We start from the raw sequence: 141,489 nt of genomic DNA, 5'->3' as shown, positions 1-141,489 counted from the left end.
TCACTTGATTACAGTTGTATTTGCTTAATCGTATCTGTATTCTCTTTCCATCCCTCTCTCCATTGGAGATTCAGTTTTTGAATCAGATGAACAACAACCTGCCCTGACGACTCTTTGTAGAAAAAGTGTGAAGCAGACTCTGAGCACTCACTTTCCAAGTTCCGCAGCCCAGGATAGAAGCCCCTCGTGCCTGACCCCCTGTGATCTTGTGATCTGTGATGCATAGCATACGTTTGGTCTTCACCCTCATTTCTGGCACTGAGCTCCTAAAACCCTTGGAATTGCCTAAGTGGTAGGAACTATAAAGGCATCTTCATATCCATTACCAACCCCTTGAAACCACACCTGAGTTTATGTTAATAAGGTGACTTTGGGAAGCACCTCAAGATGGGGCCCGCTGCGCAGCCCACACATGCTCAAACATACGCGCTGGGAGTTGGGCCCCCCCACCCCCACCCCGTGAGCTCTGCTGCCTCTGTGCTGGCTCTCACCATCACGGCCGATGGCCACCAGCAGTTCCCAATTACATCCCACCCTCTCAGGTGACAACCCCCTCAAGAAACAGTTTCCCTGAGCTGAGCTGAGCCAGGGCCCTCCACTGAGACCAGGGTTGGGATGAACCCACTCATTCAAAGCCCTAGAATTGAGAAAGGTACAAAATGTTGCCTAAATAGTATAGGCTCCTATTTCCAGGCAAAGAGTGAATGTCAGTTCAGGAAGATGCACCTCATTTCCAAGTCTTTCTCGGTGTGTGTGTGTCCCTCCCTCCTCCGCACTGCATCACCCCATTCTGCAGCCCACCCCGGGTCACTTCCCCCACTGAGCTCCTACTCTGACACAGACATGGAACCCAAAGATGAGTCTCTCTCTCTTTTTTTAAGATTTTATTTATTTATTTTTAGAAATGGGAAGGGCAGGAGAAAGAAGAAGAGAAATATCACTGTGTGGTTGCCTTTCACACACCCCCATCTGGGGACCTGGCCCGCAACCCAGGCATGTGCCCTCACTGGGAATTGAACCAGACCCTTTGGTTCACAGGCCGGTGCTCAGCCCACTGAGCCACACCAGCCAGGACCCAAAGATGAGTCTCTTGCTCACAACTCAGTTGAACTCTCACCTTGAGCTCTTTAGTGAATCCATGACTCTAAAAAGTTGGAGGACATTTATTAAACACCCGCTGAAAGCCAGGAACTGTGCCAGGCCCTCTAACAAAGGTGCTCCATACTGGCTGCTCATCAGAATCACCTGGAAAACTTTTCCCACCTCTCTGGGGCGCACCCACAGGAATTCTGATTGTATCGCTCTGGCATTTTGCCCAGGGCATCAGTATTTTTCCCTACCTTCCCTCCTCCAAGGGTACACAGCCAGGGTTAAGAATCCCAGCACTGGAAAATGAGACGCTTAGCCCTACCAGCACTTGGAAGAGTCGCCTTGAGGGCTAAACACGGAGGTGACAGTTGTGTGTTTTAGAAACAGCCTGAGGGAGGCAAGAGTGCACGGGGTTAGGGGTGAAGCAGCTCTGGTTTCAAGCCCCAACTCTAAAAGCAGGCCTGGCCACACAATCTTGCGGGACCCATGCAAAAGGACACGCCGGTCCTTTGTTCAGAAACTGCTAGAGCTGGCGGGGGCGGGGCCGGGCAGGGGCGTTCTGAGCGTAAAGCCCTGGACACGGGTCTTATGCCCTGAAGCCAGCCCCGGATTATTGCTCTTGACCTTGGGAAAGCCTTTTTGACTACCCTAAGCTCCTGACTCATTTCTGCGAAGGGGAGACTATTTACCTGCCGGGTTACGGCGCAGATCACAGGAAGACCGTGAACCTGCGGTGCTTAGGGCGGGGCTTGCAAACCCATTTAGAAGGTGAAAGGGAGACGAGAGGAGAGGCAAAAGGAGGTAGAGTGAGCGGAGGTCCCATCTCCACCTGCAAATTAAAAGTTGAAAGCTATCTACGTTGCGTGGTGTCCTGCCCCCGCCTGGGAACCGCCCTCACACCTTGAGCTGTGGCCAGCAGAGGGCGGTTTTGAGCAACTAAAGCTCCAAGAGTCTGTGAAGCCCCCAAACTCAAGGGAATCTTTGGCAAGAAGGTATGGCAGGGAGCCAGTAATTTACTCCCAACTCTGAAAACTAAAGCAAAGTCCCCCAGAACAATCCCAACCTGTGCCCTTCATCTTGAGACTAAGATAATAAATAGATTAAAGCAAAGGGCAGGGACAACAGTGTGGTGAGCGGGGAGGAGGTGGAAGAAGCTATAAGGGGGATAAATGGTAATAGGGAAAAAGTACAATAAAAATAAACTATTTTTTTAAAGGCACATGAAGTATCACTTTCCTGGGGCCCACAGCCCAATTCCTTTCACCTCAGTCCCCAGGACAAAGAACTTCAGAGCCTTGCCTGTCTTTCCCAAGACTGGAAACAGGAAGCACTTGAGGAACACATCCCCATACAGTGTTTCATTTCATGTTCACAATGACCTGAAGAGGTAAGCATTTTTATATCCTCATTCATTTCTAAACAGAGGAGTGCTAGAGCTATTTCTAGGGTGTGCTGGCTCCCTCCCACCCCAGGAACTTTGCACGTGCTGTTTCTTTGGCTACAGATACTATTCTTCTACTCCACTCCTTTCTTGGTTGACCTATACATACTTCCATCTCTGTTCAATCACCACATTATCAGGGAGATCTTTCGAATCATGCAGGCCTTGCCAGGTATCCTTGTTTATTGCTTCCATAGCAACCCATCCTTACCTTTCAGGGCTGCTATCACAGTGTATGTGTAGAGTGTGTGTCTACCTGACTAATGTCTTTCCCTAATTAGTCTGGAAGCACCAAAAAGTCAAGAACCCACCATTTTGCTCACCACTGGTTCCCCAGTATCTTGGACATTGCCTGAAACATACCCATAAATGTATTTGTTGAGTGAATAAGTAAACTTGCCCAACATCACACAGCTATTAAGAGGCAGAGCTAGGCATTCAACACAAATCACCTAAGTCAGTCCACTTCCCACTTTATCTCGTTGCCAAATATGGGCAAATGTCCACTACAAATAGGGTAAAGAAAATCATTTTTTTTCCTCTTTCAGTGATAAAGCTTTCCTCTGTTACCATGTCATGTTTTCCTGAACCCATACAAAAAACATAAGTTTGCCCCTCCAAGACAAACCCCAGTTTCTACACCTTCTCTGCCTTGAAAACATTAATAAATAAAACATGTTATAATAAATAGATGAACCAGGCAAAGGAATTGTTGAAGGTCGGGTTTGGGAAGGAGCAAACTACAGGATTCCAGGGTCCCAGAGGCTCAAAGAATTCTACAGGCCATCTGACCCCCATCACCCCTTTAAAGGAGGGGGAACAGAGAGGTACAGAGAGGTTAAGTGACCCGCCCTAAAACATACAACTTGTTAGTCCAGTGTGAATCTCTTATTCCCAAACATATGCTTTTTTCAGCTTCTGTGTTTCTGCAACCAAAGGTTGCAGCAGATGTCTTTTTGGGAGCTCAAGAAGACATGGGCTCCAGTAAGCCCTCCACGGCTGAGACGCATCTCCCCCTCCTCTTCCAGGGAAGGACTACTGAGTGTCTGTTGTTGTCTTATTTGGGCTTCTCTCAGAAGCGAACCCTGACTTAGGGTTCTGATGTCAGTATGTGAGAGGTGAAAGAAACACTTATCGGGGAACTAGAAAGTGAGGCAAAGAAGGGAAAGCAGCTAACAAAGGGTGGGTGATTGAGCCAGCTGCACCTCGGGCACCCCTGGAGCTTGGTGCCCCCAGGCGCTTTAGAAGCCAGCCTAGGGCAGAGTTACCCCCCAAGGGTAAGGGAGCTGAAATATTCATCTACCAGCTTCCATCAGCCATTGCTTGAGCACTGCTGGGGACAGAGCAGGTGGGTATGAAGTGATGGTAATTCACCGGCACCGGTGGCAACATAGATTTCGGTGAAAAAAAAATAGCTTTCAGATGAAGAGATGCAGGTGCTGGCAGTCTGATGTCAGGCTCGTGTTACTGAAGCTGTAAGGATGGGGATATGAAAAGAACACTATGGTGAGTAGAACTGTGTTCCCCAAAAAGTTATGTTGCAGTCCTAACCCATAGTACCTGTGAATGTGGCCGTATTTGGATATAGGGTCTTTGGAGATCTAATTAAGATGTTTTACTGGTTTAGGGTGGCCCTAAATCCAATGACTGACATCCTTAAAGGAGTGAAACAGGACAGATGTAAAACACCCAGGACAAGCCATGTGACAGCAGAGGCTGAGACCAGATTGATGCTGCCACAAACCAAGGGGTGCCAAGGACTGCCCGGAGCTGCCAGAAGCTGGAGGAAACAAGGAAGAGCTCTCCCTTAGAAGCTCCAGAGGGAACATGGCCCTGCTGACACCCTGACTTCAGATTTCTGGCCTCCAGAATATGAGAGAAAACATCTCTGTTTTTGTAATCCCCCATTTGTGGCACTGTGTCGCAGTAGTTCCAGGAAATGGTTACAGGCCTACAGCACAGCATTGCCAACTATTGGTGATTAAAATTCCCACACAGTGCTCAGCACTTGAAAGATGCTCAGTGCATAGTTACACGATTAGCAGTTGGCAGAGCCAAGACTTTTTTTTTTCTTTTCTGTTTCTTTTTTTCTTTTTCTTTCTTTCTTTTTTTTTTTAGAGAGAGAGGGGGGAAGGGCGGGAGAAAGAGAGGGACAACAGCATCAGTTGGTTGCCCCTAGTACATGCCCTGACCAGGGACAGAACCCACAACCCAGGCATGTGCCCTGACCAGGAATTGAAGTGACCTTTCACTTTGCAGGACAATGCCCAACCAGCTGAACCACATGGGTCAGGGCAGAGACCAGATTTTTATCCAGGTATGTCTGCCCCTCAGAGCCACAGGGTAAGTTTCTCTCCTTTTCTCCAGTTGGCCATCCCCACCTCACCCCCAACTTTGTCACTGAAGAAGCTGAGCTGACACTGCCAGCATCCTCCTTAGCAGGGCAGAGGGTTAACAAGTCTGGAATACCTTGCATGGTAACCATTTAACAATTAAACTCCGCTGAGGCAGATACCTTTATGACACTCAGTGGTTAAGGGGACTACAGAAGGGGACTGGAACCTTTGTAATGAAGATAAGGGGGAGGTCAGGGAAGAACAAAATGACAGAGCAGGACACTGAGTGGGCCCTGGGCTAAATAAAGCAAAGGCCTCCGGGGCCTGGGCCATACCTGTCAGACCACCCTTCCTCCCCCGACTGCCTCTCCTTGGCCAGTGTTACTGATGGGGGCACAAGCATAGGAAAGAAGATGCTCTACACCTGCCTTTTATGGGATGGGAAAGGTGCACCAGCCCCTTGCCTGGCACTGAGCCCATCAACATCAGCAAGAAGGAACTGGGGGCTTGGCCTTTTACAAAAGGAAGAGCTAGTGTAGCCAGGCGGAGCTGCTCCTTCTGACATGCCATGTCAAATTGCATTTTAATATAAGGGGCCCTGGCATATTTGTAGACGCCTCCATCGCTGCAACCTGCCTGAATCTCCAGAGAAACAACAGCAGCCGGGTAAGGAGAAGTGAGGGGTGGGGCGAGAGGGCGCTTCTCCTAACACCCACAGGGCAGAAGTTTCAGGACTGCCCTGATGGCTTGTCCTGGTCACTGGATTCTGGAGGGAGTTATGCTCAGGGACAGCAAAGAGGCAGAGGCAGGGGAGATCACAATGTCTGCCTACAGAGGGACAGGGAGAAGGGTGCAGGGTGAATTACTATCTTTTTTAATGATTTCATTTATTTACTTTTAGAGAGAAGGGAATGGAAGGAGAAAGAAAGGGAGAGAAACCTAAATGGGCAAGAGATACATCAATCAGAGTTGCCTCTGACATACGCCCAACTGGGGACCTGGCCCTCAACCCAGGCATGTGCCCTGACTGGGAATCGAACCAGTGACCTCTTGGTTCACAGGCCAGCACTCAATCGACTGAGCCACATCAGACAAGGCATAGTATCTTTATTTTGTACGTTTCTTTATTGTTTGGCTATTATAATAGGCATATACATGCATGACTTCCAGAATCATTTTGTTTGTTTTTTTATGCCCCAATATGCAGGATGGCTCATGTGCCCAACTTTCCTGCTGTTTTCGCATGGTGATGGAGCTACAGTGATCAGCAGGGATAGGTATGCAACGCGGGGATCCTAAGAGTGCTTCTGGTCAGTTCTACTCTGCTCTGTAGCAGCCTGGCCAAGGGATGGCAGCGCCGCGCCCAAAGGACAGTCCAAGTTCACACACACCACGAAAAACGGTACACGGCAAATAGCACAGGGGACTGCCTGGCTTAGTGTTCAGTTCTTCATTCCCCTTCTGTGTGATCAGGATCACATCCACACCCAGGACAAGCGCGACCGGTGCTGTACCTGCTGCTGGACCACATGACTTCCTTCAGCCAATGCTTGCCACGTGCTTTCTATTGGCCAATGGAAAGAGAGCAGATGCGCCCCTGGAACAGACGGGGCGCGTGCTCATTTGTGCCGGGAGAGTACTGGGCCTGGGCGGTGCTGCCAGTCCTGAGCCCCGTGGGTCTAGTAGCTGAACGTCCCGCCGTCGCGCCCCCACGAGAGAAGCGGCGACCGCTCAGTGCAGCGGCCACTGCCATCCGTGCAGGTGAGGGCGTCTGTTTCATTTACGGTGAGTAGTCAGTGTGACAGCATTTACTTCCAGGAGGGCCTGGCTAATACAATAACACTGAAAAGTCACCTTGACTGATGCAAAAATTATCCCAGGGCTCCCCTTTCCCTCGTGACTCTGGCAAAACCATCAGGTCACCTACTCAGCCCTCCCCCCGCCACACACGCTCGGAGTGCACCCCGTTCCAGGCCAAGCAGAAACTTTGTCAGGTGTTGATAACAGGTGCAAAGGACGGGCTTGATTGCTCTTTCTCCGAAATAACAAGCTACGTTCAGGCAGAAGGAAGGCTGGAGGGATGCCCTGCAGCCAACCTGCTCCTTTGTGACTGAGCCATTGTGTTCAGTAATTGTCGGTGGTTCAAGGTGTAGGGCCTGTGAACTTTTCAGGACATAACAAGCCTATTGGAAACCTGGAAGAAAATGGTCATCGATGCCAAAATGCAAACAGGATATTGCAAAGACCAACACACGTTTAAATACCTATCTGCAAAATATATCATTATGCCAACTTTATTAATGGTTATAGTAAACATTATAGCGTGTCATTATATTGGAGAGTAAGTTGCAGATTTCGTCTTCTCATGTCACAAAAATGTCCAAGTACGCACTGCTAAGAGCTTGTGGCCAACCGTTAATTAGAGGCTTATGCTGAAATAACTCAGGAAGGCTTTAGTGTTAAGTATCAGGCCCCCTTGGTGCCCCGCCAAACAAATGGGGGTGTTTTCCTCACATAACAAGAAACCTGGGGCGAGCAGTTTCCCATGTATATTTGGCTGGAGACAGTCACATATCGATTCCCGAACCATATACTGGTACAGAGAATAAGGCTGCCTTTACTTACTGAATAAAACATTTCCTCTGTGCCAGGCATCATCCTAAGCACTTTCCAGCACTAACTCAGTCCTCTTGCAGCCCTACAATATGAGTGTAATTATTATCCACACTTTACAGATGAGGGAATTCAGGTGCAGAGAGGTTAGGTTACTTGGTCACGGTTGCACCACTTGTAAGCAGAAAAGCTGAGATTTTAGTTTAAACGGTCTTATTCCAGAGTTTACATTCACACTATACTGGCTCTTGATGCCCTTACATCAGGAGTCCTCAACCACTGGGCAGAGGACTAGTACCAGCCCGGGCCTGTTAGGAACCAGGCCACACAGCAGGGGGTGAGCTTGAGCGTCATGTGTTTGAACCATCCCAAAACCATGGCCCCCACTCCTGGTCCGTGGAAAAAAATTGTCTTCCATGAAACCAGTCCCTGGTGCCAAAAAAGGTTGGGGACCACTGCCTTATACGATGCAGAGGCATCCTGGGGCCAGGGGTAGCAGCCGCTTCTCCTGCTGGGTGACCGCTTTGAGGACGGAGCAGTGCCTGCAGGAAATCCAAAGGCCCTTAGGAAGGAGAGCAGGGATAGATACTGACAGTGGTCCCTCCTCCTTCCCTCTCTCCCTCCTCCCCTTCCTCTCTCACTCCCCTGGCCACCCCCTACGCACACACACTTGTACAGAGTGGACCACTGAAAATCCAGTCATTGTTTAGCTCTCACTTCTGACTTTCATCATCCCTTCTGCCCTGTCGCCTCACTCTCCACCTCTTGCCCTTTAGTTCGTATTATAAAATGACTTTTTGCAATGTCAGGCATAAATAGATTATGAGAAAAAAAGCTTTTGTTTAAACAGAAATTTTCATTTTCTGAAAGGTGGTGAATAAACACCCCAGAATGCATTAAAGATCAGCAAATCTTGTTTGCGTAAAATCATGCTTCAACTTCTTTATATAAGCAGAAAATAGTAGCTCTAACATCCTTGCCAGAAACCACTTGGTGTCAAAGGATTGGTCTCACCAGTTTAATTTGTTGCTCAAAAGATGCTACGAGTTCCCGTCCAGGTGGGAAGACTCATCGAATGGACCCAGCTGGGCGGTAGGCTTGGCCCACAGGCACTGAATGGCACTTCCCTCCCTTTTGACTGCCATGGCCCATCCCCTGCAAATAGAAGCATTTTCAAGGTGGAGGATAAATTACAAGTTGCCTTCACCAAGGAGGAGAAATACCCATGGCATGGGTCCAGGAGGACCAAGCCCCAGGCTTGGAAGAGCTCCCCATGGGTGTCTAGTTTTTGCTACGGTCGAGAGCAGAATGTTCTTGTCAGCACCTCTCACCAGTGGCTTCGGCATCTGCTTAAGTCACAGATCAGAGGAGGTCTTCAGTGAGGTGCCTCAGGGTGGATGTCCCAGAAGTCGCTGCAGGCACATAAATGAAATAGGGCAACTTGTCATAAGAGAACAGGCTCATCTCAGGGAAGCAAGGCTGGGAGGTGCTCCCATTACCAGAGCTGCGTGACACATCATCCCAAATCCCAGCGGCCCGACACACGTGTTTTTTAAGGCTCCCAGGCTCCGTGCATCAGGGCTTTGGAGGGGGCACAGCAGGAAGGGGGTGTTGCTGCTCCATGACATCTGGGGCCTCTGCTGGGAAGGGGCAGAGGCGTGAGGCATAATCTGGCATCCGGCTGGGCCTGTGAAGGGCACCACGCAGCTCCTCCCTGCGGCCTGGGCTTCCGTGAAGAGCTGCCTCGCAGATCTGACTGCAGAGCGTGTGGCTGCCCCACAGCCCCCGCTGCCGCATCCCAGAATCCTCTGCCATGTCTGTGCTGAGCTTGTGCCCAGCCAAGGACAAAGTGTGGCAGAAGTACTGAGCCTGTCCCATTCCTGGACGACACAGGACTCTGATGGGTGACCCTAACACAGGTACTCCCCGGCAGCCCTGCTACACTGTCCTTAAACTGCACCACAGGGGAACGAAACTCCTCCCTCCTTAGCCCTGGGCTGCATAGAGTGATTTCCTGCCAGAGAAGACGGGGTGGGTGGAGGGGGAAAGAGTAAGTGTGCAGCAGAGAACGGACAGGCACACCCGGTGGCCAGCACCAACGCCGGCAGTGCTGGTGGTGGTGGCAGCACGCACCCCTGATGGGATGGATAGGAAGGGCGCTGTACCTCTGAAAGCCTGTCCCAAAACCTCATAACCGAACTCTCGTCGTGAGAATAACATCAAACAAATGCCAGTACCAGAACATTCTACAGAATTCTTGAGCAGTACTTCTCAAAACTCTCAAGGTCATCAAAACATGGGAAGTCTGAGAAGGTAGGGGTTACAAAAAAGTATAGGGTGGTATGAGAACCTCTTGAAGGGGACTTTACATGCGTAGGGCACCCAGGAAGATTTTACAGACACTGAAAGAGCTGGCCGGGCGCAGGGTGGAAAGGTGATCACAGCAAGTGAGAGCGCCGAGCACGAGGGAGCTTGGAGCTTCAAGCAGCTCAGAAAAGACCTCTGTGGCTGGAGCTAAGAGACGGAGAGAAGATGCCCTTAGTAGGTGCCAGAGAACTTTTCAGGGGACAAAGGACCTTATCAAGACTTTGTTCTAAGAGACACATTGAGGAAGCCATTGAGAGTTGCTAGGCTGAGAAGGGATGCATTAGAACTTGCATTTTTTATAACCCGCCCCTACAGCGTCAGGGTGGAGAAACCATGGGCACCGCAAGCATTAGGTGCTCCTCTGCAAGTAACAGAAAATCCAGCTCCCTCTGACTTCAGGAAGAAGGAAGATTCTGGTCTCCCTGGTCGCAGAGCACAGAGTCAGAGCTGACTCATGTCTGGGCTCCACACCAATTTCATTTTATGGGCTCTGACCCCACTTCACCCCAGTATTTAGGCCTCATCCTTGGGCTGATGGCAATATGGGGCCCTCCTTCGAGGCATCATATCCAGATACAACAATATAATAAGCCACAGCTCCAGTAACTCTTTTTTTTTAGGAATGAGGACACTGTTCCCAGAAGTTCCCAGCAAAGTTCCTTCTCATGGCCCACTGGCTGGGATGGGATGATGTACTTAACTCCAAACCATTCACTGCAAGGAAAGTGAGGCCACCCCAACTGGCTTAGGCTAACCAAAATCTACCCTTGGGTTGGAGACGGGGCCATTCTTCCTTGAGTTCTTGGGGGTTCTTAGCAAGGAGGAATCAGCAAGGAGAAAAGTGGTTGCAGAATTGGCACCAAACTATGTCCACCATACGAGCTGCACTGGGTGCTGAAAGACCCCTGCCCAGGAGGCTCCCACCGTGGTCCAGACAAGAGGTGATGGTGCCAGAGACTAACAGCAAACGTTCAGAGAACTGGATGGATCAGATGTATTTTGGAGAGGTGGAATCAATAGGATTTTTTTTTGATGCGTTGGATAGCTTGGTACAAGAGATAAATTCTTTATAAGGAATAAGCATTACATGGTTGTTTTCCTAAATTCAGTTACCTAGTACTCACATCCCAAAACCACCACAGAAAACACTATTCTGTTATAAATGTGAGCCCTCGAAGGGAAAATTCCTTAAGAATAGGGGCCCAGTTTACTGGGGATATTTTCCGTCCCCATTAATGACTTCACCAAATGTTCCTGTCCTGAGCACTTAGAATCAATTCAGCCCAATCTGGAGTAATTTTTAAAGATATAAAACCAACATTGTAGTCAATCAATTCCATGTTTAATAAGATTATGCCACTTAAGACTTCAACTTGATTAAATTTAAAATATAAATGTCTAGGTATAAAGTAAAACATAATGGCTTTTATTAAACCAGCCCTAGTCAAAAGCCCCGTTCAGATACCATGTGGTTTTATGTCTGCATTTCCTGCTGAGTCATTCTTTTTATAAACAGCTCCTGAAATGATAAAGCTCACATTGATCAACATGGACATTACCATCCTATCTTGACAAATGCAGGGAGTACAGCATTATCACATTTACTCTGCTCAGAAGGAAAGGTGGCCTGTCAGTTTGTATTATTATCCCAAAAGGACTTCTGTAATGAATATGCCCTCGACACATCGTGGGCTGCTGTTCATATATGCTCTTACTGGGATAGAAGCCGTGTAAGTACTTCAGAATTGCTCTGAGCTGTTACGCTGATATCTTTCAGAGCAATACATTTTGTTATGAACCTGAAACTTCATTTGGAGGCAATTTAACCCTCAATTTATCCACAAACTTCTAAAGAAAACTGGGCCATTTCCTAAAGCAAATCACTCCTGAAATGGGAGACCATGTCTCATAAATATGGCCATTTCAAAATTGATAAGGACTACACTGGAAATCAGAACAATGTAAGTTCAAACCAACTCAACAATGATAGATCGGGATGGTGTTGATTTTTTTGTTCGGTGGTTTTGGGTTTGTCTGTTTGGGGTTTGGTTTGGTTTGGTTTGGTTTTGCCTTTCAGATTGTTAAATATTTTAATGATCAATGATATCTATAGGGTCCAGCAGAAGTAAGGCCTGCTTGAGTGTGGTTGTTAGGGTAATAATATGGATACAATAACTTACAGTTTTAATTTGAACATTTCACTTAAAATGTCATATGATGTGCTTGAGTGTGATATTGTTACATTACAGAATTACATGCTTATGATTTTGTAATAAAAAAGGGGTGTTATTTGTGCTGGACCCTGTAATATTGGCAAAGGAGTGGATACTCTCATAACACATTGATAAGATACAAGTTGGTGCAGCCTTATTGGAAGCGATTCTGGCAGCAGCTATTAAAATGTAAAGAAAACAACAACTTCACTCCTAGATATTATACGAGAGAAAAACCTACCCGCATGCAAAGAGACAAGAACAAAGAGGTACCTGGTAGCACTAGTTGTGACAGTAGAAAAATATAAACAACCTAAAACCCATCAAGATTTAAATAAACAATAGTGTACATACCTTCAAGAAGAATGAATGAGACCAATCAATACTAATGATGATTATAAAAATACATGTGAAGGGAAAAATGTAAAAAAATTAATCAAGTTTGAACTGATGTTAGCGCCCCCAACCAATGTGTCTGTGTAGGTGTTTGTGTAGGCAGATGCTTGGAAAACAGTCTGGAGCTGGAGCACCTAGGTACTCGGTAGTCAAATGAAGCGGTGATTGGACGAATACACATTGCTAATATTTTTTTCCCTTTTGGCATCTGCCTTTCGAATTTTGTTCATGGAGTTTTAAAAAATACTACTTATTTTCAAAATCTGTGAGTGATTTCCCTAAAACAGAGTGAATGTCCCTGTCCCAGAGGAGGTTCCCGTCTCTGCTGCCCAGCCAGGCCACTTCCCTGGTCAAGATTTCACCCCAGTGTCAACGGTGGTGATTGCCAGACAAAATTCTGCCTCTCAGCGACTGTGCTCATGGACCTGCCCTTCTCCCCGCCCTTCTCCCTTTCCCTGGTATTTCTTGTTTCCTTTAGGTGAGAGTTTGAACACATCTTCTAGGGAGAAGCCCCCATACACCCCCAGGTAGGACAAGTCAGTCTGCGATATGTGCCCTGAGGGCACCATGCACCACCCTTCTTCAACTCAACATAGTTGTGATTATACAACCATTGTGTAATTAATTGCATTGAACTGAGAAGATTCTCAGCCTGCAGAAAATAATGTGAGTAGGCTTGGGGAAAGACCACCTAGATTTTCATAGATTTCATTTATTCAATATCTCTCCTAGACCTCAAGAAGCATAGAACCTTGTTGAGTTTGTTTACTGATGTTAAAGACGGGGCTTATAATACTATGTCATAAAGTTGTTGGGAGGATTAAATATCTTGATACTTGTAAATCATTTAGGAAAGTGCCTGGCACATTGTATTGTTAAGAGTTCAAATGTGACCTGTTGTTACTGTTATAAGTAGACTGTGAGCTATGTGAGGGCAGGAACCCCATCCATCTTGTTAACTGTGGTAAATTGCAAATGATGGCCCCTAATTTCCCTTACCCTCATTTACACATCCCTCTGTGATGTGGTTTTGCCACTCCTCCCATCCAGAGATGGAGCCCCAGTTCCCCTCCCCTTGAATCTGGGCTGGCCTCATGACTCACTTTGACCAATAAATGCCACACAAGTGACATTCTACAATTTCTGGGATGAGGCCTTAAGAGTCCTTGCAGCTTCTACTCTCATTCTTGTGGGATGCCGCTCATTAGGAAAGCTAGTCAAACCCAGCTAGTCTAACCTCACCTCATCCTGGAGGAAAACAGGCCCCCACCAACGCCCAGCCCCAGCCGCCCTGCTTGTGAGTGAGGCCACATTAACACTTGCTGCTGATCCACTGGCTGAATGTCAGCACGAGAGCAAGCCCGGAATTACCAGCCAACCCTCAGAATCATGAGTAATAAAACACCACTGTTACTTCAAATCCCATTTCAGTACTAAGAATTGGGGTGACTTGTTACCCAGCAAACATTAACTGATACATTCACCATTGTTTCCTCCATGCCTAGCACAGGGCTGGCACTAGTAATGCTCAGTAAATAGTTGTTGAATGAATGAATGAGTCTATGAGCAAAAGAAAGAATTGATGAATGAATGAATGAGTAAAAGGGAAAGATGGGGGATGCAACCCTCTTATTCTGTTGGAGAGAATAATTCCACAGAGAAGGAAGATCAAGTTATAGCAACCATGATCTCTTTTTAATTGCTGATTTCATAGACTGTGCTTAGAAAGAAAAATGTGATTGGACATGATCTTCTAATTGCAGTAGAACAACTTGTCATGTCTTTTCTATGGATTGTAAAAGAACATCCAAGTTTCAGGCCCAGGTCCCCTGACAGCTGTAAAAACTAAACCACTCATTAATACATTTCAGGAAATTACAGTCAAGCCCGTTATTGTAGTTATTAGTAAGGTTGATATTTCTCCTTCCTGCAACCACAGATAAAAAGTGCCATTTGGGAATACTGACAATAATTTGAACTCTGTGGAATTCTTTCGTATGTCTTTATCATGTATAACAGAAATCTTAATTTTCCACTTGTATCAAGCTCTTACTCCTGAGGCAAAACCAGAAGGCAAAGAATCTTCAAAGCCATTGAATTGTGCTCATGTCTTCTCAGATTTCAGCTTTAATACAGAGTTGAAAAGACAAAACAGATTAATTAATTCAAGTGTCACAATTGTAATTATCTAATTTGCTTTACTCTCCAGATTTTCAATATTTTAAATTTGTCCAATAGTTAAGTTTTGAGGATTTATATGGCATAAACATTTGTTAATCAACTACCATAAAATTGTTTTGGTTTTTTTTTAATGATTTCCTGGGGCTGATAGGGAAGGGAGTAGGAAGAAAAAAAAATAAATGGCCCATTTTTCTCATTGTTCACGCCAGAGAGTCAATAGTCAATAGAAAAAGTTAATGCCTTCAGCTTCTACAATTTTTATAATCATTTTTCTTAATTTTAAAGAGATAGTGAACTTGTTTCTCTTGATCAAACGTGTGTGTTTATGTCTTCAGTATATCCTTAGTTCAACTTCAAATTCTTTTATCATCAAATCTAAGTAAAACTGAATGTTTTCTCATTTAAAATAGTATGTATAGTAAAATTCCCTATTTTCAGCAAAGCATATTATTTCATTTTTTATTCATATAGCAGAGACCACATACTAATAATGATTATTTTGGGAGAGTGGCATGTTGAGGGTATTTTTATTTTGGCATTATTCTTTGCATTTTTGTACATTGTTCAACTTTTAAAAAGCTTAACCATGTATAATTTTATGAAAACTATAGAGTCATCATTTTTTAAAAAACAAATAAAATATTCTTCCTAGTTTTCTCCAAGATAGACCTCTCACTCAAAATGCCCGGCTTTAAAAGCGTACAGCAGCGCTGGCCAGTGTGGGTCAGTCGGTTGGGCGTTGTCCCATAAACTGAAAGGTCACAGTTCAGTCTCCAGTCAGGGCACACATAGGAACAGCCGATGAATGCGTAAATAAGTGGAACAACAAATGGATCGCTCTCTTTCTCCCTCCCCCTTCCTCTCTCTCTCTCTAAAATCAATCAATAAAAAAAATTAAGCATACAACAAATGTGTTTGGAAATGATCGTCTTGTGGAGGATTCTTGTGTCCATCGGGGAGGGAATTACCCAGAAGGAGAGGGAGAGGAGATAAGAGCAAGCACAGAATTATGGGGGCATTGCCTTTATCAGAAGACGGATTGGCACAGAGGACTGAGAGAAGTGAGCTGAGAGGAGGCCGGCACAGAACAGGCCACCCTGCAGTCCAGGGTGCAATGGTTTCCAAGAAAGGGGACTTAGAGCCTCTCCCAACCTCAAGTGTACTCCCTCGTTAGCTTAGATTTGGATTCCTTTGAATCACTGCATGATAGAAATTCGTGTTAGAGACCTATCATGGGGTTTGTATTCCCATATTCTTCTGTATCAAATGCAATGTCCAGAAACATCCAGAGACACCCCAGACCACCTCCAGCCCTGTGCCTGAGGGTGGACATTGGAGTCCCAGGGTGGCGCTGGTCCCCACCAACAAGACAGCCACAGAAGGCCTTCCCACCCACACTTGCAGCCCAGCCCCCACAGAAACCACTGGAAACACCTTGTAACCACAAACATGGTGCTTTGATTGTCTTGTTGGTGTTTTCCCTGGGACAGACATTGTGGACTCATGGTAAAATCTAAATCTAATTCCCTGTCCTATTGCATGGAGTACAGAGGGGCAAGTCTGCCCCTAATCTGTACAGCAATGTACGGTATCAAAAAGCAAGTCAAGGGACCATGAGGAAATGCAGAAGAATGGTGGAGTGATCTTTGATAAAGCTTTTCTCAGTCTGACACAAAACTTAGGTGCCATCAAGGAGATCAGTATTTTTGACAAAGAAATTAAGCTGTTCTGCATGGAAATGTATGTCAAATGACCTGACAAACTGAAAAACGATTTGTGTATCCAAAGGCCTGATTTCTATAATATGAGAAGAGCACCCATGAATCAATAAGAAAAAGACTTGACAACTGAACAGAAAAATGAGTGGGGCAATCATCAGACAATCCCCAGAGGAAACACACAGTAACTGCTCTTGAGTCTAAGAAGAAGCTCAGTCTCACTTAGAAAAAGAGAGATGCAAATTAAAACGGAGCTGCCCTTTCCATCCATCAGACTGGTGAGGGGCAGGGTCTCCGTGGATGGGACGGGGTCACTCAGTGTCTATGGTGTAACTTAAGTCTATATCCCTTCCGAATTTTATACCAGGTATGTATTTTGCTTTTTCAAAAATAAAAGTTTTAAATGCAAGCAGGCAGGATTCCTAGACAAAAAGTTTTGAAATGGAGCAGTTGCAGATGTTACATTCTCTGCCCCCGCCCCCCACGAGCAACCCTTGGGCCTGCTCGTTCATTCATGCAAGTGTCCTCTGAGCAGTGACTATGCCTGGCCTTGTTCTGGACCCCGGGGAAATCACTAACAAAGCCCCGGCCTTCATGGCCCTTGCATGGGGCAGCGGGAGACAGACAACAAATAAATGGGTCAGTATATGGTAGTGATTGGGGGAGGGGAAGGCAGGAGGAGACATGGGAGGAGAGAGGGGCAGCCCTCGTGGGGAACGGGGTGGACCTTGCTCGTATTTTTAGAAAGGGCTCTCAAGTCCCTAAAGAGACGGTGACATCTGAGCTGAGACGTCAGTCAGCGATGGGCCGTCTGGGGCGGGGGGGCGGGGGGGGGTGTTCCAGACAGAGGGAACCGTCGGGGCGAAGATCCTGCGGCAGGAGGGAAGCTGGCGTCTCCAGGACAGCGGAGAGGCCGGAGGCTGGCGCTGCTGATCAGGAGGGAAGGCCGCCGGGCAGGTGAGGGCGCAGAGGGGGCACAGGGCCAGCGGGGTAGGGCTCGGCAGGTGGTCCTAAGCGCAGGGTGAGGCCACCAGGGCCCTGGCACAGTGCCAAGCACACAGTGCGGGCCTTTCCCTGCATATGGGCATCTGCTGGGCTTGGATTTCAAATGCAAAGTGTCGCTGTGTTAACAGCAATCTCCCTTTTACCACTGGTTTTCCAGTCCTTATGAAAAGGGAGCATCGAATCGTTTTTAAAATTTTCTGCTTCAATTCTTAATGCTTTTAAACATTTTCTCTTATTTAGTGATGAATTACATTAAGAATAAAGCCAATTTGGTCTGGGTGACTTTTCTCTAATGAGTTGTTCCATGCTGGTTGGTAAAATTTTATCAAGGACTTACGCATCTATCATTACATGTGCTATTGATCTGTAATATTGTTCCGAAATAGAATTTTTTTCATGACTCTAGAACATTCCATTAGAAGAGGGCACGATAATCATTTAACTAAGTTTCTAGGATTGAATATTAGAGAAGGGCTTGATTTAATTATCTCCCTTCCTCCCTCCTCCTCCCCCTCCCTCACCCTGTTCCACTCCTTTCTCTCCCCCCGCCCCCCTCCACATCTTTACTGTACCTTACCTAGCAGAGGCTATCCAGAAGAGACTTTTTTTTTTCAGAAGGGACATTTCCTGGGAAGGCAGAGGACACATCTGCTGGCTTGGAGGGGTGCCTGCGCCGTGGGGGCAGCTCTCATGCGTGCCTTGCCTGGAGCACGGTCTGTCCTTGGTGCAGTGGAGAAAGCCCCGTGAGCAAAACCAAGCCCCCCTTCCTCACCTCCCCCCGCCCCGGCCCTGCTCCTCTCCCAGCCAAGTCATCCTGAAGGACCTGCCAGCCCTGAATATGCCCCCCCCCCCCCCCGTTTCCCACCCCATGCCTTTACCTGAGACGGGCCCTCCGTCTGGAATCCGACCCCACTGGCAGGCGCCCCATGTGGAGGCCGCCGAAACAATCATTCCCTGGCACGTCATTTTCCCCTGCCCCACAGCGCCGGTGCGTAGCCTTGCCAGGGGCTCCTCCCGCGAGGCTGGCGGTGGCGCCCAGCAGCCACAGCAAGGGCTCTGGAGACAGGTGGTCAGGGTCGCATCCCCACTTGTTACATACTTGGGACATGTTGACAAAACACATACAACATATACCCATCACATACACCACACATAAACACAGGAACCCCCCCCCCACCACCACACACACACACAAAGAGAAGGAAGGAGGTGACGTTGGGTATCATTCTCAGTCTCTGCTTCCCTCCGGCTGGGTCGTCTTCCCCAGGCCCAACTCCCTGGGGCAGCCTGTCCATCGAGCTCCCGTTCAGGCCCAGGAGCACCCTGGCTCCCCGCTCTTGCTGGCTTCAGCCCTGCACTCCCCGTCGCTGCCCTCTCTAGGCCCCGCCCACATCTTTGCCAGCTTCCTGGCTTGAATGGGCCATCTCTCCATGGTCAGGAGCCTGCCCGATACTCAAGGCCTTTTCTTCTAGTCCTACTGCATCACCGCGTTCACCCTGATCCAGCCAGGACCACCCGAGATGCAGCCCCTTTCCAGATCCTAAACAGGAACCAGGGAAGAAGCCCTCCACCCTCAGGTTCCTTCCTAAATGCCTAATAAGGGTCTCCTCCGAAGGACCCATGTGTCTGGTCTTCCTCTCTGCTCCCTGCACGTTTCCTGTACTCCCTGCAAACCCTCCTGTAGCCGCTACACAGTGACTTTGTGCATCTTAGAAAGAGCCCCTTCCTCAGGATACTTGATTTTATTGGGCGGAAAAACACTCTAAGATGCTTATTTGAGACAAAACTGTCAGGGTACATAGACAAATCCACAGTTTCTCTGCCCTGCCTGGCAGGCTCCCTTAGCGGCGGGCACCTCTGTGCAGGGACAGCCCGCACGCCCAGCCCTGCTTCCCTGGCTCTGTATTATGCGTGTGTTCTCCCTGGCTCTGCTCTCATAGCTAAGCGCTAGGCATTTCCGCACCTTGGGAGGAACTAAGATCAAGTGGTCAAAACCAACATCGTCACCCTGTCCTGTCCTTTCCTATCCAGAAGTGAGAAATTTCTATTGAGCCTTAGGAGGTAGACTATTTCAAGGAGAACATGTTAAAAGAGGGAAGTTAAAAGATGTCAACCTAATTGTTGGCAAATTATTTTCTCCACATGTGCTAGAGCCTTGGCCCATCTGGTATTAGTCCTCCCCGCCATTTCACAGCTATTGAACTGGAGGCTCCCCGTGGCTCAGCCACTCCTCCAGGGTCACGCTGTGAAGTGCTCTACCGTGCGGCTCGGCCCACGTTCACATCCACTGGCAGCTCAGTAAATTGGATAAGAGGCCGAAGGACAGGGGAGTTGAGTACCCCGCCCCTCCTGCTTTGCATGTGGCCGCTGGGCATCTGGGGCCATCCGGGGCCATCCGGATAAGTCAGGTTGTGAGCTGGGTCAGTTCTCACTTAGGGAAAATTTTCACCCTGCAGTCAAATGCCATTTAAGAAATGCCGGAAAGTTGATAATGGAGGTACTGGTAACCTTTAATGACAGTGACACTTGCAAAATGTACAGTTCAGGAAGGGCTGACGCTTGATCCAAAAAGCTCTTGTTAAAATCCAATCATCTTCAGCAGTGAGCATTAGCAGGAAGTGCCTGCAATGAACAAAAACACAGGAAAGGTTAATGGTCGTCTTTGCTAACACGATTCGGGGGTTTATCTCACGTTCCAACTCATCCTCAGAGCGTGCATACGCTGAAGATTTCTTTTTCTTTTTTTTTCCTTTCTGGTAATCAGAAGAAAAATTGATTATCAAAATTATAATTAAGAGCTGGGAAAATATGCAGCAATTTGGCTGCTTCATTTAGCACATATTTCAGGTTAATTACATGATTTTACTAATGAAGATATTTGCATGAATATTTTCAGTTGCTACATTCAACTTATTGTGTAATAATACACTGCCACACAGATGACTTCACCTTTTGTGGGATTTAGGACAAGACAAAGGCCGGGGCACACAGAGAGGCTGCCTCATATCACGTGTCAGGATCTTGGTTAGCGATTCATTGAGCAACCCTGGCAGAATGTGTGCTGTCTACTTACACAACTCGGGCCGTTTCGAATTCTGAAAAAGACTTGAAGATTCCAAAGGCAGTGGAAAAACCACCTTTATTACCACTTTTTGAAAAAGTGTATTAAGAAGAAGTCTTTCCTCCGTGCCTATTCAGTTTACTCCCCACGGCAAGTCGCCAGTTACTTTCATGTTTAAAGTATAAATGTGGTTCCTGTAAAATTATAGAGAAACGAGACATGAAAAATAAAAATTATCTTCTACTACTTGAAGATAACCACCATTAAAGTTTGGGGGTGTACTATTCTAAATATTTTTCCTTTGTGTAAGTGCACTTTTCATTGTAACCAAAATGGATCATACTACATGTACAGTTGTTTATTTAAACTATGTTTTCACTCACCAATAAATTGTGAAAATTTTTATATCAGAAAACATTTTTTCTCCCGCTATGTTAAGGTAGGAAGTTTTTCAGAGTGTTGCTGTGAACTAATTTATGTGAATGGCCCCCTTTTGTGAGACATCAGGTTGAATCCAGTTGTTCACTATTTTAAGCAGCAGGCAGTGAGCACCCCGTCTGGAGGTCTCTCGTTATTTCCTTAAGTTAAATTCATAGACACACAATAATTGGCAAGCCTTGCCAGATGTTGCCAATCTGACCCTCGAATGATATAAATTTATCTCTTGGTTGATGTAAGATACATTTCTTTAGTTACTAGTGGCATGTGTGATCGGTGGCCAATTAATGGTTCTTTGTGAATTGCCAGCATTAGGGTTTTGCCCGTTTTCGAGAGTTGGGTTGTCAATTTTTCTGTATCTGTTTCGTAGGATCTTTCTATGTTTTAAGGATATGAGTGTTAGTCTGCGTATGATACAAATATTTTTCCGTTGACTAATATTTTTTATTGCTCCAAAAGATGACATGACTGCATTTGCTTCCCGTGTGCGCTCTCTGTAAGAGATCCAGGCCCAGACGCGGGAGCCCTCCCGGGCGGAGTGGCAGGTCAGGGTGTACGGCCAGCTGCCCATGCGGTGCGTGCTTGCCAGGCCACAGTCTCTGTCAAGATGTTCTACTGCATTAGTTCGCTTGATTCTCATGTTATTTGCATTTTTACAGGTGAGGAATGGAGGTTCCCAAGGCTTCAGTACTTGTCCCATGTCACTCAGGAACAAAGCCAGGATTCGAACCCCAGCAGTCTGTCTCCAGGGCCAGAGCTGACTGCAAGGTGTTGGTAGCAGTAACAGATGATACAGAACGCATCCATTGCTGTGAAATTCAGGTTCCAGCCAGCTGTACCTGTTGGGACTTGTATCAGTTAGGAATGCTTGGCACATGTGACAGGAAGTCCAACTACAATTGCTTGAACGAATAGGATTTTCAATAAAGGGATGTTGAGTTATCATTACGTGTGACGTGAACAGTGACTTGCATGTGAAGCATCTCTGATGACAGCTATGGCTATGCGAGCTTCATAGATGTTGGAGCTTGTCCTGTGCTGCTTCTGGGGAAAGGCTTGCGAGAGAAGGCAGCGGCCGAAAGAGCATGTGAGGCCAAAGGCTTGGTTGGTAGTGGAGGACGGCCTCGGGCAACAGCTGTGGTGCAGGTTTGGGACAAATGTCAGGGGACTCTGCACTTAGTACCAGTTTCATTGGGCTCGCCCGGGACATCCTGTTGTGCCTGGTGGAACACAACGGGAGCAGCTACACAGATTTAGAGGCGTCGCTACTCAGCCTTGGTCAACCTAAGCTGCGAATTCCTCCAACCCAACTACCCCGAGCAGGTACAGGGGCCTGAGAGCCCCTGGTGAGGCTAGAACCCTCGCTATCAGGCTCTCAGGGGCTTCACTCTCCTGCCTGCTGTGCAGAGAGACAGCAAAGCTCTGAGCCACAGGCCAAGTGGAACCTTCCTGCTGGTCACCATTAGCATCCCAGGGGAGGGACAGGCAGAGGAGAGTCAGCTGGAGGGAGGGGCATGGTCTTGGGCCCCCCCACACTGAGCCAGCTAAGGTTTCTCTTTCCAAGGGAGGGCCTGGCTTCTCTTTCCAAGCTGAGGCCCCCCCACCAAGAGTTGAAGCTGGAAAATGTCAGGAAACCTCCAAAAAGCACAAAATATTGTGTTTCTTTAAGAAACTATTTAGCATGACTGAAATACAATGACCCTCGATTGGATCCGGGATTGGGGAGGGGGGGACAATTGCTGCCTAGCGTAGTGTTAGATAATAAGATATCGATTATTATTTAGATAATGGCATTGGCTGAATAGCAAGCTTCCTGAACTTGATCACTGGACTCTGATTATAGAAAAGGACAGCCTCGTCCTAGGGGACACATGCCGACGAGCTGAAGGGCAAAGGGTCCCGATGGCTCCAGCTTCTACCTCGGAGGCTGGGGGAGGCTTCCTGAGAAAGTACAGGAGGGGGACACGGTTGTTAAGGGCGTATGTTAACAAGCGATGAATCTAGGTGAGAGGCACAGGCATGTGGGTGTTCGTTCAGTTCTTGCTACTTCTCTAGTGTTGAAATTTTTTCAGATTAAACGTATTTTTTAAATCTTATTTAAAATTCTAGGTGTAGCTATTATGTGTCCTAAAGAGTGACAGTAATGGAAAGATCCCTGAGCCCTTCATGAATTTGCCCCAAATAACCCGTGGGGCTACGCAGACCCCTTCAGTGGGGACATGCCCCAATCACTGGTTGTGCTATTAATAGACGGCTCAGCTATCACCCCAGGGTCAGCTGCACGCAAGGTCAGGCCCTTCCGGGGCAGCCTGCACTCAGTGACTCATCAATGCTGGGGCGTGGCGGCCCAGCCACCTCGGCCTAGCTGGGGACAACCCTGAGGGCCACTCCAGCTCATAGCTCCTGGGGGCTGGCCTAGGCTGCATGGCACCTTGTCATCCCCTGCCCAGGCTGTCCCCTCCCAGCCATGGTCACCCCCAACAAGTGACTGGCTGCCTATCAGCCCCCTCCCAGAATCAATGTCCCAGGGGTTCCAACCTGCCATAGACACCCCCATCCCTGTCACCTCCCCTCACCCATTCGCCGCCCCTCATCCTTCCTCACACACATCACGCACCACGAACATTTCTTTCTTTAAAGCATTTTTATCCAAAACATTTCCTACAACCAGACAAAAAGAGAGAACAAGATGATGAATTACCTGTGTGCCCCTACATACCTTTATCAAGCCTTAGCTGAATGTTACATTTGCTCAAATCTCTGTGTTTTGTTTTGTTTTTTCCTCCCGAGTGCCCGCCTCCAGTCGGTGTCTTCCCCTCTCTCTCTCTTGAGGTCCTTCCATCATCAGTTTGGTGTTTCTCCTTCATGTGCATGTTTTTATGCTTTTATTACATATTTATGCACCCATAAACAATATGTGGTATTGGTTTTTAGGTTTTAATTTTATATAAATATTATCATTTAGACTGTATCATTTCACAACTTACTATTTTCAGCTCTGCGTTGTTTGCGAAATGCATCCATGTGGATATACATGGTTCTAGCTCATTCAGTTCGCCTTGTGTTTCATATTCCATTGAATTTTAATATACCCCATAGGTGTTGTTCTTCCCCTGGTGGATGGCGATTTAAGTTGTATCACGCTGTTCCTCTTTACCAACCGTGCTGCAATTACAGTCCACCCGCAGCCCCGCTGAGCACCCCAGGACAGTGCCACAGTGGTGTGCTTACCTGTCTGGGAAATACGCCTTGGAAGGGGATGTTTAGCAGAAAGCCACCTTCTGAAGCTCAGACAAAGCCCATGGCTCAGAGCTTGGGTGCCATGAGGCAGATCCCCACCCTCACTGCCTTCCCCGCTCTTGGTTCCTGTCCCCCAGCTCCTCATACAGCTACTGTAGCAGTCAGGTTTTGCTGCAGTAATGCCGTGTAATAAACAATCCCAGATGCTGGCAGTTTACAAGTATTTCCTTCTCACTCATTCTCCAACAGGTGAGCTAGGCTCAGCTCTGTTCTGGTCATGGGCTGGATTCCCATATGCATCATGGGTCTTTTTATCCCTGAAGGGCCAACGGCTTTCAAGGACATGCTCTTCTTGAAAGCTGGGGACACAAGAGGCCAACACAAACCAAAGAAAGCACATGTGAATAGTCTGGTGCAGTATGGTGTACACATATATTATGTCTGCTCATGTTTCGTTGGCCAAAGCAAGTCCGTTGGCCAAGCCTTAAGACAGCAGAGGGGAGTTGACTCCACCTACAATGACGCCTTGGCAAGGGCAGGAGGGAGAGGAGAGTCATATACAAATAATGCCACATACCTCAGGCACTGACCTTCTTCTATTCCCCATGTCCCTCCTACCACACACAGGCATACCCACACCCACACGCACACGCACATACTTTCAGTCACAGCCTCTTCCTCCCCAGTTACCTCCTGCCCAGCCCGCCCCACCCCCATTCCTGCCCTTTGTTCCAGGGCTGAGTTGGGTTAGGGAGCAATGAGCCACACACATGCCTGGAACACTGATAAATAAGGGAATAGAGGCACATCAGTCAGGGTTCTCCACAACAAATAGCAGATAGATACATATATGTATTTATCATGAGTATTTGACTCAAGCAGTTATGGAGGCTGACAAGTCATCTACAACCTGGAAATTCAGGGGAGCCTGTGGCATAATTTGGTCCAAGTCTACAGGTCTGAGAATCGGGGGAACCCACGGTATAACCCCCAGAGAGAGAGCAGAAGGTGCGATGAAATGTCCCAGCTAACCCAATGGAGGGGGGAGAAGGAGTTAGTTCTTTCTTCTGCCTTTTGTTCTATTGGAGAGGAACAGCTACTTTACTGAGTCCAGTGATTCAAATGCTAATCTCATCTGGAAACAGCATCACAGACACACCCAGAAATAATGTTGAACCCGGGCGCCCCGTGGCCAGTCAAGTTGACACAAAATTTATCATCTCATATTCCTCTTCCCTGATGATATGGAACCAGGGCTGTTTACTCTGCATTTGAATGGAATCTGACTTTTACAGGAAGTAGAACAGGAGCTATGAATTCCACTCTGAATTGTCAAGGGCTCCCACTCGCACAGAGCTATGACAGGTGTGTGATAGCTCATGCGTCTCCCCGTGTAGCTTGTTAATGCTTAAGATCTGGGTCGCCAGCACACCCTCAGGGACGGCAGTTTGCTTAATTAAACAGTAAGAGAGCAGGACAGAAATCAACACTCAATTCCATCCTCAAAAGCCCAAGACATCCGAATTCTGTATCGGTCATTCATGCTTTGGGTTAACGTGCTCCCAAACCGTAAGCCAAGTAGCCACTTCCTCAGCGCCCCTCTGCCCCCTCACGCAGCCCTGGCTGGGAAGAGCAGGAGCCTTTCGCTGCATCGTTCAGAGCTAGGAAATCGACAATGGGCCAATTATTGATAGACACATACTGCTCAGCAGACTGGAAAAATTACATGAGCTCTTTAGGAGAAGGATGGCTGTGTTCTTTAAAGCCATGGCTGTACAATTTCTCAGCTTTCAATTTCCTATAACATACTAAGATTTATGGGGCTTTTGTAATACCTAATTGGGATTGGTAACAAGACCCTCGCTCTCATTCTGTGGAACATTTTAAGCATTCATCAAATCTAGATGAAAAGGAAAGAAGAAATAAAATTGCACCCAATCTTACAAATTGTAGGAAAGGGACCTCAGAGTAATCGAAGGCCGACATCGCACCCTACATGCATTGTTTCCTTTAATCCTCACACATTGTTCTCTGTTCTCTCCACCTCAATGGCGATGGAACTGAGGTTCAGAAAGATGAATTAATGTGACCAGTGTCGCTCGGCTAAACAGTGGTGGAACCGAGATGCAAAAAGACAGCTATTTAAGACGTTTTATCCCAGGTTCTCTCAAAGTCCTGACATAGACTTCGATGTCAGTAGGATGTTCATATTGTGTGAGGCGCAACCATAATGGGGAAGGTAGGGGGACTCAGTAACAGTAACGGCATGATTTGCATCATGAATAATCCCCTCCCTGCCTCAGGACCCAATACCTTTTTTATTACAGCCAACAGCCTGCATTTACTCTATGGGCGCCACATCCCATTACTTGTCTGGAGGCACCTAAACCTCCTGAGGATTCTTCATACAAACTTCTCTTAAGCTAGGTTTCCTTTGTCCTATACTTGTGGGGGCTGAGGAGTATATAAGATGAATTCTTAGCATTCACTTCATTTGATTTATTCTAGTTATCCTCTAACCATTCTTTCAACCTGTTAAGATTTTTCAAATCTAAATTCCATCATCCAGTGTAAGAGCCTTCTCTTTTTGTTCTCATCCCCAGATCTGTCAGACATGCCTTCTGTTTCATCTGAGATGGGCAGACAGGTGAGTGTACACATGAAGATGAGCTGTCAGCACCATCTCCTTCGCAAGGTACCCGCTCTCTGTCGAGAGGCCTGCAGGCCTGCCAAAGTTCTATAACTCCTTCCAGCATTTTCTTACCAACACTGGTGCAAAGCTCCTCTCCATCTACATACCAAAGCCCTTCCCTATAGCCTGTTACACTCCTGGACAGGAAGCCCCACGAAGGCAGGGGCCATGTCAGGTTTTGCTGACCCATGGGTCCTCAACACCCCGCCTAGGCAAGTACACACACACATAGGTTCTGAGTGAATGAAGGGGGCGAGGAGTGCCGCTGCATGGTCTCTTCTCAGTCTCCACCCACGCTGTGCTTCCCAGCAGGCAAGTCTTTTTAGACGTAGCCAGTTCTGCTGGGTTTCTAGAGTGGTAGTTCTTGAATGAGGGAGCTGTCACCCCCAAGAGGGTGCTCTGGAAGTTTGGGGAGGTTTTCTGGTTGTCACAATGCCTGGTGTGGGCACTGGCCTTCAAAGAGATGCTAGATATCCTACCATGCATGGGACAGTCTAGAGAAGGTTGTCCCTGTCCTTCGGGACTTCTGTTATCTCAGCAGGCATTCTCAAAGGTGGATGCTTTTATTGATGTGTAAACACAAGGCATCCTTTATAGTTTTAATACGCATAGAATATATTAGTTTTCATTCTTAGGTGGATGAGTACCAAGGCACGCAGTAAAGATGCAGTGAGGCCTTCAGGGAACGAACTTTCTGGTTAAGGAACTGAATATGTAATGAGAATGTGCGTAAGAGGCACTCTGACCGCCCCTCCCCGCAGTGGAAAGGAAGCGATGATGAAATGAGGAGGGATGAGTAGGAGTTAACTAGGCGAAAAGGAAAGGCCAAGGAATCGGGCAGAGGGAACAGCATGTGTAAAGGCCCTGTGACAAGCAGGACAAGACATTTAAATACCATCATTTTCTCTTATTCTATCTTACACTGTTGCTAGTTTCTGTTCATATGTGATTCTCGTGTTGGATTGAAAGCTTCTTGACTAAGACCGTGCCTTACCCATCGCTCTGTCCTCCAAGCAGCTTGCACAGTAACCAAAGCCCAGTACACACCCCTAGGAATGTCGGCCTCATCGACTTGAAGTCAGTAGATACTATAAAGACCAGTCCACACTCTGGGGGAGGTTCCTAGGTCCCCTTCCATAACCTCCTGCCCCTGTAGTCTGCGGAATCCTTTCTTTGGGCCTCAGTTTCCTCTTCCAACAACTACAAGCATTAGATCAGCGGATGAGGGAGGCAATCCCTGCAACGGCACACAGAGCCTCGTTGCCTAGAGTTACCTGAAACACACAAATCTGTGCCCTGATTAAGGGTGAACACAACTTTTAAGGACAGATTTTAATACAAATTAGAATACTCAATCTGAGCTGCGGCACTTTATTTTGACACAGAACTGGCCATGTGCAAGGTAGAGACGGGGAGAGGGTTATGCACAGCTGCTGAGGCCGCTCCGCTGGCAGCCAGCTCTGGGGCTCAGAGGAGAAGGAAAGGGTCTTCCTCCTCTGTCTCTTCATCCCTCTGTGTAAACTGAAGGGACCAGGAAAATGTCCTGGGGGTTCTTTGTGCCACTCCCCCCCTCCCAGCTTTTAAATGCTTGTCACAGACTAATCAGAGAGAGAATGCTCTCCTGGAGATCTCTGCATTAATTACCATCATTGGAGAGACATTATCTGTATTTACATAATAGCTTCCCAGGTTTTGCTGGTTCTGAGTCAAGCTAACAAATTTGTAGCTATTAGGGAACACAGATTGCTCTGGTATGTTTTAAATTCTGCAAATGGAAAACTCTGTTTAGAGAGGTGGCTAGAACCCAGAGCAATTAGCACCTAATAATTCGTTAATGTTGGAGACGCACAAAGATCCTGTTTAAAATGTCTGCCTTAATGTATTAAGTGAAAAAAGAAAAGGCATTCGAAGAAACCATAATCAAGTTAAGCATATTAATATCATAGTGTATGTTTACAAAATGTAAAAGGCTCCTGTGTTGTCGTTAAAAGGGACAACTAATGCTGCATCCTTATTTTTACCACTTAGTTACTCTGTCTGGAATACTAACGATGAACTGATTATGGTTTAGTCATGGAGGGATGGAGGTGGGAAGGCCAGATTGGGAGGGAGAGGGGCTAGGGTTGAAAGACACCTGGTTGGGAATGCACCTGGGAAAGGCTGGCCATCGGGCCACTTCACCCCCACACCCATGCACCCATCTTCGTGAGGTCTTGCAAGCTCCCAGACGACTTCATCAAAACATTGTGAGAACTCAGTGCTAACTGGGTTCAGAGAGGCGTGTGTGGTGATGGAGAACAATCTACTGCCTTCCTGCCAGAGCCCTTCTCTTCCTCTCGGGGTGTCCAGCCTTTCAGCGTCTCTGGACCACACTGGAAGAAGAAGAAAAGTTGTTTTGGGCCACAGATTAAATACATTGTGGCACATAATCACAAAAAAATCTTCTAATGTTTTAAGTAAATGTACAGCGTTGTGCCGGGCCGCGTTCACGGCTGCCCTGGGCGGCACGCGGCCCGCAGGCCGCAGGCCACGCAGCGCGCGGAGCCCCCCTTCACCCAGGGCAGCGGCGCTCAGCCAGCGCGCCCCAGCGCAGTGGTGCACTGCGAGAATTCTTAAAGCATGCAGTGCCTGGCCATGTAGTCAGGGGCGCTGACCTCTTTTCCCTTAGACTGTCAAATTAAAAAAAAAAAAAAAATGACAACAGCCAACACAACAATAGCCATCCAATGTAAGTGAATCAAAATGATAACTATTTTTTGTCAGATTTGCAAAAATTACATATTTTTTGGTGGGACTCAGAATTTTCATAATGAGTTTAGGTGCACCATGAGATGAAAAAGGTTGAAAATCGCCACCTAGGGCAGTGGTCCGCACCTCTGAGCTTGCGTCAGAATCAAATGCAGGCTTGTTCAACCAGATTCTAATGCAGTGCCTCTGAGGCAGCCCTCGGATTCCCACGATGCTGCCGCTGCCGCTCTGGGGACCACACTTTTGAGGGTGAGTGATGTGGAAATTGCTTCCCTGTGACCTAAAATGGGCTTCCCTACAACTGTCCTCCAACCTAAATAAATGAAGATGCCCCTCTCTTGCTCATAGAAAAATGTGACTCTGGAAGCGGGGAGCAATGTGGCCTCTTCTTGCAGGAGGTGCTAGGTCGCTAAGTGGAAGGAGTAGCAGCTCAGAATAGGATTGCCAAGTAAAATTCAGGATGCACAGCTAAGTTTCAGTTTTAGGTAAATCGTGAGTGATGTTTTAGGGTATGTCCCAATGTTGCTTAAGACTATCCTTAAAAAAAAATCATTTGTTGTTTATCTGAAATTCATATTCCATGGCTGGTATTTTTGCTTGATAAATCTGGCAACCTGAGTTTAGGTGCAAAGTAGGCTTGGGTCTGCCTCTGCTCTGTCACTGACCGTGGGACAGGCAGTATCTGTGTCTGGCTTCCCTGGGTCATATTTCCAGGCTCCCCCTGCAAGCTGGTCTGGGCCATGGAGACGCCAGTGGGACTTGGGGGGCTGGAGGAAGGGGAAAGTCAGAGTATTTCCGGGCCTTTCTCTGGCCGTTGCTGCCTCTCTCCCAGGGTCCCAGCTTCCACTGGGACAGCCTCCCATGGATCCGGGCAGCCAAAGCAAGCAAATTTTTATCCCCTAGGTCAGTTTGTCCAGGTATCCCTGTCGTCAAAGTCATACACCACACACTGGGTGGGCCCGGCCTCTCACTCAGCATAACATTTCGGAGATTCATCCATGTTGTTTCGTTTCTCAGTCTATTCCATTTCTCCCCCGCTTTACTGAGATGTAACTGACCTATAACATTGTGTAAGCTTAAGATACGTGAAGTGAATTGATACACTTACATATTGCAAAATGATTACTACCTAATGTTAGCCAACACCTGCATCACCTCACATAATTACCATTTTTTTGTGGTGAGAACATTTAAGATTTACTTTCTTAGGAACTTTCAAGTATGTAATATAGTATTACTAACTATAATCACCATTCTATACAAGATCCTCAGAGCTTATTCACCTTACAGGTAGAAATTTGTAATCTTTGAACAACATCTCCCCGTTCCCCCAGCCTCTAGTAACCGCTATGCTGGTTTCTGTTTCTATGAGTTTCGCTTTTTAAATTCCACACCTTAGCGAAGTCATGCAGTATCTGCCCTTCTCTGTTTGACTTATTTCACTTGGCATAATGCCCTCAAGGTGTACCTATGTTGTTGCAAGCGGCAGGATTTCCCTCTTTCTCATGGCCAAATAATACTCCAGTGTATGGACCCCTCACTGGTCGTCCACTAACAGGCACCTCGGTTGTTTGCATGTCTTGGCTATTGTGCGTAACGCCGCAGTGAACATAGGAGCGCAGAGATCTCTCTGAGAGGCTGATTTCACCCCCTTGGGACATATATCCAGAAATGGGATTGCTGGATTATGAGGTAGTTCTATTTTTCTTTTTTGAGGAACTTCCATGGTGTTTCCCATAGTGGCTGCACCAATTTGCATTCTCGCCGGCCGTGGGCAGGGTGTCCCTTTGGCCCCATCCTCCTAGTGCTTGTTATCTTTTTTTGATAATCACCATCCGAGCAGGTCTGAGGTGATATTTATTTGTGGTTTTAATTTGCACTTTCCTCATCCTAAGTGATGTTGAGCATCTTTTGATGTGCCTGTTGACCATGTATATGTCTTCTTTGGAAAAATGTCTTTTCAGTTCCTCTGCCCATTTCTTAGTTGATTTTTGTTTTGTTTATAGTACATTATTTTTCATTGCTGAGCGGTATTCTGTTGTCTGAAATGTCACTCTTTAAAAAAATGTTATTCTCCTGCTGATGGATGTTTGGGTTGTTTCCAGTTTGGGACCAATATGAATAAAGCTATGGAGAACATGTGTGTACATGTCTTTGTGTAAACCATGTTTTCATTTCTCTGGAGTAAAATTCTGGAAGGGGAATTGTTAGGCTGTAGGGTGGGAAAATGTTTAGTTTTAAAAGAAACTTCCAGATCTTTCTCTAAAGAGTTTTGCCATGAAATCGCATCACGAGCATTTGATTTCTGTTAGGATGACACTAGTCCTCTTAGTCCTCTGATTATGAGGCTGCATGTGGGAGTCTCTGAGATCCTGTCAAGCCTGGGGCTCTGTGCTGCTCTTGCAGTGCCTCGTCACTGTTTTGTAACACAGGATTCTCCAGGTAATTAGGTGCACAGAGGGTTGCTGAGTTGGTGAGTTCTCCCTCTTCCCAAAACGTCTGCAGAGACCAGAAATAAAAGGCAAACACTCTCACCACAGGGCTTATATATATATATTTTAGTTTTACTGAAGTAGAATTGAAAAATATAAATAGTATATATTTAAAGTATGCAACTTGATGTTTTGATTAACATATACATTGTGTAATAGTCACCATAATCAAGCTAATTAGCGTATCCATCACATCACATCACGTAGTTGCCATTTTCTTTTTGTGCGTATGGAGAACATAAGATCTATCCTCTTAGCACATTTCAGGTACACAGTACAGTATCTTTAACAAATAATAGACTTAATTAACGTAGTCTGGGACGTGGGCATGAAGCTGGTGAACACCTGGTTGATGGCATCGGCTTGAGCTGAGAGAGCGGCCTGGGAGAAGGGCCTGCCCCTTCGGGTCACCTGGACACCTACAGAAAGAGAATAGATAACCCACAAGGAAGCCTCAGGAGGCACAGTCGTTAAGCCCTGTGACTTTATTGGAGACCTTTATAAACCAGAAAGCAGGTTTGAAGATAAAGAACAGGTGTAAATTTCTCGGATTTTCTTTAGTCTGAAAATGACCATAAACAGCCCAAATATCAATAAACAAAAAAGAGGAGCATTTTTTGGCTGACTTCATGGAGCGCAGGCAGGCTGAAGAGGAACTCAAACTATGGCCGCAGGCCCCCGTGTCTTTGGGCAGACGGCATTCCCTGGCGCTCCAGGCTTACATCCTCAGGCTTAGTGCCTCAGTGGAAAGGGAGCTGCTTTTTCCTGAAATTCCAATAAAGCCCTAGAACTGAGTCTCATTAGCCTGTCCTGAGTCATGTGCTCACCCGTGAGCCAATCAGAGCCAGGAGGATAGAATAGGCTGATTGGTTGGGCCTGGGTCATGTACTCATCTCTGGGTCAGATGGGCTGGTGTCAGTTGCACTAAAACTCTACCTGCTGAGAGTAGAAGGGGGTGATTACTCCAAATCAAATCAAGGTGCCGAAGGTAGGAAGGAGGAGCGGACACCGGATCAGGAAAGCACACCCTTTCTCAGCCCACCCTCTGTTCTGCCAGTAGCTGTTGGCTAATGAGAGTCATAGCCATCAGGGTTAACAAGACCTTGGAAAACCAAACATCCAGGACATGAAGACAAACCTGCACAACTTTCTTTCAGTAATATGTAAAATCAGACAATATTCAGCCTATTACTTTATAAAATTTTACTGAATGTAATTATAAACATACCGAAGTCTCTGGAGATTTCTTAGTAAAAGGCGAAAGAGACACATGCCACTTGGAGAAATGCTTGTTCTTCCTGCTGCAGTAGAAATGAGTAAAATAATATAAAGAAAAATGCAAAAAGTAAAATCCATCCCTTTGTCAGCATCTCCATTGCAAAAGGCATGGAAAACACTGAAGATTTGACTAAACGGGAATTAGAAGTATGTTGTGTGGGTGGTTTTCTGTACAACTGGGTGACAACACAGATTTTTTAGAAACTTAGAGTTAATGATATTTGCTAGGTTTTATTTCAGTAAAGAAATACACAAAGGGCCACTTTTTGTGAGCCATTAAATGAAAAATGTACTAGGGAATATATATATTCTCCACAGTATATTACTTCTTTTAAAAGAATATTCTATGGCAAAGCTAAATATAATGAGTGATGGAATAGAAGAGAGAGCTCAGGCCTGTGTGCGTGCAAAAGAATTTAATATACAATACGGGTTGCTCCACAAATTAGTGGGGAAGAGGTCAGTTGTTTAATAGATGATATAAGGAAATCTTGCTAAGACCAGATCCCCACATAACACCTTACATGAAAGTGGTCTCCAATGAATTAAAATGGAATGAATTAAGAGTAGAAGATGAAATTATAAAGCTAATCGGAAAATATCTTTGTGAGCCAGGACAGAGGAAGAAATTCTCAAAATGCATTTCAAAGCATCAGCCATAAAGCAACAAAATCAGTGAATTCGATTACATCAAAATGAAGGCTTTTTCAGAAATGAAGGACGTCGCGAATAAAATTGACAAAATGGGGACGGAACAGGAAAAGCCATTTACAGGGTCTCTGACAGACAAAGGCTTAGTATCTCGCCCAGCACTTTTCATTAGAAATACAATGCGAGTCGCTTATGCAATTTTAAATTTTCTAGTAGCCACATCTAAAAACATGAACAAATGAACTTAATTTCAATAACATATTTTAGTTTACCTGACTATCCAGAATATTACCATTTCAACAGGCCATTAGTAAAAACTGTTAATGAGGATTTTGCTTTCTCTTTTTCATACCAAGCCTTCTAAGTTCTAAGTGCAATTTACACTCTTCAGCACATGTCGGTTTGGACCAGCCACATTTCAAATGCTCAACAGCCGCATGTAGTTAGAAGCGACCACACTGGGCAGCACAATCACAGACTATTCACAGAAGTCCTGAAAGTCAGTAGGAACAAGAGAGTAATCCCAATAGGAAAAGGGACAAAAGACATCAACCAGCAACTTGTAAGAGAGGAAACCCAAAAAGCTCACAAGCATCTGTAAAGATGCTCAAATTCATTTGTAATCATGGAAATTAAAACAATGAGATAGCACTTGATCTGTATCAGGCTGAATCAGAAAGCTGAATGATGTCAAGCGTCGGCGAGGATGTGGGTGCTGGGCTCCTCGTGTCCCGTGGGCAGGAGAGTGGATTGGCAGAGCTCTCCTGGGAAGGGGGAGGAAACCAGCACGTAAAAGTGGCACATGCCCAGCAGCCCATCAGTGCCGCTCTCAGGTCTGTATTTCATAGAAGGGCTCACACAGCTTTTTAAAGGGGCAGGTACAAGACTGTCCAATGTACTTTTTTTTATGGTGGCAGAGGCAAGCTGGATGTCCATCCTAGGAGAGAAAAAAGTAAAATATAGGGTTCCATACCGTGGCCCAGAGTTAGAAGGAGCAGTTTTGGTGCACACGCAGCAGTATGAATTAATTTAAAAACAGATGCTCCGTGGCAAAGCAATGAGATAGAATACCTTTACATACATCACACAGCGCTGGCTGGGTGGCTCAGTTGGTTGGGCATCATTCTGCAGAGTGAAGAGTCGCCAGTTTTATTACTGGGCAGGGCACAGGCCTGGGTTGCTGGTTCAGTCCCATCTTGGCACTGCTCAGGGCGGCCTAGCGATGTTTCTGTCACACCAATGTTTCTCCCCCTCTCTTTCCCTCTCTCTAAATAAAAATAAAATCTTTTAAAAAATAAAATAAATAAAAACATATACTTGGGGAAGATTAAATAAATAAAGATACATAACACAAAACAACAATATGTATTTTTTCAGGGCACACACCTCCAAACTTTGCATTAAATACAGAGAAGATGAGTTTCTTGATGGACTAGAGAAATGGAAATGACCTATGGAGACAGAAGGGAGTACTTTTTTTTAAATGCAAGATCTTGGCTGGACCAATGATCATGGTATGTTATGAACGGAGGGGTATGTTTAACCTAATCATTTCTACCCAAGGTCATAAAAAGAGAAAAGGAGGTGGAGAAGGAAGAAGATGGAACAAGGAAAAGGAAAAGAAACTGAAGTCAGAGGTCCACTTTGCATCAGTGCCACTAGGTGGCATTCGTGCTGTTACCTTATGAAATCCAGAGCTCAGATGGGGGCGGGGGGTGGAGGCGGGGGGAGACCTCGCGGATCACTGAGTACCTCGTGGCGGAGGCCATAGAAGAGCTGTTGAACTTAAAGTGTTACACTTTTTAAAATTTTTTAAATATTTTATTTATTTATTTTTAGAGAGAGGGGAAGGGAGGGAAAAAGAGAGGGAAAGAAACATCATTGTGTGGCTGCCTCTCGCGTGCCCCCAACCAGGCACCCAGCCAGCAACCCAGGCCTGTGCCCTGACTGGAAATCGAACCGGCGACCCCTCAGTGGGCACGCCGGCACTCAATCCACTGAGCCACACCAGCCAGGGTGAAAGTCTTACACTTTTAAAAAACAAAACCACAAGTTTTTAAATTATCTGGCATTTTCTGTCATGATTGGTATCTCTGAAGAATAAATAATGCAGCAAATAATTTCAAAAGAAGAGATGTATCAATCTAGCACCTAAAGATTCCATTCTTTTTTTAAAGTATTTTTTTCAATTTATTGGGGTGACATTGGTTAATAAAATTATATAGGTTTCAAGTGTACAGTTCTCTAATACATCACCTGTATATTACATTGTGTGTTTATCACCCAAAGTCATATCTCCTTTCACCATATATTTCGCCCCCTTTACCCTTGACTGACTCCCCTTTTCCCTCTGGGAACCACCATACTGTTATTTGTGTCTATGAGTTTTTCTTTGTTTGTCTTTGTTTATTTGTTGCTTTCAGTTTCATATATCACATATGAGTGAAATTACATGGTTCTTGACTTTTCCTGTCTGACTTCTTTCGCTTAGCATGATATTCTCAAGACCCATCCATGTGTACTTAACAAAGCTGTGAAGGACCTGTACACTGAAAACTACAAGACATTATTAAAAGAAATTGAAGAAGAAACAAATGAATGGAAAGATATTTTGTATTAATGGTTTGGAAGAATCAATATAGGTAAAATGACCACATTAGCCAAAGCAATATACAGATCTAAGGCTATCCCCATCAAAATTCTAGTGGCATTTCCTAAAGAAATAGAACAAAAATGTACCAAGTTTGTAAGGAACCGCAAAAGACTCCAAATAGTCAAAGCAATCCTAAGAAAAAAAGCACAAAGCTGAAGGTATCACACCATCTGACTTCAAATTATATGGCAAAGCAACAATAATTAAAACAGCATTCTATTGGTATGAAAACCACTATCACAGACCAATAGAACCGAATTAAGATTCCATTATTAATACAGATGAGAAAGGGGTTGCTTTTCTAAAGAAACTTTTGCTATGGTAAAGTTTTTCATTATGTTATTTTTCTTGCAAAAAAACCCCACTTAAATATATCATCTATAAAAGTACTCAGCTGTGTGCCAAAAGAGGCTGGAAATAAATTATTGTATTTACAAAATTTCCCAAACAATTTTAGTTAGTTTTGAACTCACTTGTTAAAAATATCAAAAGAAGTAAGTACCTTTCAATTACTTTGCAAGAACATCAATATCAGGAAATATGGAAATTTGCTAGTCAGGTGCCAACAAAAATTTTTGCATAATTGGCGGTTGGGATTGAAAAGTAAGCATCATTAGCTTCTCACACATAGAGTCACAAAGCTTTGTGTGAAATATTTTTCACTTATGATAGTCCTTCAAATGTTCTATTAAAATCCACCGCACCTTAGAATCAGGTCCTTAAATTGTGATATCAAAAAGTGTTAAAGAGCCCTGGCTGCTGTAGCTCAGTGGATTGAGCACCAGCATGCAAACCAAAAGGTCACTGGTTTGCTTCTTTGTCAAAGGCACATCCCTGGGTTGGAGGCCAAATCCCTGGTTGGGGGCACATGAGAGGCAACCACATGTTTCTCTCCCTCTCTTTTTCCCTCCCTTCCCCTTTCTCTATAAATAAATTAATTAATTAAATCTTTTTTTTTTTAAGTAGCAAAGAGTTTAAAATGGCCCTGGCTGTGTGGCTCTGTTGGTTGGAGCATCGTTCTGTGCCCCAAAAGGTTGCCAGTTCAATCCTCGGTTGGGGCATGTGTGGGAAGCAACCCATTGACGTTTCTCTCTTCCCCTTCCTGCCCCTTTCCTCTCTCTCTCTAAAGTCAATGGAAAAATGTCCTCAAGGGAGGATTAAAAAAAAAAGTTTAAAATGTAATGAAGCATATTCCATCCTTCACTCTAACTAAAAATATAAATAATTTTAATGGCAACCAAAAGAATTTCCTATCGTTCATACAGTTAAGCTTAAAAATGCATTTGGAAATTTTTTTTTGTCTATTTTATCCTTTTTAACTTCTACGTGTTTGCTTTGTAATATACATGATGTGTCTGTGTAGTACAATTTTTTTTTTTTACTTATGGGTCTGTAAGATCAAAAATATTTGGAGACTGTGTCAGTTTCATACAGCTGCTGAAACAAATCACCATGAGTTTAGTGCCTTAAAACAACACATAGTGATAGTTTTACAGTCTGGAGGTCAGATGTCCAGAATGGGTCTCACTGGGCTAAAATCAAGGCGTCAGCAGGACTGGGTTCTCCTTCAAGGGAGAATCACTTCCCTCTCATTTTCAGCTTTTAGAGGTGACTACATCCCTTGGCTTCCGACCCTATTCCATCACCACACCTCCTTCCCTGGCTTTGACCCTCTCGCCTCCCTTTTATGAGAACCCCGCAATGACAGGGGCCCACCCGGACAGCCCAGGGTCATCTCCCCATCTCAAGGTCCTTAATTCAACCACGTCATCTGCAGAATCCCCTTTGCCATATGAGGATTAGCATGTGGACATCGTTAGAGGCCATCATACCACCTGCCACAAAGAGCTCAGGGCAAAAGCTTACAAGACTGACCCAAGGAAGAGAGAAGTTGTGATAGCCGGGCTCACACTGGGTGTGAAAACTCCCCAGCAGGCGAGTCCCCATGAGCTTACTTTCTGGGCCACACTTGGAGAGGTGCTGGACTGCATCTTCCACTAATGCACATGATATTTCTGTCACATTTCTGCCCTTTTGACTAAAGTAATAAACCTGCTTTTGCTTAGGTAAGGTTGGGGTAATTATTTCTTTTGCTTTCTACTGGGTCAACTGGACAAAGGTTCAGACCGGGATCCAGGCATTTCCTCTCTCCCTGAATGATCTGGGTAATTTTCCTAGCCCCCTGATCCTGAGCGCCCCCTCTATAAAACTGAGAAAGTAAGCCAGACTTGCAGAGTGGCCAGGAGAACGAAAGGCTACAATGTACAAATTGCTTGCACAAGGCTGCTGCTGACAAAATTTCAGTTTCTCTCCCTCTTCCAATTGGAATTTCCATCCATGTAATTCTTCATGCAGGGAACAAACCTCATCCATAAAGATGCAGGAAAGTGAGAGTAAATTGAGTCCAAGAGTGAACGCCACTTTGCAATGATTTCTCGTTTCATCTAGGGATTAAGAAATGTTAAAAAAAAAAAAAAAAAAGAGAGAAAAAGAAAATCTTACCTTTTGCAACAGCATGGATAGACCTGGAGATTATCATGCTAAGGGAAATAAGCCAGTCATAAAAGGACAAATGCCGTATGATCTCACATATATGCGGAATCTAATGAACAAAATAAACTGACAAAATAGAAACAGAGGCACGGATCCATGGTACAGACTGACAGCTGTCAGCGGCGAGGGGATTGGGAGACTGGTTGAAAGAAGGTGAAGGGATTAAGCAAAAAAAAAACATATATACATAACACATAGACACAGAGGGCAGTGTGGTGATACCCAGAAGGAAAGGGCGTGGGGGAGGGGGAGAGGGGCAGAGGTGGGGGGATGGGGACAGAAAAAGACTTTGCTTGGGGTGACAGGCGCACAATGTATGTGCAAATGATGTTTTCTTAAGCTGTACACTTAAAATCTGAATGGTTTTGTGAACTAACACTCCAATAAATTTAAAAGAAAGAAACACCGCCTCTTTCATTCACAGCTTCCTCAAAACAGTGCCAGGTATGACAATGAAAGTCAATCAACTTAGAACGAAGCACGCACTTGACATGGCAAAAGGTGTCAAAATAATTTCCTTGAAACAAAGATCTTCCTAATTTAACAGCCTTGTGCTTTGAAAATTTCACAAATTCTCAGAACAGGAACAAAACCGGCCAGTATTTGCCCTGCAAAGTGCCCCGATTCTCTTCTGAGCTCTGTAAGACGGTGGGCAGTGGAGAAGCCCTTTCATAGGTGGACGTCCTTTCAGAGGGAACATTTTCATTTTCTTGTCCTGGAAAGTGGGGCTTGTCAAGTCCCATTTTCCTGCTGAAGACCTTTTCTTTCATGCAGTAACATCCTCCTCTGCTGGATCTTGTAGGTTTTGCTACAATATTTATTAACAAAAATTGAACACAAGATGCATTTTGCATCCCAATTGGGTGGTTTTTAAATTTCCACGTGTTAAGAATCTTCCAAAATGTGTATTTTTGTTGTTGTTTTTTAATTGACTTTATTGGGGTGACACTGGTTAATGAAATTACATAGGTTCCAGGGGTACAATTCTATAATATATCACCTGTGCACTGTATTGTGTGTTCACCACCCAAGTCCAGTCTTCTCCCATCAGTATTTATCCCCCCACACCCTCTTCTACCTCCCCCCCTTTCCAAGGTACAGTTTTTTTTCATGGAGATTTTTATACCCTGTGCCCATCTCCTAAGATTTAGAATGAGTAAGTCTAGAGTAGGACACAGATGTACATTCAAAGCCCCCTCAACCCACACTCCACCTGTCCCAGTGATTCTGATACCTGTGGAGTTTCCAGGAGAATTTTGCTGAGTTCTAAAATGAAGCAGGGTTGGGGGAGGGTGGAGAAAGGGAGATAGGGGCATCAAAGTTCTCCCTCTAAGAAGATTCAATAGGAAAAGGCGGAAGATTTTCAAGCTCGAGAAATCTGTAGCTTCACTTTCTTTTTCCAGCTTTATTGGAGTGTAACTGATATACACAAAAACTGTCCATGTCTACTGCACACGATTTGATGCGCCTGAATAAATGCATGCACCAGTGAAACCCTCGCCACCATCAAGGTCATGAACACACCCATCGCCTCAAGTGTTTCCTTACGTCCCTTTGGTTTTTTTGTTCGTTTGCTTGCTGGTTGGGTTTGGTTTTCTTTTCCATTGTCTGTTTTTTTGTGATAAGAACACTTAACAGGAGACTTGCCCTCTTAAGAAACTGGGAAGTGCACAGTAATATCCTGTCCTTCACTATGGGCGCTGTGCCATACAGCAGATCTCTAGCACTTACTCATCTTGCACAGCTGAAACTTCCCCTGTTTCCTCCTCTCCGGTCTTGGCCACCATCAGTCCATTATCTGCTTCTGTGAGTTTGACTGATGATTTAATAGCTCATATAGTGGAATCATGAAGTATTTGTCCTTCTGCATCTGGTTTGTTTAACTTAGTATAACCTTCTCCCGGTCCATCGTGTTGTTGGACATGGCAAGATTTCCTTCTCTTTTAAGGCTGAATATTTCATTGTATGTATATACCACAGTGGACATTCGGGTTGTATCCATAGGTTGGCTGCTGGAAATAATGCTGCAGGGAACATAGGAATGCAGATATCTCTTTGAGATCCTAATTTCAATTGTTTTGGAAGCATACCCAGAAGTAAGATTGGTAGGTCATATGGTAGTTCTGTTTTTAATTTTTCAAGGAAGTCTCCCGTTTTCCATAGCAGCTGCATTCCCACCAGCAGTGCAAAGGGTTCCAGTTTCTCCACGTTCTCACCAACACTTGTTATCTCTTATCTTTCTTACAACAGCCGTCCTAACTGCTGTGAGGTGGTATCGCATTGCGGTTTTGATTTGCATTTCTGATGATTGTGATGGTGAGCACTTTCTCATATATCTTTTTTCTCATATATCTTTTTGTCATCTGTGTCTCTCCTTTGGAGAAATCTCCATTCAAGTCCTTTAATCGTTTTTTAATCAGGTTATTTGGGGGGTTTTTGCTATTGAGTTGTAGGAGATTCGTATGCATTTTAGATATTAACCCTTTATGAGATATATGGTGTGCAAATGTTTTCTCCCATCCCATACGCTGACTTTTCACTCTGTTGATTGTTTCTTTGTTTTTTTGTTTGGTGTGGTCCCGCTAGTTTATTTTTGCTTTTTTTTTTTTTTTGCCTGTGCTTCTGGTGTCTTCATAGCCCTGAGATCATTGCTAAGACCGTTATCAAGAAGCTTTTCCCCTGTGTTTCCTTCTATGAGATCACACTTTCAGAAGATCTTGTGTCGTAGTCTTGAATCCGTTTTCATTTCACTTCTGTGTATGGAGGTCTTGCTTCTTGAAGGCAACCAAAAAAAACAAGAGATATGAAAAATAATAACAGGAATAATCATAATAATTGTATTAGTTCTCTATGGCTGCTCTAACAAATGAACACATACTTAGTGTCTTAAAACAGCAGAAACTTATTCTTACAGTTCAGGTCAGAAGCCGCAGAGGGTACTAAGGGAGCTGAGCGTGATGGAGTTACAGGGTGGGGTGGTGGAGGGAAGAAGGGTCCAGGTTACACGGGGCTTTGTGAAGAGCCACAGTTTCTCTAGGTCAAGGGTCCCAGCTGTCTAACAGAGGGAGGGACAGTGTTCCTGCAGTCAATATGGCCTCTGTGGACACGCTGCTTTTGGGCAATTCCAAACATACTAATTCTAGCTTCACCCCTTCTTACTCCCTAGAAGTTTTCCAGAACACAAGTGAAAGTGTTGTGATGATTACCATATGGATAACTTCAAACCCACATTCTTTACGGGGCTACAGGGCACAAATCTTGTGCAAGGGGACATACCTGTGCAAACCCCTCAGACAGAAATACAGAACTTCCCCAACACCCCAGAAGGCCCCCTTCCCAGTGAATACACACCCCCCCACAGATGTACCCACTGTTCCTTTATTGCCATAGATGGGTTTTCTCTGATCTGTCATTTCATATAAATGGAACATACAATGCACAGTCGTTGTGCCTGGTTCCTTTTGCTCATTATTATGTTTATTTGATTCATCAGTGCTGTCGTGTGTATCAGTAACTTCTTTTTTAGTGCCAAGTAGCATATTCCATTGTTTGAATATACCACGGTTTATTCGTCATTCACCTGTTGGTGTGTCTATTTGGGCTGTTTACAGTTTGTGTTAGTATAAATCTATGTATTTCTCATTTTAAAATTTCTAATTTTTTTATCAGAAATTTCTAATTTAAAAAGTTTTAAGTCATCTGCAAGCAACCATATTTTAACTTTGAAGGGTAACAAGTTATTTGAGACACAACTCACAACCGCTCCAAACCCGAAATGCTACAGCTCTGAACCACTGCTGAAAAGTCTGTTTTGGGTGGCTGGGGGTGTTGACAAGCTTCAAGCAAGCGAGTGATGTAGTGGCTTAGAATTTCAGCACGGTGCCTTTGGCAGCCGAACACCACCATTCCTGAGACTGAACTGATGGCCTTGTTTAAGGCAGCCCCGTGCTCAGCAGTTGAAAACACAGAGGATATAATCAGGAAAGGAGAATGCCCGCTATTGGGCGTTCGCTTGTTTTGCTTTTTACTCCTGCCATTTCTCATTCCATTGTGGAAAAGCCTGCAGCCTTCACCTCAAGGAGCAGGTCTGTTTCTCTTTGCCCTGTGTCTGTCAGAAATGACATCGATTCAGCCGACGAATGTCTTGTCCCGTGGTGACAGTCCTTTCCCTCCATCTCCACAGCCAGGCTGAGGGGAAAGCAGAGAGCTCTTGTTGCCTGCAGCCTGTGCAAATGACTTGGGGATCGGCCACCTGTCGCTGCCTCTTGGGGAGAGATGTAATGAGCAATGCTGGTTTTGCCAAAGAAACCCAAGCTGAAAGGGTAGGCAGGGAGCTGGCTTAGGCGGGGAGGGTGAAGAAATGTGTAATAGGAAGCTTTGAGGGACGTCATTGGAGCCATTTCTACAGCCACTCCCACTGCCACCAGAAGGAACCGCCTCATCGCTGGTTGGATCAGGGCTACACACCCACTTCAGGATCTGGAAGCTGTTCAGAGATGCTCCCCAGCCTCCGGTGGTCCCTCTCTCACAGGACACACTGGGGAGATGTGAGGGGACCAACTGCTGCTGTCTACCCCACCACTACCAGAGAAAGGCACAAGGAGTCACTGCTTTTGTGGGGCTTCCATCTCAGTAGAGAAGAAAGAAGCAAAACTCAAATTAAAATTAAGTCAATAAATGTGTGATAGGTGCTATGATGGAAACAAAAGGCTCAACAGAGGAAAGAAGGAACCAGCGAGCGGTAAGGGTAGGGGAAACGGTCTGGGTAAGGACCGACCTCTCTGAGAGGCAACAGCACAACGCTGCTGGCCGGCTGGAGAACGAGGAGAACATGTGTCCCAGGCGGAGGGGACAGCAAGCGCAAAGGCCCCGAGGCGGGAAGGAGCCTGCAAGATGCCAGGTGGGACAAGGGCCTTGAGGCAACAGGAGAGCAGCAGGAGGGGAGACAACGGTGGAACCAGACAGGGGTCAGAGCACAGACGGTCATGTGGGTCACAGCTGGGAGTGCAAATGTGATTTCGAATGTAGCTAACATTAAGCTTGGGGAGAATTATGTGTCTCATGAAGATTTGAGCCTTGTGGTGGGAGGGGTTAGGGGATGGTCATCTATGGTTATTCAGGTTTTCTACCTTTTCTTGGGTCAATTTTTTTAAAGTTTTTGATGCAAAACTTATACAAAGAGGTGAACCTATTATGATGAGTTTTCAGTAAATAAACACACCTCTGCCTGTCCAGATCAAGAAACACAACATTACTACCCTCCCCAAAACCCCCTCGTATCTCATCCCCAACCCTTGAGTAACCACCATCCTGACTTCTAATAGCAGAGGCTGGTTTTGACAATTATTGAACTTTATGTAATGGAATCACACAACATGCATTCTTTCTGTCTGGCTTCTTTCACTTCATGCTGTTCGGAGATTCGTCCGTACTGCTGCCTGAGGCTGAGATCGCTCATTTGCACTGCTGTAGAGCAGTCCCCAGTGTATTTATCCGCCCTCCTGTCGATGAGTGTAGTGAACGGTCCCTAAGGTGGCCCCCAGGACGCCCACCTCCTGATGTGCACGTTTCTGTGTGGTCCCACCTGTGATTTTGGGCTGGGATCCTGACTTGACTCCAGCCAATAGAATTCTGCAAGGGTAATGGAATTCACTTCCATGATTACATTAGGTAGGTTTGCAGCCTCCAGCTTGCAAGGAGACTCTCTCCCCGGCTGCCTTTGAGGAGACCCCTGTGGCAAGGAACTGAGGGCAGCCCCCAGCCAGCAGGAAACTGACGTCCTGAGTGTTACGGCCACGAAGACTGAAATTCTGCCAACAATCACATGAGCCTGGAAAGGGACCCTTCCCCAGGCGAGCCATGAAATAAGACCACTGCCTGGCAGACACCTGTATGGCACCTTTTTGAGATTCTGAAGCAAAGTCTGTGTCAAAACTCCTGATTTACAGAAACTGAGTTAAATATTGTAAGCCACTAACTTTGTGGCGGTTTGTTATGCAGCAACAGAAAACGAATGCAATGGGCATTTGGGTGGTATTCAGATCTGGGTTTTCAAAACCCTAGGCTTCCTTGAACATTCCAGTTCTTATCTTTTGCTGAGCACTTCTGTTTGGTGTATACCTAGAAGGGAACTGCTGGGCCATGTGGAACGCAGATGTTAGCTTTAGTTTAGTTTAAATTCTGCCAACAGTTTCACCAACAAAACTATATTTACTTTGGTAAAGATGGGATGCAAACCCAGGTATGCCCAGCTCAAAAATCCTTGTTTACTTCCTAAGCTATATGATAAGTGACCCTTATAACAAGAAAACAAATATGCTGCTCCTTAGCAATTTTAAATGAGCAAAGCTTCCATGTATACTTTAGGGTAATAAAACTCTCTCATCTATGTATGTCATTGAATTCCCATTACACTCCATAAGGGAGGTACTATGATGATCATTTCCCATTTACACATGAGAAAACTTAGCTCAGCAAAGATTAAAGGTTTTCCTGAGACCAGACAACACACAAGTGTCTGAAACTGCTATTAGATATCCTTCCTCCTGGGTTCAGAACTTTCTACTGCACCGGGCCTCTTTTTCCCTCTTCCTTTCTTCTCCCTGTTCTATCTTTTTGTTTCTTCCTTCTTAATGATATCCTAGCCTGTGTCAGAATTTGGGATGGGCCTAGGAGATGCAAGAACAACTTTTCCTTCCTATCAATTGCATACACCTTTATAGCTATGTAGACATTGGTCAGGAGATGATACCTTGAGATAATTATTTCTGCTTATTTGACATTGGTGATTTCCTAATTTTGAGGTTCATAGCTCATAATTTTAATCCAGGCCTTAGAAGCACCTTCTGTTTCGCTAATCAACAAATATTTGAAGGGCGTCTTAGAATGGATGTTTATTGGGATTTAATTAGGGTTTTCAATTTCTACACAGTTATTTCTAGACAGCTCAGAACTCATCCATATTTATAATCTTACCGAGGGTACAAAGCAGTAACAAAATGTGTATCAAACACCTACTGTGCGCCAAGCTCTCAGACAGCAGCAAAGACGCTTTAGTATAGTGAAGAATAACAGGCCCCAGACTCACTCACCTCTCTCCACCGAGTGATTGTACCACTTATCTGTTGCCGAGTAACAAATCAGCCCCAAACTTTGACTTGAAACAACCAACAGTAATTGCCTCTCACAATCTCAGTGGGTCAGGAATTTGGGCAGTTCTGACTTGGGACCTGTCGTGTGGTTGCAGTCCGCTGATGATTAGAAGTGGAACAGCAGGAGATTGGAGTAAAAGGTGGTTGACCATATATATCCCTTGGTGTAGTCTTAGGGCCTCTCCATGCGGGCTAGTTCAGGCTTCCTCACAACATGGTGGCCTCAGGTTTTTGACCTGTGTACAGGGCAGCCAAAGGCTTCAAGAGCAAGTGTTGCAGCGATGAAATGGGGATGCTGCCTCGCCTTTTACGCCCCAGTCACGGAAGCCATGCAGTGATGCTTCCAGCACATTCTGGTGGTTATAAGACAGCACTAGGCTGTGTCAGATGAGTCCCTGGGAAGCAGATGCTGAGGCACAGTTAGGAGTATAAGCGGTTTATTGGGGGCGATGCCTGAGAGAGAACAGGGGGAGGAAGCAGGATGGCGCAGGAAAAGCTTGGACGCCACAGTATGGATCCGGCACCTGTGAGGGGAAGGGCGGGTGCAAGGAAGGGCAGGAAGAGCCTCAGATGGTGATGCAGATTGGACAGTTGCAGCCCAACCAACCTCATGCTCTGGAGCCAAGACTGTCCACTAAAGGACACCTGTGTTGGACAGAAATGGCCAAGCCTTAGACCCCTGCCCTGCTGAGTCACTGGCGGGGCTGCCGGGGAAGGGCGCGGGCTTGGCTCGAGTGCCAGCTGCACGCTGCAGGCGCTAACAGTTGCGTGCAGCAGCTACCCGCGTTCCTTGCAGCAAACGTTAAGCTCTTTTTTTGAAGGGAGATCTGACAAGGGAACAACCTGGCTGCCACACAAGCCCCCTCAGATTCAAGGGGAGGAGAACTGGGCTTTACCGCCAATAGAGAATCAGTAAGGTGCTAGAAAAACGAGGGCAACAGGAACTGTTATTGCAGCTATCTTTGGAACATGCAGCCTGCTGCAGCCCATGAAGCATACGACACACATGGGCAAGTGGTGTGTCCACATGAGCATCTTAATCAGCCCAAAATGGGCTCAAATCTGGGCATTTCACTGACTATCTGTGTGACCTTGGGCAAATTACATAACCTGTCTGGGGTTTCCGGGAATTAAATGAAATCAGACACGTGAAAGGCTTAGCACTTTTCCTAACATATAGTCAGTGTTCAGAGGATACACATATCCTCATTATTATTACTGAGTGGCAAGAAAATCTTAACAGTCTAAGGCCACTTAGAGTAAGGAGTAAGCGACCCAACGTGCTGCCGAAGCCCCCAGGAACATGATGAAAATACCATTAAAAATGAATTTATCCTCACGAAGCACTTCACAATAGAGTGGGTCTTGGTGAGAACACTGACTTATCAAGAAGAGATTGAATTGTATTTAATACAGTTAGCGCGGCCAAGCACGTGAGACGTTCACCAACACCAGCGGCGACGGCTCGCGCACTGCGCTCTCCGGGAGCGGGAGCTGTGCTTCACCGGTCTTTGTGTCCCTGTCGCACGAGGGCCCAGTGCTGGCACCGTGTGGATGTTCTCCAAATGCTCATGGCGTCAGATCACATCTAATAAAGGATGAAGCGCGGCTTTCTGGAGTTCCAAAGCTAGATAAATATAGATTCTTTTCTTTCCTATCCAAAATGGAAATGCGGGAAATACGGATTTTTCTTTTTATTAAAAATCCCACAGTTTCATTGGAATTAAAAAAAAATACAGGCAACTCAAAAATATATCTAAAAGGCACTTTAAAAAAAAAAAAAGAAATACCGTCATCCAAAGATAACTACTATTAACATGTCAGTGAACTCTTCTAGAATCCTTTTTTTAATAAATAATAGAATCATGGTATACTAGTGTTTTGTACTGGGATATTTTTCCTGTGGTGACGCACAATCAGATGAGTGAGGGCTGCCACGTGCACCTGTAGGGAATTAAAGCCGGGGGACAGGAACAGAGAAGGGACTTTGAGCAGCCGCTCATCTGTCACTCGTTGCACAACCACCTCTGTGTAAGCTGTGCAAGGCAGGCTTGGTCGAAGCTCCGCCTGCCCACCCTCTGTCCTAAGAGATGGCTGGTTTTCTGGCCACAGGCCCGCCCCTGTCCTGCTCAGCCCTTCGCTCTGGGTCCCTGTCAGCCATTGCTTCTCTCAGGGGCTCTTCTTGCCCCCTCCCCCTGTACCCCTGGGATTCTCCCTCCTGTCAGGGGCAAGCGAAAGGCCTGACACCCCCAACCCCAAGTTCCTTGAGTCCCCAGCACTATGCCAAGTGCTTTGCACACAATGTCCCAATCAGTTTCCACAACTGTTCTCTGAGTGGGGACTGTCACCGCTGCACCCATTTTACAGATGAGGGAGTTGAGGCTGGGGAGGTTGTAACTTGCCTACAGTTACAGGGAGCAAACGGTGGCTCTAGGACTTGAACACAGAAACTAACACTCACTGTCTCTCTCTTAACCATTCTGTGTTGTAGAGCCAGGGAGGGGCAAGAAATGGAAATGCATGATTGAGTGGTTTCTCACACTGTTCCTCATGTCGCCAAAATTCCAGTCCTTTAAGGTAGAGCGGTGTTGTTTTGTTTCTGGTAAGGAAACTAAAGTTCAGAAAGGTTAAGTAACTTGCCTGGGGTCTCACAGTGGGTAAGCCACAGAACCATCATTTCAGCTCTCGCTTGCCTGATACAGAAGCTTGTTTGCTCTACAATAACACAGGCAGGCTCCTCAACACAGTTGCCCCTACATTTATATCCCACAACATATCTAGAAGGGTGCAGTCTTAACCCAAGAGAAACTGACCTTTGAGTAACCAATCACAAGCGTGGCCGTGTGTTATGTGGACTCTGGAGGTAGACTGCTTGGGCAACCTTGAACAAGGTCCTGAATCTCTCTGTGCCTCAGTTTACCTTATCAGTAAAAATGCAGATGAAAATAGAACCTAGTTCTCAGAGTTGTTGTGAGGGTTAACGGAATGAGTTTATGTGACGTGCATAGGACAATGTGTGGCACCTAGCACATTATTCATAAAGACGAGAGTTTGATACAAAACATACTCTTCCCATTGTACTTCCTTTTGGAGCAAACAAAGTAAACCTTGGAAGGTGTGTAAGTTTCCGATTGCTACTGTAACAGACCACAAACTTAGTGGCTTAAAACAACACAGATTTATTCTCTTACATTCTGGAAGTTGGAAGTCCACCCCCCAATGGAGCTAAAACCACACAGGGCTGGCTCCTTCTGGAGGCTCCAGAGGAGATTGTTTCCCTGGCTTTTTCAGTTTCCAGAGGCCACTTGCATTCCTTGGCCTGTGGCTCATTCCATTTTCAAATTTCTCTCTGATTCTAACTCTTCTGCCTCCCTCTTCCACCCAGATAACCCAGGATGACCTCCCCATCTCAAGGTCAGCTGATTGGCAACGGATTCCATCTGCAACCTTAACTCCTTTTTGTCATGTGACACTCAAAGGGTCAAGGGATGAGGACACGATATATTTGGGGGCACAGCATTCTGCTGTTCACAGAATGGTACCTAGGAGTCCCTTCACCCCAGTCTCCATTCAACTTCCCTTTGCTCAGGCCTCCTCATCCCAGTCCTGACTCCCTTCTACCTGTACCCTGCAGTCCCTCATTCCTGGCACCCACCCCGCACCCTGCTTCAGACAGCAGGGAGCCCTCAGAGGCGTCAGAATGAACCATATGCAAGTCCTCACACCTGCGGACATTGGCTACCTTTCTTAGCCTGACACTGAGGAATGTGTTAAAGACCCCATGGGGATGCTGATGCCCATGTCCAGGCACTATAATTCTGCTTCCCTTCCTATTGGCTCCAACAACAAGGTGTTTTTAAATCACAGCACCATTATAAACCATTCCAATCATTCAACAACAAATATACATTAAGCAGTCGCTATGTGCCAACTACTGGGCTAGGCGACCATGAGGCAGACCCTGCCCTTGCTGAGCTCCATGCTGGAGGCAGGGATGGGGGAGAAAGGCAGACAAAGCGGTAGGAAACAGTTTTCCATTGCTTAGTAAAGTGGGGCCCGCTGCCCAGCGATTCTCCTTATAGGCATTTACCCCGATGTTTGAATGTGACTGCACATCAGACTCATGTAACATTTCACTTCTAAACCTCCCAGTGCCCAGGCCCCATTCCAGGCTAATTAAATCAGAATCTCTGGGTGGTGGCCCAGGCATCAGAATTTCTTAAAGCTCCCGGGTGATTCGGATGTGCACGCAATGTGAGAACCCGTGCCAGCAGTGTGCCCCGGGGGGGCCTGGTTTAATTGGGTTGGCTGCAGTCTGGGCATGTAGTATTTTAAAAGCTCCCCCATGTGATTCTGAAGTGCAGCAAAGCTTGAGAACTGCTGTTGTCTGCCTTCCTCCCCCATCCCTGCCTCTGGCCCAGAGCTCAGTGAAGGCAGGAGCTAGAGCAGTGGTTCTCAACAGTGGGGGGCTGCTTTGTCGGCCACAGGACACTTTGCAATGTCCGGAGATATATTTTGTTGTTTCAAGTGGGATACGCTGCTGGCCTCTAGGTAGAGGCTAGGGATGCTGCTAAACATCTCTCAGTGCACAGGACAGCACCCCTCACAAAGAATGACCTATCCCCAGATATCTATTGTGTCAATATTGAGAAGCTGGTCGTCAGGGACCGTTGTGTGTGTGCCCCAGGACTGGAAGACATATCTAAGGATGTTCAGAGTAGCACTGTAACAGCAAAAACCAACCAACCTGATCAACCCAAATTAAGAAATAACCTGCATTAGTATACTCACAGCAGAGATGCTTTCATTGAACTGTTGGTGGGGAGAGAGGCATAAACACACCAGTGAGAACAGAGAACTTCCTGGGGAGAGGAGGAAGTCCCCAGGAATTACGAGTGCGTTCCCAGCTCGCTCAGTGAGTTTATGAGTCTGTTTTCTTTCTAGGTTTCTTGTTAGTTTGACATTTCATGGGAAAAATTATACTATTTGGTCTTTGAAAGGAATTTAGGCAGCTCCAATAAAGAAAAAATCGGTATGAGTGGAAGTGTTTTTTTGTGGTATGAATACACACACATACACACACACACACACATATTCAACCAAAAAAAAAAAATAGAAATCTTGTAAATATCTAGAAATGTCAAAGTGACTAAGAGAGTGTGGTACATAACTCAATTGAATGTTATACACCCCTTACAAAGGATAATAAAGAAGGTGACTTAGAAACATGAGAAATGTCTGTGATACGATGGGAAGTGAAAACAGGAAATAAACAGCACAAATAGTGATTACAACTCAGAACAAATGTTGGCCTGTGTACAAACACTGGAAGGACTTGCAGGAATAAAAACTGTTCTAATTAAGATGCTAGAATTTGGGTGACTTTTTCCCAAGATTTTCTTTAATGCTATTATTTTACACTTAGACATTTATCAGGACAGCTGTCCAGCCCATAGCTCTCTCTCTGAACACTGTGTCTCCACCCCAAAGGATGACTCTCCCTTAGTCCTGTTTGGCTCAGCTGACTCTGTACCCCAGCCTGGGGACCTGATGCAAGCTGGACCTACTGACTGACTAGGGCAATGCCAATCCCTCTGCAGCAGTCCTTTTTTTTTTTTAAGATAAAATTTACATAATACAATTCACCATGTTAGCCATTTAAAAGTGTGTCGTCCAGTGATTTTTAGTATATTCACAATGTTGTGCAATTTTCACCACTATCTAATTCCAGAACAGTTTTATCACTCAAAAGAAACTCCATAGCTATTATCAGTCACTCCCAATTCTCCCCTCTTCAAGTGCTAGGTAACCATTAATCTATTTTGTCTCTATGGATTCACCTATTATGGATACTTCATATAAATTAAATTAGACCATATGCGGTCTTTTGTTACCTAGCTTCTTTCACTGGCATAATGTTTTCAAGGTTCATCCATGCTGTAACATGTATCAGTATTTCATTCCTTTTTATGGATAAATAATATTTCATTGTATAGATATGCAGCATTTGGTTTATCCTATTCATCAGTTCATTGACATTTGGGTTTTTTCTACCTCTTGGCTATTGCAAATAATACTGCTATGAAAATTCATGTACAAGGTTTTCTGTGACTATATGATTACAATTATCTGGTAAACCTAGGAGTGAAATTGCTGGGTCATTTGGTAACTCTATGTGTAACTTTCCTAGGTACTGTCGAAATGATTTTCAGAATGGCTGCATCATTTTACTTTCCCACTAACAATGTATGAAAGTTCCGTTTTCTCAACAACCTCACCAACACTTATTTCCCTTTTTAAAAATTATTATTAATATTATTGCCAGGTCCTACATTAAATGTCACCTTTTCAGAGGAGGCCTCCATGGATGACCCTGTCCACAGCCGGAAATCCACCCTGGCCCTGAAATATTATATTATTCCACCTTGTTTATTTTCTTTATAGCATTTGTTACAATTTTTAGTTATCATCCGTCTCCTTCATTAATTAGACTGTAAACTCCAGGAGGCGTGATCAGGTTTGTCTGGTCCATTATTTTATCCCTGTGCCTAATATAGGACCTGGCACATACCAGGTGGTTAATAAACACTCTGTTGAATGAATGAACGGTCGAATGCTAAGGGAGGAGGAACAGGTTGGGAACAAGGTGTTCAGCAAAGCCTTATTTGCCTCATCCATGAAAAGCTCTCCAGCACGCAGCCAGAAGCTGGGTCCAAAGATCAGGAGAGAGAAGGGCTGCAGCCCTGGGAGTTACTTGTACAGACACTGACAATGAGTTGAGAGAGCCTAGGCTACCTTGTGAGAGAATTACCATCACGGAACTCCTTTAAGCACGCAGATTCCTGGGCTCCTCCCCAGCCACACTGGATCAGAACCTCGGGGACGGGGGCCCCCGAATCAGCATGCGTAACGTGTTCCGCAGGTGACTTTGCTGCAGCTTGAGGTTGGAGAGTTCGGCTCTAGGGAATGAGAGGCGCAGAAGAAGAGGAGGGGCCCAGGCTATAATATCTGGTGACCAGGTGATAGGACGCAGAGGAAGAGGAAGAAGCCTCCTGGACCTTTGGTCGCCCTTGGCTTCCCGCAGCGCCCCGCCCCGCCCGCCCCGCCCCCTCCCACGCCCCGCCCCGCCCCGCCTCTTCCCCCGCCCCGGACAAGCCCCGCCGCTGCGCCTTTCGATTGGCCGCCGCCCCTCCCGATCACGGGCCTCGGCCAATGGGGCCTGCGCGCGCCGAGGGCCGGAAGCACGGCGGCAGTAGCGATCGCGTCTTCTGGACGGTCGCCACCTGGCGCCATGCGAGGTCTCTGGCTGGGTCTGGTGTCGCGGCGGCTTCTCCCGCTGCGGCTGCCCCCGCGGCCGCAGCAGCCGGCTGGATCCTGGCTGTCGAGCGGGCCGGCGGCGGACGCCCTGAAGCGGGCCATGGACGAGCTGCTACGCCGCTCCGTGCCCGCGGTGCCGGAGTACGAGCTTCGCGAAAAGACGCCGGCGCCAGCCGAGGGCCAGTGCGCGGACTTCGTGAGCTTCTACGCCGGCCTGGCCGAGGCGGCCGAGCGCGCCGAGTTGCTGGGCCGCCTGGCACAGGACTTCGGCGTGGACCACGGCCAGGTGGCCGAGCAGAGTGCCGGCGTGCTCCAGCTGCACCAGCAACCTCGGGAGGCGGCCGTGCTGCTGCAGGCTGAGGACCGGCTGCGCTACGCCCTGGTTCCGCGCTACCGCGGCCTCTTCCACCACATCAGCAAGTTGGATGGCGGCGTGAGCTTCCTGGTGCAGCTGCGAGCCGACCTGCTCGAGGTCCTGGCCCTCAAGCTGGTGGAGGGGCCTCACGTCCGGGTAAGGCCCCGTCCGGGCCGCCCCGACTCCCTGGGAGCAGGGAAAGCCCGGGTCGCGCCCCCGCTTTGCACCCAGGTCCATGGGCCCTTGACAGTCCCTATACAGCCCTCACTGCCCCTCAAGCCCCAAACACTCCGCTTTCCCGGCCTGAAACCGTTCACACTTCACCATGAGTTACAGAGCCCCAAACTCTGTCCCCTTCCTTCCCAGGTTTTCTGAATCCTTAGCTCCGTGTCTTGCTCCAGTCTTTACTATGTAGTGCTTATTAGATAAGCAATCGCCTGCCTTTAAGATGACTGTCATACCTCATTCGTGATTAGGATACTTCACAAAGACTGACTACTTCAGCTGAGAGGTTTCGTCTACAAGGTATACTTGAACGAGTACCAAACTCAGCATCAAGCAGCCTTTCTAAAAAACCTGTATTGTGTCAGCAGAAGTTAATTGTGCGCCCATTATGTGTAAGCCATTGCCCTAAGAAGTCCTGTGAAACAAACGGGAATCACTAGAACTTGAGATCTCCACTGTCTTAAGAGTCTGGGTGCCTTCTAGAACTTGATACTTACTCCACAGGGATCTGGAGAATTAGGTAGAATGTCTCCTGTCTCATAATGAAATCATCCACCTGTCCAACCACCCTTCGATATGCAACCATCCGGCGTTTATCTTGTAGGAGAGAGACATGCTCTAGGCTCCCAGGTCGTTTGGTCCAGGAGCTTGTGTTCTAGAACAGAAAGAGTTAAGTAGAGGCATGGTGGATGGTAAGCACTTTCCATACATGTGCTTTTTTCATCCTCAGCAAGTCATAGCAAACTCTGTTATGGATGAGGTGATTAAAGCTTGTTGAGGTCAAGTGCAATGCCCAGAGTCGAGAGCTGGTAAGAGCCACAACTCAAGCCAGACTCAATGATTCCCCAGTTGGGTACTTCTTCACTACACAGCGACTTGGAGTTGACCATTTAACTAGATCTAAAATGGATTTGTTCTCTTAGAATTTGCCTTTTTCTCTCAAGTGGAGGTCAGATAAAACCAGTTAATTGGTGGCTTTGTTTTATTTAGTGTCACTGAATCAGGAGTTAAGTATTCTCTAGTTGTAACTATTTACTTTTGTGCAGGCTTCTATCTTACCAGCAGTCTTAGTGCCCATCTTTCTCTAAAACCACAGGTTAGTCTTTACTCCCTTGTTGAAAAATCATCAAGCCTCACATGCCAAAAGGATTGCATTCAGTGTCTTTCCTTTGTCATTTATGATGCACACCAAATCATCCTGGACAGCATTCCCACCTTTAGTCTCCATTACTTGCTCCTCTCCATAGACTTACCTCCAGCCGAGCTGGCTCTTGAATGGAAAGTTCCTGAGCCCCTATCCCTGTGTGATTTCTACTTGGGAGGCCTGGTAGAATAAGGGCTGCCTCCACCCTTAGCTCATTCACTCAGCTTTTCCAGGCCCTCTGGCTCAAAATGGTCTCAATTTTGAGCTTCATGACATAAATTATTATCTGCACCCCTCACTTAGGTTTTATACATCAACCACAGAATTGAGCGTCTGAAATGTATTATTCCCCCTACCCCCAAATAGATGATCGGCTCCTTGAAAAACTGGGAACCTTGTCTTAAATTTCTTGCATAGCAAAATGATGAATGAAGCATTAAGATAGACTCCTGGGTGCCCCTCTATAAGACAAAGTCAGCGCACTAATCATCCCCATTTGTCTTGATGTCAGCTTGCTCCACTCACAGTTCTGAGCCTGGAAGGAAGCCCAGAGGGTCTGGGAGTTTCTGCCAGTGAAGAGAGACATCAGATCAGACGTTCAGACTGCCCTTGGCAGATTTCAGCAAGTGTTGGCCCTGGATGATTCCTAATGCCTCTACCAGTTCTCAATCCTCTGATTCTCTGACACATTACTGACTGAGGTCCCCTTGCTATTGCCCACAGGAGAAAACACGTGGTTATTGTGCAGTGGAAAAGGAATATTGTGGCAGCTGAAAGCTGTAACATTGAGACTTGACTTGTTGGAAGTGAGGAGCTCGCCCCAGGGAAATCCAGAGCTGCCAGCTAACCAGGTCGTCAGATGTTCAGAGTCCCATGTTTTTAAAGCAAGTGTTCACACACAAGGGAAAAAAAGGTTGCATACCTACAGGCAAAAAGCCCCATGGAATAAAGATATTTTTTGAAGAAAGGATAAATAACCATGCGCATGGTCTGGACACGTTAGGTACAGAAGCCTTTTTTAGTGTCTATCATGCCTCTTTCATTTTATCTACATAGCAATTCTGTCATATTTAGTGTGTCTGTCAGTGCCTGGTAATTCCCTTCTCCTTTGGTCTACATAGTTATGTCAATTTTTTTAAAATCCCTATCGTTAAATCATTCAGAGACTAGTTCTTTTAAATGTATGGACGTTATCACTGGGATCTGCTATTGTACTCTATCACCAGAGTCACCTAATGTCCATCTTGATTCTCTTCTCATTCCGGATTTTGCATCCAAGCTAAAGAGGTGATACAGGCAGAACTTTTGCTTCTAGGAAGTCAGTGTTAGAGACCACCAGAAGTTTGGCGTGTGAAGCTTTAGGGCAGGAGTCCCAGACCCGCAGGGGCCTGTGATGTGGGGGAGCGGGGAGCTCCTCTGTGGCCGTGCCAGATGTCAGCAAGCCTTACTGTGTGCACGCAACAGGCACCCTGTCGCAGACACACTGCTTGCCTGAGCCCTGCTGACCTTAAGACTTGCTAGGTACATTCATGTGAATATGCACTGATTTGCAGGAGTTGCTGTGGGCTTGGTCCTGAGCATTCACCTTGGTCCACTGTGTTTGTGACACGGGTCCTTGTTTACTGGAGCCTATAGGGTACAAAGGCACTTCAGAAGGACCAGCAATGTGAGGCCGAATGTGGCGATTCTGTGCCTCTGACCAGACAGTGAGTAGAGTGGAAGAGGCACTGGGTGGGGAGACAAGAGGTAGGTTCCCAGGCCTGCCTTTGCCATCCATTGGTTAGAGACATGATTTTAGATGACCTTAGCCAAGTCACTTAACTCCCTGGGCCAACTGATTCTGCACTGAGGTGAGAAAGTCAGCTGGCGGTTGATATGTTCAAGGTCAGTCAGCCTGCTTCTCTCCTAAGAAATACCCTGAGGGATATGGTAGAGCTTTGCTAAAAATCTCTTTTACAAATGAGGGCAGATTTGTCCAGACCTAGGCACTGACCAAGGGTTGTGATTATTGGAACCGTGGGAAGACTCCTGAAGACTGACAGCTCCATTTCAAGTGTGGCCCAGCATGAAGACTAAAGTCAGGAGGCCAGGCAGCTGTCTCTCTCTTTCCTGGGATATTTTGAATCAGACATTTCTTTTCTCTCCCGTGGGCATCTTAATCCTTTTTGATAAGAAGTTCAGAGTCAGTTTCAAGTCTCTGCTGGGAACACACAACTGCTACACTGAAGAAAGTTTTTATAGCCTGGCAAAGGTCAAATGTCTGTGTTGTTTTTTGATACAGCAGATCCATACACGGATGCCTCCTGAACAAAGTGCCCTGTGAATGTGTAGGTGTGTGCCCAGCTCTGCTTATGGGGTGTGAGGGGGCGTGTGTGGTACGTGGTTGGGGAGAGGGTCATGTCGGGGAGCAGGTGTGGTTTCTGTGTGTGTTGGTTTATAGGCTTTTTGTTTTTCTCCAGAGACATTCCCAAAGGCCCACTTTGGTTGAAGAGTTAGGTTTCTTAGATAAAATCCCAGTGCAACTGAGCTGACTGACCCCCATTATAGCAGAAGGCCTGAGCGTTGTTCAACTTTTTTCGGGCACTAAAGGGAAGTTGGCATTTAGAAATTGAGAGGGCTTCTTGATGGCAATTTAAGCATAGAAATTACGGTGAAATGAGCGGTGTGCAAGACTTCACAGACGCATAGGTAGAACATAAGAGAAGGGACTAAACATGTGTCAGACACAGTCAGCATCGCCGCCGTTGGCAGTGCCCAGCCCTGATAGCCACTGTTGTACAAACTTTTTTGGTGGCTCGTCCTGCTTTTAAGTTAATATAGTGGTCCTTCTTGATTCTACTAAATTCTGTGTTTAGTTAGACGAGAAAAGATCTTATTTGTAGGTAGGAAAGTGTGTCCCAGCCACCTGGGGGGTAGCAGCTTGCATGAATGAGACCTGTTCCTAAAATGTACCTTTGGACTGTGACCCTTTCTGATAGCGTTCATCTCTCTTCCCCAGAGCTTCTGAGCAATGAAAAGTAATTCTTCACATACCAAAAAAACTTGAGAGGAGGGTGTGGGGGGCAGGTGTTTGTCTGCTGAGAGAGAGTCGGCTGGCCTCCACAGCGTCGCCCAGGATAGCTAGCGTGGGCCGTGCTGCGGAAGACAGGCCTGCCACTGATGCTGGCGGCGCCGCAGTCCCAGCCGTTGTGTTTTGGAGGCTCGGGTTGTTGATAATGATGGCAGGATTAACGAGCAGAAAGCATGAGGGACTTCTTTCCCTCCTGTTCTCTGTGATCCAGTAACCTTGCTGCACGGGGTGGCTAACGCCAGCCGGGACAGCTGTGGAGACTTGTAACCTTTAACCCAGATTCCCAGCTCTTGTGACCAGTGTCACATTGTATAGCTGTCAATAGCCCAAAATAGAATGAAGAGGCTTTTAGACGGGGAGCTCTCCTCAACCAAACCGTTTCTTTAATAATTAATACTGAAACTGGATAGTTCCAGCTTTTCTATTATGAATGGAATAGGGATGCCAGTGCACCTTATATGGAACTGGACCGATCCGTTTCTAACCACTTAGTGCAGAGGTTCCTAACCCCGGGGTCCATGAACCCCTGGGGATGATCCAAAGATGTATTTCAAAGGCTTATTAATCCCAGGCAACTGTATGTAAAATTTAAAATGTGTTTGCGTTTTCTGGAGGGAGCATTCCTGGATTCTTGGTTTTTAGTACATACTCTGGAGGATGTGTGCACCCCAGGAAGATTAAGAACCATTGTAGTCAAGTGCAGTAAATAGTTTTGTAAGGGGCCGTCCTGTATTTCCTAGCAAATGACATCTCATATCCTCCCTTCCTACTACTTCTAAGCCCCATTCTCCAGTTTTTCTTTTCTTTTTCTAAGATTCTAGTTATTTATTTATTTATTTTTTTATTTCTAGAGAGAGGGGGACAGAGGGAGAGGGAGAGAAACATCAGTGAGCGGTTGCCTCTCACATACTCCCAACGGGGCACCTGGCCCGCAACCCAGGCCTGTGCCGTGACTGCAGATCGAACCGGCAACCCTTTGGTTCGCAGGCCAGCACCCAGTCCACTGAACCACCCCAGCCAGGGCTCTTCTTTTTCATTGCCTGTCAATCTGTTAGCCATCTTCTACACGGAAGGTCCCACTGAATGCTTTGGGAACTAGAGGAATGAAATAGAAATAACCTCTGCCCTTACAGAGCTTAGAGCTGAGTAAAGGAGACTAGATTATGGAATCCACTGAGAAGTAAAAGGAATCTCAAAAGTAATTCGGCCCAACCACTATCAGATACTTAAATCCTTTTTAAAACAGCTCCACCACGTCCTTGTTGACCACGGCTGTGCTCACCACTTTCCACAGGGAGGTTCACTGTCTCCCAGGATGACCTTTCGCTGTTCAAAAGCTCTTTAAGTTCAGCCCGAGTCTGACTCTGTGTCCCCCAGTTAGTCCTAGATTTACGCCCTCTCCGCCCGACTCTGGCTATTAAAGGGTTACTGCTGTTACATGTTCAGCAGGGTCAGAGCAGGCTAAACTGAGATGGTTCCACTCCTGTCTTTTCCTTAAGCACTTCCAAACTCTTCTCACTTGAAAGGTCTCAGTGCAGATGTATCTTTGATGGTAAAGTGGACACAGTTTTCAGCAATAGATCAGATATAAGTGAGTAAAGTGAAATGAGAATAATTTTATCAAATCTGAGTGCATTGATTGCCAGATACAATATTCTTTTATTTCCCATTAAGGGAGGAAAAAAATGCTACCAGTTAAATTGTGATCTGCCATCATTTGAAAGGTGCATCCCAATTATAGAAACGTTAAGATACGAAAATGGGCACCTTTGAGTTGACGCAGCATGGTACCTGGACGCAGGACTTGCTCCTGCTAGGAGACAAGGCGTGGCGTTCCGGCATGTGCGCAGCTCTTTCTATGGGCAGGAGGGCTTGAGCGCCATGCTGTGTCTGTGCTTCCTGTGCACCCTTCGTCGTTATATCAACTTGAGGTGTTTAGTTGTGTTCACCCCATGAATGAATTGGATCATAGTATTTGATTTGGGAGACTTAAGTTGAATACTCCCACTTAGGTATCTTACAGACTGAAGCAGTAAAGTCTAAATGAAGCACTGAATTCAGTGTAACTTGGTTGAGAGCCAAGTTCAGTAGCCATATCTCAGAAAAGGCCATATAGAGAAACATCTTGCACAGTCTCCTTTGATCTCACCCCTTGGTGTTTAATTCACTGCGCTGACAATGCAGAGATGGGCTTGGAAAAGCTGACACTTCCCTCCTCCTTTCCAGGAAATGAATGGAGTGCTGAAAGGCATGCTCACAGAATGGTTTTCCTCAGGGTTCCTAAACCTAGAACGGGTGACCTGGCATTCGCCATGTGAGGTGCTCCAGAAAATCAGTGAGTAAGTATCCAGGTTTTCACGTTCCTTATACTTCAGCTGAAAGCCAATCTCTATTTACATGGTCGTTTCCTTCCAAGCCTAGTAAAACCCAGACATGGCATTCACAAATGTCATGGCTGTTCTAGCAGACGATGCCGTGATCATAGGGGAGGATAGGGCACTGACAGAAACTGGTCATTCTACCGTCAAGCCTGCCCGCAGTGTCTCATTTACATCCTCGTGCTTAAAGCCCGTGGCCTCCCTTTTCCCAGGACCCCACTGTCAGAGCCGTATGCATTCACTGGACCAAGTGTTTGCATTAGTCATCCCAACAGTATCTATCTCATCTCGTTGTGAAGATTTCTCCCTTGGATGTAATCTCTAAATTAACAGTATCGCACATAATTCCAACATGTCTGAGACACAGTAAAATGCAGGCCAGCATGTCACAGTTCTCACAAACAGGGGAAGCTCTTTCCACGACAGGAGCTTCATATTCCGCCTTGTCTTACACGATCGAAGGTTTGGAAAATGCAGGGTTTGCAGTGTAGCCGATTTGAGGGACTGATAGTGCCTGCTGCCATTTTGCACGTTGAAAACAAACTCGTGGTTGGCTGCAGTCGCTAGCCAAATGGAACCAAGAGATGTGTCTCTGCAACATTGACTTCAAACTGCAGAGATTTAAAGGAAATAAAAGACATAGAATGTTCAACGACTAAGCGTCTGGTTAGGTTTCTGCGTCACAGTCTTTTGCATAACTGCTTCCCCAGGGCCTCGCAAGCTAGTCTTAAGACCTGGTATTAAAAATTAGAGCACAATTTTGTGTGTAAAATGGTCATTAATTGTAGTTCCTTTCAGTCAGTACTGATTCACATTAAAATGATTTTCTTTAAATTTTTCCTGAAGAGGCCATTGAAGCTGTATTTAAAGGATTTATTTGACTTCAGTGAATAATATGAATCAGAATCAGCAATGCTTATTTAACGCGTAAATTGAACATTTGTCTTACCTCTTTATAATCTTCTCGTCAGGTCTGAGGCTGTGCATCCTGTAAAAAATTGGATGGATATCAAACAGCGTGTCGGGCCATACAGGCGGTGTTACTTCTTTTCTCACTGTTCAACCCCCGGGGAGCCCCTGGTGGTTCTGTACGTGGCGCTGACCAGTGACATCCCCAGCAACATCCAGGTACCTGCGGATGCCAGTCAAGGACAAGGCGGGCTCCTGCAGAGCCTCTTAAGGTTTTTTAAACTTGGTTTTATGCCCCTTTTTCAAAAGCTCTAGGCTTTTGTAGATTTTTGAATTGGCTGTATAAAATCTCTAATTTTATAGCTATACAATGTAGAGATATAGTACAGAGGCAGTCTTGAAATTAGGAGAGCATTCATCTGGGTCTACTGACTTTGGGTTGAGTCAGGGTTGAAGTCTATTACAGAATACTTTTGTGGGGCAGAAGAGAAGGAAGGGCACATGGTTCGGCTTTTCAGCATTTGTTAAGTGCCTATGGGTAGTGTTAAATGACACGTGACTGAAAAACAGACTCGGCGCTGTGGCCTCGCACAGGCCCAGAGCTCCGCCCGGGGAGTGGAAGCGATGGAGCCACTCCGGCAGGCCTGCCTGCGGCGAGCTTGGCTGCTCCTTGAGGAGGAGGCGAGAGTGTCTGAAACATTCTTGCGGGCTCAGGGGAGGCGGAAGGAGAACCAGGCCGGGACTGGGAATGGGAGAGCAGATGGCAATGATGGTAAAGACAGAGGAGGGGACGTGGGGATACCTGGGTCACAGTGTGTTTGCTTAAACCAGGAGGCCAGGCTGGATGAGGGCTTGGCATGGGAATGGCCTGTTTGGAAGCCAGAGAGGTGGTAACAGGTCACAAAACGGGCCCTCTGGGCGGCGTTCCTAGTCTCCGAAGAAATAGAAACCAAGCAGGCAAACGAACAGATGTTCTTCATCACCAGGGAGAAATCCCTTACGATTTTGTGTTTGAAAGAGTCAGCATACTCTCGCTCTAGAATTTATTACAACCTCTTTGAGGACAGTTTGATGATTTCTATTAAACTATAAAACATGCATGCCTTTGACCTAAAAATGTCACTCTCAGGAATTTATCCTGGAGAGACACTCAGACCTAAGAGTGCAGGAGGTTGCAACATTGCCTACAGTTTTGAAAAACTGGAAGTGATAACCCAGGTGTCCCTCAGGAGGGGATGCGTTAAGGAAATGATGGCATGTACACCCTCACACACAGTGCATTTCTATGAGTGTGTTTAAGTGTTGATTTAGTTTTATATTTTTGACATGGAAAGCTAACATTGACAAACTAGTGCATAAAACAATCAGGTTACAGGATAGCATGTATACTATGATCTTATTTATAATATTAATACTATCGATGAGCATTTGCTCTGTCCATTGGCCTGCAAAGCACATTCCATGTATTACTGCTCATAGTAATAGCCAGTGAGACAGACCTAGAAAGGTGCTTATCAAATGGTTGACAACAGGACTTGGTGTTCGGTTTTAGAATAATTTGTCATTTCTTTGTGCAGTTATTTTTGCCTCTTGCACATTATGCATATCTCATTTGTATAACCAAAGAAAGATTCATTTTTATTTTCAAAAACTTTAAAAAAAAACTTTCTGGAAATTTTTGAATAAAGAACCACTAGGCAACCTCTACAGACTTACTGAAAAACAAAGGAGAGAATTCACCAAGAAGAAGACAGTAGTGATGGGAACCAAGCTCTGTCCATTGAGGCTTGGTGGTGGCCGCGCCCAGGACTTGTGGCCACCTCTGTCTCACCATCTAGCCACTGTCTTACGGCAGCAGTTCTTTTCAGGAGTCACAAAAAAGACCCTTTGAGCGTCTGAAGAGGGAGAAAGCTGAGGACATTTTCCCCAGGGGAGTAAGTCCCACATTCTGCCCACAAGTTCAGAAAGTTTGTGGACTCCTGGACCTTATCATGGGTCCTGGGCCAACCACCACAACTTCAAGAATCACGCGTAGCTGGTGGAAGTTAGAGTAGTGTGAATGTGCTCTTCAGAAGCAAGCTGGTGTGCACGCATCAAAGCAAACTGAGAGGTAACCACCTGCCACTCCACTATTGTCAAGTGCCCTGCAGAATATTAAGGTTCAGAAAACCCCTCAATCAAAACTCAGAGCTAATAAAATCAGACTTGACTAAGGGACTTTCAGCACTACAAGTCGTATCTTAAATTGCTTTGCACATGTATATTTTCATTGAGGAAAAACAAGAATGTGGCACAAAACCAAAAAGGTGCGTGGGGAAATCAGGAAAAGATAAATTTCGTAAAAAAATTACATAGGTTTTGCAGGTCTCTTGAGAGTTCAGAGAAAAGGAGTGAAAATAACTAAAGGGTGGAACACACAGACTTTTGTAGAGAGTGGAGCCATGTGGCCTAGACAAGGGATGCGGGGTTCTCCCTGGGTGTTGAAGGGAGCAGATTAATCAACTTTCAGTTTGCACAAAGGCCTGAAAAAGACATAAATTGCTTTCAACAAAGTTTGCAGAGACTTTCAAAGAGGTAGAAATGGCACAGCATTGAGCAAACAGCCCGGGGAAGTTGTGCAGGCGCCGTCTTCAGGGGGATCTCAGACCAGACCAGACAGCGCTTTGTCTTCGCAGCCTGGTCCGTGAGCGGAAGAGAGGGGACGCTGAGATCTTTCAGCTCCCACCCTGGGAGGATTTTCTCGTGGCCTGAAGTGGAAGCATGGGGTGCAGGGACAAGAGCATCCAAGCCTGCTCAGCGCCGTCATCCATGTTTTGCAGACGATAGTGAAGGATTGTCCTCTCTCGGACACAGAGGAGAAGAACAAAATTGCCGCCGCCATCTTTTATTCCATCAGCCTGACCAAGCAAGGCCTGCAGGGGGTGGAGCTGGGCACCTTCCTCATAAAGCGTGCGGTGAAGGAGCTGCAGGTGAGTGCCACGCCACCGTGGGACTGTTGGGTCAGAGCCCCCGCTCGCCCTGCTGCTGCAGGGCAGTCGGGTCTTAGGATTGGCAGTGGGCAGGGGATGAAGATTTGAGCTGGGAGGAAGAGGGGGGCAGGGAGTGCCAGAGGCACTTCCTGGGGTCCTGAGACCGCTCAGGGGAGGAGGAAAAGGCATCAGGAAACTGGCTGCTCAGGTGGGCACAACTGCAGACGTTCTGAGGGCCTCAGCTTTCTGATCTGCGCGTTGTCGCAGCGTAGTTACGACGAGTGCCGCCTTTCGTTCTCACTTGTCCCGGTTTGGATGATACTCTTCTGTCATTCTGGCCACACCTGACCATCCCCCTCCACCCTTGCCCACACTGTTCAGGTCCCTGGCCCCCGCCATTTCATCAGCTTGGGCTTTCTCATCATTCGCGGGCGTGTCAGGGCAGCTTCAAAAAGACTGGCTTTTTAAAATACACAACTTTCTTCTCTTTATTGCCCTGGGAAGAATACTGTAGCCATTCTACAGCGGCAGTGCTGAGGTTCACTCTAGGTCTAGACTTTCTGAAACCATCTCATAAGGGGCTAGGGTAAACTGTAATAAGTAGAATCTAATCATTAGGTAAAATAATTAGATTGCTAATAATTGGCTTTGAGACTGGTGTTCTCTGCTTTGGGTAGTTTCAACACAGCTGCAGCCGAAGTTCTTCCTGAGAGTGACAGGGTGGGATTAAAATATTTATGTGCTTTGTATTAAATTCATAATCAATTTTAAATCTAAGAACTCAAGATTCAATTGGATATCAGCTTCATTAAAATCACTGTCACTTTTCCCCAGAGGCGGTAAGAAGCCACATCTAATTAATACCAGTGTCATCTTATTTCCTTCTTCCTTGCTGAAGGTGTCAATGAATTGGGCAGGGAGAGGGCGACTCTGTGACAGGTGATCAAAGGGGAGCGGAATCAGGATTCCGAATAACTCGCCCCCAGGCTGTGCTTCTCAGCCAGTCAGAGCCGCTGGGCGGCAGCCTTGCTGACGGCCGCGGGAAGGCATCAGAGAGAACCTCAGTGGGCGCGGTCCTCTTCTGCACAGAAGTGTTCCTGGAGGCTTATAAAAGCCAGCACTAAGAGCCCCCTTAAATGTCTGACGAAAAGAACGTGATTAGGAAAAAAACAGTATAGTCTCATCTTTAGATATTGTTCTGTTATAATCGTTTTTGGAATTTTAGTGATAATGAGAAAATGGTCATGATACAAGTTCCTAAAGCAGGATATAAAGTAAATGCCTAAAGCAGGATATAAAGTAAATGTCTCACCCATGTAAAAATTGCCTAGAAAAATACCAGAAGGAGTTATACTGTAGCAAACTATCGAGAGCAATTATCTCAGAGTAGAGGAGTATTCATGGTTTTCTTTGCTTCTGTTATAAATCTTTAAAAATCGTTTCTATAGTAAGCACATGCATTAAATTTATAAACAAAAAACCCTGGATTTTTCAAAATGATGATTGAGAGCTCTGTAATTTGAATAATAATGATTGATCTGATGTAGAGAAATACCCATTGCCTCCCCTTCCATCCCATGCTCTGCGCCCACTGCTTTATAGCCAGGCAATCAGTTATTCATTCAACAAACAGTCACTGGGTGCCAGGCACCAGACCAGACTGTGTGGCTGTGAAGATTGTCCGCGGGAGAGGAACAGTGTGCTAGAGAGACAAGATCTGTAGTCAGAAGACTGCACGCCAGGTCCCACTCACGGCAGCCCGCTCTGATGCCTCTGTGGTCCGCGGTGCAGATGGAGACACCACCGGAAAGGCTTGCCTTGGGGACTCAGGATGCCTCCAGGGCCTGGCACCCATCAGGTTCTTAATAAAGTGTCCTTGAGAGAAGAAAACTTAGTGCACTTCAAACATCACTCTGTAAAGCAGCGTGCACAGGTTAATGCCACATAAATGATAATGGAGAGGTGTTTCTGTATTGATGACGTGCCTGCTGAATTCGTGTGTGTGTGTTCTCTCCACCTTCCTTTCCCCACCCCACCATGCCTTACAGAGAGAGCTTCCTCACATTGGGACATTTTCAAGTCTCTCTCCTATACCTGGCTTCACCAAATGGCTCCTGGGGCTCCTGAAATCACAAGCAAAGGATCATGGGAAGAATGAATTATTCACAGATTCTGAGTATAAAGAAATCTCTGAGATCACAGGGGAACCTATTCATGAGACCCTCAAGGTCTTTCTCAGCAGCAGCGAATGGGTGAAGTCTGAAAAGCTGGTCAGAGTGCTCCAGGCCCCCTTGATGAGGCTCTGTGCCTGGTACCTGTACGGAGAGAAGCACCGAGGCTATGCCCTGAACCCTGTGGCAAACTTCCACCTGCAGAACGGGGCTGTGTTGTGGCGCATCAATTGGATGGCTGACGTCAGCCCCAGGGGCCTCACCAGCTCATGTGGCCTGATGGTCAACTACCGGTACTACCTGGAGGAGACGGCCGCCAACAGCACCACCTACCTTTGCTCAAAGAACATCAAAGCTTCCGAGCAGGTCCTCAGCCTGGTGACCCAGTTCCAGAAGAACAGCAAACTTTAAACCTCTCCCGAAGCAGATGGAGACATCCTCGGCTTGGGAAAGCCTAATTTTCTGGATGGGTCAGAGGGTGATGGGGCAAAAGGAACTCTCTGAGTAAAGCAAAGTCACACTGCTTTCTCTGCCCACAGCAGGGCCACGCGGCAGGCCGGGCCCTACAGGTCATTGTTCAAGGAAAAGCGCTATACCTGATGGTAAGGTGGTGGCAGGTACAGGTGGACACCGGCCGGGCGGGGATGCAGTGCTCTCTCCAAAAGATTCTGTTACTGTCTTTGGCCTGGCTGCCTGTCCAGGGTCGGTGCTGTGGCGCCTCTGTCTTCAGAAAGCCCCAGAGCCTCTGCTGGCTGTCATCCCAGCTGAGTCACTCAGCCTCTCAAGGACCCAGGCCGACGGTCCAGGTGAAAATAGATTTTCCTCTGAGCTCAAAACATAATTCAGCCTGATGCCTCTTCACCACTGCCCTTCAGTCGCTATAAAGGGATAGAGGGCTCTGCTACATTTTACTGGTCATATTTTGGACATCACAAATATATGGAAAGATTCGTGACTTTGCACAAAGTTTACTAAGTTAAATCACCAAACACAAGAGGTATTGTTGCTTAGGGCTTATATTCAGTTATGGACATTGAAGTTTTTAGTGATTCAAGTTCATAATGAACCTAATAGTAAAGAACAAATCTGTTCTGCAAAGCATTAAACATATGGTTATTTAAGGTAGTGTGGTAGTTGTTTTTGAGTTCTGAGACCTCATAAGCTGGAACCCGCTCTGAGATATCAGCTGCACCTTGGGTCCCCAGCCAGCCGTGGGTATGCTGGGGGCCCATGACGAAGGCCTGGCGGGCGCTGCCTTCTTCAGAGACGAGGGAGAAGCGGCACTGCAGCTATGGGGAGAAGCAGGGCAGGTCTGTGTCTCCGCGGGTCGGTGTTCGCAGTGCTTGCTCTGTCCTCAGTATGGCAGACAGGTCGCCTTGCGTTTTTGGGTTTTCATCTTCCACTCACGTCTCCGGGTCCTTCTCTGTCGTCTCCTGAATGTGACTTGTTGCCTGATAACAATCAACACGGTGGTCACTAGTAGAGCTTTTTGCTTTCTCCGAATCCTGGTCGACGCTGCCTCATGCTTCTCGTTGAGCTAATTCTGAAAACCCTTGGGCTCTAGAGTTACTTGCAGGACCCTGGTCAGCAGCCCTGGCATCCTGTTGGCCCCCGTATAAAGAGAGAATTCCTCCTGGCGAGTGATGGGGCCTGCTAATGTCCCAGGTCCTGGATGTCAGAAAATCACAAAGTCTGGGTGTCTGTAACCGTTACTGTGCCAGAGTCTCCACCTGTGTCCGTCACCCCCTCCCCACCCCCCGGCTCCAGGATCAGCTGCTCCTCTGCAGTCGGCACGGCATAGAGAAGGTGAGTGGGTGTGGGTGCTTCTGTGGTCTGAATGTTTGTGCCCCCCTCAAAATCACGTGTTGAAATCCCAGCCCCCGAAGTGGATGGTGTTAATGGGTAGGAGTTTTGAGAGGTGATTAGGTCATAAGGGTGGAACCCTCGTGAATGGGAGTGGTGCCCTTAGAAAAGGGACCCCACAGAATTCCCTCAGCCCTTCTGCAATGGGAAGATTCAACAAGGAGCCTGCGGCCCAGGAGAGGCCTCCCACCCAACCACGGTGGCACCTTGATCTCTAATCACTAGCTTCCAGAACTGGAAAACAAGAAATCTCTGCTATTTATGAGCACCCCAGTCTGTAGTATTTTATAGTAGCCCGAACGGACTGAGGTGGGTGGATAAGGATGGGTGGGTCTCCCAGGGCCCTCAGTCCAGTCACTGAAGGGAAAGAGCTTATGACGCCTCTCTCAGGCTGCATTGAGCCGAAATTCCCCGCCCTCACCAATGGCCCAGGAGACCCCTCACTTGCTTCTCACGCTGGGCCTACAGCCCTTGGAAGGCAGACGGTGGCTATCTGGCCTGGCTCCCACTTCCTCTGAGGGATGATGTCCTTTGCACAACAATCACAGCAGAGCAGGAGTCAAAATCAGACAACAACTGGGTCTGAAGGCAACAAAAAAGTTTATTCACTGGATCTTAGTGTTGGGAATTTTCCTCCTACAGAAGAGCCCTAACCAATTGGCCAGGTGACACCCTCACAAGGGGGACCCAGAAGCTGGGAGTGTAGGCGGGCGCTGTCTCCCAGGCCTCGTTTCCATCCCACTTGCTCTTAGGGGACCCCAGCAAGCAGTCTGACTGCAGTAACGTCCTCTGGAAAATGCCCCACAGATGGTGGGCTCACAGTCGGTGCTCAATAAATTGTCATTAGTAGTTTCCAGAGCTGCTCAGGTTCAAGGCTGAAGCTGTATTTTATTACTACCACCCCCCGACCGTGGACCCATGGAGCCTATTCCTCCTGCAGGTCTCCCCCACCGCCACGGCTGCCTTCATCTCTCACTGCTTTGGTGTCTGTCATTCGGACAGACCCGCGTCTTTATCCCATCCAGGAAGTTTCCCTGGAGGCTCAGTGCTGGGCTCTGCTGGGATTCGGAATAATTCTGATTCAAGGGGCGCTAATGGACTTGGGGCCCACCTGCCCTGATGTGTCCATGGGTCCCTTTTTTTTCTGAAAGGCAATGCATGGCATAATGGCATAATGGTTGAGGCCACCAGCTGTGGCTGCAGCCAGTGCTGGAGCCATGCCCCGGCCCCACTGCTTCCCAACTGGGTGGCCGGTGGCAAGCCCCCTGTTCTCACTGTGCCCCAGTTTCCTGTCTGTAAATGTGGGTAACCACAGCACCTACTTCAGGGGCTGCTGCGAGGCTCAAAGGAGACGGCGTATATAAAGCACTTAAATTGCCCCAGTTACTATGCTTATTCCAAACGTCCGTACATCTGGACTTCTGACAGGGGACTGTGTTGCCCTCACCTTAATGTAGGCTCTGGAATCTGTCATCTCCTTGGCAGTTAGTGTTTGGCAATTTTCTGGCTTCTGCTCACAGTTTCTACAAGGTGACTAAGTGGAGTAATTCATTCCCAGAAATTCCTCCTCTGTGCACTGCATGGGTGCTTGAGGCATCGAAGCAGCATCCCACTTCCAGGTGAGGAGCGCCAGATTAAACAGCATGGCCCAAGCCCTCTCAGCTGGTACCTTGTCCAACAAGCCCCCAGCCAGCTCTGCCTCGCTGGCTGGAGTCACTCTGCTGCCTGCCTCCCTGCCCCGCTTCCTCCGTCCCTCCCCTCCTCTCCCAGGGCCGGATCCTCACTGCATCCAGAAGCAGGGCAGCTAAGGGTTGTGTAGCTCTGCCCTCTCTTGGTCCCCTGAGGGCATTACACTCCTGCAAGAAAGCACCACTTTGTCCTTGTTCTGCCTGTATGTGGATTAACAGGTTGAAGGTGTCTCTTAAACATTTTGCAAGCATTGGCTTATTCTGGGTTTTGTTTGAAATTAAGCGTAAGGTGCACTTAAGACCTAAATGGAGCGAACATCTCTTTCTGATTTTTAATTGGATTCTAAGACATTCATTGGAATATGAAATCCATTCTCATCTATTCTTAGATAGAAACAAAAGCCTCACAATGGTTTCTGTTCACCACAGAAATTTCTGCATTATTTGTAATTTAGCAACACTGATAGAGGTGAATCCAAGTCTCTTTCTCGCCTTTGTTTTTCTTTCTTTTTTAAAAATTACATTTGTATTTCTTGAATACCTAATATTTAATTATGAAGGAAAGAAGAAAGGAAGAGCATACATCTCTGCTCTGGGCCAAATGTTTTCCACACTGAAGTCTGCAGAATGTTTCTCACTGACAGATGAGGTAACTCAGGCTCAGAGAGGGCTGAGCAGCCAGCGAGGGTGGACTGGCCACCACAGGGACCTGCCTCCCACCCAGATGCCCCAGCAGAGCTGCAGAGTTGGAGCCCACAGGGGCTGGCTCAGGAGCCCCTGCTCCCATAGAACTGCTCTGTGACCTGAGACCTATCAGGGGAGTTCCCTTCAAATGCAAAAAAAAAGGGGGGGGTGTTAAAAAGCCACACTTCCAAGTCTCACACTTCTCCCAAGCTAGACAGTGTCCCCAACCCCTCCCCACCCCCAGGTTAAATAGGTTAAGTGGGGCTGTCCCCCCAGCCCCCGAATGCAGGCCTGGAGCCTCACGTAGTGGTGCCTGCTGCACAGCAGGTGACTCCTTGGGTGGTGACAGACAGTGCCTTGGCTGGAGAGACAAGGAACTTTCAAATCCCCCTACCACCTCGGGCCACTGTCATATGGGGTCAGAGACATTCTGATGCTAAAAATGGTTCTGAGCAGGAACTGGATCTGGAACTGCCATCATGGGTGCTATTCAACCCATTTACCACTAGGTGGCAGTGTTGTCTCTTTCTTCCACTTGGAGCTTAACGTTAAGTTCTTAACAGGTAACAAAGCCACTTTGGTGGTAAACCTGTTGCCCAGATCCTGCACTTCAGGCTCCCGGTTCTCTCACAAGGGCAGGGATCTGAGGCTGCCCGCCCAAGCCTGGCTTTCACGTAACTTCCCTACATGTTCCTGGGAGCTTCCCTAGCCAGAGCCCACAAATTCAAAAGATCCTCAAAAGACTCTTGAAAGAACAAGAATTGGAAAAGAATGATATGAGATGATCACTTTGTCCAACAGCCACCAGATTAGCACACATCTCACAGGGGAAACGCTCTGAAGGATTTTGTCTCTGGACGCACATAGTTTTTCCCTTGGGCTTCTAAGGCAGGTTCTTCAGATACGATCTCAAGAACCCAGCAATAAGTCCAAGGACTGGAAGGAAAGCCACTTGCAGGCAGAACTCAGAACCCAGTGTCCTGGCCAGAGGAACTGCCCTCAGTGGCCAGAAGGTGGCAGCTTTTCAGTGTGACCTAGTAACTGCTTGGCACAGTGATGTTGGGGGCCTGGCTGGCCTCTTGGGCCTTCCGGAGCTCCACAAATACTTTATTAAGCTTTCATATAAAAAATTGTATTTGTAACTTTTTAACTGCAGGGAGAACAATCTATTCATCAGTGTGATGTATCAAAATACCAGCACATTGGCGCCACCAACCTATCAGCTTGCCAATACAAGCCGATCTCAACTTCAGCCCTCAGAATACACTAGCTTCTCCCAGAACTGTTGAGTTGAAGCTCATTGAGAGAACTGTATGAAACTATGACGCTTCACAGCTTTTTATCAGTGTGACTCAGAGCTTGCTCTCTGCACTGTGCAGTTGCAGACACAGATCAGCTTGTCGAAACAAGCACGGAACGTCCCAAACCCGTCATTTCCAACCTTTGCTATTTTCAAAACAGACTTGTTGCTAAAAGTTCAGATTTTTAACCAAGATCTCAGAATCATGCAGCCTCTACCTCTAGGGAAGCAGCTGAGAGCTGAACTTCTGACAAGGAGTATGATCTATTAAAAGCAGCAATGATAAGAGTCCTGGCCTTACACCCAGGCAGGAGGGGGCCTTACACACCGCAAAACATGCGGAAGAGTTGATTAACAAACATGTAGCGCCTTTGTCCCTGCAAACTAAACCCACTCATGCACCGACATCAGTCAGGACCAGAGAAACACTCTCCACGTCTCTTGCTTTATGTCCTTGAATCAAAGGCCTGTGTGCCCAAACTCGGGGGAGGCTCTGCTGCTGCCATCAGACGCCAGGAGGCAGGGACACTGCTTCAGAGCAGAGCGGGGATTTGACTGTGGGAAGAGATTAGGTGCGAGGGAAGACACGTCCATTCAGCTGTGAAGTCCTTCCTTTCTGTGAGAGGTAATCCAAGAGATTCTTGTAAGACAAAGCATAGCTTCCTGCTTAGCCGGTTTACAAATTACGTACACCTGCCCTTTATTACTCACCGAACTCCACAGGACCCCCAGACATGACTCTAGTCGGTCATCTTCGTTAGATTGATGACCTTCGGCCAGGTAGAAACCATAGCTTTTATACAGTTGTTGTTTTCAATTTTGTCATTATAAAGGACCGCTTGTTTTTTTAAATTATATTTCATTGATTATGCTGTAATAACAATTCTATTACAAATGCTTTCCCCTTTGCCCCCCTCTCCCCAGCATCCCCACTCCTTCAAGAAATCCCCCCGCCATTGCTCATGTCCACGGGTCATGGGTGTAAGTTCTTGGGCTACGTACTCCCTTTCCTGCACTGTACTTTTGGTCCCTGTGGCTGTCCTGTAACTGTTGGTACTTCTTGATCCCCCCACCTCTTCACTCATCCCCCCATATCCCCCTCCCATCTGGCGACCACAAAAGCACTCCCCATGTTCATGATTCTGTCTCTGTTCTTGTTTGCTTAGCCTGTTCCTTAGATTCAATTGTTGATTTGTATTTGTTGCCATTTTATTGTTCATCGTTTTGATCTTATTTTTCATAAATAAGTCTCTTTAACATTTCATATAATAATGGTTTGATGGTGATAAACTTCTTTAGGTTTTGTTGTTGTTGTTGTTGTTTGTTGTTTTTTTTTGTTGTTTTTTTTTTATTTTTGTCTAGGAAGCTCTTTATCTGCCCTTTGATTCTAAATGATAGCTTTGCTGGGTAGAGCAGTCTTGGCTGTAAGTCCCCGTTCTTCATGGCTTTGAATATTTCTTGCCAATCCTTTTAGCCTGCAAAGCTTCTTTTAAGAAATCACCTGACAGTCTTACGGGAACTCCCCTGTGGGTAACTAACTGCTTTTCTCTTGCTGCTTTTAAGATTCTCTCTTCATCTTTAAGCTTTCAAATTTTAATTGTGATGTGTCTTGGAGTGGGCCTCTTTGTATCCATCTCGTTTGGGACTCTGTGCTTCCTGGACTTGCATGTCTATTTCTTTCATCAAATTAGAGAAGTTTTCTTTATTTTTTCAAATAGGTTTCCAATTTCTTGCTCTTTCTCTTCTCCATCTGGCACCCCTATGATGTGAATGTTGGAGCACTTGAAGTTGTCCCAGAGGCTACTCACACTATCCTTGGTTTTATTTTGGATTTGTTTCTCCTCTTGTTGCCCTGATTGGTTGTTTTCTGCTTCCTTATGTTCCAAATTATTGATTTGATTCTCAACTTCACCCACTCTACTGTTATTTCCTTGTAAATTGTTCTTTATTTCAATTAGTGTATCCTTCATTTCTGACTGGGTATTTTTTGTGCTGCTGAGGTCCTCACTAAGTTCCTCCAGCATCTTTATAACCAGTGTTTTGAACTCTGCATCTGATGGATTGCTTATCTCCATTTTGTTTAGTTCTCTTTCTGGAGTTTTGATCTGTTCTTTCATTTGGGCCATGTTTCCTCATCTCCTCATTTTGACAGCTTTCCTATGTTTCTATGTATTAGATAGAGCTGCTTTGACTCTGTCTTGGTAGCGTGCCCTAAAGTAGAAGGTGTCCTGTATGGTCCAGAGACACAGCCTCCCCTATCACCAACACTGGGTACTCAAGGTACACCCTTCTTGTAGGCTGATTACACCCTCCTCTCATAGTTGAGCCTTGGTTACTGTTGGCAGGTCAATGGGAGGGATTTACCCAGGCCAGTCAGCTGCAAGGACTGGCTGTGACCACTGTCCGCCAGCCTCTGCCCTCTGTGAAGGGTCAGCTGTGCAGGGGCAGGGTGGTGGCGCTCTGACATGGTCTGTAGCTGTCCAGCGGGTACACTGGCCCTGGGGTTTCCCGGGTGCTGCAGGCCAAGGTCAGCCCCTACCTATGTTTTGCCCAAGACCACCTTGCATGAGCTATAAAGCAATCTGAGATGGCTGCTACTTGTGCTGGACTTGGTGGTTCCCAGGTGAAGCCAAGCTGTGAACCTAGGCTGGCTGCTGCTAGTGCCAGGCCTGGGACCACTTAGCAAGAGGTACAGGGGCTGGAGGCTCACTCAGAACTACTTGTTATGGTGCAGGCTTGGACATATTTTATATTTAAATTCAGATATGGATTCTAATCCTGGCATCATTATTTACAAGCTGTGTGGCCATTACTGGATTTACAATAAGTAAATATTTATTTTAACTTATATAATTACTCTAAACCAGTAAAATAATTTTTTTAACTTAGAATTTTTCATGCTGGCTCTCCCAAGCGAGATTCTTTTGTTTACTAAAGGCCCCTGCGGCTGCTGGGGGAACAAGCTTGGGAACGGCGGGCAAGGTCTACAGGCCCTTCTGAGTGGCAGTGGTGACCCTGCCGTCTGGCAGCCTCCGCCCCACACCCGGTCTGTCCTCACCTCTGCCCTCGGGGCAGCTGCTGGCTCCGGCCTCCTTTTAGAATCTTGCTTCTCCATCCAAGAAAGCTCCAGTACATATAGAGAAGGGCACCCACCCTGTCACAGGTGTGGAGGGCACATAGGCCTGGCGTCCTGGGCACACGCCCAGGGGGCAGATGAGGAGACTGCACCTTGCAGAAGTTCCGACCTTGGCCCCAGGCCACACCGCAAGCAGGTGGTGGCGCTGGCTGACCCCAGTAACGCCTGCCCCCAGACCGGAGTTCTGAGCATCCAGTTGCAGGGTCTCTCACCAGGCAGCCTCTTGCTTTGGGCTCACCTTGGCGAGGTGTGCCCATTCTCGAGGTGCCCCAGTGAGGCTGTGAGTGCCCTGGTGGAGCCACTGTTGGGGGGCAGGATCCGGGCCTGGCCAGGCCCCTGGGCAGAGCCTCTCTGAGCCTGCCCCCTCCTGAGCCCTCAGCCAGACCAGGGCAGGACTTTGTGATGCGACAAACAAGCCAGCCTGGCCTCCAGTCCCCCACCCCACCCCCGCCCCCCAGCCCTCCCAGCCTGCTTTCCTGTTGCCACATCCAAGTAGGGGAGCCCTTGGGGGAGGGCCAGCTCCACCGCCCCTGCTCCTCTCCATCTAGCGCTGGTCGCCTGTCAGCCCCACGGTACCCAGCCTTTTTGTTATCAGGTAAGGAGGGGCCGGGGGTGTGGAGGGGCAGGGCCTTCTCCAGGGGAGCCGTGAGGGCTGGTGTGGGGGCCTGGCGGGGCCAGAGAGGAGGAGGGTCTCCAGAGAGGTAGCCCTCTGGCCCTGGAGTGAGGAGGGTTAAGCCTGTGGGCTGTGGAGTCAGGGAGCCTGGCTGGGACCCCAGCACCGCGCTGGCCATCCTGTGATCTTGGGAAAGTGCTTGACCCCTGAGCCTCAGCCTCCCCAGTAGTAAAATGGGCCAACCCTGGGTCCTCCCTCAAAGGGCACTCCTCCGTGGGAGGCCCCAGCATGCACCCCGTGTGCGGAAGGTGCTGAAAACACACCATTGGCCATTGTCATCAGGCCACATAAATGACTCCACTCACTCCCATTGCAGCTAGGAGTGGGGGCTTTCAGAGCACCCGGCCCAGTACCGCGGCCTCCTGGAGGAGCAGCCCTCCCCGGCGCCCACCCAGCCTCACAGCCACACTGAGGCCAGCGAGGGAGGGTGGGGCTCACATTCGCACTGGGTCAGGCTGGCCAAGATAAGCCAGAGGTTTTCTGACTCCACTGGGAGTTCCTAGGGTGGGGCTAGAGCCTGACAGCTGGAGAGCCGTGAGAGAGCTGCCCCCACCTCCTCTTCCCAAGCCCCTCCACCCCGCCACGCCCCCCCCCCCCCCCCCCCCCGCCGCCACCACCTGCAACTTGTGCTTCACAATGTGGGCCTCCAGTCCAGCGGAGGAACCGCAGACCTGGCAGAGATGCCCAAGGCCCCCACCGCACCTCACTGCAGCCCCACTGAGCTTCCAGTCCTCAAAGGCTCCCACCTGACCTTTGCTCACGCTGTCCCCCCAGTATGGGTTTCCCTGTCCAGCCAGCCCCATTCACAGCACGGCCTGGGCCCCACTTACCCGCTCCTCTGAGCGCGGGCAGGGCTGCAGCTTGAGCCCTGATTTCTCTGGGTCCGCCACCACCCGGGGCTGCCCCTGAGCATTGCCTGAAACTCAGCTCCCACCGCCCAGACCCAAATCAGAGTCACCCAGCCTTGTCACCCAAGCCTCACCCAGGAGAACACACAGTAGGCTGGGCAGTGTCCACACCTGGATTGGCCCTGTCCCCGCTGGGTCGCTCCAGCCCCACTCCCACCCCTCCCAACCCTTGACCTCCGCTCCCCTACCCCCACCCCAGGTCCTGGGCTTGGTCAGGAGCCCCTTTTATGCCTTCTCGGGTACCCCGTCAAGATTGGGCTCCTCTGGGTTCTGAGCCCAGCCCTGCCCCTCGGGTGGTGACCTTGGGGAGGAAGCAAAGATGCCCTGTCATCTAATAAATGTGATGTGCTAAGCCCCATGGGCAAGGTGAATGTTCTCTACGTACATGGTGTCGCCATTTCTCAACCCCGGCCTTGCAGTGCCCTCTCACCGCCTTCCTAGGGAGCAGCACGCTCCCGGGAACGCTCGGGGTCAGCCAGGAGCCGAGCACCCCACCCGCGAATGGTGGGACGGCACTCCCTGAGATCAGTTTTCCTGCTTGAAATGACCTCCAGGGCTGACAGCAAAGCTGCTGGGGCTTCTAGGCCACAGCCACGGGCAGATAAGGCCAAGCAGAGCCAGGCTGCACCTCACACACCGCCCTGCGTCCCCTGGCCCTGTGCGACTCCACCTTGGGCAAACTGGAAGCCAGGCTCTGGGAGGGAAGGGGCACCAGCTGCCTAGCTGCAGGGAACCTCAGGAGGAGCCTTGTCCTCTGCCCGTGGGTGCGCCATGCCTCCCCACCTCCCTGGACTGGGTGCAGGACACACAGCTGGGCGGCAACCACACTTAAGCTCCAACCTGAAACTTGGAAGGAAAGACAACCCTAAACAATATCATCTTTCAGTCAGGGTTTAATCCCCCTGCAATCCTTCCTGTAGGAGGGTCCTGGGCTGCCATCACAAATGGCCACAAACTGGGAGCTTAAAACAACAGACATTTATTCTCTCTCGGTTCTAGAGGCCAGAACATCCTAAATCAAGGTGTGGGGAGGGCTGCACTCCCTTCCAGAGGCTCCCAGGAAGGAGCCTCCCTGTCTCTTCCAGCTCTTGGTGGCCCTAGGCTTTCTTGGCTTGCGACTGCATCGTTCCATTCTGCCTTCTTTCTCTGCAGCCTTCCACGTGTCTTCCCTCTCTCTTATAAGGACCCGTAACTTGATTCTATCTGCAAAGACCCTCTTTCCCAGTAAGATCACACTCACAGGTTCCTGGGGTTAGGACTTCGACATATCTTTTGGGGGCGACCATTCAGCCCACTGCTCCCCATCTCCTCTCTCTCCAAAATATGACGGTGTCTGAACACCACCTGGGAGATGCATGGTGTTTGCACTGTAACAGTTTTGTGTGAACAAGCTTACACTCTTGACCACTAATTCCTATTACATAGTCCCACCACTCCCCTAGCCACTTGATCTGAGAAAGGGGCAGAGAGTTGGAAGGGCAGACTTCCGGGATCTCAGCTGGAAACCCCCGTGGAGAGAACCCTGGCAGTGGTTTTGCCATTGCCGCCCCTCCCAGGAGGCGGTCTCCCTCTCCTCCAGCTTTCTTTGGCTAGTGCCTTCCAGTCTTACTCTTAACTCCTGCAGAAAGTGTCTCAACTCTGCTAGCTGAGGTCAGAGTCTTCCTCATCTGTTTTGCATTTGCCTTTTGCTGGTTGCGGTCCCCTCCCCCGATCTGTGAGCTCCCCAGGCATCGCTCCCTGTTGTATCCCCCGGCACTGCCTGCGCAGGGCACCAGCCTCGCGGGCTGGCTGAATGAATTGGGACCTGCCAAACAGGGAGCCGGAAAGAAGCCCAGCTTCGCCTTCTTGGCTCCCACTCTCACGGTCTCCTGGGCCTCTGCTCCAGGGCTTGGAAGGCACCCCCTGACATTATGTTGCCAGGGACAGAAAGGCCAGTCCCAGAGGAAGGAGCCCAGGAGAATATGGTCCTAGTGATGTCTTGCTTAAGGAATGCTCATGGCTCAATTCATGCAGTAGAATTTGTTGAACACCTACTATGTGTCAGGCCCTTTATTAGGCTTGAGTTGGACCAAGGAACAGAACTGGAAATAGCCTGCCCTCTAGGAACTTGCATCCCAGTGTGGGATTCAGACAGTGAACAAGTAAGCATGCAGCATGCAAGGTGGTGGTAAGGGCCATGTAGAAACACAGTCGGCTCTGGAGGCTCAGAGTTACTGTTTTATAGGTGGTGCTCTGGCCCCTGAGGATTCGTCTGGGCACGCGCCTGAATGAACTGAGGAACGAGTTGTGTGGCAGTCTGAGGGAAGAGCAGTCTGGGCCCAGGGAACAGCACGTGCAATGTCCCTGTGGTGGGAGTGTGGGAGCAGCGAGGGGCCCAGGAAGGCCAAGGTGGGAGGGGTCAGACCAGAGCGGTTTACACCCTGGGTGAGAGGGAACTCTCAGCGGGATCAGGGACACCACCCGGCTTCCTGTGGTCACCCTGGGGCTGTGTGGAGGGCGGGCTGAGGTTAGGAGGCTTTGCAGCAATCTGGGACCAACCGCGGCAGCAGCAGGTATGGTGCAGAGTGGCCAAATGCCAGATATATTTGCAGGTGGAGTTGGTGGGATCTGCTGATGGGTTGGGGTGTGAATGAAGAGGAGTCAAGGTTGACAGCATCTGGAAGGAAGGAGGAGTGATTCCAGGGGGCCAGCTTTGGCACCTGGAGAGAAGCAGGCTTCCTGGTGCAAGGAGTAGAGGCACCTGGCAGGTCCTGCCCCCAAGTTTCCCCTTCTCCTGGCTGCATCTTCCCTCTGCCAGTCACTGCCTGCCCCGAGCCAGCAGGTCAGGCCCGGGAGTCAGGCACCCATCCGGCGCTCAGCCCCACCCAGTGCCTCCCCTCGGAGGATCGTGCAGGGGGCACCGTGTCCCTGAGCACCTGGGAGGCCTCCCAACTGCCCTCAGAGCCCCAGCAAGGCCCCTGGGGCCCCTTAGCCATCATGCCATCGGCACACGGCCTGGGGCCACCCTCCAGCTCCTTCCCACTCCGAGCTGGAGGCAGCAGGCGGGTCTGCCAGGGCACTTGGTGGGTAGGCACGCCGAGTCCTCTTTCCAGGAATGTGATCAAAGTGGTAGAGACACAGAAGCTCCCAATTAGGGGCTTGGACACGATCCAGACCTTGGACCTCAGCCAGTTGCAGGCTCCTCCAAATTGGGGTGTGTACAGGGAGAGGTGGGAAGGAGCAGTCAGAATGGAAAAAAAACCCCGAAACCCAAGCCAGATGACTTGGTTTCTAGGCCTGGCTCTGTCTCCTGGGATCCTCCAATAATAATAACAACAACAACAACAACAGCAGCAGCAGCAACAACAACAACAACAACAACAACAACAACAACGGCAGCTAGCATTTCTGCAGCTTCCCGTGCACTAGGCACAGTTCTCATTGTGATGCATCGTTCCCAATCCTGTGCAGTGGTTCCTGCTTTCATCCGCTTTGTACCCTTGAGCAAACTCAGGCCCAGATCAGTTAAGTCACTTGCCTTAGGTCACACAGCTGGGAAGTGGCTCCTGAGGCACGTTCCTCACTACACTGCCTCTCAAAGCCCTGTGTGGTTGGCCCTCTGCCTACCTTTTCAAGTACCCTGCAGCCCCCAATCCTTGGCCCCGCTGCCAGCTCACACACACCAGCCGTTCCAGCCCCAGGGCCTTTGCCCATGCTGCCCTCTCTGTCTGGAATGCTCTTCCCGTGGCTGGCTTCTCACACATTCTTCAGGTCTCAGGGAAAAGTCACTTCTTCAGAGAGGCCTTCCCTGGCCACCCCAGGCCCACATCCAGACCTCTTCCGCTCTCCCACACCCCAAGCATTCAGGGAAGCTGTCTAGGAGCTAGCGACGCAACAGTGAGCAGGAGCGCGCCCCCTCCCTACAGCCCTTGCTGGGAAGCAAACCCCACCCCTTTTCCTGACGCCCTGCCTTCACTCGTGACCAGGAGCACCTTTCATGACATTACGTAAAGAATGGCTGCAAAATGTTCCATTTAAGAATGTGCCAGAACCTATTTAATGAGCCTCTTAATGATTGACACTTGGGTTGTATTTGTTTTCAACTCTTCTAAACAGTGCTGTAATGAATAACTTTAGACAGACATCATTTCACACGGATGTGAGTCGGTCTCTAAGACAAAGAGCTCACAAGGCATTGCCAGGTCCAAGGCCATGTGCATTGTGATCTTGGCAGATGAGGCCACATCGCCTCCCAACACAGCCACACCTACCGGCCATGCCTGGGGTGCAGTCACCTTTACTAAATTACCTTTGTTCTTTGGAGTTTGCCATGCCCCCACGGGTTTGTGGCCTCAGAATCATTCCTTCCAATGCCATCTTACACAGAAGGTCAATAAGTTAAAAAAAAATGGGGGCGGGCATCCGCTCTGTTGTCCCCCACCACTGGGGTGCCAGCTTTGGGTTACCCAACAGAGGAACAAGGAGAGCCATTGAGGCACATCAGGGATAGCACAGCAGGAAGCCAGTTCTGCCCAGGCTGAAGGGGCGAGGTGAGAGAGTGTTCCTGGAGCCGGGGGAGAGGCAGACTAGGACGGGGAACCACAGGGCCACAGGGGCCTCCAGACAGGACGGCCAATGGGTGCGGCCCGGCCCGGCGGGGTGCCCGGACAGGCTCGTGCCCACTTGCAAAAGCTGACTGTTAGCATTTCAGGAATTTTGTGAGCCAGTTGTTAACCACACCCTTTATGAAAAATTAAATTATATTCAAAACAAAGATAATACTCAAAAGTCATCACTCCTTAGTGATTTTGCTAATTTACTATTAGCGATGGTCATGAAACTCTCCACATTTATGCATCTGCATGGGGGGAATACTTCTGTGTATCTATTCACACCACAGACTTGGGCAAACACCGCAAATTAGGACTTTCCACAACCCTCCCCTGAACCTGGCTGTTAGATGTTGGCACTGACCACTCTGTCCCCCTGCCCTCTGACCTCCTGCCACTGCCTCCCATGGATTAAACCCAAGCAGAAGCCAGCTGGCCAGGGCGCCAGCCTCCCTGAGCTCCGAGTGGGGCCAGGAAGGTGGGAACGGGTCTGGGAGAAGCCAATGGAAAACAATCAGCGTGCCAGGCCTCGACTCTGAGAGACCAGAGTCACCGTGCGGTCCGCGTCTCCCTGGGTGCGGGGCCGGCGTCTGTGCCGGGCCTCCTCAGCCCTGACCCAGGAGGTCAGCCGGCGTCCAGCTGGTCCACCCAGGAGGCTCGAGCGGGTGCTCTGATTACGAATCAGACCACATCAGCCCCATGTACCAGAACTCCTTTGCATTCTTTAGAACAATGACTAGGTACTTCTATCCAAAGAAAGCGATGTTCCCATTTTGATTGATTCATCACCAACATGTTCGTTTTTATACTCTGAGTCAGTGATTCTCACACCTGAGCTGCATCAGAACCCCTGGAAGTTCTGTGGAACACGTGGCCAGGCACCATCCCCCCAAGTTTCTGATTCAGTATGATATTGTCATGTAATAAGAAATACATATTTTGGTTATCATCCCCAGCTCCTGCCCAGAACTCCAAAAATCTTTGTAATTTTCTAAATGATAAAAGGCTTAGAGCATCTTTTTTTTTCCTAATAGTTGATCTCAGACCCCAGTTCCTGAAACACAGCTCCCGAGTCCCTTAGAATGTGGCGGTGACAGTGTCTTTTGTTCTAACGAGGTGACTGGTGGGCTCACAGACCATGGTTAGAAACTTAGGATTTTCAGCCCCATCCCCCAACCTCCAGGGAGGGGAGGGAGGCTGGAGATGGAGTAATAATCAATTGTGCCCGCGTGATGAAGCCTCCATAAACGTCCCTGAAGCCCGAGGCTCAGAGAGCTTCCAGGCCAGTGGGCAGCCGGAGGCGATGGCCGTAGGGTGCACACCACATCCATGCGGACAGAGGCTCCTGTGCTTAGGACCTTACCCTCAGTGCCTTTATCTAGCTGCATCCTTTAAAATACCCTTTGTTATAAAACAGCAGTCGTAAATAAACTGTTTTCTTCCACTCTGTGAGCCACTCTAGCAAATCACTGGCCCTGAGGATAGGGTCGTGGGAACCTCCAATTTAAAGCCAAGTTGGACAGAAGTGTGGGTAACGTGGGGACCACTACTCGTGACTGGCATTTGAAGTGGGGACCGTCTTATGGGGCTAAGCCCTTTGCCTGCAAGGCCTGTGCCCTCTCCAGTTAGTGTCAGAACTGGCTTGTAGGACACCCAGCTGGTGTCTGAGACTTGGTCAACATGGGAGGACAGCCACACCCCTGATTTCAGATGTATTGTGAGCATGAAAGTAAATAAAAGAAACACTGAGTTTTTTCTAGACAGTGAGTCTGGGTTGGAGCTCAAGAACTTGCATTTCTAAGTTCCCAGGGGGTGCTGATGCTGCTGGTCTAGGGATCCCACTTTAAGAATTCAGTGCTCAGAGTGTGCTGGCCTATAAGCCCCGCCCCGCCCCCGCCAAACAAATGTAAACTGTCTCACTGTGTTATCACACCAACAAGCCTGAGGGTGTAGCCAGGGGGACCGAGGTGACAGGTGAGCCAGACATTGCAGTGATTGAAAACCAGGTGGTTGCAGAGGGGTTGGGGGAGGCACAAGAAACAAGGCGGTCTTGACCAAGTGCTGGGGCCGTCTGTGAGTAGGACCAGGCAGTGCACGGCTCAGGTCCCCCGCATCTCAAGAATAATTTGCTGATAACAGAAAGAGGTTAAGCCTACACCTGGCTGCGGATGGAAACAAGAAGTGGGAAGAGCAATCTTGGGAGAGAGAGGGAAGTGCTCAGAGCATTCAGAGACACCCGCCACCACCGAGGCAGAGGGGCTCAGGCCCAGGGATGTGCCTCTCGGAGCAGGAGTCTGAAATGAGCAAAGGGAGCATCTGTGTGGTGCCTTTCATAGCAAGTTCAAGAACAGGCAGCACTAACCTATGGGGACAAAAGTCAGACGGAGAGCTGGGCGTTTCCATGCCCGCGCCTGGTGGTGGTCACACCAGCACGCGCATCTGCACAACTTCACCAGGCTGCACACTTAAGATGCCTGTGCCCTGCCATACGGAAGTCACACCTCTGCATGCGTCCCCAGGGCTCAGCCTCACTGATTCATTTATTGCACATCTACCAAGGCCTCCTGTGTGCCAGGCATCCTGCTAGGCTGTGCGGACAGGGCAGGGAGAAAAAGCCACCATTCCTGCCCTGCCTATTAGACATCTCGACCTCAGTGCAAACCAACTGTGCTCAGAAGAGCCCCAGCAAAGATGGCTTAGAGGAGACAGATGGATGTGGGCCTCACGATACAGGTCAGGGCCTGGGAGACATCAGCAGGTCACCAAGATGCGTCAAGGAGGCTGTCTCCAGGAGGGTGATGGAGCAACGTGTGCTCCAGGCAAAAAGGACAGTTCATACAAAAGAACAGAACTGCCATGTGTCCAGTTGTGTACCTTCAACGTGGCTGGAATGTGAGGGTCAAGGTCGAAGAAAGCCAGAGATATGGCTGGGAGATAGCAGGACTGGTGCTGGAGGGCACTGTGGGGCTGCTGGGTTTGAGCGTTTCCCCTGAAGGAAGGGGCTGCCTTCAAGCCCGGAGGGGCCGGCCAGGAGGGGGAGGCTACAGAAACCCAGACGAGGCGGGGCGCAGCCCTCTGGAAAGACGTGCGCAGTTTCCCGTAAACTCACACGCTTGCCTTCCCTATGACCTGGCAGTCTTACTTATAGGCATTTACTCAAAATAAATGATAGCAGATGTCCCCACAAAGTAACAAGATGGAAGCAGCCAAATGTCCAGGAAATGGATAAACATGCTGTGGTGCTGGCAGACGGTACACTCTGTTTAGTAAGAAAAGGGGAGGGCACCCCACATCACAACATGGGTGATCCCAGGGCCACGATGTCAAGCAAAAGATCCTGACATGAGAGAACATTCTGAGTGCGTCCATTGATGTCAAGATCAAGAACAGGCAACACATTAGTATGGGGACAAAAATCAGGAATAGGATTGCTGGGGTAACAGTGTGTTCTGTGTCTCTACTTGGGTGTGGTCACATGGCATGCCTATCTGTAAACTTAGGAGGTGGCACCGTGGCCCTGACTGGTGTGGCTCAGTGGGTCAGGCATCTTCCTGCAAAACGAAAGGTCACCAGTTTGATTCCCGGTCAGGGCACATGCTGGGGTTCTGGGTTTAGTCCTGAGCCAGGGCACATACAAAGGCAACTGATTGATGTTTTTCTCACACATCAATGTTCCTCTCTCACATCGATGTTTCTCACCCTTTCTCCTTCCCTTCCCCCCTCAAAAAAATAAAATATTTGAAAAAGAGGTATGCACTCTACTCTGCATAAGTTACAAGTTGTGCCTCATGCATTAAATGGTGATGTTATGCAGGCAAGAAGTGAAAGGCCTCTGGGAGGGGACGGATGGTGGAATGCGAAGGTTGAGGAAGCAGCAGGACTTTGTGTTCCACTGAGGTGGGGGCCCGCCTGGGGAGCAATGCGTTCAGCTGTTGAATTCGAGGCACCCAAACTGCACTGTGCTAGGGGAGATGCCCTGTGAGCGCTCGGGGCTGGGTGTCTGTCGGGAGGCCAGTGAAGAGGGATTGTGGAAGCCTGGGGTGTGGGGTACTTATCCAAGGCCAGCACAGAGTCAGGACTGATGTGTCTCTAGTCAGGGCCTCAGTGAATTTTGGTGCCTAGCAGGAGCTCAGAACACGAACGAGCAAATGAATGAATGAGAGAAAGAGGTCAGGGCCTTCTTTGGCTATGAAGCATTTCTTGCCCTAAAAATGACTGGCTGGCAGACCTGAGGAGGGAGCATGGGCTCTGATCCCACAGAGCCCATCCTGGGGTCATCACGGATGGGGGGAAATAAAATGAGTCGTCCCAGAAACTTCTCTGTCTGCCAGGAGAGGGGTTGGCTCTTCCCTCTAGTGGAGAAGGCCCCAAGTCCCTGTGTCCAAAGGCTTTTATTGAAAGGGTTATCAGTGGGGCTAGGTAGTAGGAATGTACAGGTGATCTCACTACAGCAGTGTGTTAATGTTTACAGAGAATAGATGATGTTTTTGAAGAAAACAAATGGCAGGAACACACCAATTTATGTGGGTCCAAGAGGAGACAAGTAAACAGGAGAGCGCCAAAGGGCTTAGGGTCAGGACCAGTGAATAATGTACATTTCCTTCACAGCATGAGCTGGTTATCATAGCTTTTGAGGGGAAAACAAAGCATGCTTCAAAGAATTTACTACTAGGCCTGATTTCCCGTGGGAACCGCCCAATCCAGTTTAGGGCTGTCACCAGTAATGTTTCAAACTTGAGCCAGGCAGAGAGAGAGCAGAGCAGCCAGGAGATGAGGAGACCTCTTTCAGGTAGAATGAGGACTCTGGCCATATCAAAGCCGAGGGGCGAGGGTCTTTTTGCCCTTTCTCTGTGTCCCCCAAGTTTTTCCCTTATACCCATTGCAGCTGTGCCTGTCTTAGGTTGCCCCTTCCATCAAGGGGTCTTACTGGTCATTGACTAACCAGCCATCCTCCAGGACCAAGCAGAGTGATGTGAGGGAGACAGGTTTTTTCTCCTCGGTGGCATCTTCTGTTTGCTCTTGGGAGAAAAGACCAAGCTCCTTCCACAGCCACCAAGTCCTCGGCAATCTGGCTGCTTTCGGCCCCTCTGGCCTCAGCTGGAGCCATGGCTGAGGCGCACACCCCTCTCCATTGCTTAGACTGCCACCAACCTCAGGGCCTGTGCCCCTGCTAGTGGCCTCACCTGCAAGGCCTTTTTCTAGCAAAGTCAATCCCTACCCACCATCCATTCCCAGCCCAGTTGCCTCTCTCAGGGCGGCTTTTCCCAGCATGACCACACAGGTCAGTTAGAGACAACGCATTCTTCACATGCTAGTTTGTTCATCTCCCCCTTGGATCATCATTTCCTTGAGGGAAATACCTGTGTCTTCCTCTCCACTGTTGTATGCCCACCTCTTAACACAACGCCAGAGCATCAGTTCCTGCTGACTGAGGCACTGAGGCCACAGCCGTTTCACGGGGGGCAACGGGGCTGGATCCCAAGGCATGTGCCTATGCGTGACTCTGGATGAACCACTTCCCCGTGCTGACCCTCAGCATCACCCCCTGGGAAACGGGGCACTGGGCTCCCGACACCACCGTCCCAGCACAGACGGCCTTGTGCCCAGGATTCTGGGCCTGACCAGCCTGGAAATGTCTAGACTCTGAGGAGGCCACAGAGATCCCAGGAGAAGAAGAGCACAGGAGGAGGTGAAGATCTGATCCTGCCCCCTGGCTGGGAAGGCAGGGACTGCCCACCCTGGTCATGAGCCAGAAGGGGGAATCTGGGGTGCCAGAGGAGGAAGAAAGCCACAGTGACCCGGAGCCAGGTCTGGAACCCTTGGCGGCCAGCGGGGGACAAGCCTACGCTTGCACGGACTTGCGAGGAGAGCAGAGTCAGGCCCAGCCTGATGACTCTGTGGCCTCGGATTCTGCCATTCTAGCATCATCGCCTGAAGTGCAGGAACTGTCCTGAGGCGGGGATGGCCGGGGACCCCTGCTCATGCAGCAGACATCTCAGCAACTCCTCTCCACAGCCAGCCAGGCCACTCCTCCACCCCCGCTCACACCCCAAACACGCAGAGCTGCCAAGGCCCTGCCTGGACCTGATGGCGCCCGTGGCGGCGCCCCAGCACCGCAGGGGGCGGGCAACAGCGGGGGTCCGATGGCAGGCTGCCCCGCATGTTGGGGAGAAGTCCGCCCGAGGGCCCCGGGGCCTGTCAGGTCCTGCTGGGTGCAGCCCAGTGAGCAAGGCGGGGCGCTTGTCTACTCAGACAGGCATCCCCTTGTCCCCGCCAGCTCCTCACCCAGCGCTCGTCACCGTGCCTCAGCGCCCGCCTCAGACTGCCCTCCTCCAAACACGCACAAGCGGTATTTGGTTACAGTGGAAAACTCGGAAACACAGACAAGGAAGAGTCCCTTGTTGTCCTACTGTCCAATGATGCTGCTGATGAAGATGATGGTGACAAAGATAATAATGAAGAGGATGATGACGCGATGCAAATGGCTAACCAGAAGCTAGCTGTGGTTCAGTCTGGTTTCAACTCAGGGTAGTATGGAGGGAGACCGACTAGGTCCCATGTCCTCATTCATGCACAGAGGAGGCTCTGTCTCATGTTAGGGAAGGACTTGGGCAAAACTGGGAAGAGAGCCTGCAGGGGGTGCTGCTAGCTCATTGCCTGGCCGGGCCCCTCGCTGTCCCTTCATTTTCTCATCTGTAAACCTGCTGATAACACTTAACTGCCTCTGAGAAAGATCTGAACATCAATTTCACACAAAGTGCTGAGCACAGGCCTGGCATTTGGTTAGGATGTAGTAAGTCATAACTTCCGTGATCGCCGTTTTTTTTTCCAGCCTCTACATTCTCTCTGGCTCACGCGCTCTCTGCCAGAGATCCCAGTCCTCCCTCCCTCCCTGGGCTGCCTGCCCCGTCACCTTGGCCCCGAGCCAGTGTGGCCTCTGAGCTGCTTTGCAAGGTCCTCACGGGGTCTGCCTGTGGTCCAGGCAGCTCCAGAGTTAAAACCGAAAGGCTGTGCAAATGCAGCCGCTCCGCAGCGCCGGGCTCCAGTGAGGAGCAGGCATGCTTCCTTCCCAGGCCCGGGCTAGCTGTGTCAGCACCGAACAGGCGGTTGGGGTGATGCCGTTTCTCTAGGCTTCATCCTGGCCTCCTCTCTTCCACCTCCTCCTCTTCCTCTTCTGTCTCCTTCTTCTCCTCTTCCTCCTCCTCCTCCTCCCCTGATCCCCAGGCTTTCACATGACCTCTTTGCCAACAGTACCCACACATATACCACAGCCAGGATCATCCATTGCACTGCTGACATCAGAAAAATGCCTGAAGTTCTCGACACCTCTCCCTGTTCCGCTCACTCCCAGTGGCAGCTGGGGCAGGCTCACACAGTGAAAGCCTGCTGTACACACCTCTCCCCAACTCTGCCCGTCACGTCAGTGGCTTGAAATCCATCACGGAAGCAATATTTACACCCCAGGAATAGGCAGATGGTACAAATCAAGGCTCCTCTTCTGGGGAAGTCAGTTAGTTGTTTCACATTTAGCAGGACACCACTGCTCACCAATTTCAATGTCTCACCAAGTCCCACTGATGCCAGCCCCAAAATAGGACAAGAACCCCTTTACTCTCCACCTAAACCACCAGCATCTTGGTCCAAAGTGCTGCCAACTCCTGCTGAACAGCCACCATGTCTGCCACCTCTCTCTGCTTCACTCTGCCCAGTCCCCCTCCCCTGCGCTCAAAGGCCTGCAGGGCCCCCACCGCAGCCCAATACTCCCCAGGGCTGTCTCTTGGCCGCCAAGGCTCTGCGTGACCTGGCCTGGGCCGGCGCCTCAGAGCCCCTCCCACACCGCTACCCACCTTCCTCCACTTCCCTCCTTCCTCCACGCCTCACCTGGCTGGGGCCTCCTACTCAGTGCTGCGACTGTCTGCCCTGTTCTCCTTCATCTCCCCACCCCAACTCTCAGGGGATCAAGCCCGCCTGAGCTGAAGTGCCACCCCTCCAAAAGGCTTCCATGACAGCCATCACCCCAAACGCCCTCTCATTTTCTTCACTCTAACTCAGGACACTTGGGTGTCAAGCACTTGTTGGCTTGTCTGGTCTGGTTTGTGGGGACAGGGGCCCATTTGTTAACCAAGAACATGCTTGTAAAGCCCTTCGTATAAGCCCAGCACACAGGAGGGCTTGAGAAATGCAAGCTTCAGGTAACCCCACTTCATCTGAACAGCAGAGCATCGGAGATGGATCTAGAGAGTTCTGCCCGGGAGCAGAGGAAAGCAAGGCAGGATGTCGCGGGCAGAGCAGAGGGGCAGCATGTGAGGACGGCCTCATGTGCTCAGGTGCCTGGAGGAGGCCGATGGGAGGTGCCCTTAGGTCAGCTCCTGCAGGGCTTGTCGGGAACCTGAGGGCAGCGGGAAGCCCCTGGAGCGGGGCCAGCGGCGAGTGCAGGGTCTACTTTGCAGTCTGCAAGTTTGTAAGAGACTCTGGAGGCATATAGGGCCTCAGGGGAAAAGGACGGGGCTCCAGAACCCCGCTGCTCACGTCGACAGGACCAGCGCCTTTCCAAAGCCCTCTTCTTGGGACTTCACTGCCGGGCCCGGGTGCTCGTCCTGTTGCTGGGGAAAGGTATGGCTCATGTGGCACTGAATTAGCTCATCAAGGCCCTGACCCCATCTTCCTGAAAAGTCAAGGCCTGCAAGGTTTATAAAACTAGATAACAGTGGCAAACGGCCTTTTTAAAAAGTAGAATGTAGGGCAAATAAACAAAGTGATGCTCCTGCTCCCAGGGCCAAGGAATGGCAACTCCAATGCCAGAAAGTAGCTAAGCAGCCCCAGAGCTGCTCCTGGCCTCTCTTTTGAGGGCAATGAACTTGGAGTAAAATGAACCACTTACCTCTTAGAAGGGCCTAGAAGCTGGGGCTGATCAGATGCCCTGGCAGCCTGGGGTCTATGGGCCTCTTCGTGTTGTGAAGCCCCCTTTCAGAGAGCTGAGGGGCCTGGGATAGCCTCAGAGGGAGCGTGGGTCCGGGGTGGGTCTCCATGCTGTGCTGCAGGGCTCTGTCTTCAGCCTTGACTGCTTCAAAATTGTCATCAAAGATTGAAATATATGAAAGGCATGCCAATCCATATGCATAGAATATAGAGCCAAGAAGGGCCATTCATGATCAACAGCGTTTTAAGAGCCTATCAGGGAAGTCTGAAAGCAACAAGAGTGATTCACTCATTCAGTTAATATTTATTGAGCCACGACTGTGCCCCAGGCACTGGGCTAGGCATTTGTGACACATCAGTGAACAAAACAGAGTACAGAAAAATCCTTGTCTTGAGTTGTTTTTGCTTATGATCATTATTACTGTTTACTATATGAAGATATGGAAATGAGAATTTTAAAATTCCAAATTTTAAAAATTCCTGGGCCCCAGCAATCATTTCAGCCTTGTTTTCTTTTTCTTTTTTTTCTGACTCCCTTCCAGCTCCTGCCCACAAGCCCACACATCAAACACACATCCCCATGGTTTCGTAATCTGCTTCCCTCATTTCTGTCATGGTTTCCACCTGGCCACCTGGTCCTGAAACTGCCATTTCCAAAGGCTGCAGGAGAGTCCCATCTGAGCATTCACCGTCATTTACTGAATAGCTCTCCGTAGTTGGGCACAGAAGGTGCAGAGGTTATAGAACTGAGTTGGGGAAACCGAGTCACAGTAAATGAGGAAGATGACATCGAGGTTCGCGCAGTTGGTCGATTATATTCTTTGGGATTCTCCTGAGACCCCCACCAGGGTCACCCACTGGCCCCTGCTGTCCTGGTGGTGTGGCTCTTCTGAAGACATATTTCCTTTTTTTCTTTTTTATTCTTGTTTACCCTATTACAGCTGTCCCAATTTTCCCCCCCTTTGCCCTCCTCTGCCCAGCCCACCCCCCGCTCCGACAGTCCCTCCCCACACCGTTGTCCGTGTCCGTGGGTCATTCCTGCTTGTTCTTCGTCTAGCCCTTTCCCCGCCATTCTCCTCCCCCTCCCCTCTGGCCTCTGTCGGTCTGTTCCTTGTTTCCATGTCTCCAGTTCTATTTTTCTTAGTAGTTTATTTTTTTCATTAGATTCTTCTTATAGGTGAGATCATATGGTATTTGTCTTTCACTCACTGGAGTATTTCAATTAGCATAATACTCTCCAGTTCCATCCACTCTGTTGTGCATGGTAGGAGTTCCTTCTTTTTTCTTTCTGTTGTGTAGTATTCCATTGGGTAAATGTACCACAGTTTTTTTATCTGCTCATCTCCTGATGAGTATTTAACGCTGTTTCTAACACTTGGCTATTATAAGTAACGCTGCAATTAACAGGGGGCGCATATATTCTTTCGAATTAGTGTTTTAGGTTTCTTTGAATATATTTGCAGAAGTGGAATTGCTGGGTCATAGGCAGTTCCATTTTTAATTTTTTGAGGAAACTCCATACTGCTTTCCACAGTGGCTGCACCAGTTTGCATTCCTACCAACAGTGCACTGGGGTTCCTTTTTCTCCACACCCTTGCCAGCACTTGTTTGTTGATTTATAGATGATAGCCATTCTGACAGGTGTGAGGTGATATCTCACTGTGGTTTTAATTTGCATCTCTCTGATGACTATTGATGTTGAGCATTTTTTTTGTGTCTATGGGCCATCTGTATGTCCTCCTTTGAGAATTATCTATTTAGGTCCTTTGCCCATTTTTTAATTGGATTGTTTGTCTTCCTGGTATGGAGTCGTGTGAGTTCTTCATATATTTTGAAGATTAAATCCTTTTCTGACGTATCATTGGCAAATATGTTCTCCCATTCAGTCAGTTCATTTTTCATTTTGATTCTGGTTTCTTTAGCTGTGCAGAAGCTTTTTAATTTGATGTAGTCCCATTTGTTTATTTTTTTCTTTATTTCCCTTGCCCTAGGAGATTTATCAGCAAAAATATTACATGTGGGATATCTGAAATTTTACTGCATACGATTTTCACTAAGACTTCTGTGGTATCATGACTTATATTTGTCTTTTATCCATTTTTAGTTTATTCTGGCATGTGGTGTAAGTTGGTGATTGAGTTTCATTTTTTTGCATGTACCAGACCAGTTTGTCCAACACCATTTATTGAAGAGACTGTTTTTACTCCATTGCATGCTCATGCCCCCTTTGTCAAACATTAATTGACCATAGAGACATGGGTTTATTTCTGGGCTCTCTATTCTGTTCCACTGATCTATGTGTCTGCTCTTATGCCAGTACCAGACTGTATTGATGTAGTATATTTGACATCAGGCATTGTGAGCCCTCCAACTTTGCTATCTTCCCCAAGATTGCTATGGCTTATGTGTCTTTTTTGGTTCCATGTGCATTTTTGAAGTATTTGTTCTAGATCTGTGAAATATGCCCTTGGTATTTCAATAGTAATTGTGTTGAATATATAGATTGCTTTGAGTAGTATGGACATTTTAATGATGTTAATTCTTCCAATCCATGAACATGGTATATACTTCCATTTATTTGTATCTTCCTCCATTTCTTTCTTCAGTGTTCTATAGTTTTCCGAGTACAGGTCTTTTATCCTTGATTGAATTTATTCCTAGGTACTTTATTTATTTATTTATTTATTTATTTATTTATGCTAAAGTGAATGGGATTTTTTTTCTTAGTTTCTCTTTCTGGTAGTTCATTTGTTAGTGTACAAAAATGCCATCAATTTCTGAATATTTCCAAATTCACTTATTAGTTTTCTGGTGGAGACTACAGGGTTTTCTATGTACACAATCATGTCATCTGCAAATAATGACAGTTTTACTTCCTCCCTTTAAGTTGGGATGCCTCTTATTTCTTCTTATTTGATCGCTATGGCTAGGACTTTCAGAACTATGTTGAATATGCGTAGTGAAAGCAGACACCCTTGTCTTGTTCCTGATCTTAAGGGAAACGCTTTTAGTTTTTGCCCATTGAGTATGATGTTTGCAGTTGGTTTTTCATATATGGCCTTTATTATGTTGAGATATCTCCCTCTATTCCCACTTTGCTAAGTGTTTTTATCATAAATGGGTCCTGGATTTTGTCAAATGCTTTTTCTGCATCTACTGATATGATTATGTGATTTTAGTCTTTCATTTTATTTATGTGATATAGCACATCTATTGATTTGCAAATATTGTACCATCTTTGCATCCTTGGAATAAATCCCACTTGATCATGGTGTATGATCTTTTTAATGTATTGTTGAATTCGGTTTGCTAGTATTTTGTTGAGAATTTTAGCATCTATATTCATCAGAGATATTGGCCTGTAGTTTTCTTTCTTTGTTGTGTCTTTACCTGGTTTTGGGATTAGGATAATACTGGCCTTGTAAAAAGAGTCTTCCCTTCTCTTGAATTTTATGAAGTAGTTTGAGAAGGAGAGGGGTTAGTTCTTCTTTGAATGTTTAGTAAAATTCACCTGTGAAGCCATCCAGTCCAGGTCTTTTATATGCCAGGAGTTTTTTGATTACTGCTTCAATTTCACTAATTTTTATTGGTCTATTCAGGTTTTATTCTTTCTCCTGGTTCAGTTTTGGAAGATTGGCTGTTACTAGAAATTTATCCAGATTGTCCAATTTCTTGGCATATGGTTGTTCATAGTAATTTCTTATAACTCTTTGTGTCTTTGTGGTTTCAGTTGTTACTTCTTCTCTTTCATTTCTGATTTTACTTATTTGGGTCCTCTCTCTTTTTTTCTTGATAAGTCTGGTTAATGGTTTGTCAATTTTATCTTTTCCGAGAACCAGCTCCTGATTCATTGATCCTTTGAATTGTTTTTTCAGTATCTATGTCACTTAATTCAACTCTGACCTTGATCATTTCCTTCCTTCTGCTTGCTCTGGGCTTTGTTTGTTGTTGTTTCTCTAGTTCTTTTAGATGCAGGGTTCAGTAGTTCAAAATTTTTCTATCTTCTCTAGGTAGGCCTGGATTCCTATGAACTTTCCTCTCAGGGCTGCCTTCACTATGTCCCATAGGATTTGAGTTGTTGTGTGTTCATTTTCATTTGTTTCCAGATACTTTTTGATTTCTTCCTTGATCTCATTGTTAACCCATTCATTATTTAATAACATGTTATTCAGCCTCCATGTATTTGAATGTTGGGGGGTGGGGGTGCATTTCTTGAGGTTGGTCTCTAGTATCAAGCCATTGTGACCTGAGAATGTGCTTGGTATGATTTCAAGTTTCTTGAATTTGTTAAGGCTTGTTTTGTGTTCTACCATGTGCTCTATCTTTGAAAATGATCCATGTGCATTTGAGAAGAATGTGTATTTTGTTTTTTCGGTGTGAAATGTTCTATAAATATCAATGAAGTCCATTTGATCTAGAGCGTCATTCAATTCTGCAGTATTTTTATTTTGGGGGGAAGATCTATCCATTATTGACAATGAAGTGTTAAAATCTCCTACAATGACTGTATTTCTGTCTATCTCTTTCTTAAAGTCCTCCAAGATTTTCTTTATATATTTAGGTGCACTTATATGCGTGCATATATGTTTACAAGAGTTACATGCTTTTGCTGGACTACTTATTTAAGTATTATGTAGTGCCCTTCTTTGTCTCTTGTTATGGCCTTTGGTTTGAAGTCTATTCTGTCTGATATAAGTATTGCTATAACCTTGCTTTTTTTGCATGTCTGTTTGCATGGAATATTTTTTTCCATCCCTTCACTTTTAGCGTATGTACATCTTTTATTTGGAAGTGGGTCTCTTATAGACAGCATATATGTGGGTCATGTTTTCTTATCCATTCAGCTGCCCTATATCTTTTGATTGGAGCATTTAATCCATTTACACTAAGGTAATAATTGATAGGTACCTATTCATTGCCACTTTTTCCCTTTGTACCTGTGTTCTTCTCCCCCCTCTTCCTTCTGGAAGTCCCTTTAGCATCTCTTGCAGTGCTGGCTTGGTGGAGATATGCTCTTTTAGCCTGCTTTTGTCTGGGGAGCTCTTTATTTCACCTTCCATTCGAAATGAGAGCCTTGCTGAATAGAGCAGTCTTGGTTGCAGGTCTTTGCTTTTCATTACTTGGAATATTTCTTTCCAGTCCCTTCTGGCTTGTAGTATTTCTGTTGAGAAATCAGCTAATAGCCTTACCGGAGCTTCCTTGTATGTTACTAGCTATTTTTCCCTTGCTGCCTTTAACATTGCTCTCTGTCTTTGAATTTGGCCATTTTGATTGTAATGTGTCTTGGATTGGGCCTCTTTGGGTTCATCTTAACTGGGACCCTCTGTGCTTCCTGGACTTGGTGACATTTTCCCTTACCAACTTAGTGAAGCTGTCATTATTTTTTTCTATCCCTTGCTCCTTTTCTGAAGACATCTTTGTCTTTTAGACCTCATGACTGTCTTGCGACAGCATCAAGAATGTGGTTCACAAAAAGACAGGCCGCTGCGGTGGAAAGAGGTCTAATATACTGCCCACTTCCATGGGTCACATGGTTTCCACACTGTATCTCAGTTCATCCTTCCAACAGCCTCAAGAACAGAGGCACCCAGCCAGTGAAACTCCCCGCATCTAGCCACACCACAGCCAGTGATGTCAGAATTGCTGGTCCTGGGGCCTGGGCGTTAGTATATCTTCAAACATTCCCTCAAGTGACTCTGCTGTGCAGCAGGGATGAGAAGCACTGTTCTGCCATTATCCGTAACTCCCATGCAAGAAAATCCTGGAAGCTAACAGAGGTTAAGTCACTGCCCAGAATGACACAGCTGAAGGTGTTGGAGCCAGAACCTGGCTTCATCTGACTTTAAAGTAGCAGCCTTTCATACCCCCCGGGCTGGACTCCCTGTCCACCCTGACTGGGACAGGTACATTCACTCTCAGCAAAACTTTCCACCTAATTTTTAAGGAAAAAATGGGAATCCAGAAACAGAGAATGTGGCTGGGACACCTGCAAACTAACCCTTGTTCAGATAGTCCTTCCGGTGCCTCTCCCACACTCCCTGTCTAGCTCCTGACCTCCCTGCTCTCTCTGCGGGGGGCCAGGGCACGGGCCTCCCCCAATATTAACACTGTCTCCCCAGAGGTCTGTGGTAACTCCCCAGTCATGAACCTGCCCTGAACCTGGCCTCTCACTCCATCATCCTGGAGCAGCATGCGTGGGCTCAGCCACAGGCGAACTGCAGCCTGAGTCTCCTCCCCCACTTCATGGCTATGTGGCCTTGGGCAAGGTGCTCTGGGTTTCTTCATCTGCAAGCTAAACTTGTTATTGAAAATATTTGCCCACCTCTCTGGTCATCGGTAAGATCAATGAAACACGGTTAATAAAAAGACTCCGTAAACAATGACACTCAGGGTAAATATTAGTCCTCCTGTTGTAGACTGGAAGGTCCTGGTCTTGTCATGCCAGTGCACTGAGCAGAACCTGGTCACAGTCCCAGCTCAGCCACATGCAGTGATTTGAGGCCACATCTTGCACTGTCAAAGCCCCAGTTTCCTCTGTTGTGGAATGAGAGCATAATACCACCATGCCTTCCTTACTGAACTGGTGTGTGGATCAAATGCACGGGTCCCTGGAATGCCATACAGCACGGGCACCTCATAAAAAGGGGCCATGGGGACGGGGGGTGCTTCAGGAGAGTCCCTGGGTCGTGACTTTGCACCTGAGACAAGAAGGAGCTTTGTTCCCTTGTTAGTTCCTTGTCCTCCTTTTTCCTGGTGGTTCCCAGGCTCTGCAGTAGCAGCCCTGGGTTTGAGCCCCAGCTCTGCTGCCTGTGCTGTGTGACCTCAGGCTCAAGACTGGCTTATGAGCCTCATCTGTGTGTAAAGAAACTTCTGTGCACCGTGCCCAGCTCCTGGAGGTGCCCAGCAAGTGGCAGAGCGGAGGGAGCCAGCACAAGGAGACGAGATGAGGAGGCGATGAGGAGGGCGGGAGGGAAGTCGGAGGAGGGGCCTGGAGTGCTGGGATTTCTTAGGGAGACAGGGATGGTGGTTTTGACATAGGGGCAGGGGAGAGCCATTTCAGTACCCGGGCCCCCAGAGAAGCTCCCTGCAGCCACCCTGCCTTCTCTTCCACTGGTTCCCACCTCCCAGGCAGTTTGCAGGAGGCCCGGGGGAAGCCCGGAGGATGCGGGCAGGAGCTGCCGTGACTGAGCAGGACAGACTGCCGAGTCTGGGCTCCCCCTGTGTGCCAGGCCCCTTCCCTCAGCTGCACCTTGCAAGCCCCACATCGGCAATGAGAGTGCACAGGCGGGAAAACCGAGGCTCACAAGGGAAGTGTCACACTGCCCAGCCCCTTGCAACACTTCCAGGTGACCAACCGTCCAGGCTGCTCCGGACTGAGTGGGTTCCGGGACCGCAGGGAGCCCTTCAGCGCTAACCCTGGGGAGGCGAGCAGCAGGTGCCAGTGGGGAGAAGCCTGGTGAGACTGGAATGTGTAACCAAAGGGGCCAGGAGCCACGTGAAACAAATTTTAAGAATCGGGTGACATTAAATTTTAATAGTATATCTTATTTAACACCAGCTGTCCAAAATACTTCCACTTCAACACATATCCATGTAAAATTACTAACGAGAGAGACAAGTTGACTTCCCTTTTTTATTGTACTTCTTGAAATCTAGTGTGTATTTAACACTTACAGATAGATTTGCCAAATAAAATACTGCCCGGGTAACTTTTCATTTCCAATAAATAATGAAAAACAGTTTTAGTGTAAGTGCATCTCAAGTATTGCATGAGATAGACTCATACTGAAAGTTTATTTCTTGTTTATCTGAAATTCCATGTTACCTGGGCCTCTGTATTTTTACTTGCCACATCTGCCGCCCTATTTCCATTACATCTGAATTCAGAAGCTCGCGTTCCAGGGGCTTGACAGTCACTTGGACGCATGGTGGAGAAGGGGACAAGGCAGGACTGGAGGGGCTGGGGTGCCCAGGGGGGCCCAGGAGCACAAGTCCCCCAAAGTCAACCTGCTCCTTCCCTTTCCATGGCCCCCTCTTTAACTGTCATTCTGTTGTGACATTATCTGTCTTTGTCTTAGTCGACCTTTCTGGAAGCAATTCAACACATTCTATTTCCGATAATCTAGTTAGTAAACAGGTTGCAGGGAAGAAAGTCCACATCTCGTCCACAATTCTGCGAATCAGCAAATTTTCAAAATCCGGAAAAGTGGCCAGGGCCAGCGTGGGTGGCGGGGCAGGTCAAGGAGGAAACACAGGCCGGAGCCAGGAGCCAGGGTCCCAGGAACCCCTCCTCCCTGGGCTCTCCCCTCTGGACCTCCATCCCCAGGCGTCCCCAGGCCTCAGCCCCGACCTCCAATGGGAGTCTCTGACCCTGGGCTGTCTCTGTCTGCCTCAGTTTACACATCCAAAGCACTGGGCGACTGCAGACCAGAGCCCTGGGATGGGGAAGTGGAGCCGGAGCAGCAGCTGCCGGGGGAAGACGCAGCCTACACCAGAGGTACGTCACCGAGGCTGGACACCCCCGCTCTCTCAGGGCCCCGCGTGTGGTCCGAACCCCACCTGGGTCCTGGTCTGCGTGTGGGGCGTGGGGTCGGAGTGTCAGAGTGTTGGTAACAATGCCATGGCTGGAACAGAGGCCCTGAGAGGGAGACCCCTGGCCCAAGGCCACACAAAACACCTGCAGCAGAGCAGAGGCTGGAGCGGGGGGCTTCTCTCCAAACCCCCCCGCATGCCACCTGACCCCAGGGGTCACTGCTGCCAAGGACCCCAAGAGGAAAGGACCACGAGTGCCATTTTCCTCTGGATAACCTGAGGCTCCCAGGAGGCAGCGCCTCCCCGAGCTCGCCCAGCGCGCAGGGCGGAGGCGGAGGCCAGCTCCCCCGCCCAGCGTGCCCGACACATGGCCGGCGCTGCCCAGCCTGGGCCAGTCCCGAGGCTTGTGGGGCCCAGACCCAAAGGACAACGTGGGACTGCTTGTTCAAAAATCATTAAGGATTGTGAGGTGATGACAGCAGAGCATTAAACCAAGCGCAGGCTCCTTCTGAGATTGAGGTCCCGAACACAAGGCATATACCCAGGGCCCACAGGGGATAGGGCAGGCGGAAGGGTGCGGCCCAGGGCAGGCCTGGCTCTGTGCCGGCCACCCTCGCACTCATCTCCCCAGCCCCGGAGCCCCTCGGCCGTGGACACACCGGCCTGACCATTTTCTTAAGCCCAGGACCACACTTCTCAGCCCGCAGCTCATGCTGCCCCCACCTTCTGTGTGCTCAGCCTCCTCTCCCTCGCCCACCCAGGTCCCCACAGGTCTCTGCATCCTCAGAGGTGCCCCATCGCCAACCCCAAAAGAACCCCACAGTCAGACCTGGTCCCGGTCACCACCAGCACCAGGACAAGGAGAGAAATAACACCCCCGGCACAAAATGCAAGGGGCACTCCAATAATCAAGGCACATAGTGTGTTCATGCAATATTTCTAAAAATCAAAAGTAATGCCCAGTCCAGGGTGAATAAAATAGCAAAGTTTTAAACAAAGACAGTGTCGGTATTCTGATTTTTTACATCAGGCTTCAGTGTAGCTCCACACAGCCCTGTTACAGGCCCTGTCTTTATGTGAAATTTTAGTATTTTGTTTATCCTTGATTTGACTGTATTAATCTTGATTTTTTTTAAAAATTGCCTTAAGATATTTTCTTGGTCTCTCAGTGTTTTTGGCCCCCCCTTAAGTTGTGCATGCAAAGTGAGTGCTTCGCTTGCCACCCGTGGGCCCCCATCCCCTGGGCAGCACTGGCCAGCTGAGTCCCCAGACAAGAGGACGACACACGGGGACAATCACATGGACAATGGCAATAACGGCTAATATGCACGCTGAGGTCTATGGGCCACACATTGTCCCAACTCCCTCCCCCCACCCCTGTCCTTCCTTCTCAAGTGCCTACTATGTGCTGAGCAGTATTCAAGATTCAGGATAAAAACAGGCAAAGTTACACTTCCCTACCCACACAGAAGCCACATCCTGGTTTGAGGAGAGAGAGACAATAAAAGAAGCGAGAGTCAGCAAAATATAAAGTGTATACTGCTACATGCTAAGGAAAAGAAACAACGAAGAAAAAAGATAGAACCAGGGAGCGGGCTTCCTGTCTCAGGCCAGGTAACGAAGGGTGAGGTCATTCCAATGCCGCTCCCACCCCAAGCAGAGGAGTCTGTTACTTGACCCCATTTTTCAGATGAGGAAACTGAGGCAGCTAGCCCAGGAAGCGGCAGAGCTGGGTTCTCAGAGCTGGGTGCCAGAGGCGTTTTGTGGGAGGGGGAGCAGAGTGCAGACCCCAGTGGAGCCGGCTAGGATGAAGGAACACACCTCTCCACTTAAAGGTGCCGCTCTATGTCGGGCAGGTCTGTCTCCTCCTCCCTAAGGGAAAAGGCCAGGTTGGCTCATTCAGGGGGCCCTGGTTCCTCCATTCCCTGACGGAGCCCCAAGGGGAGGGCCAGCCTGGTCCCCCCCCAGTCCCTCCGCCACGCAGACCGCCCCGTGGGGGGACCCCTTTAAGGCTGGCCCTGGGGCAGGCAGGGTGACTGCCAAGTTCATTCATCCAGGGGCCCCTGCTGACTCACGCTTATGAAAGTGATTTTCCTGGCCCCGCCCACCGCCCGCCTCTTTCCAACCCTTCAAATACCCTCGCTAGCCCGGGCCTTTCACAGCCTCTTAGATCCCCAAGGGGTAATGGTCATACACCCTCGGCGGACGCCCTGACCTCTCAGCCCTCACAGTGTCTGACCAAGCCAGCCCCCAGCTCTTCTTCATCCCTGCTCATCAGGTGAGTGGCCTCAGCAAGGCACGGAGGTTGGGAATGGGACACGGTGGCATGTCCTGAGCCTGGGTGGCCAGCAGGGTCCTGGAGCCAGGCAAGGGAAGGTGGTCCTGGGAGGAGGCCCGCCCTGGCTTCCCGGGCTGGCATGATTCTCCCCGCCGCCCCCCGCCCCCCGCCAGGTTCCTCCTCCTGGCCATGCCTATCTCCAGGTGCCTGGCAACTTCAGGCGGACAGCTGCCCTGCTGCCCACAATCGGAACACACCCTGGCCATGTGATGCTGCTCTTGGCAGGAAAGAGAGAGGCGTGGCCAACTCCGGGCACGCTGCCCAGTGTCTCAAGGCCACTGGGTTCCAAAGCCAGGCTGAGTGCTTCCCTTGGGGTCCCCACCTATCCTGTTGAAGTGGGGCAGAGCCCCCGCCTCCGCTCCAACCCTGTGCCCAAGCACGGCCCCCGCCATGAGTCCCATGGACTTGGCTTCTCACAGAAGGCCAGGGTGCCAAGATCAGGGAGTCTGGGAAACCTCAGAGCACCCAGGGCTCCCAGTCGGGGAGGCTCGGTTGATAGAGCGCCTCCTCATCCCTCCTGTGCCACAGCCTCACATCGCTTTCCTGGCAGCACTGACAGGTATCAAGGGGCAGGAGTTTTGCCTGTGGGCTTGGTCTCAGATATTCTTGGGCAACCTACCCACCGCCTCCTTCTTCCTGACCTCTGGCCCTCCCCCTGGTTAGGAAAACCCATGAGCAAAGGACCACCAGAGGTGCTGAACACCTGCAGCCACGCAGGCGTCCAGAGACTGAGAGCAGTTCAAAGCTTAATGGCCTCAGAAGTACCAGTGCTGCACATGTAGAAGGAACAGCATCTGGAAGTGCGATCATTTCCATTCTTTTTATGCTTATCTGCTTTTGTGAATTTGAATCAGTTTTTAATGTTAACTTTCTTTAGATGACATTTTCCATCTTCAACCGGAGGGACTTAAACAAAAAGTTAACATTGAAAATGGACTGCTTTGGCACCAAAAAACTAAGGAGCGTAAAAGAAATGGAAAGAGAAAAACTTTCAAATTGTCTGTTGCAATTTGGCAGTAAACCTTCCTCTGAGGTTTTGAGAGCTCTAAGCTCCTCAGGACTTTGGGACGGCTGTATCGCTGGACAGGAAATGACCTCTCCAGTGGGCCCTGGGTGGTGACCTCCTGTGCGGGACATCCAGAAGCTTCTGGGAGTAAGCACGGGACCTGGAGTCCAAAAGCCCTGGTGGTAAACGGGGCCCCTGTACCCATGTAGCATGACGAGGGGCCGTCCGTTCTCGTCCCTTGCCTGTCAGTGAGGATCCCTGCACCTCCCTTCCTCACGGGGGGGGGGGGGGATGGGAGGAGTCAAAGGGACAAAGGAGGTGAAGGGGCAGCCCGTGGTGGGCGTGCCAGGCCAGCTCAGAGCAGGTTGGCAGGCTCAGCTGGAGGGCCTTGGGGTGTCTCGGTGGTCTCAGCCCACGGGGGTCCCGCTGGCTCGAGGACCTCAGGGTCGTGGCCTCACCTCCTCAGCCGCAGTTTTCTCATCTGTTAAGTGGGTTACTGTGACGATTAAAGGAGCTAATGCTGAGGGGGCATTTAGCAAGGACATCACATGTGTCCCCTTTGCTGTTACTCCCGGGGACAGTGAGGACAAGGAGTGTGTGCCCCAGGGGCTGTTTGAAGGTACCAGGAGGAAGCGAGAAGAAGCGTTCTGGGAACTACAGTCCTATTCTTCAGGGCTGCCAGTGGTTACTGAGAAACGGTCCCATCCCGGCTGGGATCATCGGCCCCCTGGCCACCCTCCCGCCACCAGCGCTGGGACAGAGCTGTAGGCTGAATGGGGACAGATGCATATGCTGCACTCGGCCCCGGCTGGGGAGGGCCTTTGGCTGGAGCTGTCACAGCCTGCCGTACTGCAGTCTGGAAGAAGGTGGCCTGGGCTCAATCCAGCGTGGGCTGTGCAAGCCAGGGCAAGACTGCTTGCACACCGCACGGGGCTGTAAGAAGTGGGCTGGGCCTCAGTTTCCCCATCTGTAATAGGGCAGTGATTATAAGACTACTTATAACAACCCAGTTAAATAAAGATTAAATTAATTAACGTGCACAGAGTGTAGAACATACTTGGCACCTAGCCAACTCCATAGGAGTACAGAAATGCTAGCTTGTTGTTATGTGTGACAGCGGTAAACGCCAAAACCCTCTCTGCCAGCACACAGTACAGGGCCCTGCAGGGAACCGGGCATAGAGATCATGCACCTCGATGTCAGCTGGATGCCACCTTTTGTCTCCTCAGGGAGATGCCAGAGGACACAAGGCTCACCCCCCAGGAGAGGGAGGCTGTCCCGGCAGCTGAGGCGAGGAGCCCTGCCGCGTGGCATGGCCACAGGCAAAGCCTTCACGCCAGTTAGCCCGGGGTTTAAAAGCCTGCTGCATGGCACGGAGAAGCTTGTGTAGCCTCTCTGAGCCCTTGGTGACACATCTGCTCAATGGGATAGTAGCGCTGATAGTACTTTCTGCGGCGTGCAGTCAGTGTGAGGAGGACTTGAGAAAAGCATGTTAAATACGCAGTAGATAGAGACTGCTGAACACCCACACATTCCTCACACACTCACGTGGACGTTGCCTTGTGGCCCTCAGGACGGCAGGGCTGCTGGACATGGGTAAGGCGAGGCCCTGTTAGCGGGCTGGGGGCATGTGGAGAACGCGGGTCTGGACTCTCCAGCACCTACGCCCTAAGAACTAGGTTTGAGTCACTTTGAGTGATTTTAGCCTGTGGCCAGCAGGGGGCACAAATGCCCCAAAAATGAGCAGGTTTACAGGCATTTTCCACGAATCAAATTATTCCAGGTGTCCGAAGTCCCCCCAAGTCCCTGTGTTCCCGCCCAGCCCCTAGGGCAGGCGATGAGCTCAGATCTTTCCCTGTGGCTCCAGGAAGGTGCTTCACATATATGACCTCACTGTGACCCCAACAGCCCTGTGAGGTTAGGGACGTTATTCTTATTTACAGATAGGGAAACAGGGACCCAGGGATATCCTGGAACAGGCCCAGGGTCACCAGCTAGGAAGCCACTCACCAGGGCCAGGTGATGGCTCCAAAGTCCACCAGGCTGCATCCGAGACCTGAGGGCCAGGGGCAATGGCCGGCACAGAAGTGCTGACAGGGCTTGCCCTCTGGGTTGGGCAGAGGCGGCCCCGTGGACGATGCCTAATCGGCTTCAGACATTGCTACTGCCCCACTGGTGAGACGGGGAGGATGATCCAGGCTCATAATGACCGAGGTGACCAGGCTGGGGACCCTGCATAATTGGGGGTGGGGGGAGGGCCTGACTGGAATGGAGCAGGTGTGAGAAAGCAAGAAGGGAGGGTAGTCAGGCGTCCTTACATGCCTCAGGGAGGTCCTTGGACTTGACCCCAAGGGCCACCAAAGGACATCATATTTGAGGTAAGGGACCACATGACACCCAAGGCTCATCCAATGACCCTTCCTCCCCTGTGCCTCCAGGTCAGCTGCCAGCACCAAGCCCCCCACCAGCCACAGCCATGAGCAGCTGGAGGAAGGACCACCTGGGCGCCCGCAGCTCGGAGCCCCTGGAGGCCATCGTTATCGGTGAGTGCGGCTGGCCGGGAGGGCGCGCACTCTCCAGGGTGACCCAGCGGCCGAGCGCCGGAGCCAGGCGAGGCCCGGCCTGGCCTTTTTTTTTTTCTTTACAATTGTTGTCTTTTAAATTGGCCACTGAGAGTGTTCACTGTGTACCCAGTGCTATGCTTACAGTGAATACAATATCATTTTATATGATCCTTCTAAGAACCTGCAAGGCAAGGGCAGCGACGGGGGAGGCCTGGTCCTCGGCCTGTGTGGTCCCAAGTCGGCGCGGCTTGTGCTCTCCCTGAGCCTGGCACCCTGCTGGGTGCCTGAAGGAGGGGGCACGCAGCTGACGCGTGTGGTCCTGTCCTCAGGGCTGCAAAGATGGGGGACAGGTGGCCCCTCCTCCATGCCAGCATCAGGTTGAACCACATGAAATGTGGTTCATTTTTGTAAGCCGAAACAGTTGAACGTCAGCAATTTTAAGTGGTCATTCTTTTATAGTGCTGTACATAATGGGTAATATGCTATATAGCACAAGGCAAAAAAAGATGGGGATTGTGAAAGTAGAAGCAATGTCATGAGGTTAATGGCCCAAGAAATGACACAGATAAGTTGTGTGATTCATTCAGACTTGGGGGCAGGATGCCCACGGGCAGTTTAGCGCCCCCTCCTTAAACCCCAAGGCCCCCGAGGCTCCCCCCACAGAGCACGGAGCAATCTGTGCTACAACATTCCACGCCTCCGTCTGACCAGCCGGGATGTCAGCTCTGGAAGGACAAGCTAGAATCTCATATCAGCTTCTCCGAGCCGCTGTGTCACCACAGGCAAGTTAGTTAACATCTCCGTGCCCCAGATTCCTCCCGTGTAGAAGGAGGAAAAGAATCGCCATGCACGCGGAGGCCATTGCCGGAGCCCAGTGGCATAATGCCGGCACGCAGGGGCCTGGTATGGCAGTTTGTTATTAATTTATTATTGAAATCCCTTGGCACAAAGCTTGGCACACAGTAAGCACTCAATAAATGTCAGTGGTTATCACCACAACATCATTGTTGTTTAAGTAATACCACTCCTGGCACCTCAGAAGCTCTCAGCAATTGTTCATTACTTTTTTAGTGATTGCTTGTATACGCGGTGCCTGGCACATGCTAAGGGCTTAATAAATGTTTTATTTTTATGAATGAAGAGTAATTCAATGAACAAATCAGGTCAAGACCAAAGCCCTAGGCAGTGGTGATCTCCTGCACCTCAAAGCGCTGCCCTCTGACCCCGCCCTCTCCCCCCAGGCAATGGTCCTTCAGGCATCTGCTTGTCCTACCTGCTCTCTGGCTACACCCCCTACGTGAAGCCGGATGCCATCCACCCACATCCCCTGCTGCAGAAGAAGCTCCTCGAGGCACCGGGGGTCTCCATCCTGGACCAGGTGGGCCGGAGCTCCGGAAGGCGGGGGCACGCCCCTCTGGGCAGACTCCCAGCTCTCCCAGGGCAAAATCCAAAGTGTGCCTTTGTCAGACACAAGATTAAACATGGAATAGGAGAGGTCACAATGTCAGCCATGGAAACTGAAAGAGAAACCAGGACAATCTTTTGAGACCTACAAATGCCACATTAGCTTGTCTGATCTCCCCAGACCAGTGGTTCTAAATAGAGGACAATTTTGCTCTCTGGGGGACACTTGGCAGTACCTGTAGACAATGTCAGTTGTCACAGCTCGAGAGGCTACTACTGGCGTAGAGGGTGGAGGCCAGGGGGGCTGTTAAACGTCCTGCAATGCACTAGGCGGTGCCAGCCACAGAGAAGGATCCAGCCCAGACATCCAGAGTGCCCGGGCTGAGCCCCTGCCCTGGATTCCAGCTCTACTGCCTCCTGCCCAGCAGGGCTCCCAGAGTCCCTCCGCCCACTTGCCCTTTGCCTTCGTAGAGGCCATTCGCTGGCCATCTCCCCATCCAGATCACCAACCACCCCCTCCCTCGAGTTGGTGGATGAGGAAGTAAGTCAGCATTTGGCCTGGGCCAGCAGTTTTTAAAATGCTTTCTATACAACACTAGTTCCTCAGTTAACATGCAGAGAAAACGCCCCTACCATGGTACACCTGAGAAACACTGGGTTTAGCAAAATTAAACAAGTGAACGGCAGCCGCAGGACCGTCGGAGCCTTTGAAGTGCCGTTGTGCGCTGCCTCCTTCTGAGAGGCAGCATCTCCCCACCTCTCTGACCAGCCTGACACTAGGGTGGGAGTGCGGGACTGGGCAGCCTTCCTCTGGTGGCCCCTCTGACCCGCGTCATCCCCTCCAGGACCTGAATTACCTGTCTGAAGGCCTCGAAGGCCGGAGCCAAAGCCCCGTGGCCCTGCTCTTTGATGCCCTCCTGCGCCCGGACACAGACTTTGGCGGAGACATGGAGTCTGTCCTCACCTGGAAGCTCCAGAAGGAGCGAGCCATCCCCCACGTGGTCCTGGGTCGGAACCCACCTGGGGGAGCCTGGCACGTAAGTGGGACCAGGAGGGGTGCATAGGGATTTGGGCCAAATCTACATAAAATCCTGGGGGAGACTCCCTCCCTAACTCAGGGTGAGGACTGACCCGTCCCCCGCCTTTCCCTCTGCTCCCTCCACCCCATTTCTCCACATGAGCTCAGGCTGCCTGCACCTTCCAGCCCAGTGGGTTGGGGACTGGCAGAGGCCTGGACCAAAGGATCCCTTTTCCACACAGTCCATCGAGGGCTCCATGGTGACCCTGAGCCAAGGCCAGTGGATGGGACTCCCAGACCTGCAGGTCAAGGACTGGATGCTCAGGAAGCGAAGGTGAGGCAGCCCTGGAAAGCCCAGGGTGGGCCGGGAGGACCCCGGCCCGCCCCCCACGTTGAGCCCGGGAGCCAGAGCTGAGGGGGCTTCATGGCTCCTCTAGTCTGCCGTTCTCTTACTCCAAGGGGAAACTGAGGCTCCGATGGGGAAGGGGCTTGTGCCGGCCCACACCAGAAGTGATCAGCAGAGCTGGGCTCACCCAGGCCTCTTGTCCAGTGCTCCCGCCTCCTCCCACGTGACCCGCCGCCTTGGCCTTCCCACAGCGTCCTAGTCTCCAAGGAGGGGGTGACAGTCCCCCCTCCTGCCCCACACCCCGCCCCTTGCTCACCAGCCCTCTGGCCTCCCTGCTACCCTTCCCCCACTCCTGGCCCTGACCGAGAACGACCTCTTTCCTTCTAGGTCAGCTAAAAGGATCCATTTCCTTTATTTATTTATTTTTCATGCTCTTGCATTAGAAACACCACCACACAATAGAAAGTTAAAAATTGAGAAAGACAACTCACCACAACCCCACACTCTTGCCTGTTGCGTCTTGGCGTATTTTCTTCCCATCGTGTTTCCTGCTCCTTAACGACCGCCCTGCACACCACTGACCTCCCTGGAGAAAGAGTTACATCCCGGAGTAACTGTGCCCCGGCCTCTGCTCACCCTGGGGCACGAGGCGTAGGGCAGCCCAGGGGTCCAGGCAGAGGGTCAACCCTGGCCTGGCTGTCCGCCCCAATTCCTCCAGCTTCAGGGGCTGAGACAGGGGATGCGCCACTCCCACCCGGCAGGCACTCAGCCTCTCCAGGGTTTGCTGTCTGCCGCTGACATTTTGTCCCGGCAGATTTAGTAGGAAAACATCCAACACATAGTGATGTGTTAACAGGCAGGAACTTAAATTTCACTTGTAGACATAACCCTTTTATATCCAGCTTCTAAAATTCCACATTACGTCATAGCATTTCACGTGGTGGTCACAGTATTTGCAGCCACCCTTTTAGATGGCCACGTAATATTCCCTGGGGAGGGCAAGCAACTCCATTGCCTACTTCCCGCATCCAGGGCCCTGTGCTCAGGTGTCGGAGCCAAAAGCCAGACAGGTACCCTCCCTGCCCTCCAGGCGCTGCCGCCGTTCCTAAACCCCTGCCCGGTCACGGAGCCTTCGTTCTTTCCAATGTGCCTCTTCTATAAGTAACACCAGGGTGACGTCTTAGGACAGGTCTTTAAAAAAAGAAAAGGGAGAACGAGAAACCCTGGAATGAATTCCAGAGTTCCAGTTTCGGTGGCAGACTAACAGGCTGGGTTGGCAGGGGTGGCCTTGGGGGTATGTTAGTGTGTCACTGAGGGTGCCCGTCAAGTGAGTTTGTCCCTAACAGTATGTCCACAGCAGGGGGAGTCATGGGGGGGAGGGGAGCACAGCCTGCACCTGCGCCGCCAGCCACGCCGGCTGCAACCGTGGCCCCGGAGGCAGTGGGGATAGTAATGATGACAATAAAGAGTCCCCGCTGGTACTGAGTGCTGGGGACAAGGATAAGTGCTTTACAAGGGCTATTTTTTTTTAAATGAACTTGTTTACTGAAATATATCCTATGTATGGAAAAGTCCACAACGCGTATGTGTACAGGTGGATGAAATTTCTCAATGTGTACAGGACACACCTGGGTCCGCCGCCCAGGCTCAAGGAACAGATCCCCTCTCCCCAGAACCCCCAGGCCCCTCCCAGCCCCTACCCCCTTCTCCTTCCCAGAGGCAACTACTGTCTTGACCTCTAACTCCATAGATTAGTTTTGCCTGTTTCAGAATTTATAAAAATGGAATCCTACCATGTTTCTGTTTGATATTATTTTGTTCTCAGAGGTAATATTAACGGCGGCCGACCCTTTTATGTCACTTACTGCATGTTGGGTTCTCTTCTAAGCTCTTCATTTATATCACCGTTGTCACCCTCACTTTGCAATGGGGAAACTGAAGCAGAGAGTTTCAGGAGACAGCTCATGGTGACAGGGGCAGGGTGGGGACCCAGGCCGTGTGTCTCCGGGGCCGCACTCTCAAGCGTGCCCTAGTAAGTCACTCTTCTCGGCTCCATTTTACAGAGGACGAGCCTGGGGCGCCGGAGAGGTCAGCCCACCTGGCCGAGTGTTAAGGCTGGTGGGTGGCATAGCCATAGGCGGCTCCGGGGCCTGAGGCCGGCCCGGTCATTCCCCGTCCCACGCGATTGGGCCCCCACCCCGCTCCACGCGGTCGCTCACCCTTCCGTGTTCTTCCCCCACAGAGGCCTTCGTAACAGCCGAGCCACGGCCGGCGACATCGCTCACTATTACATGGACTATGTGAACAAGAAGGGCCTGGGCCACAACTTTGTGTCTGGCGCTGTGGTCACAGCTGTAGAATGGGGGATACCCGAGCCCAGTGGCGCGGGGACCCAAGACCCCAGCCCCCTCTTCCAGGTGAGCGGCTTCCTGACTGCCAAGGACCAGAGCCAGCAGCCCTTCTCCCTCTGTGCCCGCAACGTGGTCCTGGCCACAGGCACGTCGGACAGCCCGGCCCGACTGGGCATCCCCGGGGAGACCCTGCCCTTCGTCCACTATGAACTGTCGGCCCTGGAGGTGGCCGTAAGGGCGGGCACAGTGACTCCGGCCTCGGACCCCATCCTCATCATCGGCGCAGGGCTGTCAGCGGCTGACGCAGTCCTCTACGCCCACCACTACAACATCCCCGTGATCCATGCCTTCCGCCGGCCTGTGGACGACCCCGGCCTGGTCTTCAACCAGCTGCCCAAGATGCTGTACCCCGAGTACCATAAGGTGCACCAGATGATGCGGGAGCAGTCTATCCTATCACCCAGCCCCTACAAGGGCTACTGCAGCCTCCCCGAGCACCGGCTGCTCCTCTTCAAGGAGGACCGCCAGGCCGTGTTCCAGGACCCCAACGGCCTGCAGAAGGTCTTCGGCATCTCCCTGGTGCTGGTCCTCATTGGCTCCCACCCCGACCTCTCCTTCCTCCCTGGGGCTGGCGCCGACCTCGCCATGGACCCTGACCAGCCGCTGAGCGCCAAGAGGAACCCCATTGACGTGGACCCCTTCACGTACCAGAGCACACAGCAGGAGGGCCTGTATGCTGTGGGGCCGCTGGCAGGGGACAACTTTGTGCGGTTCGTGCAGGGGGGAGCCCTGGCCGTGGCCAGCTCCCTGCTGAGAAAGGAGGCCAGGAAGCCACCCTAGCGCCCCGCCTGGCACCCTCACACCTAGGCCCTAAAGAGGAGGGGAGGTCACCATAGCCCTGCTGGACACAAGGTGCCCCAGTGGGGGAAGGGGGCCTCTCCTGGCTTGCGCAACAGTTTTCTCTGACGAAGAGCAGTGGGGAACCCAGGCTGCCTGAACACAGAACAGCACCCCGGGGTGGGAGTAGTGACTGCAGGGCGGCATAGGCCCAGACCTGCGCTTTGGGGTGAAAGGTGCCAGTGTGAGCGGGGACCACCAGGGCCAGCCGAGCACTGAGCTGGGACTCCAGGCCCGCTCCTTCCAGAATCAGGTTCCAAATAAAACCAGCACCTGCCTGTACGCCTGTGTCTGAGAATTCTGTGCTTGGGGAACAGCTGCGTGCCCAGGGGCCTGCTCTAGGAGCTGGGGGTAGAGGGGGATGGAGCAGCATAGGGCCACAGGGCAGGAGGGCCAGGGAGACAAGGGCTGGTGCCTCATGTGTGACCGATGAGAAGGCAGTGTGTTAAAGAAGTAAGGGGAGCATGTGTGAGGAAGGGGGTGCTGGGGAGGCTTCCGGAGGCCCCTCCCACCCTCCCGTGCAGCTCATTGTTTAAACACTCCTGCTCACCTTGCTTCCTTCACCTGCCCCAGGGCCTTTGCACAGGCAACCTCAAGCCCACTTTCCCCTTCTTTCTTTAACCCTTCCTCTTCTTTCTACTCTTTCAGTATAAGAATCACTTGCTCTAGGAAGCATCTTCTAATACAAACCCCTCCGCCAGCACCAGGTTAGATTCGATTCCCTGCTCATGACCCAAGGTGCCACCTCTTCATTGCAGTTCCGTTTTACCGGTTCATTTATTTGTGGAATCTGTCCAGTTTCTGGCTCTGCCCACTGGGATGTAAGCTCCAGGAGCCCAAGTACTGCCATCCCTTTTGCTCATTATTGTGCCCCAGGGCCTCGCAGCTAGCTTTGCTCCTTATCGCATCCTTTTGAGAGTGAGGGAAAGAGGATGTTTTGGGGTGAAGACTAGTTCCGGGAGCGGAGGTCTCAGGGGGCCTCATGCCCGCAGGAGGGATACCCAGAGGAGTGGCAGTGGAAGCCCCGCGAGTGGGCACCAGTCCCAGGAGCTGGGGCACTCCGTACTCAGCAGAGGGCGCTCCGTACTCGCCGGACACCGCGCTCCGGCCCCTGCGGCGCCTCCGAAGGGCCGCGGGATGGGGGGCGGGGGGGGGGGCGGTGGCGGTGGACGGGGGCGGGGGGTGTCAGTGGGAGCCTTTCGGGGGAAGGGGGAAGCCCCAGGGACGATTCCCTCCCCCCTACCGGTGCAGCCAGACCCCCACCAACCCAGCGCCTACTGTGCAGCCCCTCCAGGCCGGGTCGGGGTTCAGCCCCCAGATCAGCGCCCCCGCGGGCAGCCCTCAGCTGCCGCGCGCGGTCGCAAGGGAAGGGGGGCGGTGGAGTCCAGGCACGTGGCTCGGGGTCCGGGAGGAGCGCACACCCCTCCCCGCCTGGTCCCCCGGCGCCGGCCAGTCCCCGCGGTGGCCGCGGCCGCGGGGGCAGAAGGAGGGAGGGCGGGGCGGCGCCGGCTGCGGCGCCGGGGAGGGGGTCGCGCGGGGGCGGGCCGCGGGCTGGCGGGCGGGGGTCGGCGGGCTTCCGGGCGGCGGCGGGCGCGGCGGGCGCGGCGCGATGTGCGAGCGGGCGGCGCGCCTGTGCAGGGCCGGCGCGCACAGGCTGCTGCGGGAGCCGCCGCCGCAGGGCCGGGCGCTGGGCGGGCTGCTGCGCTGGGTGGGCGCCAGGATGGGCGAGCCCCGGGTGCCGCTGGTCCCCGAAGCCCCCGCCGCCCCCGCCGCCCCCGCCGTGGACCCCGGTTCCTGCCCGGGCCCCGCCTCGTCGCGCGGGGGCACCGCTGTCATCCTGGACGTGAGTATGCGCGGGAAGGGACCCAAGCCCCCTCCTCCCATGGGGAGACCCCACAACGCCGCCCTCCTTCGTCCCCGACGGGATCCGCGATGCCCCCTCCTCCCTGAGCAGGGGACCCCGGCCCATCCCCCTCGGCAGCTCGGAGCAGGACCTGCACCCGGCCCCTCCGCATCCCAGAGCGCAAGCCCCCAGCCTCTCCACCTTCCGATCGGTTCCGATCCAAGACCAGTCTCGTCTCTGGACCGGGACGAACCCCCTCCTCCCGTCCCCTCTCTCGCTTCTCGGGATTCCCATCTCTCGGAGCCGGGATCCTGGAGCCCCCTCGGCCCGGCCACCGCCCCCCTACTTTTGTCCTGGCCAAATTACCGTCTTTTCCCAGTTCTGCACATCAACCATCACTGACACTCCTTCCCAGGACTGGAGCTCCTGACCGCCCCGAGCCCCCTCCTCCTTTCCATCCTGGGTTCCCTCTTGAGTTGCTACTTTCCTAAGACCACCATTCTCTTCCGGAGCCCTTGTTTTCTCATCCCCACTCAAAGACCCTTTCACCCTGCCACCCTCTCTCTGAGAGCGAAGCCCCCTCCTCACCTCTGTCTTTGCCTCTCCTTTCCATAGAGCTGGAACCACCCCCGTGGGCCCTGAGTCTGGACCCCGGGAGGCTCCCCCCATCACCACCCCCACCCCCTCTGAGTCTCCTCTGCCCTCCATTCCCTCCCCCACCCCACCCTCCATCTCGACTCACCCCCTCCCCTCAGAACCCAGACTGCCCACCTCTGGAAAGCCCAGCCTCACCTCCCACTCCCCAGTGGGAAGGAGATTCTGCAGAGTGGGTGGCAGGGGATGGGGCACTTGCCCGGCGGAGGGGCTTCATCCTGCCCACCCCACACCCCCAGTGACAGGCTGCGTGGCGATGGGATGTGCATGCCCCAGCGAGGGTCCTGCCTGGCAGGTGGCCCCAGGGGTGGGAGTGTTTCGCGTGTGCATGGTGGGTGTCTGGGGGGGAGTATGTGTGTTTGTGTGCACTGCACATCCCTGTGAGTGTGTGGGAGCGTGAATTTTTGCTCTTCTTTCCTGGAGCCCACAGCTGGCTCGGGGCACAGCGGGCTGGGCAGGGCAGGGAAGGTAGAGCTTTGCTGGGAGTGCTTGCGGTCCTAGTGTCCCCCCACCCCGCATACACTCACTTTTGCACTGCCGGACACACTGGACCCTCCCCCGCAAGACCCCAGCAGAGTTCACAGCTGAAAGCCCGGCCCGCCACGCAGGGAAGCCCTGTCCAGACCACTCCCGGCCCCCTCCTCTAACAGTGCAGGAGCTGGGCTCTGGGGCCCCGAGTGCCGCAGAAGGGCTCTGAGCCTCCATTTCCTCATCTGTGAAGTGGGTTGATGAGCGGAGGTGGGGGCTCAGTGCTCACGCAGCCTCCTGGAGCCGCATCATGTGGCCGCGTCATTCACTTAACCCCCAGGCTCCAGAGCCGGCACCTGAGGGTGGGACCCCAGCCCCGAGGAACCTTGTCGTCAGGAGAAGAGGTGTGGGGTTCCCAGGCTGAGGCTTTGAGGAGGCTGGGGTGCTCTGATAACTGCTCCCCTTTCTGCCCCAGCCGTGGAGGCTTCTGCCCAGTACTCTGGAATCGGGTCGGCTAAGGAAGGGGGGTGATGTCTGAGAAGCCCTCCTGAGCGGCCGCGTCAGTCTGTCACAGCCCAGGTGCCTGGTAAATGGATGCCTGCCCCGCTGCTTGGAGGGGCGGGGCGCAGCTGTCCTTCATCCCAGGGAAGGACTGAAGGCGAAGGCGGGGTGGCCAGAGGGGCTGGTGCCTCCTCCTCCTCCCTCCATCATGGCTCACCTGGTCCCCAAATACCAGGAGGAGGAGTTGTCTGGTCCCCAAGCTCAGGCTGTGGTTGGGGGTGGGGGCGTAGGCTGTCCCTCCCGATTCCCACCTGATGCAATAACTGGTTTTCTGGGCTCCCGGCAGCCCGCTTGTGCTCACTCCGCCACCCAGAAAAATCCCATCCTGCCGCAGTGGGTCCAGTCGCCAAGCCTCAAGATTCCCTTAGCAGACACCCCTGTTCAGATTTAACCCAACCTCCCTGGGGAATACTGGAGCCCCAAGGGTTTCTGGGAGGGGTGTGAGGACGTAAAGCCTGTGGCTGCGTCCCTGGGACACAAATCCTGAGTGTGCGACCGAGCGTGCGACAGTGGTTGAAGCCGCGTGGACCGACGGCTCTGGGAGTGCACCCCTGGCATGCGGATGGTGTGAGCCAGAGTGTCCACATGCGTGTGCGTGTGTCTGTCAGCGTGGCTGTGGGCAGGCTGGCGGCACAGAAGGGAAGGTGGGCGGCTGCTTCCGCTAGGGTGGCTGGGAGGGCCTCTGCCTGCGGCGCCCCACCCTCGCCCAGGATCCCAGCCTGGGGGGCGGAGGGGGGTGCTCTGCTTCCCAAGCCACCTGGGGAGGAGTGGGGTATCTGTGTCAGGTGAGGAGCCACTGGAGGGCGCCTGCTCCCCCGGCCCAGGGCTGACTCAACCAACCTCTCTTCTCTGCAGATTTTCCGCCGTGCGGACAAAAATGGTGAGTTTCCCTCCCAGGCTGGCCCCTGAACGAGAGCCTGGCTCTTCTTCAGGGGAAAGGATCAGGGGTAGGCACTGGACAGCCTTGAACCTAAAGGTGAAGAGTGCAGGTCTCCGAAGTCTGAAGGCCAAATCCTGGTTCTGCTCTGTGCCTCAGTTTCCCCTCTGTACACTGGGACTTCCATAGTTCCTACCTGGCGAGTATGCCATGAGGATTCTGTGAGTTGATGCCCGTGACACCCAGATGCCGATGGTAAATGCTTGGGGTGCTTCAGCCCTTATGCAGCTGGGCTGGACCAGGGTGGCCCAACAGAGGCCTAGAAACCCCCGCTTAAGGACGCCCCAGCCCCAGTCGAGGCCCCTCCCAGGCCCCGGCACGCTTCCTCTGTGGCTTCCAGTGTTGCGTCCTCTGTTCTGTCTGCCCCGTAGTGGCCAAGAGGCTAAGTGACTTGCGCAGGGCAGCCCAGCTGCATGAAGGCCGCCGCGGGTCTGTCGCAGACTCTGGCCCTTTTCCCCACATCGCACGGCCTCCCCAACAATACGAGCGGCGCGTTTGGCTGGAGAATGCACAACACTCCACCTCTGGCCACTTGGAAGGGCTCCACCCTGCGCAAGGATAACCAAGTTCACCAAGGCCCACCTGAGCCTCGCACGTGTGACAAAGAGCCGTGCAACTTCCTATAAATACTGTGGTCATTATTCTCAGGCCCAAAGTGACCCTGCGCAGCTCTAACCAAGGCACATTCCCTCTCTAGGCCTCAGTTTCCCCATCTGTAAAGTAGGGTGATAACACTTAACCTGTCTACTTCCCTAGGCTGTTGGGAAAATATAGGGAGGAGATGTGGGGATATAGACAGTTTTAGGGAGAATTAAGCAGGGCTCAGTGTTTATTTGCTTATTTATTGAGAAAAATGCTGATTGAGTGTCGAGGTTTGCGCTGGGGGGAAGTGGGTAGAGGTGGTGCCTGCCCTTGGGGCCCCAAAGCGTCAGGTCCTGGCCCCTCTCCTGCGTGGGCTGGAGTTCAAGGTCGCAGTTCCAGCCTGGGTCCCGGCCCTGCACCTCTCCTCCTTGAGTTACTGCTGATCTGCCCCTCAGGTGTTGGGGAACATGAGGCCTGGGGGACGGGAGGAGAGGCACAGGCCTGGGCTGGAAGTCAGTGCCCAGGGGTCTCCACCTCTTGCCTTCCCTCTCTTGGGACAAGGGACCATCGGAGCAATTCCCTATGGAGCAAGGAGAAAGGAAAGGGGTGGGGGGACTTCAGTGGGACTCACGAAATGAGGGTGGCATCAAGCTTAGAGAAGGGGGTTAAGGGGCTTGTCCCTGCCGCGGGCCTGACACCCAGCACGCGGTGGGCACTGGGTAAGTGCCTGTAGATCAGGTGACGGATTTATTCCTGGATGCAGGTGTGGCTGGGCGGTCCTGGGCTGCAGCGGCGTGTCTGGCTGTGGTCACACATGCTGCCCGGAGCGCGTGCGCCCAAGTGGATGTGGGGTTGTATGCGCGTGGTCAGGGTGGGGGGCATCCTGGTCTCCATTCAGGCACTGATGGGCTTTTGTCTTCATTCCTTGTTCCCCGCCAGGGGCAATGGTTCCGCCCCCTGAGCACAGCTGCAGGACCCTCAGTTTCATTCCTGCAGCCGAGGCCCAGCCCACTCCTCCTCTTGGGTCCTCAAGTCTTTCCAGCCCCCACTGAGTGGCTGTGGGGGGTTGTCACCAGGGTGAATGTGGGGGGGGGGGGATCCAGAACCTGTGGGAGAGAAGCGGGGCCCCTCTGTCACCGGGGCTGCCTGGGTTCAAGCCCTGGCTCAGCCGCGTCCCAGCTTTGTGACTTCAGGCCAGTCACCAAACTCTCGGGCCTCGGCTTCCCCATCTGGAAGTGGGGGTGATGAAACTAGTACCCGGCCCAGAGGGCTGCCGCGAGGAAGGAGAGCCGAGCTGCGGCCCACTGCGGGGAATCCGCGAGCCCCCCGCTGGGCAGGGGCAGAAGGGTTGGGATTCAGCGCAGTTTGAAACCCTGTGGGCAGGCGGTGGGAGCAGTGTGCACGCGGGGGCGAGTGCGGGTAGAGCCGTGGACAGAGGCCACAGAGGCCCGTGCACACACTTGTTGAACACGAGCAGAAGCAGGCCCTCCCCAGGCGCCCACGGAGCAAGATGCCTGGGGGCGGAAGCCCAGAGCCTGGTCCCCAGCTGGGCCCTGGGCCAGGGCTGGAAGGAGACAGGCAGGCCCTCGGGGCCACAGGGGCTCGGGCTCCCCCTGGCCCGTCTCCTCCCAGAACCGAGACTTCTTCACAGAGACTGCATTGCTCTCCAGGGATGCAGACTCCTGGCATTTGAAAGGTCACTGTGACAAGAGGCTGAGCGCATGCTAATTAGGGAAGACGCCTGCAAATGGGGGGTGCCAGGCCTGCTGGCTGATTGGGCAGGGGCCTGGCTGGGTAGGAGATGTGGCTTCCCTCATTAGCTGACCTGGGTTCTTTCAGGCTGTGGTGGGACATCCAAGGTAAATGTCAGCCAGGAAGCCTTTGTGCTCAGGAGGCCCGGCGGCCTCTTCTGCCTGCCTTCCTGAGGCAGGAAGGTGTGGGTGGGGGCAGGCAGACTCCCGGCGGAGCCCCTGGCAGACATGACTAATCAATCACAGCACACTTCCCCGGACTTGACCATGGCATTGCCGTGGAGCCCTGGACCGGTGGTCTCACCACAAGGCCCTGCCCCATGTGGGTTGCGAACATGGACCCCGGAGCCAGATGGCCTGGGCTTGAGCTGCAGCCTGGGGTCTGGGCAGGTCCCTTAACTGCCCTGTGCCTCAGTGTATGGCTCTGTAAAATGGGGGTGATGGTATACCATGCCATGGGGAGCGGAGAAACATAAATGAGTGGATACACAGTAAAAGCCCCATGTGTCTGCCCTGATTCCACATTGTGGCTCCTGGTTTTCATCACCAGTCCTGCCAAAGGGAACTTGGAAAGCCTCCTCCTGCCCAGGCTACGAAGAGCCACAGCTCAGAGTTTACGTATTTTGTAGGTATCACGCACTATTCATGGTAGGTTTCTGGATATTCTATGTGGGCATATTGGGGTGGGGGACTCTTGTTTTTGAAAGTTACAAACTCATTCTCCCTGTGACATTGAAGCCAGAGCCAGGAGAGCAAAGGTGTCCTGGGACCTCACCCTCAGGCCCCACGCGCTTGCGTGCACATTAGGACCCTCTCTCCCAGCCCCTGGTGCTCTGCCACAGGCCGAGGGAAGTCTCAACAGGCTGAAGGTCTCCCTCCCCTGAGCTATCTTTTTGCCCTACTCTGAGCCCACGCAGAGCTGCTGGGAGCAGAGAGAAGCTCCAGAGCCTTTCAAATGTGAGAAGGACTTGGCTCTGGGCTCGAGGAGGTCTGCCAGGTATGGTGGGGCAGGTTGTGCCCTGCACAAGGGCATCTGCCTGAAGGATTTGAGGGCCTCAGATCCAGCCTGCACTACGCTCCCAACCCACGTGCCCTGAGGCTGGGCTGCAGCTCCCCCACTCCCAACCACGAAAGAGCACCTCTTTCTAATCCATACAAAGGCACCCTGTGGGCTTGCTGGGGCTTTGATTGCAGACCAGCTGGAAGTCATGGAAGGGGGCCTGCGTCGAGGGGCCAGGGCTGAGCAGTATCGCGGGCTTGCCGTTCTCCCTGACCTCCACTGCCCCCCACAGACGGGGCTCCTCTGAGAAGGAGCAGGGCCGATCCTGGAGGAGGGGTGATGGCTCGGGTGGGGTGGGGACCCACTTGCAGGAGTTTGGTCAGCAGGTGGGCTCCGGTGGGAGGGGCGGAGGGTGGAAACTTCGGGACTGTTTCTCCTGGAGGTCCTGGGGCTGTGCTGTAAGGCCTCCCTCTGTGGCCCCTCTGCCCCCAACCCCTGAGAGCTTCAGCAGTTGTGGGGGGAGAGGTGGGTGGCAGGCATCAGCTGTGTGCCCTCTTACAGATTCCCACCCCTCCCCATCCAGAACCACAGCCCCCGGGGCCGAGGGGGACCATCCTGCGCTGAGCCTGGGCCAGGCACCTCTTTGCCTCGTGGTCTGGCATTTTTATGGCCACGTGTGTGCCAACTGTTGGCAACGTCACACGTCAGACCGTGCAAAGGCTTGGGCCTGAAGTTTGCCGAGTGGATGGGGCAGAACGGAGAGGGGTCGATCGGGGGAGAAGGGTCCCTCTCCCCAAATCAGAACGTGGGTGTTGGCGTTGGAGATCATTTAAGTGTGGGGAGATTATCTGGGTGTTTGGAAGAGAGAGCATCAGACTGCCCGGCTTCGGACCTGCCCCTTACAGGTGTGCGCTCCTGTAAATAGTGCTTCCCCCAAGGGATCAGGCCGGCGAGGGACGCCGCCTGGCTGCGAGCAGGTGCTCGCTGTTGAATTCGTGCAGAGTGCGCCTCAGCCGACGAGCTACTTCTTGTGTTTGTTGGCTTGAGGATTATCTCCGAGTAGGTGTTGGTCTGTTGGTTTGGGAATTTGCTGAATGAGTCACGAACTCTCTGGGAACTGGAGTTTACTGGGTAATTTGGGGATTAGTCTGCGGTCAGGGATTAGCTGACTGAGGTTTATCTGTTACCGTAGTTTGGGAATTGTCTGGATTTGGGGATATCCTATGGCTCAGACACCCCGCGCTCTCCCTGCTTCCTCCCTTCTTTGCAGATGATGGGAAGCTGTCCTTGGAGGAGTTCCAGCTCTTCTTTGCAGATGGCGTCCTCAACGAGACGGAGCTGGAGGATCTCTTCCACACGATCGACTCTGATGACACCAAGTGAGCTGAGTCCCGGTCGCTGGAGCGGCCGCCCATTGGGTCTGGGAGGAGCCTTCCTTCTCTCCCAGGGGCCAGTCTCCGTTGTCCACCCCCCCGCCCCCGCCGCTGGAGGAGCAGGGGCCCTGCAGTCCCCCAACTCCTTAATCTAGAAGCCAGAGGCCCCACCAGCTGGGGTGGTCCGGGGGTGAGCAGGCTGCCATTGCATTGGCAAGTTGGTCTTTTCTGAGCACGTGTGGCCGAGCAGAGAGACCCTAGATTTTGCAGAACATACACAGGATGACGGAGGGGCAGCTGGCGGTCACATCTCCCTTCTGCTTGCGCAGCCCAGCTCTGAGCCAGCGCCTGGTGCTTCCTCCGGGACGCAGTGCTCATGCTGTCGTCTTGATCTCACGGGATCCCATCTGCGATCAGGCTGTAACCCAATGCTAATCCTAACTCTACTTATTTTTCTCTTTCAATTAGTTTACTTTCAGTATTAGTTTGTATTGAGGTCAGGTATACAGCATACTAGTTTGACAGTCATACACTTCACGAAGTGTCTCCCCCCCACATTTCCAGTACCCACCTGGCACCATACATAGTTATTACAGTATTGTTGACTGTATTCCCTATGCTTTACCTCCCCATAACTCTACTTCTTAACCTGAACCTACTGCTAACTAAACCAAATCAGCACCCCGACCCACATCGCAGAATCAGCCAAAACTCCTGCCCCAACCCATCCCTAACTCAAGAGCAAATTCCCTTAAATCAAGAGCAAATTCTACTCCTGCTTACCCTGCCCCCGCCCCAATCTTAATTCCCTTTTCTTGGGGTTCCCCAAGCGAGATGAGCCCCCTTCTGCACCCCACACCTGGTCACCTTCCGCAGGCCCACTCGGGGGGAGAAGACGAGAGTTTCTGGGAGGATGCCTGGGGCAGAACTGACAGGTTGGGGTCCCCTGAGACAGGCCAGAGAGGGTTTGAACAAGGAGCTGCCACCAAGCCCCGTCGGCAAGGGACCCAGCTCAGTGGTGGCCTGCACCAGAGGTTGGGGCTGGGAGTGTCCTTGGAGGCGGGACAAGTGGAGTGGGCGGGGCGATCCAGTGAGGGCCACTTGAAGGAAGCAGCTTCCTGCCACAGACTCCAGGGCAGGGCTCTGCGTCTGGAGGCTTCTGAGAGGTTCCTGCAGCCCCCGCGGAGCTTTGAAAGGGCTGAAGCCCGTGGATTATTCATTCTCACTTGGTCCCTTTTGTGTTGGGCCAGGTGGGTGGGAGAGAAATGGGTGCTGGTGTGAGAATTCAGCCATGACAGGGTGGGCGTGGGGAGTGGGGACGACTCACCACTGGAGCAGGTCAGAGCTCTTGGCCTTCAGGAATATATTCTCCAATATTCCCCAGGATGGCAACTGTAAACATTCGCTCCTGGGGATGCTAAATCGCCTTTCTGTTTTTATAAATTTTTTATAAAAACAGTTCACACGGATCAGAAAGATGGATGAAATGCTAGGTTAAGCACAATTCAACAGGCTTCCTTTCTGCAACACCTGTCAGAACTTTTGCTATGACATGCAAATGAGGGCGACCTCCAAGACGGCTTGCAAAGCCTCTGCCCCCGGATTTAATTGGCCACAGGAGCCTTTTCCCAGAAGCACCTGGTTGAGCCTGGGTTGAGCGGAGCACGCTATTGAAGGCCCGGCCCTCCTCTCTCAGTGAGGGAACTGGAGCCCAGAGTGAAGGTTTTGGAACCTGCACAGATGCTTGGGGACCCTGGGCGCCCACCAAGCGGGCGCCCACCAAGCACACGCCACCGAAGGCCGCGTCACTGTGTGCCCCTTCACGGGCAGGGCTGGCTCTCGCTCCGCCTCCTTTGAGGAAGGACAGGATCCTTCTCCCTTCAGGCTGTAGGAATGGGATGCAGACCCTGGGGCTCGGACGGGCGGCCGAGGTGCCTGGCCCAGGCCCCAGAGGCGGAATGCCTGGGGGCCGCAGGTCGCAGGAGAGTTTTGTTTCGGTCTATAGTAGTCATGCCCCGCTCACCTCTTCCCCCTCCCTTTCCTGGGCCCTGCCTTAGCCCCATCCTTGGTCCCATCTGCTCCTGATCCGGTCAGCAGACTTCGGGAGAGAAAGCCGGGTGGGTGGCGCGGTGAGGGCGTCAGACAGACGGGGTGCCGGCATGGGTCCCTGCTCGGTCCTCTGCAGGGGGCGGGCCATTGACCTGCTGCCCCCTCCCCTGCAAAGCCTGGCTCATGGGGCCAGAGCGTGGAATGAAGAGGGAAGGCGCACAGGGGTTTTACCAGTGCAAAGGCCACGTGCACTGCAGAGGGAGGGCGGGCGATGGGACAGGCCGGCTTCTGAGTCCCCCTCTCCCTTGTTCTCTCTGCAGCCACGTGGACACCAAGGAGCTATGTGGTAGGTACCCAGCTAGGCTCTGCAGGGACCAAGAGGTGTGGGGGGAGGGAACTCAGGAGAGGGAATGAGGGGGGCTCAGTGGGATTGGTACCAAGGGCAGAATCCTCCTATGAGCCCTGACCTTTCCTCCCTTTCCCCCCAGATTACTTTGTGGACCACATGGGGGACTATGAGGATGTCTTGGCCTCCCTAGAGACCTTGAATCATTCTGTCTTGAAGGCCATGGGCTACACCAAGAAGGTCAGCGGGTGTGGGTGGCCTCTGGGGGGCCACGCGTTGAGTCCCGATTTTCTCGGGGGCATCCGCACCCGGGGGTGCCTGGATTTGTGATGACAGGTGGTAAGCGGGCCTGGCTCTGGGGTGGGCTTTGCTTGGGGCCCCGAGAGGGAGCCGAGGTAAACTGGGGTGAGTAGAGCAGCTCCGTGAGTGGCCCTGTCCCCCCAGGGCCTGGAATCGGGTTTGGAGGGTGAGACCCTCTCCCAGAATCGGGCGGAGTCCTGGGATGGAGCCCTGGAGAGGGGGCAGCAGGCAGCCCTGGCCCTCTGGGGTCCTCGGACATGGTTTCATGCCCGACAAGTTCGTTCCCTTCTGCAGCTGGGTTACAAGATGGGAAGGGGAAGGGCAGGTTCACGCACGTGGCCTGGACCGAGGAATCGGGGGGTGTCTGGTATGAGAACGCGTGTCCAGGCCTGAAGCCGTGGGCCGAGCCGTGGAACCATTGGCAGTGCAGGGACTCTACGGCCCTGGAGTGAGGTCTGCGCCTGCGGTCCTGTCTCCTCCTCGTTTGCATCTATGCCTGGAGGAGGACAGAAGGCGGGGAGGTGAGGCCAGGTTGCAGGCTGGGGGTCATTGTGCCTTCTCCGTTGTAGCTCAGATGGGTGTAAACAGCCCACCCCGAAGCTTCATTTCCAACCTCTGGGTCTGTACCCCCACGGAGCTGATGGCTCCCAGAGGGTACAGGCAGGGTGTGTCCTTTCTCTGCATCCTTGGAGAAGGCGTGCAGTGAATTTCCTGAGGCTCAGAAGGGTGAACCCTGCAGAGTTGTAGCCAGACAGCCATATCTGCTGGCTGGAACGAGAGGGGGAACTGCGTCAGGGACCTGGCTGGATGTGGGGAGCACAGCACGGGACCTCCCAGAAGTGACGGGGGTGTCAGTCAGCCAGGAGTAGGTGCGGCACCTGGGCACATCACCCAGGGCACGCTGGGAGTGGGCTCTGCTGTGAGGGGCACCCAGACACCCAAGGGCTTACAGCCACCCATGGGAGCTCAGAGAAGGCCAGCCCCGTTTGCTGGGAGAGGACAGGGAGCGAAGCTGTTACAGTCAGCCAGACCCGGCTGAAGGGCCGGAGCCGGCCACTCCCCTTTCTGAGCCTCAGTTCCTCGTCTGTGGAATGGGAGCGTTTACTTTGTAGGATCCTTATGAGGACTGAAGGTCTCTGAGCTTAGCATAGGGCCTGACACAGAGCAAAGGTGGCTGTGGGTTTTTATTATTAGGCTCCTATTGTATGCCTAGACACGGGCAAGACCAGTCGTGTACATGTTTTCAGATGCCACTCAGTTACTGCTCTGCATTGCATTGATTGCATTGGGGAATTCCTTCTTTCCTGATCCTGAATTAGCTGAGCCCAGCCCTGAGCCTCCCCTACTCACATTCCCAGGGTCATGCTGTTTTGAGTCTTGGTGTTTTAAAGTCTCTTTTAATAACACATAAAACAGGCTCCCTTTCATTGTCCATCCTTGTACTGTTTGATATTTGAAAGTATCAAGGCAGGGGGTGGATTGCAACGGAGCATGGAAGACCCGGACTCTAGAATCTGAGCCACCGGGTCAAGGGCGTCAGCCCCAGATCTGCTCCTGACACGCTGTGTGAGTTGCACCATACACCCGCACGGGACTCCTCGGGACAGAAACCACCTCCTTGAGCCCTGGGTTCCTCATCTTTGAATGGGGCCACTTCTCAGCAACGTTCGCGAGAGCCATTGGTAACATCCGTAGTTGCTTCTTGGTTTTGGTCATAAACTTCAGAAATGTGACCTAAGTTGTCATTCATGAGAGGATTTTAACATCTACCAATACATCGTGGACCAGTTTGGGAGATTTTACTCTCAGAAATCCTGCATGTTTGATGTTCAATGCAGCCTTTGGAGCGTTTTTAGTGATGGAGACAATAGGTTGTTGCCATGGTGACGGGCATTTCTTGCATATTTTCTAACCAGTTTTTGGGTGTAGAAATGCAGCTTGCTGATTATTTCACATGCATCTCTTGCATCTGTTGGTTTCAGTTGACTCGTTTGCGTTTGCTGCCGTGTAGTCAGAGCATCAGTTGTGAACTACAGTGCTGTCGTCTTCATCTCTGATGTGCTCCTCCTCCTAGTTCTCCGCTGAGCCCTCTCGCATTTCCCCCAAATCCTAAACATTGCCACGATGCTAGGTCAGGCATCCTTGTTTTTCCTCTTATTTTCAAGCACATCTCTCTAGTATTTCTCCACTAATTATAATATTAGTACCAGCTCTTATTTTAGGATCCTCTTCAGCCTGTTCAAAATTATTTTTGCATTCCCTTCATTAAATTTTATCTTTGGAGGTGGTAGTTAAATTTTTCAAATGCCTTTTTGGTCTTTGTAAAATGATCGTATGAGTTTTCTGAAGTTATTGATGGGGTGGATTCTATTATTAGATTCTCTCCTATTGAACAGCCCCTGGCTTGCTGTGATAAATCCTAATTGGGGCATTATTCTTTCATCACATTGCTGAATCCTTGTCACCAGCTGAGCGTTTTATCTCTGTCTCAATCAGGCACTGAGAATCGATGATAGTTTGGGAATGAATTGGAGGAATTGGATAGCTTTGAATATTTTCTGGGTATGAATCAATTTCTCTAACAGGATTACTTTTCTATTCAAAAATAGAGAGAATTTATCCATGCAGTTTGAGTCAAGGTACCAAACAGGAGGGGATTATTTTAATAGTTATTTTAAGGTCAATCCTAGTTATAGTTAAATTTTTTTATTTTTTAAGTCCATTTTAGTATAGTTTTAAAAAAAGCTATCAGGGACATGATCAGTTTTATGATCAATTATGCATTGTATGGTCTTAGAATTTTTTAAAAATGTAAAACACACAAAATGGGTACTTAATGCACATTAAGTTCAATAAAACATCTGTTATAGCTCAGTTCTTGTTTTAATTTTTGTTCTGTTTTGCAACATTTAAAAAAGTTATATTTGACAGAGTTTTGCTCATTTTCATTAGTTCTAATTCATTCTAATATCAAGCCCCTAACACATTTATTTAAATTTCACAATGTTCTCTACTGTATTTCTAGTTTTTATCATTATTATTTTCTTCCTCCTGTTTTCTTAGGTTTATTGTTGTTGCTATTCTTTTCTCATGCATGAACTAGAATGCTTAAATTTTTTACAATAAAATTTGAATTTAAACACTTACTTTTGAATGGTATGTTCACTGCAACCATAGATTTTAATGTTATTCTCTAATAATCTGTGTCCTCAGTCATTTCATGCCATTAGGATAAAACTGAGTGACTGGTAAGGTTCCCACTCTATTTTTTTAATGTGTTGTGATTTCTTTATGACATTATTTAATTTACTTTTTTAAGTATCTCATGGATGCTTGAGAGGATGTGGATCATGCTTTCAGAAAGTAAAATTTAAAAAAAGCTATTCTTTCGTTGTTAGGAAATCTTTGCTGTTAAAAGACAACTTTGCAAAAAGGTAAAATCATGTCTCTTGGACAAATATACAAGGCACATATGTCCAAGATCTTACTTACTTCATTCATTAATGTGAGAACCACTAAGATGTCACAACGGGCTCGAAGGAGAATCCCGAGCACACACGCCGAGCCTGCGGGCAGCCGGGAAACCTGTGGCGACTCTGCGAGAGCACGCGCTCTCCACAGGGCACTCACCCGGTACGTCCTGCCCGGCAAAATCACATGCATATCTGTGGATGAGAATTATTTGAATTATTATCAGGTTTTTTTACATCTCCCAGTTTTAAAAGTAGCTCCAGCATAAGGGCAGAGGTAGATAACCCTGAAGGGTATACTAGAAAAGAAACCCAGTCATCTGTTTTGCCCATTTTAAAGACTTTCACACTTTTTCCTCACAATGTCTTTTGCGTTTTTGTTCACCTGTCCTATGAGACAGTGATGAGATAATTTCTCCCACTAAATTGTGCTTTGCAATGTATATTGTTAATGTTTTTTCTTTCTATATTTCTAGCCATGTAGCTTGATACCTATAGACCTGTGGTATAATATTTTTATACCATATAAAACATATTCAACATGTAAATATCAGGAAGTAGAGAAAAGTATAAAGAAAAATTTCCAATCACTTCTAATTCCCACTACCCCTAACTACTATTCACATTTTAGTTTATTACCTTTGAGCCTTTTTTCCATGTGTATTTCTTTAACATATTTAATATTGTCCTGTGTACAAAAATCTGTTCTCTGCTTTTTTTACCTAAGGTTTTTAACACTTTTCCCCTTAAAACTGTTCAGAGGCTTCAATGTAAATAATATTATTTAAATTTACTTCCTATTCCTCTTTTGTTGGGCATATTACATTTCCAGGTTTTTGCTGTTGAATAATACAGGGTCATAAATATTTGTCCACATTTTGCATTATTACTTCAGGCTAGATTATCAAAAGTGGAGAATTACTGGGTCAAAGAACAGAAGCAGTATAAGGCTCTTGAAATGAGGCAGAGTTGCTTTATGAAGGGGCTGTCCCCATCTGAACCCCCATAGCCGTGGTAGCAATATCCTCTCCCACCACACGACGATTTATTAACGTCCGGTCCTTGTTATGCATTACGCCTTCTGTCCTTATGTTCTTACCTTTCGCGTGTAATACTTGCTCATTTACATTCTACCTCGATAGGGGCATTGCAGCTTGTCCTGTTCGTCTGATCAAATTTGGTTGCAGAGTCTTTGCACAGACCCTTCTTTGTCAGTTCCCTGGTCTACACGTGCCTCCAGCCGGGTCTCGTTTCCTCGGATCTGGGGCCGTGTCTTTAAATGGGGGAATTTAGGCTGCTTTTCTTTACTGTGGTGCCCTGGGCAGCGTAACTGCTGTCATTGTCTTGTAGGCTTCCCGTGTTTTTATGCCCCCCTCCTCTCTGACAGTTTATCTTCTCATGGTCTGTTTGTTTATAGCATTGATTATAATTTCAAAGATGAACATTCTAGTTTTCATTTCACTAGTGACTTCTAAAACATACGTTGTTAACATTCAAAATTCTGTTTTTAAACCTAGTGAATAAAAATACTTCCTATTCCCTTTCGTGGAATTAAAGAGATTTTTGAGAGTTCCAGTTATTTTTCCATACCTTCACACTCTTTAGTGACTTAATCTGTGTAGTTAAAGTTTAACGATGAGGGATTAATGTGTTTTATTTCCTGACTTCTGCAACCTCGGTGCTCCCTGTGGGCCATCGCTGTTACTTCACAACTTTGCTGTCCAAGAATCCCCTCTCCGATTCACCCTAGACGATTCAGGAGAAGCTCCCAGGCATTCTTTGCAGGAACGGTGCTCACCGGGTAAAATTTCATAGATTTGCAGATTTCCGAGTATCTCCCTGTTACACTGCAAATGAGTAATTTGCCCATGTGATACAAAATTCCTAGGTCTGATCCTTTTCTTCTGGAATCTGTGGAGGACTGGTTTCAGCTGAGGCTCCAATGGTGGTGGAGGAGAAAGTCGTAAAAGCTGCATTTTTACTCTGTTGAACATAACTTGTCTTTTTGGAATTTAACCAGTTACACTTATTGACCCCTGACCAGACACACCCTCAGTCACTGATCTGTGTGCTTTTAACCCACATACTTCAGTTCATTTTCCTGTTTCATGGCTTTTTGCAGCCTTTCTCTTTGTGTTTAAATTTTTTTTACCATGGATCTTGTTCACTTTTGGTCATTTGTTTGTTCAGAGCGCATTGATCACTGGGTTGTGTGTGAGTTCACTTGTCTGCCAGGAACGATGATCGATCTTGCAATGCATCGGGCTCCCAGAAGCTCACAGACAGATTCATTCTCCACCCCCCACACACCTGGTCTGGTGGTCGGCCCAGCTGCTCCACCTCCACTCCTCCCCATCTGTGTGCGCCCCTCCTTTTGGCCTCTCTGCACCCCATCCCTCTATGCCCACTCCCCACCCTTGCCTCTATTTCTCTGTCTCTGGCCATGTTTCCCATAGTGTAATTATTTCTAATTAATTCCCAGTCAGAGTGATGGATGGTTTAATTTGCTTTCCTTGAGAGCCCTGTGTTCCCTCGCCTCGCCAGAGACTGGGCAGAATTCCAGGATCCCCCAGGGCAGGTGGCTGTGGAAGGTCAGGCCTGGCGGAGGAGGCAGGAGAGCAGCGCAGGGTTTTGGGAACAGCATCTTCCAACACAACGTCGTTTTGATTGTTCCCATCCTTCAGTGACCCGGCTAAACCAGAGCCCTCTCCCTTCTGCCATAAAGCCTTCTTGTGCAGCCAAAAGAAACTCAGCGGGTTCCTGAAATCTTAAGAAATGTCTTTGCTGCAGTCTCTTAACAAAAGGGGAAATTCTGTCTCACGTCTCCAGAGCGAAACTTGTGGGGGCGAAGAAATCCGTCTTTGTCCACCTTTTCCCCGGAGCCCTCTCCTCGTGGTCTCTGTCTCCCCACACCCCCCCGCAGGGTCCCCTCGCCCCTCCCTCTGACCACGGAGTCTCGGGCACTGTCTTTTGTGTAAGCCCTCGGCCACTTTTCATTCTCGCCGCCTGTCATTTCTCTGAGTAGGGGTGTGAAGGCCCAGGAGCCCAAAGAGTCCTCCCTGGAGGAGGAGGGGAGAGAAGAGGTTGTGAACTCCCCGCTAATATGTTACCCCCGTCGGCAACCACCTCAGGAACAGTCCCACCGATCGCCGTCGCCCCACCATCATCATCCTCGCCACCATCATCACGGTCACCACCATTGTCGTCTCTTCGCCGTAACCACCGGCGCCACCACGGTCCTCGTTAACGTCATCGCCACCTCCCTCACAGCACTGTCTTCACTCTCACCCTGTCTCCGTCTTCGCTGTCATCGCCGTCACCCCGTCAGCTTTATCACAGCAGCTGCTGTTTATGGAGTATTTGCTACATGGCAGACACTGCTGAGCGTTTTACTCGTGTACACATTTTGTCATTTACTCCTCGCGGTGACGCCACAGTGACTGCTGGTATGGCGACAGAGGCCCCAGGGCCAGTGCGTGGCGAGGCCGGGGTTCAGACCCTGCTCTCTGAGGCCACGGGCAGTGGTGGAACGGGTGCCCCTCCCACTGCAAGGCAAAGACACGGGCCTCGGGTGTTCCCCCAGCTCTGTCAGTCCCCACACCCCCAAGGTTCCTCCCCAGCCCTCTAACCCTTTGTGTCCCTTCTCTTCCCTCCACAGGTGTACGAGGGTGGGAGCAATGTGGACCAGTTCGTGACCCGCTTCCTCCTGAAGGAGACTGCCAATCAGATCCAGTCGCTGCTGAGCTCCGTGGAGAGTGCGGTGGAGGCCATTGAAGAGCAGACAAACCAGATCCGGTGCGTCCAGGGGACCTTGCAGGGTCACATGGGGGCATGACACACACGCGCAAGGGCACGTGCCAGCCTCCTGCTTGGGGCAGGGGTATCTGTGTGCTTGAGGACCGGGTGACCTTGGGCAAGCTGCTGCCCCCACTCTCTGTGCCCCCGCTTGTGAGATGGAGACAATGCTATGCCTGCCTCCCAGTGCCTGTGAGGGCTGAATGAGGTAACATCTGCTTAGAACGCCTGCTGTGCGTGCAGCACGTTCCTACAGTGCGGACATACAGCGACCGCTATTTCCTAGACTCTGATCAGTTTGCCACATCCAATACCACTCACGTTACTTTTTACTCAAGACTGTTCTGTTGCTTGACTTATTTTTGAACACCGGCAATAGATTTTGGAAACGGCACGTGGTTACCGTAATGGGAAAGCAAGCATCATGCGCCATGAGTGAAGTCACCGCAAAGCTAAGCACCTGTTGTCAGCCATGGAAAAGCTTCTGGGGTCCCCCCTCGTCACTGTGGAGGTGGCGAGCCCTGTGTCTAGACAGGGACAGTTCTCTTCCTGCTCGACAGTGCCAGTTCTGGGGGGGCCATGAGCCCTCGCATTTACTGTCCCAAGATGAGACAGACTTCTCCTTGCCTGTTCTTTCCAGAACATCTGATGTGTCTGGCATAGAGGGGAAATAAAGATAGACAGGAGCAAGAGCCAGGTGCCTGGGCTAAGCATCACTGATCCTTGAGTTTCTGTGCGTGGCTGCCGGTTTCCCAGGCAGGGGCCTGGCATGGCAGGGTGTCAGTCGCTGTGGGGTGGGCGTGGGGGTGTGAGTATGTGTTTTCAGTTGCTGAGGGGCTGGTCCTAGTCAGATGTGATTGCAAAGCCGCTCAATGATACTCTCCTGAGCACGTGCAGCCAAATCACCTGGGAAATGGGAAATGCAGATCCCTGGGGCCCCCGGCCATGCCCCTTGGACTGGATCTCTGGGAGCAGAGCCCAGAACTCTGCATCAGCGATCAGTCCTGTGATTCGAAGGGTCCCCAAAGTTAGCCACAGCTCTGGAAGCTGACAGCGATTGCCTTCCTTTTTTTGTCACTATCCTGATTAAAAACTTGCTATTTTTATCCTGCTGTAGACAGATAAGACGGCTGCACGATTTTCAGAGCTGATTTCCGGCATTTTCCTAGTTCTGTCACGTGTCCGCCCCCACGTTGGGACCTCACTTTGGGATGTTGGTGGCAGGGGTAGACACATCTGCTCCACACTGACTCCCACCTCCAACTGCCCCAGACCCCAGCTATTTCACCTCCCCTGGGCTGCAAGTCCCCTTAGGCCATTCTGTTTTCTGGCCTGGAGGATGTCGTGTTCCAGGCATAAGTGGCTGGTCCAAACCCCGCTGCCCCTGGTCCTGGTCACCTTTAATTTGCTGCTGGTTTGCAGAGCTGCCAGGATTGACACCTCAAAGACTCCGCGTCCTTCTGGTGCTGCGGCTGAGCTGGGTCTGCCCTCTGCCCAGGGGAACTTAGGAGCGTTCAGGTTCACAGAGTCCAGAACGCACAAGGCAGTGCTGCCCAAAGGCAAAAGAGGGCTGGGCCATGCACATGGGAGTGTGCATGTGTTGTATGTGGACACGCGTATCAGTGCGTATTTATAAGCTTGTGCTGAGTTTTCCAGCATCTCTTTGCACGTGGGTGTTCAGACATTTGCTGAGCATTGGTTGAGCGCCTGCTGTTTTGCCAGGCAGGGTGCTTGGTGAGCCGATGTGCCTGTCGGGGGCTGTGCACGTGCGGACCGGGCAGGGTGCATGGTGGGGGCGGGGGTGGGGGTGGGGTCTGGCCATCAGGCCTGGCCCTTCTCTCTAGGACCCTGCTGAGGTCAGAATCACAGGTTTCACTGTCTTGTCACATGTCTACTCTGGACCGTGTCTTTAGGCTCCCTTTTTCTGAGAGGGTATAAACCCAGGCCTCCACCACCACCCCACAGGGCAGCAGATTGGCTCCTAGTGGGGCAGCCAGTGCGGGGAGGGGGAAGTTGTGAGCCATTGGGTGGGAGCAGGGGCCTGGAACTGAAGCTTCTGGGAACGGGGCCTGGGCTGAGACCCTACCCCGACTCTGCCCTGCTGGCTGCGTGGTCTTGGCCTTCACAGGGACAGGCTCCATGCAGTAAGCTGAGCATGTTTCAGCGCACAGCGGGTGCTTAACGTGTGTCCAAGCTGCCCAAAGTGGTCAGGGCCCTGCGGCCTCCCTCAGGGTGTGTGTTTCTCCCACTTGCACTGCAGCCAGAACCACAACAAGCCCGGCCCCGGCGTGGTGCAGACCTGGTATGGAAGCCCCCCTGCCCCTTACGCCCCCGGCCACAAGCTCATGGCCTCGGAACAAGAAAAGAGCCTGCCTTCTGGTAAGAGCTCGTGGCGACCTGGGCTCGGGGGCATCGGGTGGGTGTCCTGGGGGGAATTCTGACAGTGGCCCAGATGGGGCCTGGGCCTTCAAGTGGGATTAGAACTGTGAGGGAGGGGCAGGTCTCAGCCCCTGGGGAGTCTGGGAGTGCCTGTCCCAGCCGCCTGGGCCTGCCCAACATCAGTGTCTCTGTTCCTCTTTCCCAGTCACCTCAGAGCCCAAGGAGGAGGGTCTGGAAGTCCAGATCAGCCGCCTGGCAGAGCTCATAGGACGGCTGGAGACCAAGGTACGGCCGCCGAGCCCCCACCTCATCCCGCCAGGCTCCCCAGGCCCCAGGCAGGGCTGAGGTAGGCTGGGCATTGAAGACAGCAGTCAGGGAGCCTTGGAGAGGCAACACCCAGTGGAGTGTGGAAAAAGACACAATATGGACAGACCCTCCATCGTACAGGCTCAAGGAGAGGAGCCCGGGCAAGAAGCGACCGTGGCGAGATGGGCGGGCAGCCAGGAGGGGTGTCTCAAGGAGCAGGTCGTAGTCAACAAGATTGTGGGTGGCAAGGGGACAGAGCTTCAAGGAGCTTGAAGGGGCCTGGACGGGGAGAGCCAAGACCCAGTGTGGTAGCGAGGAGGGATGGTGACGTCCCAGGAGAGATGAGTAACTACCGGAATGACCAGCAGGCAGCAACCTTTGAAATATGATATGGCACGGCCACAGATAATAGAAAATGACCCAGCCTTTACAGAATGGTGTTTCAGTGACCGTTCATGACTCAGTGGGTACTCACAGGAAGGCCGTACCAGGTTGCTGGGGCTGCCATCACACGTACCGCACACAGGCTGGGGCTCAAACAACGCCCGTTCCCTCACAGCTCGAGGCCGGAAGTCCGAGATCAGGGTGTGGGCAGGGCTGGTTCCTTCTGGGGCCTCTCTCCTTGGCTCGCAGACAGCTGTCTTCTCCCTGTGTCCTCACACGGTGTTCCCTCTGTGTGTGTGTCTGTGTCCTAATCTCCCCTCCGTATAAGGACACCAGTCATATGCTATTAGGGCCCACCCTGTGACCTCATTTTAACTTAAATACTTCTTCAAAGGCCCTGTCTCCAAAGGCAGTCATATTCTGAGGTACTGGGGATTGGTCGTTCACTGGGAGAAGACACAATTCAGCCCATAACAGCGACCATTTCTTGAAAGAAAGCAAGCAGGTTGCCTTAAGGTTTTCAAGCGAACTCAGGCATCAGCCTCCCCTCTTTGAATCCTGGCCATACCACTTAACAGCTGCGTGGCCTTGGGCCAGTAGCTTACCCTCTCTGAGCTTCAGATTCTTCCTCGTAACAACAGAGGGGGGAAAAAGGACTATTATTGCTCCCAGGGTTGTTGTGAGGAATAAATAAAATGATGTCTTAATGGCTTAGCACAGAGCCTGCTGTGAAGCCAGCACTTAACATTAGCAGTGTTAGCAATTATTATTAGACATTCTGGTGCCAAAAACTATACAGATGTACATGCCATATCCATACACCTACATAAACCAAGTATCTCAGAGCCCGGGGTTGCAGCAATTTTGCGTTTCTCTGACTTTGTGAATTTCTTATATCTTTTGCAAAAAGGCAAAAAAAAAATAATAAAACATACTTTGATGGGTCTGGAGGTTGGTTCTGAGGTATTTGTGGGGGCAGGAGGAGGCCGAGGCCAAGACTTGGGGGGAGTTGGAGGGAAGCGGCACTGATCCCTCCTGCAGGGTGGAGGCCAAGGTGGAATTGCCCCCCATGAGGGCGGCCGCTGGGTGGGAGCATTCTGTGGACCCGGTGGCCTGGTTGTCATAACAACTCCATCCGCGCCTGCTGAGGGAGGCTCTTTGAAGTTTATTTTTAGCGCCCCAGTCGCCTTAACAACCGGCTGGCTGGCAACTGTGAGCACCTGGGTGTCCTGAAGACTGGGCGGGGCCCTACTCGCCGGCTTCTGATTGGCCCAATCCAGGACCGGCTCCGAGCCCCGCCCTCCATGGGCTAACCTGAGCCACTCCTGGCTCTGCCTGGGGCTGGAGGATGGAGCGCTGGGGCAGCCGGGCTGGAAGCAGGTACGTGGGTACCATCGTGCCCGCCTCCCATCTTCCACTCCTCCTCCTCCTCCTGTGGCCCTGCCAACTGGAAGAAGCCAAGAGAACCAGTTACAGCCCCTGCCCTCTAGGAGCCCACCTACATGGTTATAAAACAATGGAAACAGACTTGCCCCCGACAGACACACCTTGGCTACCTACAAAGCAGGTGTACACCGCATGTCCAGGAAAAGTCAGCTTCCGCTCCAGGACCATCTGTGTAGTTCACAGGGTCCAGTGCAAAATGAGCACCCCCTTGTTCAAACATTAAGAATTTCAAGGGGGTGACCCACACAGGTCACAGGCCAACACATCTGCCAGGCTGTTTTCCTTCAAAACAAGCCAGTGGGTCACACACATAGCCTGTAAGAGGGAAAAGACCTGAGTGTGTGATTGCAGTAGAGACACGGGCTGTCCTCAGGGAAGGTGGACGGGCTGGGCACAGGGGGGGCATTTATTGGGAGAGTCTCCAAGTTATAGGGGGGAGAACCAGGGTTCTGTGCCAGGAAGAGAGAAGCCCCAAGGTCAAACCTAGGCTCCTTTAGTGGCCTTTGGAGCCCAGGGTTCTCTGCTAAAATAGTGGCCACTGAGCATCCGTGAGATCTTGGGCCCACACCAACCTGTGGTCATAAACATCGGGCACAGGGTTCCTGCTCCCTGGAGCTTGCAGTGGGGCAGCACCTACCTCAGGGAGTCTGGGAAGTTAAATAAGATGTATTTATAAAGCACTTAGCCCAGGGCCTGTGGAAGGCCAGTGAAAACAGACACTCCATTCAGACCGTTGGATTTAAGCATCACTATGGGTTGAGACTGAAGTGATTTGTAAGTTGATGGGGAATATGAGGGCTGTTGCCAGCAGTTACGGCAAAAAGACCAGCATCTTGGATTCAGGATTCTTGAGTCCCAGTTGCTGTGTCTCCCAAGGCGTGCCCATCCCCCCAAAAGTAGAGCTTCCTTCATGGCTTCTGCAGTAGGTCTATTTGGCCTCGGTGGCTCCCAGTGTCCCCAGATGCCAGGGCCAGAAGGGATCTCCGCCACTTCCGACACGGTTGGCCTTCCAGCCTGGCTTCCTGGGTCCCCACTGAGCCAGCACTGTGCATGCAGGGTGGACTGAGCCCTGTCCAGTGAGACCAGGCCCCTGGGAGCACCCACTAGCCTGGGGGACTCCCCGGGACCTTGGCATGGAGGGGCTGGAACGCTGTGGTGGCCCTGGGTGCTACAGTGTCATTGTGGTCCTGGAGGCCTCCCGGATGGAGGTGGCATTTGTCCCCAGCCTCCCTTTATGCTTTGTTGTTTCAGACCCTCTGGTTTGACCTGCAGCAGCGCCTCTCGGATGAAGAAGGCACCAATATGGTAAGGGCCCCCTCCCCTGAGACCTCCCTTGCCCTCCTGAAGCCTCGCCCCTGCGGAGCCCAGGACGCAGGATGCAGGGGGCTCAATGGCCCTGCCGCCCCATCCCCAGGAACCACCATGTGGGGAGAGACAGAGGCCCAGCCCCGGGTCAGCACCCCCTTCCACGGGTGTTCTTTGAGACACCAGGGTTTTGATCAAAAAAAGATTGGCCTGGAACAGAGTGATCAACAAGACAGTGATCTCAAAACATGGATTCAATCAGAAATGAGTGTCCCTGGTCACTGGCTTTGCTGTGTCTCAGACCCAGCTGCCCCACAGGCAGCTCTGGACTCTGTAGAGCCTCTTTAAATCCCCTTGTCCGTTTTTCAGCATTTGCGGGACTACTACCTGCATTTGTCTTTTTAAGTTCTGATATTCTTTTAGCCAGTGTTCACGTGTAAGAGTGAAAAGTGTGTATACACAGGCTTTTTTTGTTTGTTTGTTTTGTTTTGACCGAATTGTCCTGCCTTCTCTGGTGGGAGGTCTGGGGAGGCTGGGTCCTGCCTGGGCTCTACCCATGGGGCGGTGGTGTGGGGGCCGGGGTGGGGGTGTCCCATGGGGCAGGGCGCTGTCAGGGAGCCAGCAGGGGCTCACTCACCCTCTGGCCCCACAGCATCTGCAGCTGGTCCGGCAGGAGATGGCCGTGTGCCCTGAGCAGCTGAGCGAGTTCCTGGACTCCCTGCGCCAGTACCTGCGGGGCACCGCCGGAGCCAGGAACTGCTTCCAGTGAGTAGGCTGCTGGCTGGGTGGTGGCTGGAAGCTGGCCTGAGGGTGGGGGGCAGGACAGGACCACCCCTGTGGACAACCTGTAGCCCAGGAAAGCGCCTAGCAAGGGTGGTTAGGAAAAACAGGGTTCGAGTCCTAGGGCAGGCTCTTCCCCACTGAGCAAATGCGGACCGCTGACTGGACCTACTCCCTGCCTTTGCTGGAGCCGTAAACGAAATGCCAAATGTGAAGGGCTTGGGCTGCTGCCTAGTGCGCAGAGCTCGCTCCACGTCAGCTGCTGCTCTTCGCATGTGGCTGCCCCTCGGTGTCTCGCCCTCTGGTCCCAGCTGCTGAGACCTGCGTTGCTTTTTGGAAAAGCTGCACCAGGTCACCCTGGCCACATCAAATTGGGTCACAAAAGATGACAGCCCTCTCCCTTGCTGGGGGTGGTCCCAGAAGGCTGTTGGCACAAACCGCTGGACCCTCTCCCGTCCCATCTGTGCCCAGCACAGTAGCCATGGCCTCTGTGCCGTTCTCTGCCTCAATTCTCTCTCCAGTTTGCTTTTTCCACCTTGAGGGCTAGTGTGCCCTTGTCCTCTTCCTGGGGGCTGGGCCCTGAGGAGACAGCTGTGCATCAGGTGGCTGCCCTTGCTGAACGTTTATTGTAGGTGGCAGGAGAGGACAAAGAGAGACGATTCTAAAGGGTGATGGGTGCTGAGGAGGCCCGGGAGCAGGGCTCTTCGAGAGAAGAAAGGGGCTGTGGAGAGGGAGGAGGCTGTACGTGCACTGAGGCCTGAGCATCCAGACCGCAGGATCTGAGCGAGGGCACGTCTGCGGGGGCATCAGCTGGTGCCATGGCCTGAGGAGGTATCAAGGGTGCCCTTTTTGAAACAAAGCAAGCTGCTGGTGTCTGGACAGAGTGACAGGGTGCAAGGGCCAGGGGTGGCAGGCAGGACCCACTCACCTCTGCCCTGCTTGTTTGGAGTACAGGGGACCCTCTCGGAGATGCTGTAGGCAGGAGCGAGACATGGTCTGGTCTCCTTCATGTGCAGAAGGGGTGGGAGGGAAGCAAGGTGCAGCAGGGTGGCCAGGGAGAGAGAGGCCGTGCGGGCTTGGCCTCGGCGAGACGTGGTTAGAGCTGGGATGCTTTGGAGTGTATATCTGGCCAGACTGGCTGGTGTCTGGGAGATGGGGTTGTGGAAGGAGGAGACGCGGGGCATTTGGAACCTGAGATGCCCTGGCCTCAAGGACCGGACAGAGGCTGGTGTCGTGCACGGAACTAGGGGAGTCAGGGCGGCCAGGCATGTTGGTGTGTGGGAGTCACACAGACCATTTGGGCCATGTTAAATGTGCGATGCCAGGCGAGGTGCCAGTGTAGGAGTGCAGAGGTCCTGGGAGAGGGCGGGCTGGGGGTGGGGCAGCAGTGGCGGCAGCGCACTCACTGTGGGGGAGGTGGGGGCCCAGCACGAGGTGGGGTGGAGTGGTGACCGCGCAGTCGGGCTTCGCGTGCTGCGTCCTCCCTGTACCCCATCCTGCCTGCTTTATCTTCCTTCCCACCCAGATGCGCCCACCCCAAAAAAAAACCCAGTCAGTGCCTCCTCAGCTGAGCAAATGCAATCACCATGATTGCTTTCATCTTCCTGCTGTTGCCAAACTTCGAGGCACCAAATTGCTCCAAAGACCTTTGCCTGTCACAGAGAGAAAGGCCCGTAAGCGGCCCCTTCGGAACCTGGCAAAGGGCCACGGCTCTATCTGATCAGAGGGCGGCACGCATGCCCGATCCCCCATCCTCTCATCAAATTACCAGCCCACAGCTCCACTTGTAATTTTAGCTGGAGCGTAATGAACTAATGATACTATTAGCAGCCTTATTTCCCCGCTTCTATCCTGGTGGCAAACCTGGAATTGCCTGTAATTACCCAGCAGACACCACCCATGGCAGAGCTCTTCCCCCCACCCCAGGGACTGCGCGGTGACTCTGTTCTGCTGAGCCCGTGAAAGGAGAAGCAGGCGAGAGGCCAGAGGGGTAGAGTTACAGCTGACGTGGTGCTCTTGGAGGTCAGCCTCCCGTCCCCCAGGTCTGCCACGTTCTTGGAAGCACCCCCTTGCCTTGTCTCCCGGTCCAGGTAGCACCAGTCCTATTTAGATCAAGGTGAGTGGCCTGTCACCCTCACACAGGTCACACAGGAGGGACCTGGGACCTGCAGGACCACCCACCCAGGGCAGGGCCCTCCCCCAGCCTCAGTGAGCCAGTTCTGACTCACTGGCTTGTTGTAAGGATTGAATGAGGTGACGGTTATGAAGGAGAGCGTGACAGGAGAAAATGAATATTCAGACTTTAAAATGACATTTCATTATAATTCACTCAACAAACACGCCTTGGCCATGACCTGGTGCCAGGCCGTGCTCTGCGTGGCGGGGTACATGCTGAACCGCTCAGACTCGGCGGCCGGTCCTGGAGGCTCTGGGTCGCTCCCAGCAGAAAGGCGGCCACAGCGCTGTGGGTCACGGCCTTGGGTCACAAACTGGTTGCCGGTCCCGGGACACCCTGGGTGCCCCAGCTTCCCACAGTTTGGGGGGGCAGGCCCGTGGGTGGCACCGGCTAGTCCCCCGACTCCGACCTGTCCGCTCCCCTTGCAGCATCGCCGCTGGGAGGCTGTCGGACGGCTTTACCTTCGTGGTGTACGAGTTCTGGGAGACGGAGGAGGAGTGGAAGAGGTAGCACAGCCGTGTCTGCTGACACCGGGGCTGCGGCAGTTGCTCGGGAGATGGGAGGATGCAGGGAGGCGGGGCTGCCCCAGCACCTTTCCTTGTCCCAGATAGTGTGGAGGAGCGGGGCTGGGGGGCGGGGGTGTGCGGGGAAGGGGGGAGAGGAATACTGAGCCCAGGTTCCAGCAGCATCTGCGACCCAGAATGCTGGCCTGGTTGGCCGCGTGGGCCCTTGAGACAATGGAAGGAAGCGTTTCTCAGCGTGGGGTGTGCTCTCCCTCCTCCCCCTTAGCTGGGCTCTGAATCCAGGTCCCTGGCGCTAGGATCTGAGGCCAAGGCCACTCCTGTTTGAAAACTGCTGCCCCAGAGGATAAAAATCCAGAAAAGTTACCCGTGAAGGACACCCGCAGGGAGGCAAGAGACAGGCTGTTCTTCCCCACAAACCTGCCACGCACTCTGCGGGACCTGACCATCTCTTCACATGATGGCTCTGAGCCCCAGGATTGGCTGACTGGTGTTTAAGCCCCCTTCCTGGGCAGAGCCGGGATTAGAACTGGACCACAGCCCTGGCGCCTGTCCCCGAGGCTCCCACCCAAGTGCTCATCAGCGCCCCCTGGGTTGCAGGCACCTGCAGAGCCCCGTGTGCAAGGCGTTCCGGCATGTGAAGGTGGACACGCTGAGCCAGCCTGAGGCCCTCTCCAGGATCTCGGTGCCAGGTAGAGGGCAGGCGGGGAGGGGCCTGGAACAGCCCCGCGGGTGCCACCGGTCCCTGGTTCCCGCAGCAGCCATCTCGAGGCCCCGATGGCTGAGTTGGAGGAAGGGCAATGCCTGAATCTACCAATGACCCTTTATTTTGCTCCCTTAGCTGCCAGGAATTATAGTCCTCAAGGGGGTGTGCGATGTCAATGCCAGGAGTGCAGAGAGGGTCCTAGGGGGAGGAGGCCAGGGGCCAGTGCCAGGCCAACCCCTGAAGTGGAAGGACAGGGCCAGGGACATAAATGGGCTCTACAGCCTCAGAACAAAAGGGGAGGCCGCAGAAACAGGGCCTCCGATGAGACCGAAGGCCAAGCGCCAAGGGTACCAGTGTGGTGGGTCTGTGCCATAGGCACAGAAAGTGTCCCCCAGTCCAGGGCAGGCCCTCCCCACAGTCACAGCCCAACTGACATCACCCCCACATGCATGGGATTTGCCACCAGGACAACTAGCAAGCACCTCTGCACCCCACGGAAGAGCCCGCAGCCTTGCTCAGTGCAGCCTCCCCTCTGCACCGGCGGCCAGCCCAGCCTGGCGCCCGCAGGGCGGGCCCTGGAATCGGGGCGGGGGCGGGGTGCCTGCAGGTGCCGCTCTCCTGCCCTGAGCCCCTGGTCCAAGGGTGCAGGGGAGGGAGGCCTGCCCTGCCCCTCATTGCAGCCCCCATGGGACATAGGAAAGAGGCTGTGGGTCCAACAACCTCCTCTCTTTCTCTCCTGCCCCATCACTAGCTGCCTGGTGCACGGTGGGCCGAGACTGACCAGCTCCCAGCAAACACCCTGCGGATGAGCCCAGCACCCTGCCCTCCCTTCTTATAAAGGATGCCCCTTCTTTTCTAGAAACTTTGGTATATGAGCTGTCTTTTCAATATACTTCCAAACAAGAGTGTATTTTCCCACTGTTTGAGGTGAAGGCGAACCCCTCTCCCCGGCATCCCCCCAGCCCTATTGTCAGAGCAGCGTCTGAGTGGCCGGGCCCTGCTGAAGCCAGAGCCTGCGGGGACGGGACAGGGACAGGGAGGCTTCCTGGAGCCAGCTCCCTCACCCCTCACCCCAACCACATGGCCACGCATGCCCAGCCCCCACCACACTGGCCCACTCCGACCTCAGCGACACTCACCCCCTCTGCAGATCCCGCCTCTCCCTCCGTCTCTTCCACTCCTGGTTGACGTTCCTCTACCTGATAGAAGCCAAGACCCCGTAGTGCCCCGCCTAGGCCTGTGCCGAGTCCCCTAGGTCTGCACGGCAGGAGGGCCCACATAGCCAGT

General features: G+C 50.5%; 3 protein-coding genes across 5 annotated transcripts; all 3 read left to right on the top strand.

The window, feature by feature from the left end:
• The first annotated feature begins 53,603 nt into the window (after positions 1-53,603).
• MLYCD (malonyl-CoA decarboxylase) lies at positions 53,604-68,159 on the top strand. The gene is made up of 5 exons (XM_054579123.1): positions 53,604-54,144; positions 60,654-60,766; positions 61,777-61,933; positions 64,534-64,683; positions 66,732-68,159. The coding sequence occupies exons 1-5, from the start codon at positions 53,608-53,610 to the stop codon at positions 67,263-67,265; spliced, it is 1,491 nt and encodes a 496-aa protein (XP_054435098.1). The 5' UTR covers positions 53,604-53,607; the 3' UTR covers positions 67,266-68,159.
• Positions 68,160-68,605: 446 nt separating this feature from the next.
• OSGIN1 (oxidative stress induced growth inhibitor 1) lies at positions 68,606-111,335 on the top strand. Of its 2 annotated transcripts, XM_054579125.1 has the most exons (7): positions 68,606-68,660; positions 99,010-99,111; positions 104,929-105,033; positions 106,296-106,432; positions 107,304-107,495; positions 107,719-107,810; positions 110,065-111,335. In XM_054579125.1, the coding sequence occupies exons 3-7, from the start codon at positions 104,967-104,969 to the stop codon at positions 111,011-111,013; spliced, it is 1,437 nt and encodes a 478-aa protein (XP_054435100.1). In that variant the 5' UTR covers positions 68,606-68,660; positions 99,010-99,111; positions 104,929-104,966; the 3' UTR covers positions 111,014-111,335. The 2 variants fall into 2 exon arrangements, with proteins under 2 accessions (XP_054435100.1, XP_054435099.1); XM_054579124.1 differs by lacking the exons at positions 68,606-68,660; positions 99,010-99,111 and adding an exon at positions 101,311-101,424.
• Positions 111,336-112,679: 1,344 nt separating this feature from the next.
• On the top strand, positions 112,680-141,045 carry NECAB2 (N-terminal EF-hand calcium binding protein 2). Of its 2 annotated transcripts, XM_054579003.1 has the most exons (13): positions 112,680-112,913; positions 115,452-115,476; positions 120,137-120,245; positions 122,609-122,634; positions 122,777-122,874; positions 130,063-130,199; positions 132,460-132,578; positions 132,784-132,863; positions 135,966-136,019; positions 136,672-136,784; positions 139,404-139,481; positions 140,097-140,188; positions 140,954-141,045. In XM_054579003.1, exons 1-13 carry the CDS (start codon positions 112,680-112,682, stop codon positions 140,980-140,982), a joined length of 1,194 nt encoding a protein of 397 aa, XP_054434978.1. In that variant the 3' UTR covers positions 140,983-141,045. The 2 variants fall into 2 exon arrangements, with proteins under 2 accessions (XP_054434978.1, XP_054434979.1); XM_054579004.1 differs by lacking the exon at positions 135,966-136,019.
• The last annotated feature ends 444 nt before the right edge of the window (positions 141,046-141,489 follow it).

The sequence above is a fragment of the Pteronotus mesoamericanus genome, unplaced genomic scaffold (genome assembly GCF_021234165.1).
Source record: "Pteronotus mesoamericanus isolate MK-2021 breed Mesoamerican mustached bat unplaced genomic scaffold, CSHL_Meso_final contig_52, whole genome shotgun sequence".
NCBI lineage: Eukaryota > Metazoa > Chordata > Mammalia > Chiroptera > Mormoopidae > Pteronotus > Pteronotus mesoamericanus.
Note: the sequence above shows the minus strand (reverse complement) of the source record. Positions and strands in the feature narration are given on the sequence as shown.

Bases quoted from the DNA above. Each gene is read 5' to 3' on its own strand.
- OSGIN1 (XM_054579125.1), top strand. From the start codon at position 104,967: ATGAGCAGCTGGAGGAAGGACCACCTGGGCGCCCGCAGCTCGGAGCCC. The intron at 105,034-106,295 runs GTGAGTGCGGCT...CTCTCCCCCCAG, and splicing joins CCTGGAGGCCATCGTTATCG to GCAATGGTCCTTCAGGCATC. The intron at 107,496-107,718 runs GTAAGTGGGACC...TTTTCCACACAG, and splicing joins CACCTGGGGGAGCCTGGCAC to TCCATCGAGGGCTCCATGGT.
- NECAB2 (XM_054579003.1), top strand. From the start codon at position 112,680: ATGTGCGAGCGGGCGGCGCGCCTGTGCAGGGCCGGCGCGCACAGGCTG. The intron at 120,246-122,608 runs GTGAGCTGAGTC...TTCTCTCTGCAG, and splicing joins ATCGACTCTGATGACACCAA to CCACGTGGACACCAAGGAGC. The intron at 122,875-130,062 runs GTCAGCGGGTGT...TTCCCTCCACAG, and splicing joins CCATGGGCTACACCAAGAAG to GTGTACGAGGGTGGGAGCAA.
- MLYCD (XM_054579123.1), top strand. From the start codon at position 53,608: ATGCGAGGTCTCTGGCTGGGTCTGGTGTCGCGGCGGCTTCTCCCGCTG. The intron at 54,145-60,653 runs GTAAGGCCCCGT...CCTCCTTTCCAG, and splicing joins TGGAGGGGCCTCACGTCCGG to GAAATGAATGGAGTGCTGAA. The intron at 60,767-61,776 runs GTAAGTATCCAG...TCTTCTCGTCAG, and splicing joins GTGCTCCAGAAAATCAGTGA to GTCTGAGGCTGTGCATCCTG.